Source organism: Paramisgurnus dabryanus, chromosome 13 (genome assembly GCF_030506205.2).
Source record: "Paramisgurnus dabryanus chromosome 13, PD_genome_1.1, whole genome shotgun sequence".
In the NCBI taxonomy this organism is placed as follows: Eukaryota; Metazoa; Chordata; class Actinopteri; order Cypriniformes; family Cobitidae; genus Paramisgurnus; species Paramisgurnus dabryanus.
The window spans coordinates 24,698,302-24,820,197 of NC_133349.1; the positions used below are offsets into that span (position 1 = coordinate 24,698,302).

The window sequence follows — 121,896 nt, forward strand, 5'->3', positions numbered from 1 at the left end:
ATGCCTATGTAAATACAGTTTTGCATTCTATGTCACCTTTTAGTGTTATTGAGCTGTTTACTGACATTGAGTGATATAAGGAATGGGTCACATGATGTAGGTGGTTTACTGAATATTCATACAGTATGTGTGTGAAGAGTAAGGGGAGTATTGGGAGATTGTGGGGGATACGACAACCAGACACTGCAAAGGTCATTTTCATGAATTATTCCGGGCCTGCACGCAGATGCTCGTGCACTGTTGTATTTCAGGTTTACAATTTGTTTTAGCTGACTCATCATAGGCTCCCATCTGCACTGCGCTATAGAGGAGCATTCTGGGATTGAGGAGGTTACAGTTCAATGAGCATATGTCTGTCAGCTCCGCGTCTTCGTACACAAGATGTGACAAAAAGAAAGACGGAATGAAAGTAAAGGAAGAGTGGGCTTATCTTTCTCTTTGACCCATCCCAGCTGTTGCTCGGTGGTGCGTCGAGTACCAAATACTCATTCATTTCCTCTCAGTCATACATCTTAATTTACAGTCCAGTCTGATGTGCTTAGAAGGGCAAAATGAGGGCTTGCAGACACCGCCATATTGATCTGACCCACTGATCAATTCTGCAGGAAAGCCAAAGGGAACTGCATGACAAATAGCAGTAATGGAGAGACACTTTATTTAGCTTGACAGTCAATAAAATACTCAATGCATTTTTCTTTGTCCCAATGAAGAGCACAGGGACAGAAGTTATACTGTATATATCTGTATGTGCCAATTCAGCATTTTCTTAATGGGATCAAGCATCCCTCTTTCAGATTCCTCTTGCTTTAACTTCCCAAAACATCAATTTTTCTTAGTCTTCATTCAGGGAATGATGTAAGGGTGGCACGCATGTACTGTATGATTCATACAAACACACATGCTCATAGGCAGACACGTAGATTTAGAAGAACCATGACCAGCCATCTGCTCCATGAGGCTAAATGAGGAGTAAATGGAGGAGGAGGTGAGAGGAGTCTCATCTAAACCTCTCACGCACACACCTCTGATATCCTATGTGGTTCGTTCTGGCACTTTATAGCTGTTACATGTCTCACATAATCTTAAACCCATCAAGTATCTGAGTAGAGTTTAAAGAGATGAGGGCTTGCCCGTGTGGACCAGCAATTACACACTTGCACAAATTGGGTTTTTATGCTTTATTGATGAGGTCTTTTATTCCTTCTATATTTAAATCTAAATTTCTTTCGCACTTCAACCAATCAGACACAGCTTCAGATTTTAATACATAATAATAAAGAATTAAGAAAATGGCCCGCCTCAATCCACAACTGCTGTCGCGCCGATGATGGCATGTGCTTTGAGAACTGACGTCTCTATTAGCCTGATGCTTTCTGGAAAACGTTTCTGTCCACCCATCTTAATTGCTATATCAATTTCCTTTCAGTCTTTTGTATCCTGTCAACCTTTTGAAACCCTTTCTTGAGAAAGACTCGCTTGACCTTGGGTCATAAACTTTAATCTGTTTGATAACTTCATTAAAATTCTATTGAAGGGAAGCCATATGAGTAGACTGACATGCAGTCACAAATGTCTGTCCCACAGTCGCATCCACTTATGTCTTCATCTCTGTGTTTCACTTAAATATCAAGAGTAAATATCATACTGTGTCAATGTGAACCTTTTGGAGTTTCATGGTTTTCGAAGAAATAAATTTGTCATAAAATGTGAACAACATCTTCATCTAAGTCAAGGGTATTGACAAACAAAATGTGTCTAAAAATAATAACAAATATTTCTGATCTTTCATGTCTTTATTGAACACATTCATTCAACATGGCAGTTAAAAAAGAATGTGAATTCTTAAGAATGTATAACTGGTTGACCCCCTTGGCAGCAATAACCTAAACCAAGCGCTTCCTGTAGCTGTGGATCAGACCTGCACATCGTTGAGGATGAATTTTAACCCATTCTTTCTGTCGGAACTTCTTAAGCGCTTTGGATATCTCATGTGTATGGCCCTCTTCAAGTCAATCCATAGCATCTCTATTGGGTTGAGGTTTGGGCTCTGACTTGGTCACTCCAAAAGGCAGATTAAGTTTTTCTGAAGACTTACTCCAGTGTTTTGGGTCATTGTCGGTTGCATCACCCACAGTTTCAGCTGACGTACAGACATTCTCACATTATCCTGAAGAATTGTCTGATATAGTTGGGAATTCATCTTCCCCTCAATGATTGCAAGCTGGCCAGGCCTTGATGCAGCAAAGCAGGCCCAAATCATGATGTTTCTTCCATCACACTTCACAGTTGGGTTGATGATATGCCGTGCCCTTTCTACACCAGATGTAGCGCTGTGTGTTTTTCCAAATAGTTCAATTTTAGTTTCATCAGTCCACAAAACATTTTGCCAATATTGCTGTGGAGTGTCAATCTGCTCTTTTGCAAACTTCAGGCGTGCAGCAATCTTCTTTTTAGTAAGCAGTGGTTTCCTTGCGGGGTGTCCTGCCGTGGATACCCTCCTTCTTCAGTGTTTTATGTATTGTAGCCTCATGAACAGAGATGTTAGCAAGTTTCAATGATGCCTTCAAAACTTTGGCTGTCTTTCGGGGTTGTTTCGTTACCTCATTAACCTCTTCAACCCTGAGGACCCTGTCCCGGGTCCAAAATTTCGTATTTTGACTTAATATAAAAGATTATTTTAAGCTTTAATGCTCCGTCATGGACCCCAGTAACACATATGAGATACTGTTTGAAAGCTTAAGAGTCTCTACTTTCTGCAGATATGCATCACTTTGACATATCTTTTACTGTAAGAAAGTTATTTACACTTAATTTACACTATCACCCCCCTGATATTTTATTATATGATTTAATATTCACATATTTCATATTTTTCAAGTATGACAAACATGGGCAAGTCTTATATCAAATGAAAGCTCTGATTCTCAGGAATAAGGCTACAGTGTTATTTTTGATCTATTATCAACACATATCCAACAATCATCGAATGAATAATAAGGTAAAAAATGGTCTTTTGTAAATGTCACAGGTAGGGGTGGACCCAGATGTGAATAAGGTCACGCCCCTTTCTCCACCTCGAGGAGATTCCCAAAGCCACCCCAATGACCAGACACACAAGGTAAGCATAAATTAAAAATGTACTTTATTTAATTTAATTAAAAGGATAAATAGGGAAGGGAAAAGGGGAACTTAAAATAATGGCCACTCTAGGCTCTCCTCCACCACCAACTGGATCTCCACACAGTCCATTCTCCTAATGTTCATTCTCGTTCTTCTTTCTCTCCACAGGCGGTCGCTAGGACACAACAACACTGTTACTTGGATTTCGAGTATTCCTCACCGGCTCTGCTGTTTACAGCTCTCTGGGTAGGTATCACGTTGCACAGTCTGTTCTCCAATTATTCATTCTCGTTCTCCGTTCTCTCCACAGGTGGTCGCGGCTCTGCTGTTTACAGCTCTCTGGGTAGGTATAGTTTCCTCCGTAGGTCAGCAGAGGGGCGAAGGTCACACACCACCTCACCGGGTCGAGCGCTGCCCTATCTCCACTGCCCGTAGGGCGATCGAATCCTGGACAGGGGCGCCCCTTTGTAGAGACCGCGGGGGCGGCGGACCCTTTCGCCTCTGACTCTGCGACAAGACAGACACAGGTAAGTTTACATCACGAATACTTCCAATATTTTACTCACAGTTACTGACAGCTCTTGATCTGCGTCCCTTCGTACTCCGAAACAGCACACTGCGTATGGTAGCAGTAATTTCTGAGGTCGTTAGCCTCTCCGTCCTCCGCCCAGTAGAAGAATGAATGATGCGGGGCTTCGTCTGACAAGACATACAACAACCCACAGCAAATACACAGCACCACTCCCAAACTGTGCTTTAACTGCTCTTAAAATACTCCTCCGTGTACTCCAGTTATCCAATCACCCAGCGATCTTCTTAACTATGCACAGCTGTGCTTAATCGGCTGATTACAGCCTTCGCGAGACTGCCGGATGTCCGGTGTTTCTTTTCTCCGGTCTGGGCGGAAACATCCGGGCGGAACCAAACTTTCCCAACTTTTGGTTCCGCCCCGGAAAGATCGTCACCTTGTGACATAAACATATGTGAAACTTGAGCATGAACTGCCTCAGATAGCACAGATAGCCACAAATGATACACCATCTTTTATTTTAGGTCCTACTCTAAACATTGAGTCTATTCACAACATTTTATTTGGTTGTGTGCATAATTAATCCCTTGCTATTTATTATATGTGCAAAACAAAAAATTAATATTTATATGAAAAATGTATTTTCACACCCTCCAGTTAAATAAGAATAACTTTTGAATGCGACATGCTAAAGAGTTCATTCTTTTTTGGGGTGTTTACTGTCTGCTGCTGGTAACAACCAGAACTGTCTGCAGTCTGCTAGAGCATCCAGAACCAGAGTTATACACTATCAAAGACAGTGTTTACAACATAAAAAATAAAATTTGGTGTTTCATCATATGAAAAACAACATAAATAACAATATCTATCACAAACAGCAGCTTTTTATGTAACTTCAAAGGGTTTTCTTTAAAATGATATAAAGAAATTGCATTTATTCCACTGTATGTGGTTATGGGAGCACTTCAAATGTTTTTAGGCAGAAATTGTATACAAAAAGGGTATTATTCCTCCCTTCAGTTGGAGTGAAATAACTTTTGCATATATTATGGTAGAGAAAAAATTCCTTTTTCCTCTGTAAGCTGACAATTGCTGGAATCAAACAAAACTGTCTGCAGGGACCTGAGATACCCAGGACCAGAGTTATATACTTTCAAATAAAAACTTTAGAAAAAAACATCAAAAAGCGCCCATTTATTTTTGTGTTTATTAGAGGCCTGACATCACATACAACCATGTTTAGCACTTTCAACAGTGTTTTATGTAATTTCAAAGGGTTTCCTGTAAAATGATACCAAACTTTTGTATGTAAACCTCTGCATGTGGGTATGGGAAGCTTTTGAATATAGGTAGGCCAAATCCAGGCGAAAATCCCCAAAATAGCTTCAGGGTGTAAGAAGTTAATGAGTCTTCGTTGTGCTCTTGGTGTCATTTTAACTGGGCACCTACTTCTTGGTAGAGTAGTAACAGTCACAAAGGGTCTCCATTTGTAGATTGTTTGCCTAACTGCAGACTGATGAAAGAAGTCTTTGAAATGACTTTATTACCCTTTCTAGCTTTATGTAAAGCAATTGTACTGATCGTACTGTAGCTCCTCTGAAAGCTCTTTTTGGCAAAGCATGGCTCACATAAGCGTGTTCTTCTTGTGCAAAATGTGAACCGCCCCTTACAGTGCTTACACTGCAAGTGTTCCCTGGGATCCAACCCATGACTTTTGCAATCCTAATGATTGAGTTACAGGAGCCAAACAATAAGGCAAATCTAAATTTGTTGGAAGATAAATTCCACACACGATATTGATACAAACCAATTTCCAGAAGCTGATCTTATATTAGTAAGAGTTAAAAACTTGTCAGGTTTCTCCTTTTGTTTGATGACCTCACAAAGTGAACAAAGTCTCAACCTCCACGTTGGTCTTCAATTGCCGAAACCAAGAACAAGCAAAGTGGGTCAATGTTCAAAGGCACCAGAAGTCAGGTCCATGTTAGACATCGGCCTGACAGCCCACCTATGGTGCCATGCTGGGCAACACGGTCAAATTCAGCAGGTTCACACTCCCTGAGCCCTTCCTGGGTTAACAGATGGAGAAGCATCCGGTGTTGACAACCAAACGCTCTCATGGCGTTTGCTAGGTCAACGCGGTTGCAGCCGCAGATGTGAGCTCTCGTGTGCGTTGATGGCACATGCATCTCTCATTCTCACCCGGTGGGATAGCAGATCACATGACTGCAAGCTGTGACCAGAAATAACTTTTCTTTAAATAAAGGTGATAAGGGGAAAGGGAAATAAAAAAATCAGATCATTAGAAAATATTCATGATTTGTACATAAAAGCCATCCAAACTAATCTGCAGGCATCAAATGCAATGTCCTTGTTAGGGAAGCTCACTGTAACCGAATCCACGGGAGACAAGGTTTTCTGCAGGGCATGAGCTGTGTACAGACAGCAGGTGAAATGTCTGCCTCGTGTTCGCCTTCACATGCTATCCACGATTGGATTTATGAACATGTCAAGAGCAGCTGAAACCAAGCAGGTTAGGTTGAAGGTCCAGCATGGGCAGAGCGAGATGTACTGACCACCTGCTGACAGGCACAGATGCACCAGAGAACAATGAATCTGAACAACAACCTCAAAGGCATGGTTGTACCGTAAAGCCTGGAGAATCTGTACGTGCATGGTCGAAAGCACAACTTTTCAAAGTATAGGCTGAAAAATAGTAAATTTTTTATGTGTACGCGATGGAGTACTGTACACGTACTGGTGGATTGTTTGAATCCCCAAATACATGGTAAGCGTAGGTGGTGCATGCGCCTACAGGAGAATGTAGTATGTAGCCCAGAAGATGCATTGTGTCAAATAAACTTTACGTTGCAAGGCTGCGCATTCAGCTGTGCGTGTACGTTTGCATACCTGTAAAACAGACTATGTTCCGGGCTTAAATTGTTTATTTCACTCGTATTGCGACAAAATGCAATACAGTACATTACATTTTGTAATGTAGACATTTGTCACTTGGCTGCAGAAACAAGTTCTTCAGTGTCACAGCTCTTCTGCTTGAGGCGGATTTAAATTAAGTTCATAATAGCTTTTCTGCCCAGTGAGTCCTAATGGCCCATGTTGGCCACTGGTGTAATAGATAAGTGTTTGAATATCGGTGGATAGAAATTAAATTCTTAACAAAGGCAGTGTTTTTTGTGTTTATTATCTGATATGTATTTGAAGTATTGTGTAATTTCAGAAGGATTTGAATGTGATGTTTCTCTTAAAGAAGATTTGCAACAATGAACCATTTAGCTGAATCTAAAAATATTTCAGAAATTGTGTCTGACGTTTTTTTTTCTATAGCTCAATCTGAAGAAATAATGTGCATACACATTCAAAAATGTGAAAGCTTGATTAAATTAAAAAAATGAATTTTTACTGACAATTATTTTTTTTTTAAATACTGAAGTTGAAAAAGCATTTTATTTTTTTGCCTTCAAATTTTTCACTTGAAGTGAGAAAATTTAAATTGAAAATACTTTTTTAAAGTGTTTCCAAATGAAGTAATTTTTAAGTAGATCAAACTATAACTTTTTACAGTGGAACATCCCATTAGAATAAGATCACATATGATATCTCTTTAACATCGTAATTATTTCTTCTAGAGATTAATGTAAAAATGGAAACTTTTACTTACTGTAACTCACTTGCATCTCTTTTTCCTGAGATAAAGACCAAAAAATTTCACAAATGTCTCCATTCAATGTTACAAACTGAGCTTATATTTACAACGTATGCAATGAAAAGTTAATATGATTAAAGATTTCAACATGAACTCACATTTTTCATCAAGTTAACATGCAGATTATTGTACCTTTATAATCTACATTCATTTTACAACTCCATACTAATACATTTTAACAAATTGTCTCATTTGTTTCTATTTTATTTTTTACAATAGTTTAACAGAATCTTTAGCCGCATTAGCGCTACAACGTGCTAACAAACAAATTTAAAAAGCTTTGGGATAAAATTAACCAGTCAGTCAGTGGCTGTGGGTGGGGCTTTATCAGTGCGTTGTCACATTAACAAGGTAATCAAAACAGCATGTCAAATGAGACTGCTTTTGTTTAATGAGGATTAAAAAAAGGAGGAGTGGGTGTTCACACACTCCCAACACACATTTATGTCCAAACACCTATGTGCCCTTTATTCATCTGAGACTTAGTTGAAACAAATGAAACACAACTGAGAACTCCATCAAAATTCTTGAGCTACAAAAAAGCAGCTACTGAGCAACAACATACTCGTCTGGGATTTTATGCATTAAATATCTTAAGTTAAACAGGATGCGAACTTGGTTTCATATCGATTTTTGGAGGCATCTGCATGTAAAAATAATGCAAAATATCTGTAAAAACCTGTATTTTGTACTTTTGATCTAGGTTTATTCAGTATAAATGTATAGGGTGGTTTCCCGGACAGGGTTTAGATTAATCCAGGACTAGGCCTTAATTTATACATTTAAGAAGTTTTTAAAAATAACAATACCGGTGTGTATCTTGAGACAAAACAATGGCACTGTGTTAAGATAGGTCAATGCAAGTTGTTTTTAAATTAAGGAAGCTCAAACATGCATTTTAGTCTGGGACTAGGATAAACCCTGGAAACATTCCCTATGGGGCGGTTTCCCGGACCAGGATTAGCTTAATCCAGGACTAGGCCTTAGTTTAATTAGGAAATATAACTAGTTTTAACAAACATGCCTTACTAAAAACATTACCTGTGTGCATTTTGAGGTAAAACAAACGGCACTGATGTATTTTAAGATATGTCAGTGCAAGTTGTTTTCAGTTTGGAGAGCTCTTAAAAGTGTTTAAATCTAGGACTAGTCTAATCCCTGTCCGGGAAACCGGCCCTATAAGTGTCAAGTCTAGAGCTCTGACACAATACAAGTGTACAAACACATCAGTCTGCCCTTCATAAACACAAATGTGACCCTGGACCACAAATAGTCTTAAATTGCACAGGTATATTTGTAGCAAAAGTCAAAAATTCATTGTATAGGTTAAAATTATAAATTTTCTTTTTATACAAAAATCATTATGATATTATGTAAAGATCATGCTCCATGGAGATATTTTGTACATTTCCAACTATAAATATATGAAAACTTTATTTTTGTGTGTGGATGCAGTTGCTAAGGACTTCATTTGGACAACTTTAAAGGCATTTTTTTTATATTTCGATATATTCCAGATTTTCAAATATAGTTTTATCTCAGGCCAAATATTGTCCTATCCTAATCAATGGAAATCATATTTATTCAGATGATGTATAAATCTCAATTTCAAAAAATTGACCCTTGGTTTTGTGGTCCAGGTTCACCAATCTAAAAATCGAGGCCTCCGCTTTCTTAACTCTGTAAAACAACTAGAGGAATTTCAGCCTGGGAAACAGAGCATAGAATTGACACTCAAAGACGGAAGCCAGCGCTCTTCAGATGAGAGCTCATTGTGCGTCTTCTCAGTGTGTGTATGTGTGTATTTGGGGGGTCTTTGGGCTGAGGGACAGTGTTTGGCTCACTTGCTGGGAAACAACACTTCATGCCCACAGCTGCAGGCACAAGAGAGCTCCAGACTTATGACAGAGAGTTCAATAGCAGAGTGCTGGCAGCCAGAGATATGCTTTCACTGCAGGGATCACACACGCTGGGAAGAATGTGGTTTAAACTCTCCCTATCCCATTTTCTCATTCACCCCTTCACTTACTCGCTTAACATCCCTGTGCATAAACTTGAATAAACAGCCCTTGCTTTGTGGTTTGTTCCTTCTTTTAATTCTCTGAATGAAATAACATCACCAGGCGTTTTTTTGTCGTGGTGACTGAGAATTTCAACCATTTTGAGCCTATGAGGAAACAATTGCAATGCTTAATTGCCAATTTCAAAAATTTGTGTGCCCATATAATCTTATGGTATGTTAATATGACAGCAATGTTTAAAAAATGTAAAATAAGTTTTTGAAAAGTTTAACGTATACACTGTTAAAAAAATCCGTAGAAATTGCAGCTGGGTTGCCGGTAATTTACCGTAGATTTAAATTTATGTTATTTACTGGCAACATTTTGTTCAAAGTTAAATGAATATTTAACATTTACAAGTCTTTGTCTTTACAGACAACTTTACAACTAAAAAAACAGCATCAATCAAAACATTCTGGGAAACAAAATCGGAAGCAAAAAAACAGAAAAAGGTTGATGAGGATTTCTGGTTCCCAGAATGCTTTGCATGAGGCTGTTATTGTATAGTTTTGTTCTGTAAAGATAAAGACTTGTTAATATTTAAAATGTATTTAACTTTGAACAAACACTTGCCAGTAAATAACATAAATTTAAATCTACGGTAAATTACCGGCAACCCAGCTGCAATAACATTGTAATTTCTACGGAATTTTTTTACAGTGTACACGACAACAGGGTTGAAAGTATCTCCATTCACATGGATTCGCAAAAATGTCTTCAAATGCTAAGCCAGTAGTCAGTGATTTCATGCAATGTTTAAACAAATAATACTCATTCCCATGATGACATGGCTGGGTTTTTTTTTATCACATTTTTGTAGTTCACATAGAGAAGATAAGGGTATCACTTTCAAAGCTAACACTTCAAAACCTGTTTTCAAAAGTTTGTGTTTCAGACCTAAAACTCTATTGTGGTGCAAATCAACGACTACAATGCATAAAACGTTTTTTTTTATTTTCAATTAAACAGTCTTGTGTAAACAGACCCGTGCTATATAACCCAAAGATAACACAAGTAAACACAACATGCAGCTTTTAAAGGTGACATAGAATGATTGAACAGGGTATTTATCCTTGTTCTGTGATGTGACATGTAGACAAAACATTTTATGTTTGGTTCTGTAAGCTTCCTAAAAACCTCTCTCAGATAGCTCTATTAGGGTGGGGGATTTTAAACAAGTGGTTTTGCACCTATTTAGCTCCCCCTACTGGCTTTACTTGCAATCTCATTACTGATTGGCTGACTTTGCTGCCACTCAAAAAATGTAGCCAATTATTTTAAAGTGAAGGGGCAGTTAGATGCCTGTGATGTCATAAGCATCAGTTTTTCAGATTGGGCCGTTTTCTGGCTGACATTTCTAAAAGAGGAATTTCTATGAGACTGAGATGTTTAGCATGTTTAGCACTTTCTGTATGTTCGTGAATGCGGGTAGACTACCATTATTCAACAAAGAAAAGGTAAAAATGGTTTTTCATTCTCTGTCCCCTTTAAATAAAGATTTTTATTATGAAGGCAAAACATGGCTCTGTGTGAAAAAGTGTTTGGCCCTAAACCTAATAACTGGTTGGGCCCCCCTTAGCAGAAACAACTGCAATCAAGCGTTTGCAATGAGTTGCGTCTGCTACAGCGCTGTGGAGGATTTTTGGCCCAATCATCTTTGTTGAATTTTTGTAATTCATCCACATTTGAGGGTATTCGAGCATGAACCGCCTTTTTAAGATCATGCCATAATAGGATTGAGGTCAGGACTTTGACTAGGCCACTCCAAATTCTTCATTTTGTTTTTCTTCAGCCATTCAGAGGTGGACTTGCTGATGTGTTTTGGGTCATGGTCCTGCTGCAGAACCCAAGTTCGCTTCAGCTTGAGGTCACGAACAGATGGCTGGACATTGTCTGTAGGATGTTTTTGGTAAACACCAGAATTCATGGTTCCATTTATCACAGCAAGTCTTCCAGAACCTAAGGGGCGGGACCAAAGCTTTTTTACGCAGCTGAAAACGCTTAGAGGACCCCGAATGCCAGCTGTTTTTTTCTTCAGCCGAGCGCTTTGGTAGCTGTGATACTTGAGCTGTGAGCCGGTTGGTTGTTGTGATACTTGTCCCGCCCCTCCTCCACTGTGATTGGACGGGCGTGTGAGAACTGACATTGACGAGCGGAGCGTTTCATCCAAAGTTGAATCTCTTTTAACTCACAGCGCTCAGAGCTGAGCGCGGAAAACCATAGAGCGTCGGCTTACAGCGCGGAAAAAAACGCTAGCTGCCGGCTTATTTGAAAACGCCATTGCTTCCATTGGAAACAATTGAAAACATGTGCCGGCCGCGGGTGTAAAAGCTTTGGTGTGCACGCTCCCTAAAGCAGCAAAACAGCCCCATATCGTCGCATTACCACCACCAAATTTTACTGTTGGTATGATGTTATTTTTCTGAAATCTAAAAGTTTAACTTTTGTCTCGTCAGTCCAAAGAGTATTTTCCCAAAAGTCTTGGGGATCATCAAGATGTTTTCTGGCAAAACTGAGACGATCCTGTATGTTCTTTTTGCTCAGCAGCGGATGGTGGAGCCAATTTTGTTCAGCCAGCCACTCCTGGAAAGGTTCTCCACTGTTCCATGTTTTTGCCATTTGTGGATAATGGCTTTCACTGTGGTTCACTGGAGCCCCAAAGCTTTCACACAGTTATGTGTTTAGATTTTGTTTTCCCTTAATAAAAAACTTTATTTAAAAACTGCATGTTGTGTTTACCTATGATATCTTTGATTAATATTTTATTTAGTTTCATGATCAGAAACATTAAAGTGAAAAACATGCCAAAAAATCTGGAAGGGGGGAAATACTTTTTCACACCACTGTACTGTAGTAGGTTGCAAAACCTCAGAAGGTGAAGCACTGATACTTGGGCGGAGTCATTTGCTCGCAGCACCCTAGAAGCCCCCTGGTGAGGAGCAGAGAGTTCGGTCTGCAAGTTGTGCAAATCACTCCGCCCAAGTAGTAGTGCTTCGCCTTCTGAGAATACAAAGTCTCACTATACAAATCACAACATATAAATAGGAAAATGTTCGCGTTATTTTGTCATTATTGGGAGCAGTTTGCTAGCTGGATCCATTCACTTCCAGTCTTTGTGCTAAGCTAAGCTATCAGGGGCTGCGTCAGACAGAGTTACAGCACGCACGAAGATGATAAAGGTATGTATGGACTTATTTTGTTATTAAAAAAAAACAAAGGAGGGGAAAGGGAGAAGGAGAGAACAGATGAAAGCATACTACTTGAAACATTATGTTTAATAACTTCATTAATGAAATCATTCATGTGCTAATGGACATCTCACTGAATGTATTGATAGTTAAACACTCAAAGCTCAGTTTGGGGAATATTTACGTGCATACCATACATTCATCAAATAAAGCCACTGGAAATAGTTTCCATCTATGTTTTTGCTATTTGCTTAATGAATGAGTCTGATAAATGAAGGCCTACATTCAGATTCACGATTCAGTCCTGCATTAAGGGGCATTTAAAATGCAACTCCTGAAATGAAACATGGGTAATTTGGGTATGCCATCAGTGTCCCAGCATCACTCCAGATATATAATCAAACTGTCTTCATGGCTTAGAGCCGAGAGCTTTGACTGAACAACAATATGCCACTCGTCCACACACACACACACACACACACACGCAAATGCACACACACAGATCAAGAGAGAAACGCTGTCCCTCTTGATGTCTGCAAAAAAAACATGAATCTAATTTTGAATTATTTCTCTCTCTCTCTCTCTTTGTCTCTCTCCCTTGCTTAGCTTTGCCATTAGAGCCATTTGCATGTAGCTAAGAAGCCATTAGAATTTTAATGAGCCTGACCCTGGAGGCAGGCCTTCATTCGGTCCTCAAACACACACACACACATGCAGGCACACACACAGACATGTTAGTGTCCAAAGTGTCCTCTTATAAAATGTATTTTTGTGAAAAGGGTGGCTCTAATATGGCTGATTTTCTGTTTCATTATAACATTCATCTTCAAACCTCTCGTATGTGCTAATTATTCATTTTTGAAGGCTAAAATAATAAAATTTAATTGGCTGTTGGAGCACAGAGTTGAATATTTCTGTTGTCTGAGATTCAGGAGAGACTGAAGCAGCTCTTGCTGTCTAATGAGAATCCTGGGACTGAATGATCTGTTTGAAGCGAGTGTTGGTTATTTGACACTATACTGGCTCTTACAAACAGGTCATGTGCTTACATAAGCCAGACATGTATATTGGGGATGTTATGCAACTCTGACCCTGTTAAGAGGCGACAATGAAACAGACCGGTGTACTCAACACACTGACCTAACAATACAACACACTGCGAATGACCACCCTGATCTCACTGGAAGTATTTTACAAGGTGGCTAATTCATATGAATTTATACAAAGTGAAACCTAACAAAGCATTAATAAAACCAAAATTAATTAAAAAAAAATGAAGTGTTCAGATGCAAAATCCTCTAAGTGCGTCTGACATGCCTTCTTGTAAATTAGCTTTTTTATTAGGCTCTTGAGTCTAGTATTTTCACTTTAATGGCAGTTTAAATGCCTTATTTTCACAAATGTTACTTCATTGGTATTTAACAAATTTGACTGTCTTTCGCTGCAAAACCCTCTAAGTACATGCAAAAGTCTCCGGTTACTCTTCTCTGTCCTTTCTAAATAAAGATAAAAAAGCTTAAAAATTCAGTTGATAGACTAATATATTTGGTAAACCTCCTTTAACAAGGTAAAAAAATGCTTGCACCTTGACATCCGTGCCGTCATTTATCCAATTTTTCTTCCGTGCACTTAGAGGATTCTGCTAACAAAGCGGTATATCTAAATGGCGCAAGGCCGGGATTACGTGGATTTGAAGCGAAAGTATCTGATGAATGTATAATATTCAGTCAATATCATTATCTCATTGTTGATGAAGGTGGTGCTTAGCGGCTTTTGCATCTGAGCTCATTGCATTAAAATGTACAAAGAATATCGTACAAACTCGTACCTCTTAAAATTGGTGCAAAATCGCCATGAGATTGTGTTGTAGTGGACTCGGATCAAACTTTCTCAAAGATCTGACTCAGTACACAAGAGCCACAGAAAAGCATGTTAAAGGCTTTTCCATTAAACGCATTATCGCTAATAAATGCGAAATTCTTGTGGCTGAATAATTAGCACATTTCCTCTTATTATAAGCACTGTGGGTGTTACATCATTAAAGTCCTTTAATTGGTCGATAATTCAATAAAAAAAGAGTCTGGTAGGCCAGTCTCATATATGCGTACATGGCATAAGCCAGGTGTAAGCCATACCAAACTAAAATATGAATGATACGGAATAGAGATGAAATGAAGACGTCTTCGAAATCCGAGGAAGCAGAACATGCATAGCATATGTGTACCACAGCATATGTACATACATAGACGTCTCTCCGTCTCTCTCTGCGTGAGTAAGCTCCTGCTTGCGTGGATGCGAGTATGTGTTGCTGTTTCGGCTTCAGGCGGAGAGATGATTGGCTCCCCCCTGAGGGCTCCTCTCTCCCTGCAGCATGTGGAAACCATGGCGCGTTGCCAGGATACAAGCTCCCGGTCTGTACTGACAAGTAGACATGAGGAGCAAAGATTAATTATTTACAAGCACACCCCTGTACGCTGTGACGACTTGGCACTTTTCCTGCACTAAATGTCACTATCTATGAAGCCATCACCCTTATTGCTTATTTTATTTGTGGATTAATTCTGACCTCCAAAGGCAGCTTTGTACCAGAGCGCTGAATGCATTTGATGCTGACCGGTTTCGTATTCATTTCCTTTGTGGTGCTGACCGGCTTTACTGTACATTCATTTCCTTTGTAGTGGAGGAATTTCATAAATCTGGGGCAAGTACTGTTGCCATCTCTCCCAAAAATATTAATAATAATAACTGTGTTCATTACTATTATTGTTTTTATAATAATAAAAACAATAGCAGTCATGTGCATGCATTGTTCTCATCAGTCCCCTTAATGAAATTCTTCATCTACAGACTTCATATATAATTCATCACCCCTGCGCTTTCCTAGTAAGTAAGAGATCCATATTTACCAAGCACGCATATTAAAAACAGCATTTGATGTCCTGTACAGCATTTGTCTAGTAAGGCTTTCATACTACAGATAATTATAAAAAACACACACATGGTGCAAGCAAGCACATTGGCCAGGACATGTTTCATCCTAAGTGATGGCATCCACGCTCCTAAAGCTCAACGTGGGCTTTTCCTTTGTTATGCTCTTCTTCGGAGCCCTTAAAGCGCACAGCGGTGAATTGGTTTATTTGCATTTGCTCTCATACATATTCATGCGAGCGGGGTCAGCTCACGTGGAGGGGAGCGATTTAATTGGGCTTTGGACGGAGAGGTTCCTGAGTGACAGGTGGAAGAGGAGGTGGAGTCCCGCTGCTCGCAGCATTACTGACCCTGCGCTGCTTTTCCTTTGTTTGAGTCTTTCTGTGCAAAATTAGAAAAGCTTTCATCTGGGATAATACGTGAAATAATGGAATATCAATTTGCACGTGCCGCACCACTGACAGATCCTTTATGCAAATATGTACAAAGAGAAAAAATACAAGATATGTCTGTATTGATATAGGCAGGGGCAATTACAATGACACTTTTATTACCATAATGCATAATCGCCTAAATTTAAAATTATTTTCTGCTTATACTTTTCCATTTTGTATAACTGCTGTCTACTTGGTTTGACATTTCAATCCCTCATTCATCTTAATATCTTATATGACCTCACACAACGTCTACAACAGTGACACTTCTGACCTTTTTAAATATGCATGTGTCTATAAAAGCGTCAAATGTAAAGAGACGGTCTCTGACTTTAGTGATGTAGTTGTTCAAAGCTACACTAAAAGCACGCAGTGTTATTTTGCTGTGTAATTTGTTATGGTAAGCTGGACCTCTCGTCTTTTGATTATTGGCCTCTTGTATTCTGTCAGCCCCCCAATTCCCAGCAGAGATGTAATTGCACTGTTCTTGGTGAAGGACACGAGGCACGGAGAGAAACGCTCTGTTTATCAGGACCTAGATTGTTCTGAATAATTGAAATTCATGTTGTGAATCTAGTTTCAATAACATTGCAGGGCTGCAATTTGCAGTGGTTTAGTCCCAAATAACAATCACTAGTACTACCCACAATTAGAGTGATTGTCTTCGTAATTACTGCTATTTCTGATTGAGCAAACTGGTTCAGAAATAATAGTTCACACATTCAGAAACAGGGTTATAAAATAACACACGAATAGAAGAATTCAAAGAGAATCGAACACTTTCACAATTTGTCATTTTTTAAACATACTCTAAAAGATTGCTCAGATGTTGCATTTTCAGAGCACATGAGATTTGAAGATATTCTCAATTGTGTTTTATTAAAGTATCAACTTAACTTCAGATCTTTCTCCTAAAGTTGCACAGGAGAAACAAAAAAAACAGGAACAAATGAGACTATTGTTAAAATTAGAGATGCACCAAAATCTCTGCATATAATCGGTACCGGCAGATAAATCAATTTTTCCCACCATCATACATTGAAAAAAATGCATCAGAACTCAAGTGATTAAATTGGGTGACCATAAACATAATAATTTGGCCATTTCCATGCAAACAAAACATAATCATGTAAAGTTTTTACTAGAGATACACCAATATATTTGCCAATAATCAGTATCGATTGATTAAAAACTATTTTTTCACACTCACTATCCTGTCAATCAAAAGAGAACAGGAAAATGCAATGAATTTGAGCTCTGTGTAAAAAACATCACTAGTTTAATGTTTAATATAAATGTTCATTTTATGAATGAACAACATTCAGAAAAATGTATTAAAATTAATAATTAAAGTTAATATAACCACCAAACTATCGGTATCTGCAGATATCAGTCTGAATTATCGGCTTTTGGTATTGGTGGAAACATTTTATATTAGTGCCTCTCTAGTTTTACCCAAAGTTTATAACCATATTAATATCTTACAGGGCCGGAGTGGGACTCATTTTCAGCCCTGGAGTTTCATGCCTTAGACCGGCCCACTTTAGTTCACGACTGACTATTAAAATAATATCTTTAAACCCTCAGTAGTATAAGTCTGCAGTAGTGCACTGTTCTCTGCAGCCTTGCAATTCACTGTATTTTTCAAATAATTTCATATTCCGTGCAAATGCAGTAAACAATTATATTTTTTGCCATAATCATGCATCCCTACCATAAGACCATAATATTACTAAAGTAAATTTATTCAAAAACTAAAGGAAACAAATGTGTTTGTGTTTTCCTCTATATTTCTATTTCTAAAAAATGGTGAGTCTTGAGATTAACTGTTGGGTTGATAACGTTTGGAAACCCCTGATATACAATACACAAGCAAGATTGATCAAGTATGCATTGGAAACAAATGGAAAAAATCTGTATCTTATTTTTTTAGTACTTAGATCATGTCTATTGCTAAATAACGTAGGCTAAGGTACATTGTGTTAAAAAAAAAGAAAACATAATGGATATACTTTTGAAACGACTTTTTTCAAATAAACTAATGAGTTTTGCATCAAATAGATTTTTGTTCCTTGCAATAAACGATGAATAATGACTATTCATAGAGAGTTCATCTATGACTTGGATAAAAAAATACATTTTGTAAATTCTTTTCCTTTTAGAGACCAGCCCGTTTGTTAAAAGACGCGCTCAAGTTTATTTAAAATATAGACGCGCGGCCGGCAAGCGCACTCAATATAGACGCGTCTGAAACAAAACTCGTGTTCAAGTAAGCGCTTTGAAAACCAGAAGACAGCGGCACGTCCTGCGTTTCCCATGCGTTTTAGATGTCAATGAACCCTAATGCAAGAATTCTTCCAATAAGTGGTCGGGACTCGGGACACAATCAACTTGTGCATAAAGCGGCGGGGACATCTCTCACCCGCAAATACGCGTCATCCCGGTGGCATGACAACACCGGCCCTCGTGGGCAAAAAAAAACAGACCGGCCCACCGGGAATCCTCCCGGTTCTCCCTATGGCCAATCCGGGCCTGATATCTTAGATGTCGATATTTGGTGGTTTAAATACCCATGCAAAGTCTCTGTTAAAGTTTTTAAAGCATTTTTTTATGTTCCATATTTTGTTTGATGTTGTGGTTTTGTGTTGTTTTGAATTATGATTTTTGTATTACTGTAATATACATTTTTGGGGAGGGCGTTTATAAGCTTTTTGCTTCGGCCCACTCCTTTTGAGCAGAATGGCTACTGCTCAAATAAATAAATAATAAATAAGTAAGTGAAAATTTCAGAACTGGCACGTCCATAACAGAGAAAAATTACTTCCATATTGTTGTTTTTCCTCATAAATGAGCATACAAAAATTAAATTCAAAAATGTTCTGATGATTTAACTCTATCATCAGGGGTTTGATGGTTCAGTATATTGGTAATAAATATGTAGTGAAATGTATTTTAAGTTTTGCCTGCAAAGTCACGCCTATAACACTGGAATTGCTCATTTGGAGCAAACAAGGACAATAAAGCTATTGACTGTGTTGGTTATCTATCGGTACAGACAATTTCAAAAGATGAAAACAACACTGGTACAAAAGCACTTCATGTTTCAGATAAACTAGATAAACGTTGGAATAAAATAAAACCTACAGAACATATAGAATTTAATTAAAAAGTTAAACAAACATCTTAAAGATAATGATATATGTGAATTAACACAAACTTGAACAGGAAGTGTTTCTGGACCAGTGTTGTTTACATCTTTTGAAATGGTCTATATGTTATTCTAAGGAATTGAATATTGTATCAGAAATTTTGTATTGGTAAATACATCAAGTATATTGAGCTGTAAAATTCATAGGTAAATAATCTGGATGGGGTAAATTTGATGAGAAATGTTAATGTTCATATAAATCTTCAGCAATACTGACGTTTGCAGACTTTGCAAATCTGAGCTCAGTTTGTGACATTACTCAAATCTTTTCTGAAACTATGATGGAGGCATCTGTGAGATTTCTGAGAGTCTTCTTCTCAGGAGAAATGCAGAAGACTTTAGCAAAAGTTTTCATTCATTCTTCTTTCAGTCTCATTGATGTCTCATTGGAGATATAACTGAGACATTAAAGAGATCTCATCTGTGATTTTTCTCTTTTATGGGCTATGTCTTCACCTTTTTAAATTGTGCAATAATTGAATAAAAATACCAATAGGTTCTATTCTCACATCTACTCACCAAAAATGATCAACAATCTCAACCTGTCATACCTTTTCTGTTTCTGGTTTGCAGTATTATGATAAAGACTCAAGGTAATTTAATCCGCCCTCTTCTATTCAAACTCACGCAATTAACGTCTGACTCTGATGAAAGAAAAATCTTTAAGGACCGATTATAGCGATGGAATTTTATATTGGTTTTTAAAATCCAATTAACTTCTGAAAGCGTGTGAGTTTTCGACAAATGACGTGGCGTCACAGTATTGTTGAGAAGTACAGGGTGCAGTGATAATTGGCAGGTGTACGACAAAACATCTCTCGGAGCGATCAGGTGTACTGCTCAGAAATCTGAGCTTACAATCTCACCCTCTGTGTCACTCATAAAGACCTGGGTTTTTTTTCAGAACCATTATCATTAACCACAATAATCTTCCTATAGATCTGTATGGTGAGCATTCATCACCTTGATTTGATGCCTGATGTCACTTGCTTTGTCTATCCTGTTCAGATCATCAGCATCCAAGTTTCAACATGTGAACCACAACATTTAAATCATTTATATCACAATGTAAAAAATGATGTCATAAACAAATTAAGTTAAACAACTACAGCTTGTTTTTATAAGTCACGTCAACTACGTCAAGTACATTTTTTACAGTGCAGTTAAAAGCAAACTATGATATGCAAAAATAGTTTTTTACCTTACAAGAAATATAAATACATAGCTAAAGCTGAAATACACTATGTTTAAAAGTGCCTGCTACGTGCATAATGTAAATGTCAGTGTTCAATTTTATACTGCTGATTATTCTTAAATGAATGTTTCATGCCTTTCTCTTCCTGTAACCCAGTTTAAATGCAAAACCTCGCGGGTATCGTCTCTGCACATTGTTCGCATGCACCATCCTAATGGGGAATTGTAAATGAGGTACCATTTAAAGTCTCCGAAATGCATTACTTATGAAACCCAGCACCCTCGCAGAACATAGATGCATCAGCCACAATTTTCTGTGTATGAAAAGAGATAATATGCATGCCTATCTCTTTCTTTAAATTGATGATGTTTGACCTAGTTTGAATGTGTTTTGAAGGATGAGACTCAGAAACATAAATAAGGATTTTCCCTCATCAACCCCACATCAATTAAAAATTCAACTGAGCTTAATTTCGGTTTGTCAAACGTAACCCAGCAAATATGCAAGCATGAGGGTTTGTTTGTAAAAGCACACCAGAGGAAAGGTATGTGGTGACCTTAAATGAACAAAACAAAGTTTTGATGAAAGAGCGCAGAAGAGATGAAAGCTACTATCTCTTGTTTGGCTCCATCTCTTCTCTGTAACACTGTGTCACTTTCATCGTGGCATTACAAAGGAAGTTAGTGAGGATAAACAGCACATCAATAAGAAAATCAGTGGTAAATAACAGCTAATTACTACAGCCGTGCAGTTGTACTCTCTAGTGTTGTGCTGTCAGACTTCAGTGAGCTCACCCTAAGGCATGAAAACTAACATCAAGAATAAAACTTTAATTTACTGGAGGAATCACAACCACAAAAGTTTGGCTTAAAGAAACTGGCACATTTGACGAAACATATTTTCTGTTTGTGAGGGAATTAGGTAGCACAACTATGGTTCCACTGGTTAAATTAGTTAATGCAAGCTAACAATGTGCAATATATTTTTACAACAATTATCTTTGTTCATTTTTATTAATACAATTACTGATTTGGGGTCATCATGCATTAGTGAATATAAACAGATAAAACGTTTGATCTACATAAGTTTTAGTAAACGCTGAAATGAACACTAATTAACCCCTTCAGACCCTGTCTCCACTGGAATGGACATCACATGTTTTGTGGTTCAAACCAACAAAAACGCTGATCAACCAATCAAAATAAGGCATACTGATTTAAACACCTGAAAAATCTGGTCTGAGGGGGTTAAATAATAAATCCTGGAGTATTGTTCATTCTTAGTTTATTAATTAATGTAGTTAACTAATTTTAACAAATGGAACCTTATTTTACATATTCCTAGCTTACTGTTATAGTCATTTATGGGACAAATAGACGACTACATTTGAGGTGTCGGTACAATTTAAGTACCAAAGTTTTGCTTTTATCCCATTTTTATGTAATTAGACTGTATTTTTATGTTAGACACTATCTGTAAATTAGGGCTGGGGAAAAAATCGATTTTTCGATTAATCGTTGTTGTTTTTTTTAAACGTGGTCGATTCAAAATCGATTCAGCAGAATCTATTTTTTTCTTTCATATTTATTTCCGCAAACATTGAATGTAAGATTAAAGTTAATCTAATTACTAGTCTTCTTCACTAGATGTCACTCTCTTTTTTGCTTTGCTCGATGTTACCAAGGAGCGAGAGGCGAGCCTGTCATTCATTCATTTAGTGCTTAAAATGGCGCTTTCAGGTGCTTCATCGACGTTGATGCCACCTTCACATAAAAAGTCAGAGGTATGGAAGCATTTTAGATTTCGCAAGCAAGACGACGACGATAGTGTTGTGCCTTTTAATTTATTTTTATTAATTACCCACTTGTAAACTGCTGTTCACTGCATATTTTATTAATATAGTATTTGTATTTAAAGCGTAACTAAACCCCTGGTCAGAGCCTGACTCCACCCACTGGCAATATTTGAAAAATGCAAGAAAAGTGGGCAGATCCCAACGGAGATAGAGGGGACAAACTAAGTGTGTGGTGAGATCGTAATAAGGGCGTGGTGATCTTGAACCTAATTACGTCACGAGTCATTTTTTGGACCCACCATCCAATAGGAAAATTCAACTGCAGTAGCCACCGTTCAACCTGAAGAGGGCAGCACTCAAACGTTTTTACACCATATATTGTAGTATTGAAACACTTACATCCAGATGTCAAAAAACTTACTAAAATCAACGAACAGCACTAATAAAGCCCCATTCTTACAGATCATTAACTAAAAAAAGTTGGTTTAGGGTTTAGTTACTCTTTAATCTATATTCATTGAGTTGAATCGAGAATCGAGTATAAAAACCAACCCTAGAACCGGAATCGAAAATTGAATCGAGAATCGAATCGATTTGATAGCTTGTGAATCGAAATTGAATCGATCTGGAACATCTGAATCGATACCCAGCCCTACTGTAAATATTTAAATTATTTTATTTAACACCTTTGTGCATTCACTTCTTTTACTACCTTGCAATAAATGTCCTTGCATTTACTTGATCTTTATTATATAGTCCAGTAAGGCCTGGGACTTAAACGGTTTTAAATCCATGAGTGACCACAGACATAGGGACAGTGTCAAACAATTTTTCATTTTTGACACACACTTGATGACTGTACAGAAACGCGAGATCAAACGTGATTTGAGAAAAACAAATGTTATGGAAATTTTTGCATGATACATTATAAAAGTATGTATACTGTTGCCATAGTCAATATTTTTTCTCAACACTCCTCTTTCTTGTCATGGTTGTGAGTGTCTTCTTTTAGCTATAAAAGCACGTAACATTGGCTCATTGGCTATTTCAGCTGTCATGTTGGATGCAGCCTGATCAAGTTTTGGGATCGGGAAAGCTCCAACGTGATCGGGAACGCCAAATTAACCGCAATGACACAGCATTTTTGGAAAAAAATCAGCTGCGGTAAAACACTAATCGGGTCACACCCCCTTTCGATTGCAGAGGGTGCAAATTGTGCTTAAAATCTTCAGCCTGTAGTTAACCTTGAATGTGGGCCATTATATACAGTACCAACTACTATATACCCCCCTTCCCTAAAAAATCAAGGTTTATAAGGTTCCTCAAAGAAGCATTCAGTTAAAGCTTATTAAAAGAACCATTATGACTCAGCCCAGCCTCACAAAATTTTGGTATATAGTCACGTACATTTTAGATTTTTTTTGATATTATCACGAATTTCCGCGTTTTTCCATGATCGTAAAACAAATTCCTGTTTTCGTGTGATTATCACGTATTGGTTACTCAACTGTTTTGTCCTATTTTCTTACCATTGTCGCTTCGGTTTAGAGTCAGATTTACATAAAATGACATCCCTACCCAAACCCAACTTTAACCCTAATGCCCGGCGACATATAAAAAACTAAATCCATTTAGCAAAAAAATTGTAATCATGAAGCACCCATATGTTCAAAACTATTTCCTCTGACATGACAGTATTATAACATACTGTAACAGCATAATTATCAACCATTTCACTATTATTACAATGTAATGACATTATGCCAACTCAAAGGAATCTGCATTAAAGAGTTTTTCTCTAAATTGAGTAAATCCTTTTTTTGGCTTACACCCACAGCACTGATATGAGCACTGAATCAATGTCCCGGTCCACGGTTATAATGGTGCAAAACAGGCGAGTGTAGGGAACAAGGATGAAAACCGAAGCCAATCCAGGACTGCATTAGCATACTCCCAAACAGGCTGTTAGCTGAAGAGGGTTTTAATTAGCTATTTTCCCGCTAGCAAATGAGGAAATTATCGACCGAGCAAAACAAGCCAGAGACAACTGGCCTGCCACCAATAAATACATGGGCACATGCACACACGCGTGCACAGTTTAGACCGCCATAGTCATTTACACATATAATCATTATAAATGACTCAAATGGTGTTTGAAAAATGTATACATGTTACTCTTAAAGTCTTTGTATCTTACTATCTCTAAACTACTTTATTCCTACACCGTGCAGGTTTATACATAAACCTAATAAAACTTGTTTGTTGTGTTTATTAGTAAACTCGGCTCTGTTTATATCAGAACTTATTAGGAGGTTGTGTTGGTTATAATTGTATCAAAGTCATGCTTGCTTACCTCAGAGGTTGTGTTATTATTTAAATGAAAGGCCCATGGTTGCCCTGCGGTCTGCTGTATAAAGTCTCATTGTCTCTTTAATCCTGAGACTTGAAGAGTCTCACCAATATTTCATTTCAGCTGATGTCATTGCTGCAAATATATTAATAAGAGGCCTACGGCTTTCTACAGCACAGCTGCAGACCAGCGGTTACCACAACCCCTTCTTACACAGATGTCAAGGTTAGGTTGGTTAGCTTTAACATTTTGCCCCTGCTGCTATATACCAAAGTATACATTTTGGCTGGAAAAACCCTGATAATGTGAAAAAAATCTATGGCATCACTTTGATGAACCTTCACGGGGCGGTTCACATGTCGTGTCTAAAACCGCGCTTTCCAACGCAGCTTTGTGAAAAGTTGATGTATTTTCAACCGGCTGCGGCACCGACGTGCCTGGAAAAATGCTTGCCATGCATTTACATTCGAAATGTCGTATTTGCGCGTGCAAAGGACATGTAATGTGAACAACCCCTTAGGAACCTTTCACTACAAGGTTCTTCAGGTAACCATATGGCATCACTGTGAAAACCCTTCGTTTTTAAGAGTGTACTGCATCGTTTTGCAAAGCATCACAGCATAAGACTGTTATAAAGTACTTGCTGTAAATCTCCAAGTCAACCAAATACTGACACATATAGCAGAGCTGCTAGTCAGCCACTTCGCAAGACCCAGAAATTTCCACTTCATTCCAATGAGACCTCGTCATGTTTAATATTTCACAACCTTTCTTTCCCCTCCACCGAACCTGAAAATCTTTGTCTTGTTTCTGTCTTCCTATGTCTTTAGGGAGGCTTTTTCTGGCATAGTATCAAGGAGGATGAGGGAGAGAGAGAGAGAGAGAGAGAGAGAGAGAGAGAGAGAGAGAGAGAGTAATTGGAATATTGGCTGGTACTGCAAGGTCTGAGAGAACATAAGCAAGGCCTTTACTTCATGTCTCCCATCAGCACTGACCTACAAACTGCCCAACTTTCTCTCCCTGGACACCAGCCAGGGTTCACCTGCATCTCTTCACTCCTCCCTCACCTCTTCCATCTTCCAGGGGCTGTGACTTATCAGAGGGGGTTTAGGAAAGGCAGAAGAGTATAATGGCACCAAAGAGTCTGCTGAAAGGTGGAGTAAATCAGTGTTTGTTTAAGAAAGGTTTGTGGGTTCAATACTGATGACTTTTTGTCAAAGCAGACCATTCACTCAAGGACACTGTGATAAAATCAACATGATCTCACAAATTTTGGTGGTATAGTCATGGAATATTTTGCTCATTTATCTGTGTCATTGTCATGGATCTTCACATTTTTCCGTGTTCGTTCCCTGGACTTTCTTTTCCGTGTCAGTTTCACGTATTGGTTACTCAATTGTTTTTCCTATTTTTAAACTATTGTCGCTTGGGTTTGGGTTTAGATTTGGGGATTAGGTTAGGATGTCACTTTAACTATTGGTTTATATTTTTTTTAAACAATTGTCAATTTTGGGGTAGGATGTCATATTATGTAACAGAAAGTCATTCTTACCCCAAACCCAAGCAACAATGGTAAGCAAATAGGAAAAACAATTGAGTAACTAATACGTGAAACTGACACGGAAAAGAAAGTCTGTGGTACGGACACGGAAAAATGCAGAGATCCGTGACAATGATGACACGCATAAATGAGCAAAATATTCCGTGACTATACCACGGAAATTCGTGAGATCAGGTTGAATAAAATGCTTTTTTTAAAACCCATGGTTGGGTAAAATAAGCACAAACCCAACCATTGGTTTAAATCAATCTAGATATTCGTCCATAATCGATTCATACCCATTTTGGGTTCAAATTTAAACCCAACAGCTCGGCTTGTCCATATTTTTCCCAACCATGGGTTGAAACAACCAAGCATTTTTTATAGTGTAGATATAAAACAAGAGATCACAGGAAAAGATCATTTCAATAAGTTTGAAGGTTTGATGAAAGAAAGAGATATTTTAATAATACTGTTATATTAGTTTCTGTGAAGCACAACTAAATCTTTTATAATTAAAAGCAATAAAACATCAGAAAGGCTTTTGCTTTGGCTTTAGAGCTGTTGTATAATGCGCTCTTGAATTCTTAGAATACACATAGCAGAATATACATGTGCCCTGTCCTTTGCTTTCTTTCTGTCTCAGCACAGTTTTAATTAGCAGAGTTAGACCAGAGAACAGGAGCGAGAGAGAGAGAGAGAGAGAGAGAGAGAGAGAGAGAGAGAGAGAGAGAGTGAGAGAGAAACAGCAAAGCTTCTATTAGCCTGGAGAGGAGCAATACAAAGGAAAAGGAGGAGAGAGAAATAGAGAAAAAGAAAGAGAGAGAGAACCGCTGCTGTGCCTCCCCTGGTCAATTAGTGTTGCCAGAGAGAGAGAGAGAGAGAGAGAGAGAGAGAGAGAGAGAGAGAGAGAGAGAGAGAGAGAGAGAGAGAGAGAGAGAGAGAATTGACTGTGGACGGAGAGCTGGTGGGGGAGAGGCGCGCATATCGGCCCCATAACTATCTGCTGCATTTTAATGAGCTCAGTGAACAGTCCTCCACGGGATACTCCACATACCGACCCATCACCATGACAGCCAGAGAACGGCGTTCCGGGTAGCCAGACACGGCAGGAATATTTAGCTAACAAATTCAGTGCCAGGCTAAGTGTTTGACTCCATCTCAAGACAGTGTTTTCCATCCAGTTAATGACCTATAGGATTAAAAAGGGACCCAGACTGTTTCAGAAGTCTCCAAAACCATAATTACTTGATGCCAACAAGAAACTCATTTAGCAACTAAACATAAGACTAAACGCTTTCTGTAATGGCATCATTAGTTTGGTCCAAGTTTACATCTTTATCACAGTCATTTCGAAAAGGTTATGTGTTTTTTTTAATGCTATGATTATTTTTAATGGATATTAAAATTGACTTTTATAAATAAACCTTCTCTAGAGGAAGTTTTCTTTAGAGAAGGTTTAGATTTTATAGCAACCCGTTCTAATAAAGTGCGTATAAATAGCACGCAGTGTGATCAGTCATGCAATACATACGCCAAAATCCAATTTTGTGTGCATGATAGGTCAGTCCTTCTCATTCACCACCATTTTTCAATATTTTACTATCACTATATTTACTATCCCTGTTTGGATCCTAAGGAATGAATGGGGCTAGGCTAAATGCTAACACATTCACAACGGGCTTCGCAAAGATGAAGTGCACGCATTGTAAAAGATAGTAAAATATTGAAAAACGGTGGTGTTTTCCTTTAATCCGATGCATCTTTTCTTGTCATTTTATGCATTGGTTTCTCAGTTCTGTTTTTTAAACTATTGTCTCTTGGGTTTGGGGTTAGATTTGGGATGTGCTTTAGGATTTTATTTAATATATAGGCTTCTCCATGCTTTTGTCTATTTTTAAATCATGGATGCTTGTTGTTGGGGTTAGAGTTGGGGTTTGGATGTCATTTTACGCAACAAAAAGTTATTCTACCCCCAAACCCAAGCGACAATGGTAAAAAACAGCTAAAGAAAGAGAAACCAATACATAAAATGACATAAAAAGATGCTCCGTAATAAGTGAACGGAAAGGACTGGCCAATCATATGCACGCAAAATTGCAATTTGGCGTATGTATTGCACAACTTTCTAAACTGTGTGCTATTTAAATGGAAATCATGAAAATGGGCTGCTTATAGTGCTGATCTCTTTGTTGGGCTTTCATTTGCTTATTGAGTTGAGTATTTTGAATATTTTGAATATTGACTTTTAATTGCATATTTGGCAAATCTGAGACATTTACGGGACACATGGGTCTTTATCTCAGAAGAAAAATCTGAGAAGCAGTAGATGTTCAGGAATTTCCCATTTAATCTGATTGCTGTCAAGGAGAAACAAGAAGATACAGAGAACTCATCTGTGATTTTTCTTCGCAATTCGCAATTTTTGTCAAAATCAACATATATTTCTAAGTTACTTTAACTTAAAAAATTAAGTAAAACAATTTCAACTTGAATTTATAAGTTATGTCAACTTTTTTAAGCCAAAACTTAAAATAGTAGGTTGAATTGACTTGAAAACCGAGTTGTTTTAACTTTGTTCTGCATTATATTTTTACAGTGTATAAGACATGTTATGTATAACATACATTACATTTAAATATATGGAAATGTCTGCTGCTTTTATACAAAGCAACTTAAAGTGCAATCAAACTAAACTGTAAATTTTTATCATTATGGGGAAGCGAACCTTTATGCTGCTAATACAATGTTCTACCTGAGCTGCAGGAACATGGGAGACATATAAAGTCAAATGTGACAATTTGCACCATCCCTGAATTTAAAAAGCACCTATTACATTGCTAAAAAAACAATGTAATTTTGTATATTTGGTATAATACAATTGTGTTTGCGTGGTATGTATTATTTTTCACATACCGTAAATTATTGTTGCTCCTCTACACTCTAAAAACAATTGGTGCTAAATAGCACTAAACGCTCGTCATTATAGGGGAACCATTTTTAGTGCTAGCACCTACAGTATAAGGCACCTATGAAGAATCATCTGGGGGTGATATAGCACCACTATAGCATCAGATATGGTTCCACACAGGTGCTATATACAGTAGGTGCTATATGGCACCCAAAATGGTTCCCCTAAGATTTCGAGCCAGTGAACCACTTTTAGTGCTATTAGCACCATTTGTTTTTAGAGTTTATACCCTGAATCCTTGAAACGCATCAATTTGGTACTGTACAAAGCTTATCATTCTGAAAAGTGCAGTGTCTTTCAATTGGCTGACTAACCAGTACGTTGTGATTGGCCTGAATCCCTCTGTAAGCCGGTAATGTGATGCTCCTTACCATGTTTGGAAGATTAGCTCACAATACAGTACTGACAGTAGATAATATCGTCTTTATTATCAATACGAGATGAATCGGATCCAGAAAATGCAGATGACCAAGCTGATTGATCAATTTTACCAGCGCAGCTTGAGCAGGACACAACTGATTTGTAAGGTAAGGATACCAAAACATTAACACCATGTCTGCATTTGTGATCGTAGAAACGACAAACAACAAGCGCTACTCTGCACTGCTTAAAACTTGCGTTTGAGTCATGGTTTAGTCAGTAGTAAATTCTTTAAAAATGACAACATAGACTACTAACAGGCTATGAGTCAGCCTACTGAAAAATCCAGCTAAGACCAGCTTCCTACACCAGCAAAACCAGCTAAAACCCAGCGGGGAGACCAGATAAAACCAGCTCACCAGCATATGCTGGTCTTAGCTGGATTTTTCAGCAGGGGAGGCCGACTTGTAATAATGACCATCGTGTCCACGTCAACAGGTCAAGGAAGTAAACTGTTGCCTACAATCCATGTGTTTGTTGTAGTCCAAGAACAGTGATTTACGTTGGAGATGCGGGCAATAACTCGCGTCATTGTTCATTTGGGATTTGTACCTTTGCATATCATTAACATGTATTAACTCACACTTACACACCGAAGGAAATGTAAAATCGTGAATCGGAAAATAGGCGCTCTTAAATAATTATTTTGCATAACTTACTTGTTAAATTCTTACACTGAACATGTTCCTTATCCATCAAGTGTGTCTGCACTTTTTGAAACCTACACCAGGCGAAATGAACTCTTCAATGAATCGTTCGATCAGGTAAAGTTATCACACAGTGTATGTCTAGTACATTCATTATCTCCTCTCTATGCATCTCTATTTTAAGAAAATGTTTCATTTTCTTAACCTATTTACAAAAACAGTCCCAGCGGATCAGTGGAGCCGATTCTCTTTTGTTCTCCGCTTCTCTTCTCGTCGCAGGTGTGTCAGGTGGTACCTGTCAGACAGCGTCCCACTGTTAGTCCTGTCTTTCTCATTTCCGTGCTTTGCAGCTTCCACATTAATCACGGCTCTGTCACTTCTCTCACCCGTCGTCATTTGTTCCCGTCCCTATCTTCTCCTTTGCCACAAATCACTGCTAATTGGGTTCTCCTGGTTTGTGCTCCTGGTGCGGAGCGCTGTCTCTCCTCTCTGCAGAGATCTTGGGGGCCATGCGCTGACGGTGAAGGTGTGTGTGTGTGGTTTTAAATGTGTAGCGCAGGGATCATTAAATGTTGTTTAATTAGAGACGGTCGTAGCAAAGACTGGGATCAATATAAAATCACATGCAACTGTTATGGTTGTGTGTTTTAGGTTTTGGATACATGCAGTGTTCTGAATCAAAACATGTATTGTGATTCTTTATTATTTATGTTATATTTACAGTATGTGACCCTGAAATCCAGGCTGAAGTCTTAAAGTTTGATTTTAATCATTTATTTCACATTGATTTCAATCTTTGACCCTACTCAAGATACATTTTTTACAGTCACTCTCAGTATATTTTTAGGTAACACTTTATTTTACGACCCGCAAAGTACCGCGTAATTAAACCGAATTTACAGCGTACCTATTTGTAACAACAGAGTACCTCCACAGTACGTACTTGTAGTTATAAGGGAACAATATTTTAAGTTTGGGGTTATAAGGGGGTAAGAATATATGGAAAATTATTCTCTAAGTATTTCATAACTACAGGGTACCTATTGTAATATTACGTGGTATGTATGTCTTACGTTTATGGGTAATATGGTCTATGTGTAATATGTTTTTTTTTCATATTTGCTACTTACCTGATGAAGTGTTTTGTATAGCCTACAGTTGATGTCTACAAGCCACGTCGGCAAATAAAATATAACACACAATAAAAATAATAGCAACTTGTACCTCTTTGATCTGTATATGTACACATGAGTTACGAGGTAACTCTTATATTCACTCCTGAATACTCCTCCTCTCGCTCAAACTTCCGTCAATATTACTGCACCCGAGGTCAAAGTGCTGCAAACTAAGTGCTCTTCCAACAAACTATATAGTTCTCAATTTTTATCCGCTTAAAAATCTTTTTATTTTGTGCCACCATACTTACTCATGTAACTACTCATGTAACAGTCTTTAAATAGGGAAAACGTGTTTGGTGGCTTCTAAATTCATCTCTGTTTGGATCCTAAGGAATGAATGGGACTAGGCTTAATGCTAACACATTCATGACATGCTATACAAAGATTAAGTGCACGCATTAAAAAGAGATAGGTGTGTATTAATTAATCTAAGTTGAGGTAAGAACATAGTAAAATACTCAAAAACGGTGGTGTTTTCCTTTAACTAATGAGATTACATTCTGTTCATTAAAATAAATGTGCTGACACAAAAATCTATATTGCCTCATGCAAGAGTGAACAGTCCAATGAGCATGCACAATAGAAAAGCAGCACTGGAAAACTTTGACTTTGGTGATATAACAGTGCCTGTGGCAAGTGTTCCTGTAGCTTAACTGGTGCAGCATGGCGCTGGGTTAAAGAAAACTGTATAATGCATCTCCAAAGTCAAAGAGATACAAATTTGTTTGTATTATATGTGAGTCCACATAATAGTATTGCAATGATCTGGCAATGACAAATGTCTGATATGATAGTATAGCAGAACATCATCTTATTACTGCTGTGCAGTGATACACAACGCAGATAGATGAACAGGTGTTTTGCATCATAGCTTTTAACATACCCTGTATAGTACAGCTGGAGCTGTGTAAAATCAATCGCTGTTGTGATGATAGATCATATTGTCAATACCTCTTAATTACAGCATGCTGTTCAAAAACTATATTAACACCATTGCAGTCATAACAGCTGATATTCATCCTCTTCAACATGCTTGTGAACAGGCAAAACACTAAATTTTAAGGTATCTATTGGACAAAAGGATCTCCAAATAATCTGTTTGAAAACACATGAAGCTACAGTAGCCGTCACAGGACAAACGCATCATCGTCTGAAACAACATAATGACAAAATGTGCTCTGTAGAGCAGTTTGTCCATTTAGTGCTACTGTAGAAAAATGACGGCGACTTCCATGTAAGCGGACCCATGGTGAAGATAATAAGGTTTTTACACCACTGATAATATAGTTATGTATCTTATATTGCATTTCGGTCAGGAGATCCTCCTAAAAGTTACACAATGCACCCTTAAATTCTTCTCAAGGCTTAGCTTCACTTTATACTCCAGACACACCAATGCAACATGCATACAAAATGTTTAATGCATTTTCAATAAACTATTTGAATAAAGAGCAAAGATCTTCAAAGTTGGGCATCACTTTGTGCCACTAATGTATGCCTTAAAACTTCTACTGCAGCATCAACAGACCCGACCACAGAGACTACAAAATCTCGCTTTGTTTTTCGTCAAGCTCGACTTCGTTCTCTCCCAGCGTTCCTAAGTCGGTCAGTAATTGAGTGCAATGCGGTGCACAAATATAAGCCCTCTCTCCCTTCTCCCAGACTCTTGGCTGCTTATTTCCCCTCTCCCTGTCCTCAGCAGCATCTGAGGGTGATAAATTATTTACACAGGGTATGGATCTACAAGCACTCAATCTACTGCAGTCACTCAGGCATATTGCCCCGGGGAGAAGAGTGTGGCCAGGCATTTTACGAAAGAGCAGGCAAGCGTGGCGATAATGCACCGGGCCGATAAAGGTCAGCAGCCCCCCTCTGGGTCTCCTGTGATATTTTCATTATTGAGGGAAAGAGGCGTCTGTATAGAGCCTCTGCTGCACTGCTGTACGCATGCAGGATGGACTGTGAAATCACAGTACAAAGAAATGAAGGGATGATAAAGGAGTGTCGACTGAAAACACGATGGAAAAACAGACTGAAAGAAAAGTGGTGTTGGTAGAATGAACACATAAAAAATAGAAATGTAGAAAGCAAAATAGAAGACAAATAGAAGGAGGGAGAGATTCATTGTTTAAGTGGAGATAGAAATGTTCGTCTTTGCTATAAATTCCAGTAGACTTTGATGATAAGATGCTGCAATCAAACATTGTAGAATATGTTTCAGTGGGAAATGTGTTAGCATCAAAATGTGCTGCTTTTATTTCAGTCAAATAACTCACTGTCAAATTATAATGACTCAATAAAATGTTGAGATTTTTACACAATATATCCATAAATTGTTATAATAAAATACGGCATTTAAAACTTTCCTTTAAAATCAAAGCAGGTTACATTCCAGGAAAATAAAGGTGCTGAAAAAGGTTCTCCACAGCGATGGCAAAGATTAACCATTTGTGGTTCCCCAAAGAACCTTTCTTAAAATATGTCTTTCTTTTTACTTTTTATCATCTAATAAACCTTTTGTGCCAAAAGATTTTGCAAATTCTTAAAGGAGCGGTGAATCAAATACTCAATTTTAACTTGATAATTTGTTATATAAGAGGTCATCATACTTAAATGAACATCCTGCAAGTTTCAGAACTGAAAACGTCCGTGCTACTGAAATATAACAGTTTTTGGCACCAAGCCAGTAAAACAAGCCAGTGTGGAATTCGGAAATCTATGACGTCAAAGTAGAATTGAAGCACCGCCCCATAGCCAAATACAAGGACCACTTTTGTAGCCCCGCCCACAGCTTTGCGTGACACACGTGTGTCTCAACAAGTAAATATGTCTTTAAAGATTGACAAATGTAACCAAAATGACTTTTAAATACATTTTTTCTGAGAGACTTTTATTTTGACGCGGTGATTTGTTATGATAGACTGGAAACGCATTTTCGGTTGTGGAAGAACCGCGTGGGAACAACACAGAAGCTAAATACTTTAATTCGGAGGCTTGGGACATAACGTTAAATGTGTGGAAAAAGTTTGCTTTTTAAGAAGTTCCAGCTCGGGTGGGGAGTGTTTGTTAACTTTGTGTACACGGATTCATTTGTAAAGAAGTCGATGCTGGATTTGCAGAGAGACTGTGATTAAAAGCACCACTTATATTGGATCTGACAACAATGACACAGCATTATACACAGTAAGACATTTTACTTTATTTAAGTTACTGCGTTTCACTATTGCTTTGTTAAAAGAGATTGCTTGATATGTCCTGTTGTAACATCAGTGTCTAAACACGTTTGTTTGACTGTTTTAATTTACTAAAAACATTAAACGATTAATAAAGGTACAACACTTAACAATACGACTGTAATTTAAAGGTAGAAATATACAAAAATAGTTATAAGGAAGGATTATCAGCCGCAGTTTAGATTCTGATGCCCGTTTACTGTGTTGTATACGGTAATTTAGGCGAGTTACGTTTGAAAGGTCAAACACTCAACAAAGCTTATTTTTTATCATATAACTGTGGTATTTAACATTACGTGAATGTAAAAGCAACTTCACAAGCACAATCGAAATATACAAAGTTATTGATAAAGATTTATTAGCCGCAGTTTAGATTCTGATGCGCGCTTACTGTGTTGTATACGGTAATTTAGTCACGTCGAGTTTTGGTTCTACTTTAATATACGTATTGTCATTTATGTGTATCATATTTAGCACCCAGAATCTTTTGTGGCTCAAACATATTTGTGTTCGGCTGCTATTTTTATCACATTAATGTTTTTAAAACATCTGCCTACATGTAATGACGGGGAAAGAAGCCGTCCAATCATAGCAGTGGGTGTTTACGTCCAGGTCTTCAATGTGGCCCGCCCCTTTAAACGAAACATTTCTCCAGAGAGCCACTAATCCATGTTACAAAATAGCCTATTACTTATTGTTTTTGATGTTTTTGAATGTAAAAACCACGCGGACATCATAAGTAGACATCAGGCAACAGTATAAAACAATAAAATCGACAAATTCACCGCCCCTTTAAGGTTCCTTATGGCAGGGTTCTCAAACTTTTTCGACGTGTGGCCCCTCTTGTTTACTTATTTCAAATGAAGATTTAAAATTTGTTTCTAGAACCTACTGTCCTCATAATTACATTGAAAGTGACTGAAGTGTAAATGTTACAACTTACTCAATATAAACTTAATTGTAACAGACAGAGGATTTATTGTAAGACTTGCTAGAAAATTCTGTTTAAACAAAAATAATACAATACTATTCTTTAAACCATGGGGCTGTGAATGCTTTATTCTGAGAAATGTTCCCAGGGTATGCATTATTTTTTGATAAACGCATACCTGACCTGTCAAATATCTTAAAATAACCACCAGAGCAATGTCTGTGGTAACGTGGTATAAGCAGCAGTGTTGGGGGTATCGCATTACAAGTAATGTGCATTACGTAATAATATTACTTTTCTGAAGTAACGAGTAAAGTAACGCATTACTTTATAAATGTACATATTAATATTTGAGTTACTTTTTTTTAAAGTAATGCAAGTTACTTTTCAGTTTAATTAATTTGATTTAAAAATAATAATGTACTGAATTAAACTGAACTTAATCATGTAGAATACGCCAACTCTTTGCGTGCGCGCCTGAGCGGGAACAGTTCTGAGCGGGAGTCAGAAACAGGTGTGGTAGGCCAGAGCTTGACATTTTTGTGATGAAATATGCAATTTCTGAATCCAGAGCTTCTCAGTCATAAAAACACCCGCAAACCTGAAAGAGATCAAGCCTCAGCCAATTAAGAAAAATTAACGCAAAAGTAACTTTAAAGTAATTATTACTTCCCATGAAAAGTAACCAAGTAATACAATTAGTTACTTTTTGGAGGGAATAATTTAAAATTATAATGCATTACTTTTAAAAATAACTTTCCCCAACACTGATAAGCAGAATAATTGACTCCGGTCCTTTGAATTATTTGAAAATAAGGCACGCACGCGGCATTCCCTTTATTTTTGCATAATTCAACGGCTCGTCAGCAATTCTTCCTTACATATACTAAAGGTGAATTTTGTTTGTACATCTGCTATAATAGACAAATACACATTCAACCATCCCTGATCCTTCATCTAACTATCTTTCTATTACACTCTAAAAAAGGATTTTACTTGTTGATATGTTTTAGTATTGTTTAAAATGTTAACATACGTAAACCAAGCAAAGCTAATATAAAAAATATGTAATAAATAAATATTACAATTGAGACTAATAGTAGAATGGAGACCCCTGCCCTAAACTAACACTGATGTGTTGTTTTTAACACATCCATTCTAAGAGTTTATGCATTCATGCATATTTTAGAAAGGGCCGCATAATTAAGACAAAAATATTATTTCCTCTTATACTGTATTTGCAGTTATCATTTTGATTAATGGAGTTTACATTGTTTTTATTTTATTATTATTGTATACTTGAGGCTTAGTTGTAACACTATGTTACACCTAACTCTGCTTTTATAACTGTATTTTACAGCAGCCCATCACTAGTTAAGATTAAAAATTACATTCTCATACTTAAAGGAACAGTATGTAGGATTGTGGCCAAAACTGATATTGCAATCACAAAAGTTTTGGCTAAAACTGGTACTGCAACACAACATGACAACATAAACTTCAGTTGAGGGCTGCAACTCCACTTTTTAAATGACAATATCCTGGCCAGACCACTGTTGTGAGTGATATAAATATTTGAAATGAAAATTATTTCTTAATGTCTAGTGACGTATCAGGGCATTTTATGATTAATTGATATACATTCCTTTAAGAATGTAAGTGCAACAAAACTTTAATACAGTGAATGATTTAGATAATATAAGATTGGACTTGGTGGTTTACAAAACACACTTTATACAATATCTTACGGAAAACGCATTAAACCTTTTCACAAGTTCACAGGAGATTATCTTCTGAAGAGAAGTTTGTGCCCCCGCTCACCCCTCTGCCCTATTGACAGCTTGAGACCATTTGCATTGCACACAATAATTGAACTGCATGAAGTCAAAGATCTGTTTCACTAAATTCTCATTTACAAAAATCTTCTCATCACAAACATGACACAAAAGCCGCTGTGCATCAAATAAATATTTAATCGCCTCATGTTTCAGTTATTTTCAGTGCATCAGGTTATTGTTATCTTCTTTCTGTTTGTATATGGCCTGTCCTTGAGCTGTCACTGGTAACCGGTGGATGTTTAGATTTTAAAAGGCTTTTTGTTTTGTCAGTAGTGCTTTCATTTCCAGCTTGAGAGCAGAAGAGATACTGAGCCTTGGAAAAAGGTTTGTTTTTATCTTAATATCAATTGAAGAGCCTGTGCCAGATGAGGCTCCAGCTTACCTCAAACGTACCATGAAGAGCCTAACCAAAGCGAAGGCGGCCGTGTGTTTGCTGAGAGAGGATCTTTCAAGCCTTTTTACAGCATGAGGGCTCTTTGCCATCTCCTCTTAAGTGTGCATAAGATGTATTTACAGGATATTCAATGTCCCATCAGCCAATTTCTATAATACACATGTACACAACCTCCTTGATGATGCCATCGTCTTTTCTCTATACCTAACACTATAGAATTCAGATGCAAAACACTTTTTTTATTTGTAAATGAGCATTTTAATCAGGCTCTTTTTTTAGGTTCACTAATTTCACTTGAATGGCAATGAAAATGTTTTTAGTCAGTAATTGAAATGACTTATTTTCACTTTATATTTAAATTTTTAAAGAAAACAACAGAACATTTCTATTATTTAATACAGCTCCTTTGCTAATGCACTTTCGTGGTTGAATCTGCAGTGAAATGCACAGAGAACGTCAGTCGACTGAAAACACAAACCAGCAGAGACCCAGGACTTTATTGCTAATGCAACAGATAACAATGTTTTAATGGAATTTTTCATTCTTTTGAAATGACTTTCCCTATACCCAAGTGCGATCCACACATCCCATAACTATTAAACATTAAATGGAATTATCACTCCGCAGCCATTTAATGACTAATGTTCAATTCGTTCGGAGCTGAATTACATGAATGCAGAAGTCTGATGTCGAATTAGATTCATTTGAACTCAACTCTCCAGCTTTGCACCGCTTTGAAAGTACAATCACGAAGTTACGTGCAAACTGTGAATATGAAATTGCCAATGAATATTAGGACTTGACTTGAGCCTGAAGCGAACACGACACTCTTGCTTCCCTCCCGAGATGTACACAATGAAACACAATGCGGGCAGAATTAAAGTCAGGCGAGGTCAGCACCTCTGCCGTGAGAGGCATATCAATAGTGCTACAGTATTAGCCTGAAAGAAGGCGAATAAAACATGTTCGACTGTTCTTTCATGCAACCCTGAACTGTTTCCCATATAAATACCCTATTATGCGTCTGCTCAAAAGATTATTTGTAATTATAAAAAATGTATTGGTTGTATTATTTTTGGTTTCTTTTCTAGTGGACACTGCATCCAAAACATAAAAAACAATTGCTTTTCTGACTTGTGAGATAATAAGTCTTTGCAGGATGGTGGAGGTCTCATCTCAACCAAAAAAAGCAATTTCTACAGACCCAATAAATAAATTTTTTTTTTATGTTACCTAGGATCGCTTTAAAAAAATAGCACATTTCATTTGAATGACAAACAGAAGTGAAGCAGAATGAATCAGATGTAATAGGTTGATAGCAGTTTAAATACAGGTTAACTCAATGCAGTATGTGGTATTAGTTCTCCACAGTTTCTGTCAATCCAAATCAGCAGCTCCAATTTTCATTTTTCTGGGCAGCAAGCTATTTCTTTGAAATTTAATATTAGCATACCCCTGGGTCGCAATTGTTCAAAAAAACCCAAGTGGCTTTTTGTGGTAACGTACTGTAATTTAAACTATGATAACGTTAGTTATGGTTCTTAAATCTGATTGGACAAGAGTGCTTATGATCACTGCATTAAATCTGTTATTGTATCACTCCGCTATAAAAGAAAGATATAGATTTTCTGTCAAACTTTCGCCTTTCTGTCAAACTCTCTCTCACATGTCCTGGCTTTTTGTTTACTCCAGAAACACCCCGGACACAACTAAATATATGCTGTGGGCTTGCTAGTTTAGCACTAGCTTTAGATAACAAAGTTAACATACATGAGTGTCACAGGAGTGACGATCTTTTAGGCGGAACCAAAAATTGGGAAGTTTTGGTTCCGCCCGGATGTTTCCGCCCGGGCCGGTAAGAGAAGACACCGGACATCCGGTAGCGTCGCGAACGCTGTAAGCAGCCAAATTACACACAGCTGGGAGTTATTAACAGGAGCGCCGGGTGATTGGACGAAGGCAACACCAGGAGAGTATTTAAGAACAACTTAAACCACAGTCTTGGCTGATGTTATCCGCTGTGTGTTGATGTGTATCGTAGCGCCGAGCTGGGCTCACCGGATCCGCTATTTGGATCGCTGTATTGCTCTCTCTCTCTCTTGTTTGGATCGTAGATCGATGCTAATGAGGATATCGACGACCTTATAGGTGGAATACTAGACGGACACTGACATTGGATGAGAGCAACGGAGGAAGAGGAAAACTTACTGTTGTGAGTATACACCCGTGGAAAAGTGGTGTTGGTGGCTGGAAAGCGCCCTGTCTAGGCACCTGGAGTTATTACAGCGTGAAGTCAACCTAGGACGAAGAAAGACAGAGATTGTGAGTAACCCAATCCCTTGAAGTAGGTGTTTTGTACATATTTGACCTATACATCGTTTTGAGTGTTTTCAAGAGAGACTGAGTGGCCCTACCCCTGTACCAGCGTGGTGGGTGAGCCGAAGGTTTCTCGTGTGGAAGCAGCTACAGTGACGACAACAAACAAATACTAGGCCGTCTACCATCTCCCTATTCTCGCCCAGAGCGAAGTGGAAGAGGACGGGTGTCTATTGTGTGCACTGAGTGTGGTGGGTGAGTCTTTGGAATTTTCACTTGAAGTGGTGCTGTGTAATGCTGTGTATTGCAGTGAGAGTGCTGTGTCTTGTTTGACGTAACCCCGCCTTCAGTCACTCGTCCCGGGACGATGAAGAGGAAAGGACGGCGCTAGAGAATACCTGTACAATTATGCTGTAGTGTGTTTTCAGTTTAACAGTATCACAGAGTGGCGGCGAAGAACTGTGCGAGTGGCAGTGTGTGTGAGTATCACATCTACTATTGTTACCTTACTTGTGTTTTTTTTCATCATCACAGAGTAGAGGCGAAAGAGATCCGCCGGCCCGAGGTCTCGACGAAAGGGCGCCCCGGTCCAGTTTTCGATTGACCAACGGGTCTCGAGGAAAAGGGCAGCGCTCGACCCGGTGTGCTGGCGTGGCATTCTCGCCCCTCTGTCAACCAACGAGTTCGCCGAGAGGGTCTTGGCCCCCGGCGTCCTATTACAAACCACTGCTCAATCGACGCATTGCATAACCAGCCAGCGTAAGCCCGCCACCCTGTAAGCTACCGTATAACCTGTTTTGTCTGCTGATTAACAGGGAAGTGAGGGAGTCTTGAGAGCCAGCGTGAATACTGAGATATTAAGCTGTGGAGAGAGCTATACCTACCCAGAAGCTGTAACCAGTGTAGAGGTGAGAGAAAACCTTGAAATCGATTTACTGTGTCTCCGTGTCCCAGCAGTCGTCTGTGGAGAGGAAGAGAGCCAGCGTGAACACTGAGATATTAAGCTGTGGAGAGAGCCATACCTACCCAGAAGCTGTAATCAGCGCAGAGGTGAGAGAAAGCCTTGAAATCGATTTACTGTGTCTCCGTATCCCAGCAGTCGTCTGTGGAGAGAAAGAGAGCCAGCGTGAACACTGAGATATTAAGCTGTGGAGAGATCCATACCTACCCAGAAGCTGTAATCAGCGCAGAGGTGAGAGAAAGCCTTGAAATCGATTTACTGTGTCTCCGTATCCCAGCAGTCGTCTGTGGAGAGAAAGAGAGCCAGCGTGAACATTGAGATATTAAGCTGCGGAGAGAGCCATACCTACTCAGAAGCTGTAATCAGCGCAGAGGTGAGAGAAAGCCTTGAAATCGATTTATTGTGTCTCCGTGTCCCAGCAGTCGTCTGTGGAGAGAAAGAGAGCCAGCGTGAATACTGAGATATTGGGCTGTGGAGAGAGCCATACCTACCCAGAAGCTGTAACCAGCGCAGAGGTGAGAGAAAGTCTTGAAATCGATTCACTGTGCCCCTGTATCCCAGCAGCCGTCTGTGGAGAGAAAGAGAGTCAGAGTGAGTGTCAAGGTACTGAGCTGGGAAGAGAGCCATACCTACCCAGGAGTTGTAACCAGCGCGGAGGTGAGAGAAAACCCTCGAAACCGATTCACTGTGTCCTCGTGTCCCAGCTGGAGTCTGTGGAGAGAGAGAGAATAAGGAAGGAGAGTGAGTCAACGAGCAAGGAGCTGTGGGAAATAGGCGGCGAACCGCCGTGCGCTAAGTAAAGGTACACTGACAGGAAAAGTCCATACCAGCATTCATTGGGGTTTATTCTGCCTCCAGGAAGGAAGAGGAGCGCGCCACGGGCAGAGGGAACCAGAGGCGGGAGCCAGTTCCCCGACGTAAAACCCCCCTACCCTCAGTCATTCATTTGGCCGTGGCCCCCTGGAGGGCGGATCCTGATTTAGTTTTAATTCCCCTTTCCCCAAGTCCCCGTAGATTTTAACTATTTAAATAAATAAAGAATATTTTATACTTACCTGTACTCGTTGTTGTCTGGTCATTGGGTTGGTTTTGGGGACCTCCTCGAGGTGGAAGTTTAGAAGGGGCGTGGCTTAACCACTAGCAGCCAGCCCCTGGCTTGTGACAGATTTTGGCGTAGTCGGCAGGGCTCCACCTCGAGTTGAGTAACCAGACTAGCCCAATGACCGACAACGCGGGGCCCGCAGCCCAACCCCGTGCGGTGCCTGTCTTTATGGGCAGCCCTTGGGTCCAAAAGTATGGAGGGACAGAGTCGGGAGTACGACTAACGGAATGGAAGGCCCAGTTGGAGTATCTAGCCGACCTGCAAGGCCTTAGTGGAGCCCAGCGGCTCCAGTTCGTGTTAAACTCCCTAGAGGGAGAAGCGCGGCGAGAAGTACAGGCCGCCCCTGAGGCTGTCCGAACCAGTGCCCAAACTATATTCCAGTTTCTCACCGAGCAATATGGTGATCACACCCCCGTGGCCGTCCTCCGTTCCGAATTTTTTAATAGTAAACAAGGCCCTCGACAACCCATTAGAGCTTTTGCCCTGAGACTGCGAGAGCAGTTCACCCGGCTACAGGGCCGCCGCGATCATGGATTAGGAGATGGAGAGACTTTGCTGCGCGACCAATTCCTTCTGGGGATGAAAGAGGGCCCCGTGAGACAGAGTCTGAGGGTCCAGTTTCGGAGAGACCCCGACCTCACATTTGAAGAGCTAAGGAAGGAGGCGCTAGCGTTGGAGGACGATGAGGTTGAGGTGAGTGAGACCCCAGTATGTGCGGCTGTAAACGAAAGCGTGCCGCCACCACCTGAGCGCACGGATTGGAAGCAGGCTCTGAAGGCAGAACTTCTGAAGGACGTCCGGGAACAGATGTCAGAAATATCTAAGACCCTTCTGGGAGAGTTACGCCAAGGTAGGGCGCGGGAAGAACCAAGGTCGGCACCCCGAGAGCGAGTATACTCGGAGAGGAGCCGAGAGCCACCTGGACGCCCAAGCCACTATAATCGGCCCCGGTTCGAATGGGATGACCAGGGGCGGCCGATTTGCAACCGTTGTGGTGAGCCAGGACATTATAGTCGTCAGTGTGGGCCTCGCAGGGCATCTGAAGGGGGTTTTTAGGACGACCGGCCACAGTGGGTCGTGTGGCCGGGACCCCTCGAGAAGACCCGGGAAGAAGGGACAGTTCAAGGCAACAGATGATCGGGCATAGCCCGGTGGCAGAAGTAAAAGTGTGTGGCAAGTGGATTCAGTGCCTGGTAGATACGGGCTCACAGGTAACGATGTTTGCAGAAAGTCTCTCCAAGGAGATATTCGGACGAGAAGGAGTACAAGGAGCGGAGGCCCCCTGGTTGACGTTGAAGGGCGCTAACGGCCTGGAAATCCCCTACATTGGCTATCGCCTGACGGATCTGGAAGTGCATGGGGTAGTCGTCCCCCAAAAAGGTGTGATCATTGTTGAAGATAGGTGTTTGGGCGCCCACAGGGCCCTGTTGGGCATGAATGTCCTCTCTGAGTGTTGGGAGGAGATATTCCGGGCTAGGCCTGGCCCAAGGATCTCACCTACCGAGAGGCCCAAGTGGGAGCGCGTAGTGGCCGACTGCCGCCGGGTCCAGATGAACCAGGTTCGTAGAGATCGGGAGGAAGTGGGAAGAGTAATGTGTCGTTTTGCTTTGTCTATTCCCCCTAGGAGTGAGGCTATCGTATGGGCAAGAGTGCCCCTTCGGGAAGCGAGCCCTGAGGAGTGGGTGTTGGTAGAGCCACACACAGATTGTCCACAAGTGGAGGTAGCACGAGGATTAGCTGCGGTCCACCGGGGGAGGATCCCTGTGAGGGTACGAAATGAGCACCCCTATGCAGTACAATTGTACCGACATCAACGACTGGCCCGGTTGACGATGGTCACGCCCCACCAGGTGAGAGAAGAGAGGGACGTCAGTTTCCGTCAGGTGTGCCCCACTGTGATCGAGGTGGCCCTGACTCAAATGGATGCCCCGGCGAGTAACCAGGGGGGAGGTGTGCCGAAACATCTAGCGGGTGAGTCACTGCAAGGGGATGACCTGGGACAGGTACAGACACAGAAACTACAGGCGCTCCTTCGGAAGTGGCAACATGTGTTTGCAAGGCACGATGAGGACTATGGATGCACCCTGGTGGTGGAACACCACATCCCCACTGGGGATGCAGGGCCCAGCAGGGAGAGGTACCGACCGATCCCACCTACCTTGTATGCGGAGGTGCGTACACTTCTGCAGGGCCTGTTAGGCCGGGGCATCGTCAGAGAGAGTAGCAGCCCCTGGGCGGCCCCCATCGTGCTCGTACAAAAGAAGACGGGAGCCTGGAGGTTCTGTGTGGACTATCGCAAGCTGAACCTGGTAACGAAGAAAGATGCTTTCCCTTTACCACGAATTGAAGACTCCCTCGCTAGCCTCACGCAGTCAGCCTGGTATTCCACCCTAGATCTGGCCAGTGGATATTGGCAGGTGCAAGTAGCCGAGGTAGACCGGGAGAAGACTGCCTTTACGACCCCGTTCGGACTATTCGAATGGGACCGGATGCCTTTCGGGCTTTGCAACGCTCCGGCCACCTTCCAACGCTTGATGCAACGCTGCCTTGGAGGTCAGTTGATGGAGTCAGTATTGGTATATTTAGATGATGTGATTGTGTATTCCCCAGATTTCGACTCCCACCTCCGGCACCTAGAGGAAGTCTTTCGAGCCATGGAGAGATACGGGCTGAAGCTGCAGCCGGACAAATGCCACCTGCTGCGGCGAGAAGTGAAGTTTCTGGGCCATGTGGTCAGCGCAGCAGGGGTGGCCGTGGACCCCGAGAAAGTCTCTGCGGTGAAGGATTGGAATGCGCCTAAGACTGTGAGGCAAGTACGATCCTTTCTGGGGTTCGTGGGATATTATAGACGATTTATTAAGGATTTCTCAAAGATTGCCAAACCCCTTAACCAGTTGCTGGTTGGCACGGGACGAAGCCGGGGCCGTGGATCGCCCTCTATTAACTGGGATGATGATTGTGAGATGGCTTTTCAGAGGCTGAAGCAGGAGTTGTTACAGGCCCCCATCTTGGCGTATGCTGACTTTTCCAAACCTTTTGTCTTATATACAGACGCGAGCAACCTGGGATTGGGGGCAGTATTGGCCCAACGGCAAGAAGGAACAGAGCGGGTGATCGCTTATGCGAGCCGAAGCCTCCATCCGGCAGAAAGGAACGACGCAAATTACAGCTCCTTAAAGCTGGAACTGCTGGCCCTGAAGTGGGCCCTGAGCGAAAAGTTCAAGGACTACCTTTGGGGAGCTAAGGTAACAGTCATCACAGATAACAACCCTCTAGTGCATTTACAGACGGCGAAGCTGGGGGCCGTGGAACAGCGATGGGTGGCTCAGCTGGCCAACTTCGATTACAAGTTGCAGTATCGGCCCGGACGAGAGCATACGAACGCAGACGTCCTCTCGAGACTGCCGGAGGGAAAGAGCCCCAGACGCCAGGGGTATCGAAGGGAGAATAGCCACGAGGAGGGCTACATGATAGGGGCCGTGGAGGCGCCAGGAGGCCAGCAGGAAGCCGCACCAGGGAACTGGGGGTGGGACCCCCGCCGTTGGATAGAGAGGCAGGGCCAGGACCGGGACGTGTGTCAGGTGAAGACGTGGGTGGAGCAGGGCCAACGGCCCACGCCGGCGGAGAGGCTAGCCCAGACAGAGACTGGGAAGAAGTTACTGGGACAGTGGGAGAAGCTGGAGCTACAGGAGGGGGTGCTTTGCAGGAAGACCCGCGATCCAAAAGTGGGCGAGGAAGTGTGCCAGATCGTGGTGCCCGCCGACCAGGTGAACGCATTGGTCTCAGCCTATCATGACCAGTTGGGACACCAGGGACAGGAGAGGACCGTATCCCTACTGCGTAGATTCTTCTACTGGCCGGGATTGGAGGCGTCTGTGCACAACTTAATTCAAGCTTGCCCCCGGTGCATGTTGTTTAAATCTAGACGAGAGGCCCGAGCACCGATGGTACCCATCCACGCGAAAGCCCCCCTCCACATAATGGCAATGGACTTCCTGACGCTGGGCCGCCCTCAGGATCATTATCAAAACATTCTGGTAATCACTGACCTATTTACCAAATATGCCTGGGCAGTCCCGACGCTCGATCAGACAGCCAACACCACCGCCACAGCTCTATGGCGAAATGTGTTCCAGACATTCGGATGTCCCGAGTTTCTGCACTCTGACCAAGGGGCAAATTTTGAATCCAAGGTAATCCGTGAGTTATGCCAGTTGTATGGTTGTACTAAAACCCACACGACGTCGTATCATCCCCAGGGGAATGGGAGCTGTGAGAGGTTTAATCAGACCCTATTGGGGCTACTGGGGACTTTAGACCAACGGCAGCAGAGCGATTGGGTGAGTGCTTTACCAAGCCTTTTGCAAGCATATAACAACAGTGTTCATAGCACGACGGGGTATGCCCCTACTTACCTGATGTTCGGCAGGCACGTACGGATGCCCACTGACCTGGTCTTGGGAGTAGCAGCAGACCGGGAAGAAGTGAGTGTGACGGAGTGGGTGGGGCGCCATCACCAGCGCTTACACTTTGCGTACGAACAGGTTTCTAGGAAAATACAGACGGCAGGAGAAAGGAACAAACGGTTGTACGACCGGACCGCCCGAGATGCCCCCCTGTTACCAGGTGAGAGGGTCCTGGCGAGAGATAACCGGCGGCAGGGAAAAGGCAAGTTAAGCGACCGCTGGGAGGCTATCCCGTATGTGGTCTGCAAGCAGCAGAGGCCGGGACAACCGGTGTACACCATCCGGCCCGAGGGGAAACCTGGCCCCGAACGTGTGGTACATCGAAATATGCTTCGCCCCTGTCCGAAATACCCTGAGGGCGTGATGCAGGGGCCCACCGAGCCAGTACCGGAGGCCCCCTGGATGGAAGGATGGGCTGTGGTACCAGGGCGACCCGTGGTAGCGCTACCCCCGGCCGCCCAGAGGCAGCTAGAAATAGCACCTGAGCCAGCTGAACCCCCAGTGGCCCAGATACAGCCTGAGTTGGCACCTGAGCCGGTTGAACCCCCGGCGGCCCAGATGCAACCAGAGGTAGTACCCGAGCCAGCCGAGCCCGATTCACCCGTGAGACGCTCCCAACGGGAGAGCCGAGGACGCCCCCCTGCCCGGTACGGTGAGTGGACAACGCCGAGGCATTCCAGGGACTAGAATGCATTGGTGGGGGAGGATGTCACAGGAGTGACAATCTTTTAGGCGGAACCAAAAATTGGGAAGTTTTGGTTCCGCCCGGATGTTTCCGCCCGGGCCGGTAAGAGAAGACACCGGACATCCGGTAGCGTCGCGAACGCTGTAAGCAGCCAAATTACACACAGCTGGGAGTTATTAACAGGAGCGCCGGGTGATTGGACGAAGGCAACACCAGGAGAGTATTTAAGAACAACTTAAACCACAGTCTTGGCTGATGTTATCTGCTGTGTGTTGATGTGTATCGTAGCACCGAGCTGGGCTCACCGGATCCGCTATTTGGATCGCTGTATTGCTCTCTCTCTCTCTTGTTTGGATCGTAGATCGATGCTAATGAGGATATCGACGACCTTATAGGTGGAATACTAGACGGACATTGACATTGGATGAGAGCAACGGAGGAAGAGGAAAACTTACTGTTGTGAGTATACACCCGTGGAAAAGTGGTGTTGGTGGCTGGAAAGCGCCCTGTCTAGGCACCTGGAGTTATTACAGCGTGAAGTCAACCTAGGACGAAGAAAGACAGAGATTGTGAGTAACCCAATCCCTTGAAGTAGGTGTTTTGTACATATTTGACCTATACATCGTTTTGAGTGTTTTCAAGAGAGACTGAGTGGCCCTACCCCTGTACCAGCGTGGTGGGTGAGCCGAAGGTTTCTCGTGTGGAAGCAGCTACAGTGACGACAACAAACAAATACTAGGCCGTCTACCATCTCCCTATTCTTGCCCAGAGCGAAGTGGAAGAGGACGGGTGTCTATTGTGTGCACTGAGCGTGGTGGGTGAGTCTTTGGAATTTTCACTTGAAGTGGTGCTGTGTAATGCTGTGTATTGCAGTGAGAGTGCTGTGTCTTGTTTGACGTAACCCCGCCTTCAGTCACTCGTCCCGGGACGATGAAGAGGAAAGGACGGCGCTAGAGAATACCTGTACAATTATGCTGTAGTGTGTTTTCAGTTTAACAGTATCACAGAGTGGCGGCGAAGAACTGTGCGAGTGGCAGTGTGTGTGAGTATCACATCTACTATTGTTACCTTACTTGTGTTTTTTTTCATCATCACAGAGTAGAGGCGAAAGAGATCCGCCGGCCCGAGGTCTCGACGAAAGGGCGCCCCGGTCCAGTTTTCGATCGACCAACGGGTCTCGAGGAAAAGGGCAGCGCTCGACCCGGTGTGCCGGCGTGGCGTTCTCGCCCCTCTGTCAACCAACGAGTTCGCCGAGAGGGTCTTGGCCCCCGGCGTCCTATTACAAACCACTGCTCAATCGACGCATTGCATAACCAGCCAGCGTAAGCCCGCCACCCTGTAAGCTACCGTATAACCTGTTTTGTCTGCTGATTAACAGGGAAGTGAGGGAGTCGTGAGAGCCAGCGTGAATACTGAGATATTAAGCTGTGGAGAGAGCTATACCTACCCAGAAGCTGTAACCAGTGTAGAGGTGAGAGAAAACCTTGAAATCGATTTACTGTGTCTCCGTGTCCCAGCAGTCGTCTGTGGAGAGGAAGAGAGCCAGCGTGAACACTGAGATATTAAGCTGTGGAGAGAGCCATACCTACCCAGAAGCTGTAATCAGCGCAGAGGTGAGAGAAAGCCTTGAAATCGATTTACTGTGTCTCCGTATCCCAGCAGTCGTCTGTGGAGAGAAAGAGAGCCAGCGTGAACACTGAGATATTAAGCTGTGGAGAGATCCATACCTACCCAGAAGCTGTAATCAGCGCAGAGGTGAGAGAAAGCCTTGAAATCGATTTACTGTGTCTCCGTATCCCAGCAGTCGTCTGTGGAGAGAAAGAGAGCCAGCGTGAACATTGAGATATTAAGCTGCGGAGAGAGCCATACCTACCCAGAAGCTGTAATCAGCGCAGAGGTGAGAGAAAGCCTTGAAATCGATTTATTGTGTCTCCGTGTCCCAGCAGTCGTCTGTGGAGAGAAAGAGAGCCAGCGTGAATACTGAGATATTGGGCTGTGGAGAGAGCCATACCTACCCAGAAGCTGTAACCAGCGCAGAGGTGAGAGAAAGTCTTGAAATCGATTCACTGTGCCACTGTATCCCAGCAGCCGTCTGTGGAGAGAAAGAGAGTCAGAGTGAGTGTCAAGGTACTGAGCTGGGAAGAGAGCCATACCTACCCAGGAGTTGTAACCAGCGCGGAGGTGAGAGAAAACCCTCGAAACCGATTCACTGTGTCCTCGTGTCCCAGCTGGAGTCTGTGGAGAGAGAGAGAATAAGGAAGGAGAGTGAGTCAACGAGCAAGGAGCTGTGGGAAATAGGCGGCGAACCGCCGTGCGCTAAGTAAAGGTACACTGACAGGAAAAGTCCATACCAGCATTCATTGGGGTTTATTCTGCCTCCAGGAAGGAAGAGGAGCGCGCCACGGGCAGAGGGAACCAGAGGCGGGAGCCAGTTCCCCGACGTAAAACCCCCCTACCCTCAGTCATTCATTTGGCCGTGGCCCCCTGGAGGGCGGATCCTGATTTAGTTTTAATTCCCCTTTCCCCAAGTCCCCGTAGATTTTAACTATTTAAATAAATAAAGAATATTTTATACTTACCTGTACTCGTTGTTGTCTGGTCATTGGGTTGGTTTTGGGGACCTCCTCGAGGTGGAAGTTTAGAAGGGGTGTGGCTTAACCACTAGCAGCCAGCCCCTGGCTTGTGACATGAGGAAGACAAATCAAGGGTAAAAACTAACATCTTTTCTTGTTACCCCTGTAAACAATGTCTATAGAAATGACAGTATAACTGGCTGTTTGCAGTGGTGGCTTCTTTTTTCGAGGGCGCTCGATGCGAATAACACAGTCTCACCCCATGTCGTCAATATTTGACGACACTTGACCATTCGTCATATGTTGACGCGAAGGGTATACCTTTCGCGTCATTTTTTGACGAACTGGGGACTTCAATACTATTACGTCCGTTGCATTCTCTTTCCTATTTTCTTACCATTTTCGCGTCGGTTTAGGGTTAGATTACGCAAAATTAAACAGTGTACGCGAAATTAAACAGTTGTCACCTGGCGTTGGGGTTAGAGTTAGGTACGCGAAATGAAACAGTTGTCACCTGGCGTTGGGGTTGGAGTTAGGTTTGGGTAGGGATGTCATTATGTAAATCTAACCCTAAACCGACGCGGAAATGGTAAGAAAATAGGAAAGAGAATGCAACGGACGTAATAGTATTGAAGTCCCCAGTTCGTCAAAAAATGACGCGAAAGGTATACCCTTCGCGTCAACATATGACGAATGGTCAAGTGTCGTCAAATATTGACGACATGGGGTGAGACTGGGTTGATGCGAACATATATGTAGCCCGGCATGTGTGTGGTTCCAAATCAAAACGTGTGTTCTGCGCCTCGAGAGATCCTGTGTGCATCATGTGTTTTGTAAAAATAAGTGCCTGCTGCAGACGCGTCTAAAGGGTTTATGATAAAAGAGACGCTTGCGTTTGCCATACTCACGTAATCAGAGTTTAGTGTTAAGTGAGTATCTTGTGTGTATTTTGTGAACGTCTCTTTTATCATAAACGGTTTTGACACATATGCAGCAGGCACTTATTTTGACAAAACATGTGATTGCACATGGTTCACAGGTGCAACAAACACATATTTTGAAAACACAAGCAACACACATGACCCTCCAAACACAAAATTTGCGCCCCTCAAATGAGCATTCACGAGCCGCCACTGGTTGTTTGATTGTAACTTACTGTAGATTTAAACTGATGTTTATACTGAACATTAAACATTAACAAGTCTTTATCTTTACAAAATAAAACTAATATAACAGTTTAATCCAAAGCATTCTGGGAACTAAAAATCTTAAGGCAAAAATGAAAAAGGTTCCCAGAATGCTTTGCATGAGGCTGTTATTTTATATTTTTATTCTGTAAAGATAAAGACTTGTTAAAATTTAACGTTAATTTTACTTTGAACAAACTGTTGCTAATAACCTATATTTAAATCTACAGTAAGTTACTGGCAAACAGCTGCATAACTGCAGCAATTTTACAGTGTATCAGTATTCTTTGTTCAACCGCAGAACAAAACATTTTTGTCATGTATTTGCCAGGTTAATATATTTGCTAAGGTCTACTGTCACAGGGTAATGGTATAATGTAGGCCTATACGCTTTTTATTATGTGAATTCTTTCAGAACACGAACAGATTTGTTTTTATTTCATTCACTGCAGCAGATATCAAAGCTAATGGATTTCTGATAAACTATATTACTTATTCTTATTAATACTAACCAACACAACCCTATTGTAAAGTGTTATCCATCATTGTGTATTGTGGGGTGTAGGTGCCTGTATTTTAAAATAAAACTGAATATATTTACTGTGTTGTTATTTATTCAGAATACATGTAATGAACTAGCTTTGGCATATATAATATTGTACATTTTATTAAATTAACTTTGTTTTGAGAAACTGTTTGTCTCAATTTTGATGTCTATTAGTGTATATTAGTGGTTCCCAACCTTTTTTCACTTTAAGGCCCCTTAGTTGCCCACAGAAATATTTGAAGGCCCCCCACTCACAATTTTTACCCATATAATATTAAATAGAACTTGGAATAACTAGACAGATGTTTATTCGCTACTAAAATGGCCAAAAAAGAAACATCTTGATTTTTGCTTGTTTTAGCTTTTTTAATGCTTGTTTTGTGCATTTTTTTCATCTTGGGGCCCCCTTGGAAATCTGCCGAGGCCCCCCTGTGGGCCCTGACCCCCTGGTTGGGAACCACTGGTGTATATTAATAATGTCTATTAGTGTATATCCTCATTTTAAATCACCTTTTTTGTGTCATTTTCAAGCTTCTGTCACCACCCTTAAAAATTAACCATGGCTTTACTACAGGAAAAAAACATTGTTACTGTAAAAACATTACTATAGTAAAACTATGGTTTCCACAAAATAACCAAGGTTTTGAATACGGTTTTTCAAAAACCATAGTCAATTTTCATACGGGCAAGACAGATTCCTTATACAAAATGTAGCATACATGGCAATAAAGTTAATTTAAAATGGTTAATGTTTATTACTTATCTTAAACTCACTTTGTCCTGTTCCAGTCACTGGATTTAGAGGGGCACTTATTTCAAGCAAGCAGCATGCATGTGATGACTAGCACAGGCGTCTGTGAGTTTGCTTTGGCTAGCATCTCGGCACTGTGATTGACAGGTCCACGTGCCTGTCTCCTGTCAGTCAATATGACGCGCCGTTAAAATGTCCGGAGTGTTGTCACTCAAAAGGAAGAGCTCTGGACACGCACACAAAAGACTGTGGGATGGGATGAAGGACAAGTCTGATACTGGTGGGCGAATCAGAGCGATACAAGACCTATCTGTTGTCATCCGCTGTCCTCTGACTTTGCCATCGACGTAAAGAGATCAACCTGACCTTGTCCTCACAGGGAAAATGGCATAAAGCAATCTTCTACAAAGGCCTCTCGAGAGATACAGGTTCCCTCTATTAAACGGGGGAAATAAAGCAAAGCCTGTGGCGATTTGGAGTCAGCTGGTACATTTTCGCTTCAAGGAAAGCACTGACGGGTCATTGCTGCCGATGTAATTTTCTTTTTACTCGCAGGCTCATTAAAACCGAGCATGGGCTGACATTTTAGCCCTCTCGGTGGCTCTCTATAGTTGTGGATCATTAGTTAGCATCGTGCAGCTCTGAGCAACAACGCATCTTTGCGTGCGCGCGCGTGTGTGTGGTTTTTGATGAGCGTGTCTTACCCTCACCCCCAAAGATGTCTCATTATGAGTTCGGTATGAGCACCTCACTGCCCCCATCCCTCGTTTCCTTCCTCCGTGTTCATTCCCTCTCTTTTCGTCTGCTAATTAGCTGGCATTTTCGCCTCTTCTGTGTGTCCCCAGTTACATCTGAGAAGGAGACGGTATGATTTTGCTTTAACCCAAAGGCCAACTTAATCAGCTGAATTAATGACTTTATTACCCATACTGCCCTGGGCAATGCAGCGTGTTTCTGCTTTACCCCACGTTCACTCGGGTTTTTTCTCTCACGTGCTTTCTTTTCACACACAGACACGCGCACACCAGGATCTATAGAGATTCAAAACAAAAAGCAGGGAGAGGATGAAAGATGGACATGAAAGGTGGGGAGAGGTATAGAAGATGCTGGTGGGGAAGTCATTGCACGTGCTGTTTTGCTTTGATTGTGAAAATGAATTTTTTGATATCTTTTCAAGACACATTTATATCATTATAAAGTAATAAACTATAAGTAATAAAAAAGTAATAAACAGAATAAGTAAGTAGTCGTCAGATGTCTGTTTCAGCACTTTGCTATAATTTTTATCTTTTATGCTTTTGCACTCCGACGTATCCGATTTGCAATTAAGTAGGCTAATTGAATAAATGCATGCTGGCATTTTCTGTGATATTTTTGAACATTCACATTTGTAAACATTCTGGTGAATAAACACACATTGATGAATAAATAACTTATAACGTTTGAGACAATTTTAGAAAACAATAACTTTAATCATAAAATCTATTAAAGGAATATTCCACTTTCATAAAAAATCCAGATTTTTACTCACCCCCATGTGCCCCAAGATGTTTGTCTTTCTTTGTTCAGACAAGAAAAAAACATTTTTTTTAAGGAAAACATTCCAGGATTTCTCTCATTTTAATATATTTTGGACCCCAACAGTTCACAGTTTCAATGCAGTTTAAAATTGCAGTTTCAACGCAGCTTCAAAAGGATCTTAACAATCTCAACCGTGGCATAAGGGTCTTATCTATAGTTTTCGCCTAGAAAAAAAAAGTGCTTTCAAACCACATCTACCGAGCCCCTAAGGTGACATTGGAATAAAAAAAAATCGGAAGTTACGTTTCATGTGCTCACGTGAAACTACTTTCGCGTACTCACGTGAAAATTTCATGTGCTCACGCGAAACCCTCATGTGCAGAAGTTTTTTTATAGTTTAGTTTCGCATGTTCACATGAAACTATTGTGTGTTCACGTGAAAGTATTGTGTGCGCACGTTAAAGTATTGTGTGCGCATATTAAACTATCGTGTGCGCACGTGAAAGCGATAGTTTCACATGCGCACGCGACAGTTTCACGCGCGCAGCAAAACTAAACCTGATATGTTCATGTGTGCACGCGATAGTTTCACGTGCGCACGCGAAACTAAACTTTATTTAATTTTTGCTCCATGTCCCCTTAAGGCAGTGGTTCTCAAATGGGGGTACGCGTACCCCTAGGTGTACTGCAGGGGGTACGTGAGAGAAAGTGGAAACTGACATTTAGGAATACATCAATAAAATCAGTAAATCATGATGATAGTATTTTTATATAACATTAGGGCTACACAAAGATGCATTAAAAAAATTTAAAGCACATTGTACAAAATGCATGTGCGAGTTCAACCTGTTGATCTTGTCTGGCGCATGCGCTAAGGTTCAGCAGCTTTAGCAACGGAGATACACAAGTCTGCTCCTGTTATCATTTCATACTTACATTTTAGTTTCTTTTGTGGTGTTGCTGTGCGTTTATAGATATATTCAATTAAGTGACATCTGTCAGTGTTGTAAATATGTTTGAGTTTTATTTGGTTAAATGTACTTCATTAAAGCTTTCATAATAACCTTGGGAAAGCAGCTGTAATCCACACAAAATCGATAATTCAAAGGTTTATTTTCAATTTAATATGAATGTCAATCTATTTAAATATATCTTTATGCCATATTTGTTCAAATGTATGTTTAATTGCATGTTTGCAAATCTGAATGTAGCGCATCGTGGTGCTTCGACTAAGCGCCTTGTCCATTTTGAGAGACGCGCGCACGCGCAATCCGCGGAGGCTAGCAGACTAATACTGCCATATTCAACTTGTAGCTTGCAGTTTATAGCCTACTTTGCTATATTGTTACTGCTTACTGCTATAAGTTTAAACCTATTGTTAATTAATATATGTTCAGTACTAAGATCATTTACAGTATTGAGACCTGAATCCAGAATCAGGAGCAGGGTCTGCGCGAAATAATTTAAGTTAGGAGAGGTGGCTTCTTAAAAGAGGATGCTAAAAAGAAAAAACAAACCAGAGCCTCAAAAATACCACCAGTTACGTGATGAATACTGATAAGCAATAAACCTGCTCTGGGGCATCAGATATAATAACTGTCTCACTCTCAATTCACTGTATTTTAAAGCTAAATGTTGTTGTCTGGTTTAGGGGTACTCGGCTTGAAAAAATCATAAAAAGGGGTACTTCAGCCAAAAAAGTTTGAGAACCACTGCCTTAGGGACTCCGTACACATCTTCTCCTGATTTACGTAATAAGGTCGCGCTCAGGGGCGTCAGACTCGGGGTAAAACCAGTACTGATTACCGTTGTGTTAATTTACAAAACTAAAATGGCATATTTAAAATTGCATTTATGCCTTAAAGTAATAAAGCAAAATAAAAATAAATGTTCTAAGTAATGTAAAAATGTAATGTCTTGTTCATTCAGCAAAATAAAATATGACTGAATCAAGTCTTGTTTGGTTATGATAGTTTGTTCATGTAATGATTAGAAAACTAAAATGGAAAAATGGGGGGGGCATCAGGACTGCCTATACATAGGGCCCAGGACCTTGTGCTACGCCCTCGCGCATCACAATGCTAGTGCAAGACGAGAAGTTGTGGTTAAAAAGTGCATATTTTTTATTTTTATTTCCGAAAATGACAATCGTTTTGCTATATAAGACCCTTATGCCTCGTCTAGGATTGTTTAGAGCCATGTGTAGCAGCGCTGAAACTGCAATTTTAAACTGTAGTCCAATAAAGTTTAGAAAAATCCTGGAATGTTTTCCTCAAAAAACTTAATTTCTTCTCGACTGAACAAAGAAAGACATAAACATCTTGGATGAAATGGGAGTGAGTAAATTATCTTGATTTTTTTTATGAAAGTGAAGTATTCCTTTTATTGACAACACAGAGTCAGAAAAGGAGTTAAAAATGCCAAAATTCTCAAATCAACAGCGACTCAAGTCAGTGTTAATGGCACGTGCATGTTTTTGTCACAGGTCTGGTGAGGTGATGTACTGTTCCCGTTGTCCCTACAGACCCATTAGAAACTTACACCTGCAGTTCAAGCCATTTCATATGCACTGAAGACAATACTTGTTTTGCTGCATCGAACACTTCCTCTCTGACAGGAAATGTGATTAGAAGTGAAGGCAGAATTCCCTCAAATAGGAAATATTCATTAACCTAATACCCCTTTCCACAACTCCTACCCCCAGTGTCACACACACACAGGATGAACACGGTTTTTAATGAGATATAACAAAACCACATATAATTAGACTCTTTCCACACTTCCACACAGTTCTCAAGTTTGTGATGTGGAGTACGGATATAATGAAGTAATACGTTTAATGCATTTTTTATGAGCATGTTCTGGAATGCAATACTTTGCTCGAAATCTGATCCTGCACTTCACTCAACAATACAACCTTCCATGTGCACAGGCAAATATTATTATGTTGTGTGATCTTAAAGAACATAAAGTACTCAGTTCAGCCAATACAAACCAAAATGCAGCATGTAATGCAGTCACTCAAAGTAATAAAGTTCATGAATATCAATTAATCATTAAAACACAATTTTTATGTTATTAGATGTTGCTAGTTTGTTGTATTTTGTCTCCCTCTGGTGGATAGAAGTAATATTACATGTAGTGTTAAAGGAACTGTTTACCCAAAAATGAAAATTCATAAACCAAACCGTTCATGAGCCCCATTCACTTCCATATATTCTTTTTCCTACCATGGAAGTAAATGGGGCTCATGATTGGTTTGGTTTCAAACATTCCTCAAAATATCTTTCTTCCCGTTCATCAGAACCTAGTGGTGGCCGGTGACTTCTCTTCCGAGGGGCGCGAATTCAAATTATGTGTTCGGAGTGTCGTGTGTTGCACATCATTTCAAAATATGTGTTTGATGCGTCATGTTAACCATTTGCATCAAGCCTCTTGTCAAAACACAAGCCTGCTGCACACGCCTCAAAACCGTTTATGATAAAAGAGATACTATTGTTCACAAAAACTCGCACGACATTAACTTAACACTAAACTCTGATTAGACATGAGATTAAGTGTGTATCTGGCAAACGTGCGTGTCTCTTTTATCATAAACCCTTTAGACACGTCTGCAGCAGGCTCGTATTTTGACATCACACACAATGCACATAAGTTTACATGACGTGCCGAACATATATTTTGAAATGATAAGCCACACATATGATGGGCTAATACATGTTGTGACCAGCTTCGCATCGTGCACTCTTGAAAAAGAAGTCAGCGCTGCCACTAATCAGAACAAAGAAATGTATACAGGTCTGTAACAACATGAGAGTGAGAAAATTATGACACTATCCCTTTAAGAGAAAAGGATAATGCAGAGTGAATAATCCTCTCCTTATACCCTTCATAAAATGTCATAACATGTAACTTTACGACTTTTAATTTAATTAGTGAAAATTTTAATTTCACAGGTAAAGTGTAAGTGTGACAATTGCAAAAACCAAACAAGAAAGCCAAACTGCTCTCAAAGTATTGTAATGAAATAAGGAAGAGATCCATATGCAATCTTTATGTGTCTTGTTTATCTTTCCCATTTCGAGTGTTTTATTTTTTAGAGTATGTTGCCATCTACTGGTCAAAGTTAAACTTTTTTAATATAAGCCTGCATATTTATTCACCTTATTACTACAACCATATTTTAGGTCGCATTATCTGTGTACCTAGAGGCCTCTATGGCAATATTGTGGCGCATTTCTATCATAAAAATGTATTGCTTTATAAAAGATTTAAAAATGTTATGCTATTTTTTATATTTTCTGAATGAAACCAAAGAAAAAAAGTGAGGTTTTCAGTTCCTACTGAAAGAACCCAAGGTTATTCTTACACATGCAACAGTGTGTGCATCATATAACAATGGCATCATTATGAATGTGCAGAGAGATAATGTGCAGGGAAAACGCACTACAAAAAGCTTTTTTGGCAAAGTCCAGGATTACATCATTTGGCACTGTGACAACCAGGTAAACTGTCTAATGCAGCAAGCACTCAGCAACAACATTTTTGAAACCTGCATCTCCAAACAAAATTATTTAGCTTTTGCTTTAATAAGTCTAAGCAGGGAATCTGAACGAAGGGGGTTATTTCTCAATTATTTTATTTATTTGTGTATTATATATGCATTTCTCATAAATAACACATTGTTCAGGAAATTGCTGCATAATTGACTAGTTATAATAATAAATGATAGCACTTTAAGGTTTAATTTGTTACATTACTTAATGACTTAAACATTACTTAATGCTAACACTCGCTAACAATAAGCAATATATTTTAACAGCATTTATAAAGCTGTTTGTAATGTTTGTTTACACATTTGCAATTGTTCATTCGGGTTAATTAATTGTGCATTAACTAATGTTAACATGTAACTTTGTAAGTTATGAAAGACTCTGAAAATGTATTATTTAATGCTAAATTAAAGGCGGGGTGCATGATTTTTGAAAAACCGATATTGTTGCCTCTGTTGCGTATGTGTCCATATTCTATTGGGATAGGGGCATGTTTGTTTAGGTGATTTCAAACTTTGGCTTTCAGAAATCATGCACCCCACCTTTAACATTAATCAATATGGTACAAGTGTTGTTCATAATGCCATTAACTAATGTTAACAAATACAACCTTATTGTTGTGTTATCAAAAAGACTTGCAATATAACGCACATGGAAAATCTCACAATGCCAAGCAGTTTTAACCAACCAGTTTTCCAACAATAAACATAACCCTTTATCCTCATGTTGAAAAAACTGACATCCAGACAACAACTTCAAAATGTGATGAGGTTAAAAAATGGACCTTAAACAAGATTTACGACAACCTTAACTGTAAACCAGACAGGAAATAAAATAAAAAGACAACTATGCATACTGTAAAAGTAATTTATTTTAGAAAAATATATTCATAAATACAATTTTACAATACAGGTTTCAGAAACAAGCACACATTCTGTACATGTAGTTAAGACTGTACTGCAGATATGAGAGCTGGTGTGGACAATGGCATACTGTACATGTAATACCAAAACTCATAAAAACGTCTAGTACATTAAGTCGTCAAAATCTCAAAAAGCCTGGAAATCTGAGATGACTGATGCTTTAGTTCTGTCATAGAACCGATCTGTACTTGCAAGCGAACATGATCCAGACAGCACAGGCTGATTCTGGATACGCAAACACCCGAACCCTCACTGCCAGACGCACATGATCCCCTCGACAGCAAACAATCTCTTCAAAGAACGGTGACCTAAATGTAAAGAAAAGTCGCGTTTAGCATATTTTCAGTAGCTGTCAGCAATGTACTGAAAACTACTTTGTATAGTAAGTTTAATACTAATAGTTCTTCATTAGTTCTTACCTTTGTTATTTATTAGTTCATATATAAGTATGTACATAATTAAATATTTTTGGCCTCCTATAGTAAAGTGTTACTGATTTTAACTAAGATGACTGGCAACACTACTTAAAACTATAAGGCTCTCAAAATGGTGGTCTACATTCACTTGCTAAATCTTGTTTTGATGTTTTGAGCCCTGTTGATCTCAGTATTATAAATGACTACTTACAGACTGGAGTTTAAAATTCATTTCTATGGGTTGAGAACAACTCTCTTTTCTCTGGTGTTCCCCAGGGCTCAGTTTTAGGCCCTTTAACTTTTTAACATTTAACCACTCAGCAACCTGCTACGATTACTTGGTCTCCATTTTCATTTCTATACAAAGTTTTACTCACTGGTTCCCATCATCAAATATCAAAAGCTGGTTCATTGTCCCTGACTATTAATGGCTCTGTTATGGTGACTCAAAGTCAGATGAGAAATCTTGGAGTCTTTCTATTGATTCATTTGTCCAAAGTACTGTTAAAACATCCGTTACTTACCTCAAAAATATAGCAAGACTGCGTCCTATACAAAATTTCTCTACAGCAAAAAAGCTGATAAATGTATTCGTCCTCTCTCAGATCGATTGCTGTAATGCCCTTTTAGCTGGAATTTCTAAATCAACATTCAACAAAAAAAACTTAGCTGCTTGGACACTGACAGGGTCTAGGATGTGTAATCATATTACTCAAGAGTCTTGGCGTTTTTACACAGGCTCCCACTCACGTTTAGAGTTGATTTTTTGGCTTGGCTCCTCATTATTTAGCTGAATTGTTAGCTCATTATATTACAACTCGCAGGTTGCAGTCTTCACAATCCAATTTGGTTGGTTGCTCCACAAACACGCTTAAAAACTATGGGTGAAAGGACTTTTTCTTTCTACGCTCCCTCTCTTTGGATTTCTCTGCCCCTTGAAAGCTGGGTTGTTCAGTTTTATGATACTTTTAAAGCTAGACGTAGCACTTGTTTGGTGGTGCTTTTAAAAGGAATAGTTTCCCAAAAATGAAAATTCTGTCATCATTTACTCACTGTCATGTTGTTACAAACCTGTATAAATGTCTTTGTTCTGATGAAGACATTTCGAGGAATGTTGGTAATCAAACAGTTTGAGAGCCCCATTCACTTTCATAGTATTCTTTTTCCTACTATGGAAGTGAATGGGGCTCACAAACGGTTTGGTTACAAACATTCCTTAAAAATATCTTCTTTTATGTTCACCAGAACAAAGAAATTTGACAAAATGTTTATTTTTGGAAGAACTCACTCTTTAAGGGTGATTGTGCGAAGGTACCTGAGACAAGTAGCAAATGCCCTGCGTGCATTGCGGTGCAGAAAGTGAATAGGAAATCCTTTAAAAGTGTGTCCATCAGGCACTGCCCTCCTTACAGCATCCTGGAACTCCTCATTTCCACACGACAGACCTGTACAGCGCTCCAGTTCATATGCAGAGAGCGCTGCTGACAGCAGGTATGACAGGTGATCGTCCCACACTGTAGCCAAACCTAAATCCTATGCATAAACACAGTTAACATTTCACATAGTTTTTCAAACTGATGTTCCTTTCATTTTTTAACTGATCATCTCTCACATAAACACTCTGACCCCCCCCCCCAAAAAAAAAACTTTCTACACTCAAAGTTTTATGAAAGTATTGAATAAGATTTGTGTGTTATATTCCAAGACGTCTGAACATATAAAATACCTTTGTGTGAAAATAGACCAAATTATGTGCAATGAGTTTTTGAATATTGACTTTAATGATATTATTATGGGGCCTCATTTATAAAGGGTGTGTACGCAAAAAATGGGGGTGGAAACGTGCGTACACCAGTTCCCATGCAAAGGTTGTGATCTATAAAAAAAACTAACTTAATGGGCTTGCATTGTGGGATATGAGGATGATTCATGTATGCACACTTGTAGGTGATCTGTGATTTATAAAAGGAAACATTGGTTTGTTTTATAAGTCTTAATATTTTTTGGCGTATGCCATTTTTGGCTTTTGTTCGTAGGTAGACTTTTAGTTAGTATCCTACGCACAAATGAGGCCCATGGTGATTTTTTGTCAAATGGCATTTTACACCCACAGCCCTAGATATTACATTAGATACTGCAAAAATGTTTTTTTTTACAACAGTAAAATACTACATTTGCCTTGGAGAAAAGTTTTCTTGTCCATGTGTGTTTGTTACCTTCCTATGTTCAGCTAGTAGGTAGCGCATCTCCAGCTCAAGTTGGTTGCTGGCCTCATTAGGCACCACAGAAGGAGAGCAGAGGGGAGGAGTTAGAGGAAGAGAGGAGGTAGAGCCCGGCACACATACGGACCGAATGGCCTCCTCACTCATTGCCTTCCAGCGAGAGCCGTTTGCAAAGTCAAACACGCAGAGCTCTACAGCGTCTGATGGCTGACAGTTTGCCAAGAACGCCTTGTGGTTAAAGACGCAGCCGATTGTCCGGTAAGGATAAGTTGGTTTTGGTTGTGGAACCATTGGAGGAGCATCTGGGTCTATTGGACGATGGACATATCTAATACAAAAATATGTGTTAATGGAAAGCTTGGACTATTAGAGTGCATGTGCATGTATTAGGGACAACAAACAGCTTGAATAAATGAATACCTGTGTGCAGTGAAACTTTCCCAAAAGGTTATGGAACCATCTGTGCCACAGGTCATGACCCAGGTGTGTGGGATGTTTTTGGCCTTGGTGCCCACACAAACATAAGCATCCAGTCCAAATCCTAATAGTAAACTACACAGTAGTGTGGCATGATCTTCGCAGTCACCCTGGCAATAAATAAATTAACACTTAGTAACTTTTTCATTTAAATCTCTTGTAACATTTAACATTATGTATGAATTTGAAGATATTATTGCCATTTGCTTATTTTTATAACCATATGCTTATAGAGCTTTACTATTGCTCCAAGATTTGAACCCATGACTTTGGTGCTGATACCAACAGTGGAGCTACAGGAAAGCTTTACAACTGAGTTTTGACAGGATGTCTTGCCTTGTTTCTGCAGAGGAAGGCCATCATAGAGCACCACTGCTCCTGCCTGACTCCTCCTCCAACAACAGGTGCTCTCTCCTGTGCTAACAGACTGACAAAACGTGCTGCCTGCCGCGGACTCTCAAGCAACCTGCCAGCACGCAATACACGCACGTACGAACACACAGGCCGGTTCACTCCATTTTCATCCTGCATAGCAAACAAAATAAATACAGTTACCCATAAGCATACATAACCAAGAACAAGGCAAGACGTAGAAACAGATACTAATATATGACCCTGCTTAAAAAAACCATAGACTGTAAAAAATATGGACGTAGTGTCTGTGACGTCACACATAGGTTTGTGAAGGGCTTTTTACGTTGGCGGGGCCTGCCATCGCGTCACCATGCATCACTCGCGGATAACCAAAAATGGGTAAAGAGGCGGGACGTGGGACAAGTGGCTGGTTGCTGAAACCCCACCCGCCTAGCTCGACTCTAGTGACAGGCGTGGCAGTTCACCCGTCACTCAAATGGCCACGCCCTTAATTATGCAGAACTTTAAGGGTTAATATAATTTAAACGGATGAGTTACAATAAAATTCACCCCCCTCACATTTGTCACAAAGGGCAAAATTAGCTATATAGACCAAAAACACTTTTTACCAGGCTGTAAACACATTTATTTCTGTTGTAAAGTTGGACATTTAAACAAAGGGGGTCTATGGGGATTGACTCCTTTTTGGAGCCAACCTCTAGTGGCCAGTCGATGAATTGCAGTTTAAGTCACTTTCATATTGGCTTCACGAGAGAGATCGGAAGGTTGCCCCTTTGTAAAAACCCAGCTTAAGTCATTTTTTTGTGGTTTACATAAAATCTTCCTACAAAATGTAAACAACATTATGTGATAATATATAACCTTGATATCTTTAATATTGAGGGAGACTTTGCCAAAGATTGAAATCAATGTGAAATCGTGAAACCAGTGAGTATCTCAGTTCACAGACAGGGTCACATATAAACATGCACATCTATAGTACGAGATGCTTCTCATAAATACATCATAAAAATATAATAAGGTCACCTGTGCAAAAATCTTTACTAGTTTGGACTGGTGCGAGGGTCGAATCTCCAAGAACTCCTGCCACCACTGTTTTGCATATACCAAAAACAGTCTCTCCTTTTCTGCTGTTTTCTGTTTTTCCAAAGATCGCTGGAAAATTACGGCCATGAATAAACTGCAATGCAATTTTGGTAACACAGACTTTGTAACAATAGAGCTATTAGTTGATGCTGATTCCTGACTGGACAGATGGTGATGTTCAGCACTACTGCACACTTTCTTGTGTGCTATTTTTTAGTAAACTTAATTTGAATGTTAAAGAAATGTAAATTATTAATCACCTGAGTGGTGATGACATCAGGGCTCAGGGTCTCAGTAAGGGGAGGATAGAGTTCCAACTTCAGATTCAGAACGCCAGCAGCCACTTTACATTCACTGCCTGAGGAAAACACATGTGTGCACAAACATACACATATATTTAATCAAGTGTCACAGATTAAAAGCCTTTAAACCCCTTAACTGGCACAGCCCTTTTTGAATAGGGATGAGAAAGTGATGTGCAGATTCAAAATTAATATAATGGCATTCTTTGGTCTTGAAGTCTTTTTCTTTTTTTTGTGGTTTTACCAACAAAGGCCACTAGGTGTCATTGGTTTGCTGCATACTCTTGTCACAAATTAATAAATTACTGTCATTGCATTTTTATTACTGCAAAAATGTTTTGAAATAGTTTGAAATAGCTTTCCAATAATATACACTTGTAACTTGTTATAAGTACTTGTTGTACTATTGTCCTCCTAAGATAAATCGCTTTATTGCTTCATAATTTTTTGTAAGTCGCTTTCAATAAAATTAAAGATTTATAATAGGATATTAGTGTTATGAATAACTATTATTTATTCCTATAGGGATGGTGTGAGTTTTCCAAGGATATACAGGTTGTCAAGATTACTTTAAGTTTAGAATAGGATATGTGTGTTATAAGTATGTAATAACGAATGTGCCCACCTGTGGGTCTGTGACATTTTAGAAAATTACTAAGTATCTCATCCTCTTAGCGTTTATCATAATTAGATAAGAATTGACATGCAAAATATTGAAGTTAAAGCATGCATCCTGCTGCCGGCCAGTGTTGAGTAAGTTACTCAAAAAAGTTATTAACTACTAGTTACCGATTACATCTTTAAACATGTAATTAGATTACTGTACAATTTTTTTTTATTTAATACTAATTTATATTATTACGGTTACTATTATTCTTATTAACTCATTAAAGTATTTAAAGTGAAAAGGATACATAAAAACATGCATTTTAACCTTAGACTTTATATTTTGATGTTAAATCCACTATTGTATTATATATAATTTCTCCAGTCCATACACAGTATTTAGTTTAATTACATCAGAAGTAACTGTAATTAAATTATTAATATTTAGCAGCAGGATATAAAAAAAAATGTGCACACTATTTTGATAAATCTCTTTCGAGAATCAATAACTCTTCCTACATAATTTACTTTATAAAAATACTAAAATGAAATATGTATTCTAGAGTCTTAGACCTTTCCAACTATATATAGTTTGTCTTTAGATTAGAATTAAAATGCAAAATATTAAAGTAAACTCAGGTGTCCCGTATAAAGGACGGTGCTACTTAAAGGTTCTCTAAGCGAATCTGTGTGTTGATTTTTGAAATGTGTTTTCAAACAAACTGAGCGTAGTTAACTCCTCCCCCTCCCTTTCGTGCTTTCATGAACGCGCCCAAACCCAACCCCTCTTGGCGTTTATTGGTTAGAACACTTTGTTATGGTTTCTGGTGTAAGTTTGGCCAGATTGTTATTATTGCATTTTGTGGAGGCTGGACTGTCTACAGAGATCACGTTTTTTTACAGTTTGATCAGCGGACAGGAAGCAAGCATATAGTGAGGAGATGTTTGCTGTATGTAACAAAAAAATGTTTTATGGTCTAAAACGCGTGAATTCGCTTAGAGAACCTTTTGGGGATAAAGAGCGAGACCAAAAGCTGTATACATTAAAAGTCTCTTGAAAGGATTTACACTTGACTTATGTCTGGATATAGTAATATTCTTTTCCTATATGAAACATGACATGGGAACACTGATATTTCTAATGCTCTTCTTTAATATAAGGACTTTTCGCTCACCCACTCCAAGCAGTTCCACTGAGATGCTTGTTTTTCCATTGTGAGCACTGAGAACCGACCGCCAGTCGAGAAAATAAGATGAAACAAGTGTGGTGTCTCCAGATGTGTCTGTTTTGATCAGCACCATATGCACTGGATCACAGATGGACAACATGGTGGTGGCATCTGCCATCTTGCTTGCATCTCCTGTTCCCCAACAAAAGCACAAAATTACAAATCACAGGCCCCCGAAATGGCTCCAGATGGGAGTATATTACAATGCATGTTGCTAGTATAAGACACCTGGTCCATCTCTGTGCACTTCCAAAAGAAAGCCCTCCTGTATGTCTGGTTCACAGGCGCATGGGACCGGTTTGGAGCGGAAACGCTGGTTGCGAAAGTGTAGGTGAAGGGTGAAGGTAGAGGTTACCTGGCCAGGTAAAGGCTCTGGCTCCTGCAGGTGTTCTAAGAAGGCCTTACCACCCAGTACTTGTAGGTAAAGGTGTCTCCTTAGTGGACTGATGTTGGCTGAAAATATAATAAAAATATAATGGGACAGTTCAACCCAAAAGATTATTTTTCTGTCTTTGCGTCTTTTAAAACCCTATATGACTTTCTTTTCTCAGTTTTCGTTTTCAAAGCATTGTCCCTGTAAGTCACACCTTGTGTGTTTCAGTTCAAAGATTTTATGTTTTCTGGATGTTACTGGCTCAATTTTGTAGAGAAAAAGTGACACTTACTTGTCTTCAGCTGTATACTTTCTCTGTCCACAAAATGAGTTGCAGATTTGTTCACAATCTCAGCCTCAGTTTGAGGAACATCCTGGTGCGAAATAAAAGTCAAACAGATTTTCACCCAAATTTAAAAGTCCTCACATAATTTACTCACTCTTTCAAAACCCCAGATGTTTATGACTTCCTTTCTTTAGTTAAACACAAACAAATTATTTTATATTAAAATGCCCTTATGATATCTTATACTGGGGTCTACATGGCACATATCAAAACTACAACCATCAAAGTAATCCATATGACCCCAAAGACTAACAAATGTCTTCTGTGGTAAAACGATACGTTTGTGAGAGAAAATAAATAATATTTTAAGCTTATTTAGTAGTCAATATGTTGTGTATCGATGGAAACCCAAATAAGTGCTGTAAGGTCAAATATGATAATAACACTGAATTTCGTTAGGTTTGTTCTACTTGGTTTGTTCTACTACAAAGTACCGCGAGAACAATTTGAGAAATCATACGGAGACGTCTAATTTCGACTCGCTCTCGCGGCACTTTGACGTCATACGCCTGTCAGTTCTTGCATCGTCGCAAGCCGAACAAGCCAATTGTTACTTGCGCATCTTGTGAAAAAACAGAAGATAAAATTATGGCATTTTTAATTATTACTGTTAAACCAAAGAAAGGACGTAATTTGGGATGACATCAGGGTGTATCAATTACGAGAATTTTTATATTTGGGTGAACTCTTTCTTTAAATATATATGGTTTGGTGAGAAACATTTCCATGTAATTTCGATTTTTGGTACAGTCTGAGGTGAAGTGCAGTAACGTTAAATGGTGTCACTCATACCAGATTTGTAAAGCTAAGATCTTTCATCACATCATCCACGATTCCTCTTCGTTGCAGAGCATGAATAAAATCCTCTTCTGTAAGTGAGCGCTGTCCATGGTGCCCATCAGCTCCCACTGTCTCCCGTAAAACATCACGAATTTTACCATGTATATCCATCTAAAAACACAGCCAGCATTGTTGTTAAACTTCTGACATTTACATTCATATTTTCCAAAGGGTATGAGTCCATAAATACTTGGAAGCTTTTGTAATAATATAAAAGCAAACCAGATTAATAACCTTAATATCTTATCAAATTCATAAAATCAGGAATGCAATAACAACAGTTAAAATGCTTAACCATAACCTATCCATGGCATGATGTTTGAAGCACATACACGCAAAATTATTCCACGTGACTTAATCATGTCATTATTTACAAGTAAAAACAAAAAGAAATCAGGACTTACCTTGATTAAATGATCATGAATTATTTGTTTTAATTCAGATGCTTTTTCTGGTGGCAGGGACATGTTGCAAAACGAGTGTGTAAATATTGCATAAGTTTATAACTATCAGACGTAACTTATCCAAATATTATCATTTAAAATATACTCGTCCAATATGCCGATTAAACATATTTCTTTTACTATTTAATGTTGCTTCACTGCGCGTTTTGTTGTCAACGCCTCTGGTAACTGACATTTTAAATCCTGGCGGAAAAGCAAGCGGGAGTGTGTCCTCGGAGCGCCTGTGTAAAATCTATTCAGTTTTAAAAGACTGGAGATTAAAACAATAAAAAACAATCGCGTTACATTTAACGAGCGATTAAGTTCACGTGTCTTAAAACTTAAACGCATGTCGGCACTCTGAAAAACATATAACGTCCCTGTTTAACTCAGGCGCACGGCGTGTATGCCTCCACAGGAAATGACGTCATGGCACTTACTATGGAACTTGTAGTTTTTTCAAATTCGCATTTCCCGTTACGTAGATGTGTAGTTTTAGAACAGATGATTTCGCTGGCTTTTTATAAATTATACCCAAACCAGACATACCTCACAATTCGATTCAATGAAATGTAACACACTAAACAAATTTCATTAAAGTCAAAATGTCATATACGCAGCTCAAGGGAATGCAATGATGGGAACAATTTTCTTTCATCTAAAAATAATCCCCCCTCATTGGCTAATACAAGGTCGTCCCGTAGTGCTTGGATCCAGTAAGACATTTTCCCGTACTCTGTACAACAGATTGCTGATAGGAAAAAGGATCGGTCTTTCCCGGTTGGCCACTTGGCTAGATGGAATGAAATTACCACTCCACCATTAGCCACTTCTGGAAATCTTGGATCAATTCCTGGAACCATAGCAGAAAGAGACATCTAATTTGACCCACATTGATTCTGCTAAGTAATTGACATTAAAACCACAATGAAATCCTACAGTGTGAGGTAATGGGACTGGAAACAAATTTTTATCCTTAGGGACAAAAATAATATTGCTTGGGTTAGTTTAGCATCCATTCTCCAAAAAACGATTCAAATTGAACAGACACTGCACTGATGTGAACCATGTGGGAAATCTGTAAACATGCACCATGTGCAGTCTCTTATCATCTGCATTTATTTCAGTCATACATCAAGTTCTCCCATGCATCCATCAAATGAGAGTCACCATTTCATGGAAACTAATTATTTTGTGAAACCAGACAAATTATACACAAGGGCATAAGCAAAAAAGAATGCAAGTAAACAGCAATATTTCTGGTTTCGTGAAAGAGTTTACTATGTACATTTTTCAAACTTATTACATTTGGCTGTGTCTACAGTCAGTTATTACTTGAAGATCCTGAGGTGTGCACGTAAAGATCATATATGGAAACTCATTGGGTTCTGACCTTCTGAAACGATTGAATCGCCCTATGAATATCCATGCTGAAACAAAGTCTGAAGGCCAAAGCATGACTTAAACCTCGCTGCAAATAACGTGTCTATTCAACGTTGTTATTGCGGATAAACCGAGAGAAAATACTGAAGTTGCTATGCTTTGAAAACTGGAACCAAGATGCAATTATGATAGTAGTTACAAAGTAACTACAGCGTGTTACACTGTAATAACCACATATTACACAAACATTCGATAAATCGTGTAGAATGTCTGAGTATGAATGCTTGTAAACACTATCATTTTACATGTCCCTTATTTAGAAACATCCAAGCACCTACATTATTTGGGTCCCTGGGAAATGAAAGACAAAAGGAATCTGTGTGGCAAAATGGTATTACTAGGACAGAAAGGCCCAGCACATGCATAGTACCAGTGCTAGGCCTGCACCAGCACCAACATTTAGAAGAATGGGTTTCCAGAAAAGCCAGTTTTCTCTTTTCTTCTCAGAATCATTCAGTTTTAGTTTCATTTGCTGCACCTTCTGTGACGTACTGGCTATCCGCTCCTCACGTTTTCTTCTGTGCAGGCTGAATTCAAGTGAACACACACAAACACACCATGTTAGTAAAAGCATCTGCTTATTTTGAATAACTAAACTTTTACAAATTGATAAACATGTAATATCTGATAGCGCATAAATACATTTATTGTAACAACAAGAGTTAATGGTCGAAGAACTGCAGCTAGAAAAATAAATAAAAAACTAAACCATTTCACTGACATAAAACATTTCCATGAAATTGTATCGCTTACCTTTCTGTTTTTAAACCTGTAAGCTGCTCTTCTTTTGGTGACTGTATTCTTTCACCTCTTCCTGGCTCCTGAAGCTCTGTACATGAGTCAGACTTTCCATTCAGTTTGTCTGAACTCATAATGGGGCTTTGATAAGATGAACCCAAATCAGCGTTTGACTCCTGTGGGTCTTTACAAAGCTTCTGCTTTCAGTGAAAAAAACGGGAGCTATTAAATTTATGTATAAAAAAAATCATAAAATGCAAAGCACAAAATCCTAATAAATTAATTATATGTTTTATCACAGTAACACCTACAGCCAGGCTCACACTACAAGATTTTTGGTCTGAATTTACCCGAGAATCCCTGAATCCTGGAAGTTCGGCTCAGATTATCATGTAATGTGTGGCGTTTACATATCAAATCTTATGCCTCCTGATGGGCCACCCCGACCATAAACAAACATATTTAATATTTAGGATTATAAATTCAGAGGATTACGTGAGTAAATTTAGAATCGCCAATGAGAGATGGTGGTAAATGAGAGACCTTTTGAAACAGCGCCTGGGAAACAAGCTGCTGTACGTGTCTGGTAGACAGTGGAGACTGAGAAATGGCTTGTGGAATTGTGGAAACAACACAACTGCATGAATAACATGTCTGTGAATAAGTATCACGATCATTGCCTCAAAAACAAGAGCTGAGAAAATGTGCATCATTTTAAACACACTGGGTGACTGTACAAAGCTGCAAGCGTACTAAGTAGCAAATGTAACATAAATATTTATAGATGTGTCACAATCTCCATTCGTTAACATCATCTGCCCTGTGAGATGGCATGAAGCTCTGCTTTTGGCATGAATATCGCCCTGCAGTCAATAATATTATCACTTAAACCTCATCTTTGAGCATTGTAAAAGCATTAGTAATTTTTTCTACATGTTTTAAAACAGCTTGAATGCTTCTACACTTGTGCCTCATTTAGTATACGCGGATCTATGAATATGCTCATTAGTAGGCATGGGCTGGTATGAGATTTTGGAGGTATGATAACCTTAAGCATAAATATCACGGTTTCACGGGGTTGCAGCTTGCCATTGCAACATAAAAATGAGTTATTTTCAAATGTCTGCATATACAAACAACTTCTCAACTTGACACAATACAGGACATGTATTCCAGGTAAAAATAAAACCTTAAATTCAATTATATATATTTTTTTTATTATAAAATTATAATATAATATTTAATGTAAAAATGAAATCAATTACATGACTTAACTATTTAGCTAATTTTGTGTAAACACAGCTTATACCTTGAAAACAGTATCACATAAAGTTTTAGTGGTTTTGAAACCTTGACTCTTTAAAACCTTGGTATTCCTTGAAACCGGTAACCGGCCCATGCCTACTAATTACGCCTGTCACAATGGCTGCGTCCGAAAACTTAGGCAGCTGACTTGTTGCCTCGCTGCCTCATGAGGCAACGACTTAAGAGGCATGAAGGCAGCTCAGAGAAATGCTTTCGGACACACTTCAAAGGAAGCGTGTTTGAAATATGAACATAGAGCACCTTTGTGATAACTTATCATATATTTGAAATTAAAAGGTGTAAAAAGTGAAAATATACATTTATTTATTATAAAATATACAAAATTTACTACATTTGTGCTCCTGCCACTTTCTTGGCCGCAAAAAAAAAAATAGTGCTCGACCACTCAACCTTCATCATCTTGTCCCACAATTCTATGCGTGTGTAGTCTCGATCACATTCCCCATGCGCACACACACATAGAATTGTGGGACAAGATGATGAAGGCATCTCAGGAGTCAGGAAGTAAACCTAACATTGGATTCGGACATGCCTTGATGCATCCATGCCTTGGAATGCTGCCTTGGAAGGCACCAATTTAGAATTTACAGACGCAGCCAAAACCTACTTTTCATAAGTCGGTTAAATGCCCCAGAAATAATGGCAGTAGTCGATGGTATTGCATTGTCTTTTTAAGCCCATTTTATGTCACCAATATAATATGACAATAAAATAGCATAATATTGCAAGTAGAACGTATGAAATATGAATATTACAAATTGGAATGTAAGAAAAAAAATTCTAATTATTTAATACATAAATAAATATTATAAAAATATTTCAATTTTAAACAGCTTATAGTGATTGTACAGTATAAATCCCAGCTTCACAGGGTTAATGGCTTCAGACGGTGTTGAACACATTGTAAGCATGCCATGCACCATTATGCGCAGTCACGTTTATAATAGCTACACCTATTACATAGACATATAAACAACAATAAAAACTTGTTTTTCACCACAGGGGGACTTTAAAAATTTCTTGTAGTGTGTGATGCACAAGATCAAGATTTTCCTTATGTGTGTGCTGCAACCAGATTTCATACCCGCCCAGGATTTTTATAATCCTGTAGTGTGAGCCCGGCTTTAGTTAACAGCAATGACAGCTTTGGGTGTGATACAATATAGTTGAGGAGCTCAGATGTTAAATCTGCTAAACGCCACCTCTGTCAATAAATGAGAAGATGATATTAATCAAATGCCATTGGCACGTTTTATATGTTCATCAAATACTTTCACTTCAAATATGCTTAATCCCAGCCTCAGGCTATTCAGAAATACTGGTTTGTTGGCAGAATCCATTAAGTATCTGTCAAAAAAGCTAATTTGCAAGAAAACATGTCAGACGCACTTAGAGGGTTTTAAATCTGAGCTCTTCAAATATTTACAATTTTATTAGGTGTCATATTGCAACTATTCCATCTGTTCATTACCTGTAGAGCAGATTCTCCCAAAATTCTCTTCGTTCCCTCCATAACTGCCATGTATGAAAATCGAAGTTGATCGGGGGTTTGAATAAGTCCCATTCGATACTCTCTCATATCTAACAAAACCTTCTGTATGTCCACAGAGAAAGGGTCTTTCCGAATGTCCATCTATCAATGGAGAAGGTGGTAAAGACTTTACTACATATACTGTGCTATACTACTTATTCTACTCACATACCTCAAGTTGTTACAAAATATTTTTTTTTGCTGAAACAAATGAATATATTTTGAACAATGTTTGTAGCAGTTTTGAAGCTCCTGCATCCTGCTTGTTTACATAGACATTCCTTTGCGTTCAGCAAAACGAAGAAATGTTTACAGGTTTGTAACAACTTGAGGATGAGTAAATGTTGACAGATTTTTAATATTTTCCTTTAATACATTGTCTTATAAAATTAAGCTCATTAAATATTTTGCAATTATGCATTCTTACCAAGACAAGGCAGGTGTCAACCAACGAGAAAGTCCCCGATCGCCCTATTCCTGCACTACAGTGGACCACAGCAGGTCCGTTTTCTGGCCCCAAAGATCCAGACTCTCGAACATTGAAAAGAAAGTTGAGGAATGATGCTGGAGACTCTGGTACACCAAAATCAGGCCACGTTGTGTAATGAAAATGGTAGATCTCTCTGGTTTCCTCTGTCTGAACAGATTTGAAACAAAGTTGAAAGCTATTATTAACCTTGGGTATAAGTACTTAAAATTTTCATTCAAAGGCATGTGACCAAAACTGCTTCACACCTTACTATTTTGAAGTTCTAGTACTCTTATTGTGTAATTTGGTTCAATATCCTCTGACACCAGAATCACCACAAAGCCAGCATCATTAAAATCCATGTCTTGTTCCTCTTTTGATGGCCAGTACTGTGCACACTTCTCCTGTTCAAAGGCAGACAAAAACAGCAATGAAACGAAATAAATTGCAGATAACCTTACACACTTGTCTTTATTTGGGTTTAAGTCAAATTAATCAAAGGGTACAAGTCCATAAATATAGGGAAACTGACATTTCCTTTCGAAATGTCAGTGGTCTGATCCCATTTAAAAAAAAAACACTTTGTATAGTTAGAACCCCAGTCATGTTTTTGAATGGCCGTGCATTATTTCCTTAGTTGCCGCTGAGACAGGAGAAATACAGATTTCAGTGTTGCACTTCCTTCTTTCAATGATGTTAAAATCATCATTTTGCATCATTGAAAGAAGGTCCAATATATCTTTGTTGGAGGGTGAGACTACAAACACCCCTTTTCTCGGTCAAATAGGCACCAAATTCTAAATGTATGTTACATTTTGACTACAAATATGACACACTTTCAATAAAGATTAATGTTTCTACGGGTGAAATGCTCCTTTAAACCCTAGTTAGTGTGTAATGTTACTATAATAGCATAAATAATACCTGTAAAATGATAAAGCTCAAAGTTCACTGGCAGGCGATATATTTTCTTTATCAGAATTCGACCTTTAAAGCCTACAGCAAACGGCCAGTTTGGACTTCAGCCCTCTACTTCCTGCTTTAACGACGTCACTAGAACAGTTTTTGGACTAAACTCCGCCCACAGGAATATGTCAGTCGCCAGCTAAGATAACAGCAAGCTAAGCTGCTATCGAATCACAACACACTAAACAAACTACCCAATCAGAACTCGTTACGTATTTCTGAAGGAGGGACTTAGAACAAAAGGAAGACATCAGCCCATTTTGAGGACAGTGAAAAAAGCGCTATAGAGATAAGTAAATTGTGTAAAAAATACTGTGTTTTTTTACACATGAAACATGAACACATGTTATATTGCGCACTGTAAACACAATTAAAGCTTCAAAAACATAAAAAGAATGGGACCTTTAAGGAACTTATTAGTCACTAGCTCGTCCTGTTTACAGTTTTGTGAAATAAGAACTGATTACTGACACCTGCTGATATGGAAAGTTATGCCATCTTACACAGGCGCAGAACTGACATGCTACTTGGTCATCGGCTTGGTGTGTTAGGGCAACTTTGGACCCAGATGCAGCCAACATGCAGCTATTGTGAGCCAACCCCACAGCCTGCTTTCATTGGCGCTACTTTGGTGTTTCCCTAGCCTTAGGGAGCAGTTGCGATTTATGGCTGGTCGATCGGTACACCTCTATTATAATTCATTATTATAGGCTAACCATTGCAAATCAGTGTAAGGTAAAAGGTTTAAACATTTTTTATGTACTTTTAAAAATAATGTTTATAGAAAAAGCCATATATAAAAATCAAATGCACTATTTAAAAAAAAAATTACAAACCAGAAAATAAAAGCAATACATAAACACATAAATGCAAAGAATAATAGATATATAAAGTAATCCATGTTCACCCACCGAGCCTTTCTCTATAACTCTGTTAAGCATAATAACTGCTTTGGAGCGCTGTTCCCAAATCATTTGCCAAAAGTGACCACAAGTGTTTCTCAGTGGTCCCTGCAACAAAAGAAAAATACCCACTATTACCTTGCTAAACATGCACAGCTAACAACTTCAACAAGCTGAGCTATCAGAAAAAGTAGGGTTAATACAGTCAATGATCAGGAATTCATTTTGATTTAACAAAACCATTCTAAGGAGACTCAACTTTGATTCAGAAATTAAACATTAGCATATCAATAAAAGCACTTAAAAGAAAAAAACACTTGCTTATTACCAAAGCTGCATGCAAATGTGTTAAAACATGTACAATTTCAAACAGCGAGCTTACTTTTCCATTACTGTCATACCTGTGTCAGTATGTACCTTCTCTGGGCCTCCTCCACGGTAATTAAGCTGGCATTTATGTAGTCATTCTCTGAATTTTCTAATCTCACCCGACTGTGATCATCTTAACACAACAATGCAAGATGTGAAGGGTGAGATAAAGCAAATAAATACATTGGCACACACTAAGATATAAGTCAACAGGAATCATGCTTAAGCAACAAAAAACATTTGATTAAACAAAATTAGTGAAACATTGTAGCCGCAAATGTGCATATCACAATGGTTTGCAATAACTTTGATACTTTTTAAAAAGTTATGCATAAAGCTTTAGGTCGAGCATATAGAAGAAAGAAGCAAAACAGAGAGAGTGATGCTTTTCCCTCCAGAAAATTTTTTTTACGTGTGTTTTGGTATATAATTTGCAGCTTTTTTATTATAATTATAATATAATCTTATAATTGCATTATTTAGTATGCTATCACATGACATTTTTCTTCAATCTCGTGCAGCCTTACATTGTACTAAAAAATGGTTTAACAAAGCTGGAATTCACATGAAAGACACTTACATGGACTGACATCTCTATATCTATTTCTATTCCGATTTTCTGGGAACTTGGCCACTTTGTAGGCACACTCCTGAGACTGGTTACGGATTTCCTAGAAAGAGATTAGGTAATAATAAACATCAGCGTGAAAATTAGAGCCTAAAGCACTCATCTGTATTACAATATGTGATCACACTGCAGTGTTTGTATACCACTTCATCACATACTTGGTGTTATTTTAAACTAAAGTGTGTGTTTCATGGGCAATACAGATTAAAAAGGCTACATTTGATGAGAATAAAATATTTCCAGTTAAATGATGCTGGGCTGGGCATGTGGGGCTATCTAGCTGAGTTATAGAGAACTGACAGTCTCGGTTCTTCAGTTCTTGGGAAGTGCTTGTCAGTTCTCAGAAACCATATCAGTGCATGCTGTCTCAAACCTAGCGTGCTGCCTACTTAGACAGCATTTTGGGCATCGGAGGCTATTTCTGAGGCAGCTTGTTGCCTCCAAAACAAAATTTATAATTTTGAGCATCATAATCAACTGACTTGGAACGTGCTTTTACGTCCAAAAACACCGCAAAAGCTTATGGTTGCCAAAAATGCTGTCTAGGAAGGGGGCTCACTAGGTGTTGAGACGCAGCCCACGTGTTCACAGGAAGCCCTGAGTGCGCTGCTCTAATGCACCGCACTGTGACTTGACCACTCATGCACTTTGCTGGCAATTACTCAGTGTAAACAAGTTATTTTGACACATGGCTACTTGGTTCACTACAATAATCGGTTATGGGGGTTATGTTGATGGATTACACAACTCGAAATGTAAAAAAAGATGTATAGGAACACGTCTGTAAAATGAATTCAGGTTTAACTGAAATGAGCTTATGTCAGATTTAGCTGCAGACAGTAACTTCACGTGCACCGCATTTCTTGGTATTAAACGCATGCGCAGTAACGCAAAACGGAATTACCTATACGCTCTTACGGGCCGAATACTTGACTAGGACTATGATCATTTCCAGTCTAATAAATCCCAAAAGCAACAGGGAATCAAATTCAGCAGTTTGTAGAATCGTGTATGCTAACAAATGTTCATATCCAAGCATTCAAAGAAGTCGACACGACTTACATTATAAAGGTTTTGCCACTGTCCAGATGAATCGATGTTCTCAAACTCCAGATCCATTTTTTTCAAAGCGGGTGAATCGGATTATTCACACTGGAGATGGGTGAATCAAATGTTGTCTGAAATCAAACGGGAGGTCACTCTTCCGTCGTTAAAGCTTGTCATGATTCCGTGAAAACGACGAGATGAGCGATGCGGTGCGATGTTAACCCTCATCAAAGAGGATAAAATTACGAGCACTTTCAGCACCCCCATCGGCTACTTCCGTGTGTCTACGAGAGCAGAAATTGCGCCCTCTATGTGCATAAGTCGAACGGACATTAAGAGTACCTCCAGAGCTTATATCAAAATTATTGAATACATTTATTGTTTTCTTTTTTGATATATATAAATCATACTATACTGACATTCTTGTATTGTTTGATCCTATTTTCTATTCATTTATTTTGTTCATCTATTACTCTTAATTCACCTGTATTTTTCCCAGCTAGCTAATTTTTAAATGTCCTTATAGCTTTCTTATTAGTAGGTTTAGAATTTGTGAACGTAAAATTTACTTAGGAAATGTTTTTTTTAATTAATAATTTTCTTTTGTGGGGTCTGTGTCATAAAGCCCCAAAATAAAGTTTCTCGTACTACAAATCCTTGCAAAATCTTACACTTGACAAACACATCAATATCGTTCCAGAACTTTTATGTGAAGTGACATGACATGACCAAAATAAATATACAATTTCATCATAATTCAAACAAAAAGAGCATGTTATCTTAATGTTAGCTGTAAATCTTTGTATAAACCTCTTTACATTGTAAAATCTGTGTATGATTCTTTACTTTGTTTGTGAGGAAGAATTGTTGCTGTAGTAGGGACCAGATTTTTTTCCAATTAAGACTTTTGTGCAACATTGTTTTGTGAACGTGGCACGTGCATGTCGTTTCATGTCCACGAGCTTCAGCTGTCCCTCATAAAGCACTAATAAGATAAAGTATTTATCCCTCTCACACCTTACCATGCATTATCAAACTATCTCCTTTCATACTTGATTGGTTATGCTATTTAGTGATACCTGTTATACATATAGCCACTACAAACGTTAGCATTTAGGTTTATCACTTTTGCACATTGAAACATGAGAGGGTATTTTTTGATTGCTTGTGTCTGTGTGATATTAATGGCCTTGTTTTGTTCAGGTGAGGTAGTAATTTCCTTTACATTATGATACATGAGGAGTTTGATCCTTAAGATTGATTTGTATTATGTTTACATTGTGAACATTCTTGTGTTGCCATTTCTTTCACTTGATGTTTGACATGTATAACTAATATACTTTTATATTTAAACTTTGTTTACAGGGCACACACTTGGGTGTTTCAGATGTGATCTTGGATTTTGGAATCTGTGCTATACTACAAAGACGAACTGCAGTACTGATGAGTTGTGTTATGTAGGGATTGGTAAAGCAGGTGAGTTTAGTTTCTCAGATTTATCTTGACAAACATTGTCCTCAATTTGTCACATTCTCCTTATTGTTTTTCTCTTGCTTTTATAGCCAGTGTCTTGGATGTAAAGGAAATGGGTTGCCTTGCGGCGAAGGAGTGCAACAAGACTACAGATGTAGAGTTTTACAATAAAACCTTATACACCATGAAAACAAGCTGCTGTGATGAAGACTTCTGCAATGGAGGCCCAGCACTTCAATTATCCCTTAATACTCTTACCATCCTTATACTAGCTCAGATGATTGCTTTATCTTGATATCATTTTCAATTCCCAAACTGTTGTATTTATAGAACTACATTGATTAACTAATGCCATGTTTGTGCAATCCACTTATGATGTTCATTTTTTTTTTTCACTGTTAAGTCACTGGTGTATTGCATGATTTTTATTTTAACTAGTGGATTTTGTATAAGTGGATGTGTTGAGTACATGTAGCCCGTATTTCAGAAGTAAATCTAAAGTTTAATATACACTAGTCATGGCATTAAGGTCTGTACGTTTTATAAAATCATAAACGCATTCTTTCAATCTTGCAGATTTATTGTAATAAATGTTTGCAAACGTCAAACTTAAGCGTTCTCATTTTTGTGTTTCTATGAGTGCATCCGACAGAGGGCACTAAATCAACGCATAACTTGCCTTCCGCGCATGCGCTGTGTTTTAATCATGTTGTAAGCGGATACTGTATACAATGCAGCTGATCTGCGTATGACATAATATCGCGAGAACTATTTGAGGGCATACAGAGCAGTCTGCTCTCGCGGAACTTTGTTCTCATATCTTGATCAATATGCGCAGCGCCGGATGAACTCGTACACTCCAACTATGAATTTTTAGGCCACGTGCTTTGCAAGTCCAACGCGATTGGGGCGCTTGCAACCTGTCGTTTGAAACCTGGGGTGGTACAGTGTACGAGTGCGTGCTGACTTCCCGCGTGACATTACAGGAAAGGATTTATTAAATTACTTGGATGATGTTTGTCGCGCGCAGCATCGCAGCAGATCACAAAGATCTGATCCACGATGTTTCCTACGACTTTCACGGACGGAGAATGGCTACGTGTTCCAGCGACCAAAGCATTAAGGTAAACGATCTAAAATTTGCGTCATCTGCAAGAATTTTTAAAATAACGCATTCACCATAGTACTACAGCTGGTGTAGTAGTAATATTATAGTAACCAGAAATGTAACGTGATCTCCCTACAGTAAACGTAATTTAACAACGCTATTTTTAGGAAAGCTGTGGCAATGCAAATGGTAAACAATACGCCAAAAACATGGGTACTTTCACTAAAAATCATTGTAAACTTTTCCTAAGGATGGTTGCCGAGCATACAATGAAGAACATTTTACATCGTGTTAAAAAAGCTTTGCAAGTTGTCAAAAGTTTACCTCCTACTTCGTTTCATACAGGTTTTATTTTTATGGTCTTTTTGTGTATTTTGTTTCTTTATTCTCCTCTAAGGTGTGGGACAAAGGTGATGATGGAGAATGGAACTGCACAGCTAGCTGGAAAGTAGGTTTTGCCTTATGTGGGTTGCAGACTTCATCTTATGAGTACTATTGCATTTACTACAGGGGTGTATAAAGTTTTAGACTGAAATGTAAAAAAATTGTTTTGTAGACACACAGTGGCTCGGTTTGGAGAGTGACATGGGCTCATCCAGAGTTTGGACAGGTGTTGGCATCTTGCTCCTTTGACCGTACTGCAATAGTATGGGAGGAAATTGTTGGCGAGTCCAATGACAAGCATCGAGGACAAAGCCACTGGGTAAGAGTCTAACCACAACTTTAAATATTTCCCTTAAATCTGTTGATTCTCATAAGTTGTCTAGTAGAATAAAATGGGATAACTTCTGATTGGATAATAAAACTGTACAGTACTATACAGCTGAATAATAAGGGCACAATATGTAATTTTAGCTGTTAGAGGTTGCTCAACAACAGCATAGCTTGAGGATGCTGTAAAAAAAGGGGTGAAACAATGGCAGTTCTAGTCTTCATGTGCTATATGCTTCATGTACCACTACTGCACTGTTATTATACTGTTATTCAGCCCCTTCACTTCCATAGTATTCTTTTATCCTACTATGGAAGTGAATGGGACTCATGATCTTGGTTTGGTTAAAAACATTCCTCACAATATCTTTTGTGTTCATTGGAATAAAGAAATGTATAAAGATTTGTAACAACATTGGGTACCACTAATGCCATGTTTGTGTAGTCCACATGTGTCAGAAAATGATGGCAATTTTAGTTTTTGGGTGAACTATGCCTTTAACACTGTCAACCTTGCTGTCACCTCAGATAAAAAGGACCACACTTGTGGACAGTCGTACCTCTGTGACTGATGTGAAGTTTGCACCGAAGCACATGGGTTTGATGTTGACTACATGTTCTGCGGATGGGGTGGTGCGAATCTATGAGGCACCCGACGTAATGAATCTAAGCCAGTGGTCCCTGCAGCATGAGATCTCTTCTAAATTCCCTTGCTCTTGCATCTCATGGAATCCTTCCAGGTGAGAGTATAGAGATTTCTCGCTTGTAAGCATGCATAAGTTTGTACACCATGGTCATTGGTTTAGTCACAAATTTTGCTTTGGAGATTCACACCTTTTGTAATTTACCATGTGTGATCAATAATGATGATTTACAATAATTGAACGCAGTCAGATCCGTCATTTTTGGATGCGGAGTCGCGCGCAAAGTAACAAAATATTAAACCGCTTTTATTGTCTTTACAGTTCTCGGGCTCACGCACCTATGATTGCTGTAGGTAGTGATGAAAGCAATGTGACGTATGGTGGCAAAGTTCAGATATATGAATATAATGAAATGACAAGGTTTGTTTTTAATTTACTTGATCCTATACGATTTAGCATCTTTTTTGTTATTCATTTGTATAAAATTGTGTATAATTGTTTCTGGTTGTAGAAAATATGGCAAAGCTGAGACGCTGGTGACGGTTACAGATGCAGTACATGACGTTGCATTTGCCCCAAATCTGGGGCGGTCTTTTCATGTGCTTGCCGTTGCCACCAAAGATGTGCGCATCTTCAAATTGGTTCCCCTTCGGTAAGTAAAATGATGGCAATGATGAAGTTATTTGCAAAAAAAAATTCTGGCATACATGTCACTGCACAGATGTGAGTTTTTACCTTCTTTATATTATAAATCATTGCATTCCTAGACATAGTAGTTCATAAGTAATGCAATGCTTTAGATCCTCCCTCTTGACAAAGTAACCATTTTTAAATCATTACCATTTAGAGTAGACTGTGGCTGCGTCCGAAACCGCATACTGTATAGTAGGTACTGAATAAGATGAAGTACCTACTTACTTGCCGTTAAAACAGTAGGTACTGTATAGTATGAATCCTTGTAGTATGAATGAGATTCGGACGTACTACATCCGCCATGTTGCTACATCACGTGACATATGTCGTCATCCCGTCATCTCATTCCAGTGTGAAAACAGCCGCATGATCTTCTTCTTCGTTGGATAACTCCTATGCCAGGGCATCATGGGATAGTGAAGTGTCCATTGTATGCACACTGCAAAATCTAACCGGAAGTAGTAGGTCATCCGGGTACTTTTCGCATACTGTTTTTCGAATACTATGTATTCAGACATACTACTCGCCTCGCCTACTGCATTTCGCGTACTATATAGTATGAAGTAGGCGGTTTCGGACGCAGCATGTGTATCACTCTGTGTGTGTTTTTTTTTTTTTTTTAAGATATATTTTTGGGCCATTTTTGCCTTTTTTTTTATTGGATAGTAATTAAGGAGACGACAGGAAAGTATAGGGTGAAGAGAGGGGTGTGGGATTGGCAAAGGACCTCGAGTCGGGATTCGAACTCGGGTCGCCAGAAGTGCGTCTGCACCATGTGTCGGAGCTCCGACCCGTGTGTGTTTTTTAAAGCATCTGTGTCCTGCTTTGACCAACAGAAAGGCAGAAACGTCCGCTTCGCTCACCAAATTTGAAGTGCAGGTGCTGGCCCAGTTTGACAGTCATAACTCTCAGGTGTGGCGTGTGAGTTGGAACATTACTAGTACACTCCTGGCTTCCTCTGGTGATGATGGCTGTGTGAGACTCTGGAAAGGTGAAGGATTAAAAATCAGTTAATTAAGGGAATTTTCCGATATCCTTTTTTTCTTTAAGTTATTAAATATGCATGTAATTTCCTTTTTTTTCTTTCACTAGCAAACTACATGGACAATTGGAAGTGCACGGGTGTTCTAAAGGGAGATGGTAGTCCTGTGTTTGGGACATCTAATCAGCCTGCTGCTCTTAGCACGTTCATGGGCTCTGCTTCTTTACAGAATGCTTTCAATGGGACCACTGGAAGATAGATCCTGTATTTCAGAACCAATATGAAGATATTTGGTGCTCATGTACTGCACCATGGGAGATTGAACTGATCCCTGGGACCAACTGATCGTGCTTGCTGGACATGTAGAGCGACGGGCACTTGCTTTAACGCTGGTATATAGAAGAACAGTTATATAGTGAGAGTGCCATTTTGTTTACTTCTGTCATTGTGTGATTTCATTTTTTATTACGAAGTTCAAATAAATGGTTTAAAAATATACTGGTGATGCATTTTAGCATGCATGCATTTTATTTCCGGTTTGTGGAGACCATTGCATAGTTTTTTATCCCCATTAACTATTTAACATTCTTTTGAATGTTTATTTCATATGTTTAAGTTTCAAAGCCTTTATTATTCTGAAAATAATATCTGTGCTGGACCAAACTTTTGTTTTAGTTTATAATTTTGCATCTATTCATTTCAGAAGCAAACTTCAATGTTCTGTTTCTTCAAAAAATTAAAATGGTGGTTTTAGCTTTTTATGATAATGAGGAAGGTGTGCTGCCTTTTGCAATGAAAATCATGTTGGTATAATTATGATGTGTGCATGAATGATGGATATAATTAATAAAAAATTTAAAAATTAGGTTTAAGCCCAACAGTGCATGCCAAGTATTTACAATCCTCTCTTATCATGACTTGGTCATAATAATCTTTTATGAATTGAAGATGACAAATCTGGTTTAATATGTTGATTTGTTAATAATACATAAAACTAGTTTGGGCCTTTACTGTATATGTTTTAACCCTTTAACTGCCTGGGTTTTATATTCATAGTTTAACTGATCCGAAATTCTCAGCAAATAATACTTTCTGTCTAAGAAAATCATTAACAAAAACCGACAGTCAGATGACAGCAAAGTACCGCAACAGTTGCGGTACTTTGTCGTCATCCGCCTGTCGATTCTTGCAGCGCCGCATGAAGTCGAACAACACTTTTGTCTTTAACATCCACCTAAGAAGTGCTGTTGATTGACACTCTGACATCTAGTGGATTTTTTGGCAAAAATCAAATATTTTGACTAAAATGTGCTTAACCATTAGGTTGAGAGGTGGTTAAAGGGGTCATATTATGAGTTTTTTTTTAAAGATGTAAAATAAGTATTTGGTGTCCCTTTAGTGGGTATGTAAAGTTTTAGTTCAAAATACCCCAAAGATAATTTATTATAGCATGTTCGAATTTCCACTTTTTAGGCACAAGCCAAAAAGTATTGTTTTGGGTGTGTCCTTTAAAATGCAAAAGAGCTGATTAAATGCAAACACTGATCGCAATGGTGGTGGATTGTTGAACTTTAATCTCAATTGTGCTGTCAATTATTTTTTCTTTCTGCACTAAATGGCAAAGCTGTGGTTGGATAGTCCAGATTAAGGGGTGGTATTATAAGATCCTCTTCTGACATCACAAGGGGAAACAATTTTCTTTTACGTTACTGGGTTGTACTTTTACACATTTTCTAGGTTGATAGAAGCAGTCAGATTTTCATGTCCACTTTGTTATAGTGCTTTTACTGCTCTGTAAACAGTGTCTATTTCAAATGTGGTCTAGTAAAGTACAGTGAAGTTGAAGTTTAGTAAACAGCTGGGTATCACAGCTGTTCTCTCAGCTGCTATCTGATGCTACATATTTCACAAAATCCTTATGCTTCTAATTTTTTGTTTCAAAATTGGAGCTGTACTTACAACCAAGTACGGCTTCATGGATCCTCGTCATGTTATGTCTTCTGTATAAATGTAAATGTTAAATTTTTTTAATGTATGCGTTTCGCAGACGCTTTTATTACACAGCGATATTTTTTAAGATAATTTGTGTTTAATCGTACAGCTATTAAAGTCTACTGTACACATGAAGCAATAGTAATTACAGTTCGTTAATGCAATAAAACGAACCTTCAAACAAACAGCCTCTTCATTCAAAACACCGAAAGCGTGATTGACATAAGACTGATCCACTCTGTGAATTCAATCAGATCTTTCAGCCAATCAAATACTGGCATCATGTGTAAGCCCCGCCCATGCAAAGAGAAACCTAGAGGCGGGATTCTCCTGTAATGGCTTCAGTTCATTTCGACAAACTGTTTTTGTAAAACGGGGAGGTCGCTATAATAGCAGCTTTGTTCGGGAATTTTATGGATTATTAGTGCCGTACTTGTTTTTAGCAGTCGGAGAAACTTTTATTTAAGGCATAAATGTCGAGTTTCTTTTAACGGTAAGTTCTCGTCGAAGCAGATTCCTCTCAGCTGTTGCAAATCTTCTCAAAGAGTTTCTCAAAGTGTCACTGCTAACTGTTAAGTAAACGAAACTACACGTGAAGAGCGGATAACGTGTCTTTTGTTTAAAACTCAATGTTAAGCGTGTCAATTTGTCTTTATTATGATGTTTGAGAAACGTGCTTGGAAGTGTGTGCAATCCTGGCCTTGGTTCAGCTAACGTTATTTTCCTTTGCACGACATTATTATTATTATCGCCTGTGATACGTGCTGTTAGTGTGTTGTTAGAAGCAAACAGTGAATATTGTGCAGTTAAAGTGTTATTTTTATTGAATTTATGTAGTCTGATATTAGGAAACCTCATATTATCAGACTTGTTGGTGTTTGTAGAAAGAGGCATTTAACTTCACAACGCTGCTGAAAATGATTTATATTTAATTTATAAGTTTGATGTGTTAAATATAATATGGCATTTTCAAATAATGAAATTTAACTTGACTTTAAACAAGAATTTGCTGCCAAGTCAACAGATGCCAGCTACATCTACATAAAAGTATATATTTTTCCAAACATACCCTTCAGTTTAGTTTAACATAGCTGTCTAGCATAAATACTAAGCAACAAACTTGTGTGTTGATGACTTGGGCATTTATAAATGTATAGCAATTTATCTTCTACAGTACACCACTAGAGTGTGACCATTATTTATAAATCATAATGCCTGAAATATCCCTCTTTTGTAGATCATGTGCTGAAGTCCTGTGTCAGTGAGTCACGCAGAGATGGAGAACTTCCAGAACATTGAGGATGAGCCGTTTCCCAGCTTCCTATCCAACGCCTCGCTTGGCAGCAGCGGCCGTGCCACACTCGGCAACGTGACACTGGGCTCTACGTTTGGGATGCCCATGGCTGCCTCCACTGTGGCTAAAATTAAACCTCCAGCAGACAACAGGTGGGGAGACCCCTGAGTGTAATCTCTTCATATTTAAACCATGGGTTGTAAGGCAGTGAAAGTTAACTTTCTCTGTGGGCTGTTTGTGTTAAGTGGTGGCCTGGGAAAAAAGGGTATTTTTTCAAAAACACTCATCATGTTAGATCGTTACTGTGCTTTTTAATTATGTGTAGTATAAATTGCATTACATTACTAATCTGGCTTGTATGGGTATAATTATCACAATTTAAATGCTTTTTTTTGCTTAAAATAATCTGTTAAGAGTCAGGAGTGCACAAAACAACACTGAGCTAAGGACTAAACAAAGTCATTTTTTTAACCTAGCCATATAAACTGCATGTGTGCAAACTCTAGTGTTCTTCCTCTCTTTCAGAGTAACTGATGTGCAAGCATCATATTTGGAGGATGGACAGATTTCACCCATGCATTCCCAGGGCTCAGATGGCGGGCGAGAAAGATTTGCTCTTAGCCTGAAAGAAGATGTGTAAGTGTAACAAAGTTGTTTAATTAATTTTACCATCTAGTAAAAACCCATTCACTCAGACCTTTGGTCCCAGAAAATACCCGTTAAATTGCCAGACAAGCGACTGTGTGAACACAAACATGTCCCGTATATCTTCTGGGATCGTTGCCGGAAAGAGGACCTAGTCAGATACACGGAAAACCCTCTGTGTGAACAGGAAGCCGAAACAATGGCGTAATGGGCGTGTCGTAGTGAGGACGCGCGTCATCACAACAAAAGTTATGGGTCAGCTCCTTAAAACGAAAGATAACATGCATATAAACATTCACCACGAGAAATGTTGCAAACTAGATTGAAGCAGTTAGCAGGAAATGATAAATGAGACGCAAAAACAATGACGCACGTTCTCTTTAAAATGAGGGATTTACAACATTCACGACGAGAAATGTCAGCAAACTGGACTAAAGCAGATATCAGGTAAAGGCGGGCGTAGACGGTGCGATTTTTGCTGTCGTAGGAGCTCGCATGCATTTTTTTTCTCGGAAAAAAATCGGTCATGCTCGTATGGTCGCGGCTCGCACCGTGTGAGAGGAATTACGAGCACCTTACGACCTCCCGATAATTTTTAAACATGTCAAAAAAGTTTGGGAGCTGTCGGTGTAAATTCGTAGTGTTGGTGCGGGTGAACAAGATGATCTGGCAAAGCACTTGAAGTTGACCAATCAGAATGTACAAACACACAAGAAGAAAGACAAATGTGGCACTGCTACCTCAAATCTGGACGACAACTCTATAGGTGGATATGTTTCGCGCACACACACACTCCGGTGACCGGACATCATGACAAATATGACAGGTCCTTTCAGTGACGACCTCTTGATCAGCTTCTTTGCCTGAAAAACCTGTCATACGTGTTTTTGTGATGTCCGGTCACAGCTTTGGATGTGTGCGGAAACAGGAGAGAATGTAGATTAGGCTTTAAGGGCTACCACAATGCATAAAACGAGGGCTACTTTTTGATATTAAAACTTTTTTGTTTTACTTTGTAATACTGTTGATTTTTCTTTACTTGTTAATATGTTTTATCATTACTTGCAATCTAAACATAAAATAAGCCAACTACAATATGTAATAAATACATAGGTAGTAACCTCTCCTCCTTCATTTTTTCGTACGTTATCGGAAAGCTAATTCGGTAAAGCTAATCTTTCTTTTATAAATCTGATTAAACTAAAGACTCTTCGGAGATATAAAGGATGTCATACTACTCTATAGGCACCCCAGATTAACATCAGAAATGCAGAAACGGCGTGTTACGTGAGCTTTAATGTTGATTTATTAATTTATCATAAAATCAAGGAAAACATAAATCTCTTTGTGGTAAAACACTTTTTTTTCCCTTGCATTTCATACTGAAATTTGGTGAGCTCTGTACCCACTCTGTTTGGCTAATATTTTAGAATGAAATTGGGAGACGAAAGTGCCGGTTTGATTCTCGCAATGTTTTTTTTAAAATGTTTGGCAACTGAAATTATTTGGCTAAAAATGGCAAAAAACTAATTTTCGGTGTTCGGCCAAACAAGGGAAAAGGCAGAATAAATTTTACTGAACAAAAAGGTCTTTTGATGACGTGATCATTAAGTAACTAGCGCAGAGTGAGAGACACGCAAATGCAGCAAACATGTTGTTAAATGCATTTTTAAAGTTTTTGAGAAAGACGCGAAAACATAAACACTGCAAGTTTAATTTATCTTTAAAATCAAGACATCCTGAACACCGGTGTATTAGAAAGACATGGCGGCGATCCTGGGTATTTGTCTGCTTAATGCACAAGCAAGGAGAATGAGAGACTTTAGCTCTTCATCGCATGACATAGAACGACAAAGAGCGTCAGCAGTATGTAATAAAAACTTCCTTAAACCAGTAAAGTCCTACAATGACAAATACGCTTATATAAAACCAGAAATAAAACATTTATTACCAATAAGCTACGTAATACAGTTCATGCATCCTTCAAAAGTGGCCGAATGAAGGGTACGAAATGGAGGCTGCCTTCGAATCATCCTTCGGATTTAAATGTTCTTTGATGACTGAGTTATGCAGCCTTCCTAGGATGCATCCTCGCATTTGAGAAACACCCATGGTCTGATGTGTTCTCAATGCAGCTTTCCTAAAAATTATATCCTAAAATAGAAAATATCCCAACATATGACCTTGTTTTTCAGTATTGCAATGTAGCAACATATTGCATTGCAACCCATGTATCGTGATGCATATCGTATCTAGAGATTTTTGCCAATGCACAGCTCTAGTAAATACCGTGCAGTGTTTTTGTCTCCTTTGCTGTCAAATAGTGTTATCTTTATTTCTGGCCTTCAGCCACCTTGCTTCCAAAATACTGGCATCAGCTATTAAAAAAATCAATATTGATTAACCGTTAGTGTACTCTCTTCAGGAACTGTGTAATACAAACACTTATATTGTATTTTTCCTATGTCTTTTGTTCATTTTGTAAACCCATGCTGTTTTCTTTTTCAGGGATGATGTAGATGACTTCATTGCTGCTAATAGATTCTCAGACTTGCTAGTTAATGTCAATTTGGATGAGACAGAATCCGGTCCCGCTTCCAAAACCTCTCCCAAAGGATTGGGTCGATGTCGTGCATCAGGTTCTGTTCCTTTTCGAACCACCACTGGTGTGTAATTGGCCTATTTGTTTAGTTCCAACTTGTGTGTTATACACTCTTTTTTTAATTAATTGATTTTATTTGATCAGACCTTTCAACTGGACTGCTGTCATTCTCTCATGTTGGAGACAAAGATACAACGGCAGCTCAGGTGCTTGATTTTGTGTTTTTTATATGATTTGTTTCATCTTGTTTCAAGCTTTGCCATTTTTACATAGCCTCTGTGCTGCTCTTCTTAGGCCACGGTGCTTCCAGTTATGATGGAGGAGGGGGAAGATTCTGCAAGCGAAGAAACTGGCAGTGAAAGGTGTAGCATCGCCAGCTTCCTGGCAAATGAAAAGCTTATGTCCCTGGACAGCATGAATAGTGATGGCACAGGTAGATCATAGTCATTTTAAAGTCTTGCATCCTAAAATAAGTTAAACAAAATTAACACTCTTGCCTGGCGTCTTTGTGATGATTAATTTCTCTAGATGATGACATTGATGTGAACCAGCTTCATGATGAGGAATTGGAGTTGTATTTCAACAAACTCATGCCCCCTGCAATGCAGAGGGGTCGAGTAGAAGGGCAAGAAATCCCTGTTGTGAGTTTCTCTTGCTTTGTTTACCAGAACTTCCTACTTTTTGTTTTGTTTTGTGACACTTGATCTGTTCCTTTTGTAGGAGTTGCCTTCCAGTTCCTCTCAACCCAAATTCTGTGAGGCAGAAAACAACAGACTCAGTTTTCATGATGATTATGACCAGGTATGGACTTGATGTTGCTTACAATTTTGGCCAACATCCAGTCAGAATGAACCCCTATTAACAAAGTTGTAGTTCTTATTACAAACATATCACAGCTGTGAAGTTTTTTGTTTTTTAAGTGATTTAAAATAAATCACTTATTGGTCTCTCGCCAAGCCCTCTGGCTTTTAAACCACTCTCCTTCAATGAATGTCAAAGACTTCTCTGGTTAAAGTCCTAATTTACTTTGAAATGTGGAAGTCACATAACAAAAGAGAAATGAGCTGTGAACACAGTTGCAAGTTAACTATCAAATTCAGATTTGCTCAGAGCACACAATGACTCTAACAATATTGGTTAAAAATATTAACTGGGATGTTACAGCTAAATCAATATGGCTTAGATGGCATGGTCACTAAATCTAGTCTTCATAGCCCTTTCATTCTGATTTTTTTTAACCATTTTTCCCCTTGTGGTTTTGCACTATAGAGGGACTTTCGCATGCCTGATGTGCGGCTGGCAGCCACGGGTATGGATTCATGTCCTGCAAGTGATGAAGATACAGAGGATGAACTAGAGGCTTCACAGAACCGGGGAAGAGCCAGGTTCCTTCTACCCAGCATCTCCAGACAACCGGTTTGTTCTGAACAGTTTTCTGCTTGTGATGCTTTATATACTTCGATGTAACATGGTATAATGCCACAGAGTATGTGGCAAAAATGTACTTTCTTGAACAGCTCCAATGGATTCTGTTCCAGCCAATAAATGGTGTTTATTCAACTCGTTTTGTGATCAGGTTGGAGAGAGCCACCGTCCTCATTTTCGTCCTGGGTTGGAAGGAGGGAGCTCTGATGAGTCACAAAGTGGAAGCACACATACCAATACCAGGACAAGCATTGAGCACCGTCGGTCTGCAGAGGGACAGGTCATCAACTCGCCGATTGATGGTAAAGAAAGGGCAATTTTGACTTGTGTACCATAGCCAGTTCTCCTGCTTATTTGCTGAGGATCACTGTTTTCTGTGGTATCAGGTGATGGAGGAGGAGGTGATGGGAGCAGTGGGAGTGAGGAGGATGGGAATGATGGAGGTGTATCAACCATTCCTTTGCCTCCCACAAACGTCCAAAGTACCTATGATGTACTACGTGGCTTGGGCATTGTGGGAGGAAGTGGAGAGGACAGAGCCGATGATCAGCTTCAGCATTTGCTAGGCAGATCCGGCATGATCGTGCAGAGTCAGGTAAGTTTTGGATTAAGTTGGAAGTTTGAAATTAGTTTTTGAAGTTAGTAGCCTTGACCATGCAGCATGCAGTTATTTTTTTAAACAGGAACATTTTGCTTTACTGCTGGTAAAACTACAAGTTACTTAAGTTAACTTTATTTTGAATATTTAACTTAAAAGGGTTAGTTCACACAAAAGTGAATGTTTCTTTATTTGGTTGAACACATAAGAAAATGTTTTGATAAACAATGCTAAGCACACAGTTGATGGTACCCATTGCCTTCCATAGTATTTGCTTTTCTTACTATGGAGTCAGTGGGTACCATCAACTGTGTGCTTACTGTTTAGCATCCGCTTGTCATTTTTAACCAGTAATATTACCCAATTTTTAATCTTCTTAGATGGGTGACAGAGTTGGTCCTGTTGGCACAGGGGAAGCTGGCCAAACTGCTGTGGCATCTGGACCTTCAGTCCGATTGCCTGTCGACTGGGACATGAGTCTGGATAGACAGGAGGCTCTTGTAAGTTTTTTTTCCTTGGCGTTTAGTCCCAAATTCAAAATGAATATAAATACAGTCTTTTTGGAATTCTCAAACCAAAAATTCTTGACAGGATGCAATGGATAACCCAACAGAAGTTCATATGGACTCCATGTACTTGAGGGCAGGTGCAGGTCACAACCCTCAGGACATTTCTTCCTCAGTCAGCCCTTTTCTTCATGGCACCCAGAGCAGTTTTCACCTTTCCCAGGTACTTCATGAATCTCATAATAAAACTGAGCAAGGGAATAACTTGGGGCAAACTCTGGATCTTGGTGCCCTGGGACAACGTGGTGGCCCCTGTGGGGATTCTCCAGTTCTGAGTGATCAGCAGAGCTCCAGCAGTAAAGAGTCTCTGGATCCTAAGTACCTCTCTAAGAGTTTTAATGAAAATGAAGAACGTCATGATATCTGGAATCACCAGCCAGGTATGTGGAGCTTGGTTAAAGCAAGGTTACTGCAACAGCCTTTCTCTTGCATTCATCTTCAAAATTTCTAGCATGCAACATTGTATTCAGAGCAAAACAAAACATAATATGAGTCACAAACTAATGATAAATCTTTCCTCAGCAGCAAATGCCACTCATAGTGTTGTCTACCAAAATGAAGAAGGAAAGTGGGTCACTGATTTGGCCTATTACTCTTCGTTTGAGAAGGAAATGGAGGCCAATATGCCTGATGAAGTTGCTATGCAGTTCCAGTCTGAAGATTTCCTTGATGGCAGTAAGTAAAATGCAGTGGTACTCTTATCTATTAAGTATGCAGTCATCGTCGTTCACTGCATATGTTGTCATTTATTAGGTCAAGCCATGGAAAAGATCATTGAGGATCAAGAGGAGTTTGATAAAGAACACCAGTTTATGCAGGTATGAATTGTGATGTGCATGTTCTGCTGAATCTATGTAGAGTACGGTAAACCAACATGTGTCTTGAAAAGGCCCAATATCTGATACGAGAATTAACAAAAATATCTGTTTGTGTTCTTGTAGGAAGAGCAGATTCAAGCTGTTAACCCAAGTGAAGTGCTTGGAAACACCTCTTGGAAAGTTCCCAGTAGTAACCATATTCTCATGAGGGCCTCGCAGGTCTCTTCTGAACTTGAGACTACTAACCAAAGTTATCTGCGCATTTCCCTGGGGGAGTTTTTTGAAAGGCGCTCTGAAGCACTGGGCTGTCTTGGGAGCAGTGAAGACGACTGGGTTAAAAGGGTGAGTATTATCATATAACAATATAAAAAAAAAACGGCAAGTTTGTAGGAGCATAGTTAGGGCCCTATGAAATCAACGTTTTTTTTTTTTCTCATTCTATGTTTTTAGTTTTTAAATGTTTTAAATTTATTGTTTGCAATGCATGATGATATACAGATGCACCATTATACAAAAAGAAAATATATCTGGGCATTTCTGTTATTTTAATTGCAGATTAATGAAACCTTGTCAAAAACCAGCATTTGAAAAAGAGTTATGGGTTTTAAAAATGACTAAATCCAAAAATTGCAAAATTATGTGACATTCCGTGTTGTACAGTAAATTCCATTTTTATTAGGGGTGCACGGATAAATGCCGATATACACTAATAAAATGTGGCCGATAATATTCACAGCTATTTCATGTACTACGGCTTTTGATCAGTAAGTCCTTATCGATTAAATCACTGTTAGTTTGAGTTGTTTATATCATGCCTTTGAAAAAGCAACACTTGTCAAACATAATCATTATACATATTCTTTATTGTCATGAAAATACCTGAAAAGGTTTGAAGAACAGCTATATAAAAATACCCTTAAGCCATTTCCTGGAGCTGCACATGTTTATGGTTCTTCGTCTACAGCGCATATTGAGTTTCTGCACGAGAGCGCCCTCTGGCTTTTGGATGTAGCGGCATTTCACCATAATTCATTGAGAAGCATAGCACGCATCATCAGCCGATATATCGGTGCATCCCTAGTTTTTATGCTTGGATTCCGTGATTTTCACATTTATGTCTGCTTTCAGCCTTCGTTCGGTTATGTCATCACCTCCCCTGAAAAGAGGGACCCCATAGCATTAATTCAAACCTCGGATTCGTTCTCTAGAGGAAGCTCTTTCCACAACGAAACGGTTCAGCAGAGTGAAGCTGATGAGACACTCAATCCAGGTATGTACCTTTTTTAACCATATTTACCAGTAAGTTCTGATTGATTTTGAGGACAGGAGTTTTCATTTCTCGCCACTTTGCAAACTACAGATGATCTGGACAAAACTCTTGAACCCAAGCCAGCTGAAGTCCAGCATGAGAATAATGTACAACCACCAACAACTGAGGGAATAGTCCATTCACTGGTATTCAACACTATTTATATCTGAAGTTAAATTTAGTTTTTCTGGGAATGATTTGTAAGTCCTAGTAATGTCATGTTTATCTTTGGTTTTAATTTAGACCTCTGCACAATATGAAGATGTTGAAAGTTCTGGCTCACTTAACTCCAGTAGCAACCTTATGCTCAGTATCAGCACAATTGCATCTGCAATTGCCGATGCATCCATTAGTTCAGATCCAGCCCAGCTTGCAGCCATGATCATGGAACTTTCCAAAAAAAGTCGCTCAACAAACAAAAGTTTTCTACCGGTTACGAGTCATGTGCCTGTAACTTCAAATCAGAATGGTCTTCTGGAGGACCTGCAGAAGACAACATCGCTGGCAGATCAGAGTACTCCTGACATGGAGAAATATCTGAAGAGGGCTGAAGTGTCCAGTAGTGACAGTGATGGCTCCACTTCTCAGTCCTGCTTGGACATCCTCACCCTGGCTGATAATTTGGCGAGTTCTCAAAGACAGACTCCACAGCAGTCGCCACCTCTGGAAAACGGAACCAGCGGATGCCATGAAGAGGGTTCAGTGAGGGAGGAGCGATGTCAGGTTCTGGAAAGTAATGCATCCAAAAAAGGTGAGGAGGCTCATGTTGTGTTGCCATCTTCAAGGTCAGATGTCAAGCGAAGTGCAATTCCACGTCCAAAGGGAAGCAGTTTACCAACTCCCGTGTCAAATCCACCCAAGCGCTCTTTAGGTTCTGGGCAGTCGTCATTGTCTTCCTCGTCCTATAAGCCAAACCCTGCTGGCTTTGAGAAAAACAAAAATGACCGTTCATCTCTTTCCTCAAATAAGGCCATCCCTGAATCCAAAATCAAGATCGGAACCGCTCGACCACAAATATCAAGTACTTCCACTACAGGTAACCGCCGTTCCCTCAAAGGCGATGGCTCCACGTCGGCTCCTGCTTTTGTGCCAAAGACCTCACCTGGCCTTCGCAGTGGTGGCAGCTCAGAGCTATCATCATCATTGAAGACCTCCCCGAACGTGACCAAAAACAAGACGGGAGGCAGGACAGAGAAACTTAACATAAACCAGGCACGATCACCCAGAAGCCCCAGAACTGCTCAGTCTGTTTCAAAGGAGAAAACTGCAGCTGTTGACCGTCAGGATTCACTGCCAGCAACCCAGGAAAAATTTGGTATATAGCTTCTTAATTTCTTTCTAATGCATTTTAAACATGATAGTGAATGCTGTGTATTTTTTTTTTGTTGCCACACAATGGTGTTTTGAATAAATATTGCGCAAACTTTCATTTAAAGGCTCACCTGAGAGCGGTATCCCTGGTGTTGTAGAGGTCAGTCACTGCAATTTCAGACCATCCACCTCCCCTCTTACCCACTCCAGTCCAAGCCAGACCTCCATTCCCAGTGGATATGGGTAAAACTCTTGTTTGAATGTAATTTAAATGTAATTTAATTGAATTGCTAAATATTTTGGGAATATTTAAGGAATATTTCTCCAGGTAACCAATTTTGGTCAGTTCTGTTCGTTGCGTTTCCTTTATCTCAATGTCTTGTTTTCCAACATAGTGCAACATTTACCATAATGCCTTGTTACAGGGTTCCCACAGGTCCTTGAAAGTTTGTGAATCTGGGGGGGAAAAATTCAAGGCCCTAGGAAGTTTTTGAAAATATACATGCATGGACACAGATCATTGAAACTGCTTGAATCTATTTAATGCAAGTTTTCTGGGGGAAAAAATCCATATCTCCTGTGTAGTGTGGGATAATATCATAAAAATTCTAGACTTTAAGCACACGTGCTAAACTGTTTGCTTTAAATGCTTATATCTTCTGTATGCGAATGTTGATTCATACCAAAATGCTTTTTTGCATAGTTGAAAACGTGTCGGGTTGCGTATGTAACTGTTGTTCCTTGAGAAGGGAACGAGGCGCTGCGTCTCTCTTGCCAAACTTCCTGCCTCCCTTTAACGCCGTCTTTGGCAATATTTCAGATAGCGATATACTTCCTGGCTCCCGCGTCACCCTGTCTTTGTCGTTAAGCCTCACTATTGGTTGAATTTGATATACACATTCAGACGCACTTACTCTTGGAGGCGTCACCGTAGTGACGCAGCGCGAGTTCCCACGAAAGGGAAATGTAACGATGTATCTATTAAAGGTAACACAATGTAACCTTGTTCTCGCTTGAAATGTGTCCCCACATTTAGTCCTTGAATTTGAGGGTATTGGACCTGGAAAGTCCTTGAAAGCTCCTTGAATTTGAAGTTAACTAAGGTGTGGGAACCCTGTTGTTAAAAGTAAGGTTTAGTTAAAGGGCCATTTCACCAATAGGAACATTAATCTTTATGGAAAGTGAGTCATATTTGTAGTCAAAATGTAACATAAATGTAGAATTTTGTGCCTATTTGACAGAGAAAAGACAAAATGTGACTTTAGAGCACATTTGTATGAAAAACTACAACTGCCACTATGCACCACAATGCACAGCTCTGCAAGCCACTCCCATTAATCGGAACACGGCTCAGACATGCTATTATGTACATAAATGCCACGTTAGTAAAACAAAGAAAATAGCCACCACCACTGTGTCTGACTGACACCAATCATGATTTACTTTTAAACGTGATGTTACATTGTGGTACACACAATAACACTCTGGCCTGGTGTGTAGCAAAGTCTTATTCAAACAGTAACGTGCGGTTTCAGATCCGCAGTACAAATGTCTTTTCAATTAGTTAAAAAAGGGTATGCATTTTAAATGTTTATTTAGTTTTACCAATTTTCTTTTTGTCTCTTGTTTACTGTTATTACATTTGTGTTATTATTGGCCTCACTGCTCTCACAATATAGACATATAAAACACCGCTCAGATATGCTATTGTGTACATAAATGCCACGTTAGTATAACAAAGAAAATATAAACACTCACTTTAGTCAGACGTCCGTTTTTACCATGCATCCTCCACACAAACGCGTCCCCTGCATAATATCTCCACAGACGCGCTGCCTCAGCTCTTGGAGCTTGTGCTCGTAAACCGAAACACGTCTTTGAAATAAGCACGCGACCAGAAACGTTCACAAATCAAACGTTCATATCCTTATCTGATCCAGAAATGTTAAACCGAAAGCAAACGGCGCGAGTCCGTCCAAGCTTATATACTTCGCAGCGCGTCTGCTCGTAAACCGAAACATGTCCGTGAAATAAACGTTCCAAACGCGCGCAAAGTTCCTCTCTTGCATAGAAACCTTCACCAAACAAACGTCCATATCCTTATCTGATGCAGAAATGTTATAAAGAAGCCACACAGCGAGAGAACAGGCAAGCTTCTCTACGCAGCAGAGGCCGATGGTTGCGGTGTCTTCCCCCGGCTCCTCTACCCAGCCGACGCCCAGGCTCCGGCTTCTCCTCGGGCTTCTGTTCCTCCATCTGCCTGAGCGCTTTGCTGTATTGTGGCTCATAAAGGTGCAATGTACAGCGGATTAGAGCATCACGCTTGTAAAATCACCCTCTTCCATGTAATATTGATTAACTTCCACTGTTATTGTAACATGAATTCGGCTCGCTCCACAACTTCTGTTTAGCTTAGCTTAGCATAAAGATGGCGGCTGATCGTTTTTGTTCGGTCTGTGTTCGTATATTTTCGTAAGTCACACCCACTTATCTGTAATTGGTCTGAAGCGCGAGTGGGTCCCACCCATAGCCCCCACCTTGGAAAAATGAGGAATGAGTGTCTGTAGTCTTTCACACTCAATAGAGATACAGGATTTCCTTCTTTCAATGACGCAAAATGACGATTTTTACATCATTGAAAGAAGGAAGTGCCTCACTGAAATCAGTATTTCTCCCCTCTCAGGGGAAACTGAGGGAATGGTGCACGACCATTCAAAAACATGACTGGGGTTCTAACGGTACAAAGCTTAATGCAAATGGGTGAAGTTTCCCTTTAACCTTAAATGGGTCAAAGAGTTGACTAGTTGTCCAATATGGTGATTGCAAATAGCTCTTTATTTAGTTGATTTGTAAAGCTAGATGGAATGCAGCATTAATCCATTTCTTGATAATCTGATATTCAGTAATTTGTTCAGCAATAGTGAGATGTCTCCATGCTCACCCAGCCGTGATAAGAGTCCGAGGAGTCCGGGTGGAGATCCTGTTTCTCCTCAGTCTCATTGTTCAAGCCCATCTCTCAGCAGACTGACTTATCTCTCCATCAATGACAACACCTGCATGCCCACCCCTGACCACCACAAGGTGAGTGCTTCATTCAAAACAGCCCTTTTTTAGTTTTTGATTTCTTTGCAGGTTGTTTGTGGGCTTGTAATGAAATTTACAGAAGATCTTTCACAATTTCCTTTATGCTGCTGAGCATGCACGGTGTTATATAGTCGAAATGATACAAGTAAGTTTAACAGCTTGGCTCTTACTATTCTCTCTGCCTTTCCAGAAAAACACCTCTATGGCTCTAAGCACCACTATTATCAGATCAAGCCCGACACCCCCAGTGGAGCCGTTTGAAAATGGAAATGCTCAGAGTTCTTCAAAAACTCCAGAACCTCTTTCCCATGCTGAAATTCCAGGTTTGACTCAAAAGACCTCAGAGCTGGGCTCACGCAATGACAGTGAGTTTAATAAAGGCTATGGAAATGGTTACACCAAAGACAACCGCCATTCTGAACCTGGGCAGAGGTTGTATCCTCAAGGGGAGTCTGGGTACTCAAGCAATCTGAACATTCAGCATCCACCTGGAACCTCTGTAGAGCAACGGTTGCCTCACGTCTTGGGATCTGGATCTCATTTTGGCATCCCAGATGATTTTACTTATGGGGCACCCAGAAGCTACAGTTCACAGGGTGCCCTACCCTCCACTGTGCCTAACTTTCTAACAGGACAGTCACTCTTCGGTTCTCAGCAGACACCGCAATATCTGAGCTCAGAGGGACCTTTGCATACTCCAGCCTATCAGTTAGGTGGGCCGTCTGGTTTGTATGGAGTATCTGCTGCAATGCCTGGTGCAAACCCTCCGATGGGTCATGTGCATGTACCTGGTGCATCAAGTCTCCAGTCTGCTTATATGAACACTGGTCAGCAGCATCATCATCCTCCTCCTCAGTATCCAGTTGGCAAGGGTTATGGGCAACATAGTGTTGGGTCATGGGCTGCTCGAGACTTTGCAGACCTTAGAAGTAAGTGCACTATTTTTGGAAATGACCCTCTAGTTATAATGTATTACTAGCTGTTTTTATACCTTACTTATCTGTTTGCATGTACCCTGTAGTTTGAGGACTATCCACATATTAAAAGACCTTTACTAGTCCTCATATCAATACTGCTGCTTGTAATCATGCAACAAATCTTTGAAAATTAAAAAATGTTCTGCACTTGTATTTCCTCTTACACTTCAGCTCAAGTGGTTGTTCCTAATGAGTTGAAGTTTCCCAGTGCCTGCTGTGTGGGCATTGCTTCACAGACATCACTTAACATTTTCAACCCTTCAGAGCGCTGGCAACAAGTTTCCATCTCTGTCACAAGCCTGTCCATAGATGGAGAGAAGGTAAAATATTTCATCCGGAGATAAAAAAAAATACTGAAATTTTTATAAATGGCTTTTTGTGAGGCAAGCCTTTTTCAGAATTGTTTTCGTGCATAATTTGTAGTTTCAAATAATAATCATTCCCTTACAGGTGGATTCTCTGCCGTTCCAGTGGCTGATAGTCAAGAATAAGACTATAATCGGTCCCAAATGTACAGAGGAGCAGAAGGTGTTGTTTATAGCTCCTAAGGCTGGGCTTTATCAGTGTACTCTCAGTGTTTCATCCTGGCCTGCATCTGCAGAGACTGAGACTGTGGCACACGCTGAAGTCTTTGCCAAGAAAGTGGTGCTGATCGCCATCGCTGAAAACCCTGCCATAGAGGTGAGGTTTAAAAGTGCACAGAATTGTTTATAAGCCCTTATTTGTGTGTCATCCAGTAAAGACTTTTTTAGTCATTCTATTTCCCCATTGCTTTAATGACGACATGTTTTTTTTTTTTTTCGTTTTTTTTAAATAGGTAGATGTTGGAAAAACTGGCTGTTTGGACTTCGGGGACCTGGCAGTGGGCTGTGCCAAGTCCTTGCCACTCAAACTGGTCAACAGGACTCATGCTACTGTGCCAATCCGACTGGTTATCAGTGCGGTCAGTAAGATATCATGCATTTGGTTTTGGAAAATGTTTAAATAGCAGTTTGATTCCTTTAGGGTGTTTTCAAACCTTTAGACGGTTTGCTTTATTTTGAAATTGGGATTAAATTAGTTTCTGTTGCATTTTCTTTTTGGGTCGGAGTCACAAGTTTTAAAATGGATCAAAATTTGTGAATAAAACTTGCATTAGATTATATTGTCCTCTCATTGGTTAGAATGCACTCATGTATGTTACTGGACTCCGATCGTGTGTCATCTGTCAGACAACAGCTGTGGGTTTATTGTGGGTTTCTTTATAGCTGTATTTAAATTATTTAGGGTGCACCCATATTAGGCTCGATTGCGTTGAATCGTGCCCGAGCGTGATTGTCCCCACTCCCCCACAGACTTGCATTTCTGCAGCCGGGTTTGGTTAAAAAAAGTGTAAGCATGGCCTTAAAGGGGTCATACTTTTATATACTTTTTATTTTTAAGATGTAAAATAAGTCTTTGGTGTCCCCAGAGTGTGTATGTGAAGTTTTAGCTCAAAATACATCACAGATAATTTATTATAACATGTTAAAATTGCCACTCTGTAGAGCCCTTTTCACACAGATATTCCGTAAGATACACGGGACAGGCATCCTGGAATTTTACGGGACCGCTTGATATTTTATTCATTCACACTGCCAAGTTTACACGGCATCTGATGGTCCCGGAAAGACACGTGACATGTTGAAAGTCCCGCCCTATCTTCTACGCAGCGTCTGAAGTTTGCATATTATTTATTATTTCTCTCTCCAGAAACAACTCGCGTGCATTTTTGTTTATGATAAGACTACAAAGGAGCGCGTGAATGCACAGTTCTATTCTGGTGAATGATCTCAGCTTCAGAGTGGATATTTGACAAGCTCCCTGATTTCTGCTTTGATACAGTTTTCAGACATTTCTCATCGTGATTGTTTATATGCATTTAAAACCCGCATTTTGAGGAGCTGAACTATATATCTCGTTGGGATGACATGCGGGTATTTTCGTTTATTATAGCTCAAATGAGCATGTGACGCGATATTCTTTTATGCTGCTGAATGATCTCCGTTTCAACGCAGTAAGTAACGAGCTAACTTACCTGATATCCGCTTCAGTCTAGTATGCTGACATTTCTCGTAGTGAATGTTGTAAATCCCTGATTTAAAGAGTTGAACCAACTTCATGTTGCCATGACACGCGCGTCCTCACTACGGAACGTGCGTCATTGTTTATGCGTCTCATATATCATTTCCTGATAACTGCTTCAATCTATTTTGCAACATTTCTCATGGTGAATGTTTATATACATGTTATCTCTCGTTGTAAGGAGCTGAACCATAACTTGTGTTGTGATGATGACGCGCGCGTCCTCACTTCGACACGCCCTTTATGGCATTCTTGTTCACACAGAGGGTTACCCGCGTATCTTACTAGGTACTCTTTCCGGCAACGATCCCAGAAGATTAACGGAACGAGTTTTTGTTCACACAGACGCTTGTCTGGCAATTTTATGGGTATTTTCTGGGACCAGAGGTCTGTGTGAATGAGGTTTAGGTGTAAGCAAAAATGTGCTGTTTTGTATATGTCCTTTTTAAATGCTAATGATGTGCAAACACTGATCACAATGATGGTGGTTTGTTGAAATTGAAACTCGGTTGTGCTGTCAATTATAATTTTTTTTTCTCTTCCTGCACTAAATGGCAGAGCCGTGATTAGATTAAGGGACGGTATTATTATAGTAAGATCCCCTTCTGACATTACAGGGGGAGCTGCCAAATTTCAATTACCTATTTTATTTCACATTATTGCAGAGAATGGTTTACCAAAACATAGGTACTGGGTTGATCTTTTTCACATTTTCTAGGTTGATAGAAGCACTGGAGACCCAATTATAGCACTTAGAACATAGAGAGACCTCAGTGATTAAAATTATTAAAATGACATATCATGAAAATCATCTGACTTTTTCTGAGACAACTTGTAAATGTTTGTATTGTTATGCATCCATATTTGCGAAATTTTGCTGCTGCTTACAAACCATTACCGATTATATTCAGGGTGGTTTGTTGGTCCGTTGGGTTGGATTGTCGTGTTGCCACAAGCAAACCGTTCCAGAGTTTGCAGTTGTGCCGAGACTACCTTGTTCAGGCGATCATAAACCGATTGTTTTGGTGCAGGCGTGATAGCTGTGTTCACATAACTAAACAAACCAAACCCAGCTAGAAAATGTACCAGGTTCCAAAACGAACACTCGGGTGTAGAACACCTTTAGAAATATTTGATAGAAACCTTAAACTTTATTATAGAGACAAAACATTCGGCCTTGTATTTGTTGTGATGTTTGAACTTCTTTTTCCTGTAGAATGCCTCAGCATGGCATTGTTTCAGCTTATCTAAAAGCCCAGTTGCCATGACCACAGATGTTTCCCTTCATTCTGGCTCGAACCTGACCTCGCATTCAACTTCATCAGTTATAAACCATGTACTGCATGCCAGTTATGCAGAGGTAAAAGATTTTCTTTCTACAAATGTTTTTTTTTTTTTGTACAAAGTGGATTTTTAAATTCCTTTGTCATGCCTTCCCTCAGAATCAAGAAAGCTTCTTGGTGTGGGTTCATTTCAACGCTCCCCAGAAGTACATTTCAAGTTCAGGTATGTATACAAACCAAAACCATGCCACGTTTGACCATGCAATCTCAATTTACATTTAGGCTATGTTTACATTAATGCGTTTATGCTTTAAAACGGGTTACTTTTGCTACGTTTACGCCTTTCATCTACACTACACATCACCGTTTTCGACCCTCATAAATGGATTCGTTCGCAAACGCTGAAGACCCTGTTTTAGTTTGAGAACTCAGACGTTGCTCTGAGTGTAAATGAACATAGACGGAGTCTTATGTAAACGAACAGCTGACGTTAACGTGACAGCGCATCATTTTCAAAGTAAAAATTATTTTATTCATGTAAATGTTGGTTTGCAACGGAGGTTTTGCCAAAAATAGTAAACATCTACCAACCAGCTATTATAAACACTATATCGGATTGTTTTAACATGTATCCTTATAGATAATGTCTGTTTTATATTAATGTTTGAGTATTGTTGGGTTTAATGTGTTTATGTTTTGTTTAAATTTGAGTTAGCTTACGAAAGATAGATTGTAATTTTAAACGCCATATAGGCATTGCAAAGGCCAATATGAAGGGAGAATTGTAATGGGTCAGACATTATTTTCCAGTTTAATGTAAGTTTTGTTTGCTACTTTAAAATGAATTTCGTTTCAGATAATTTGTCTCTTAATTTTAATCGATGTTTTGTTTATAAGTTTTGTGAATATAAATTAATAAAAACAATAAACTCAACGTCATTAATATAATGCTCGTTTAGGCGCTTGGCTTTTAGCTATTTGTGTGTTGCTAGCGGAGGACGTGCACGGACCTCGCACACTGTTAAAAATTAATGCAATAAGCATTTCTGGTAGGCTAAAGCAATACTTCACTTCTTACTATGTTTGATTGAAGTTTGCATTTGCTGAAATTTATTTTTGCTTCAAGTTCGCTACTGTTTAGTACTGTTCACTTGAATGCTTTCTTTTTAAATCATAAAGACCTTTCTGTTTAGTTATAAAATCAAAATTAACCTATTAATCATATTAATATGTTGTAGGGGGAGCTAGAACATTATAAGTGTTTATGTTTTGTTTAAATTTAGTTAGCTTACGAAAGATAGACTGTAATTTTAAACGCCATATAGGCGTTGTAAAGGCCAATATGAAGGGAGAATTGTAATGGTCAGGGTCAGACATTATTTTCCAGTTTAATGTAAGTTTTGTTTGCTACTTTAAAATGAATTTCGTTTCAGATAATTTGTCTCTTAATTTTAATCGATGTTTTGTTGATACGTTTTGTGAATATAAATTAATAAAAACAATAAACTCAACGTCATTAATATAATGCTCGTTTAGGCGCTTGCGCTTTTAGCTATTTGTGTGTTGCTAGCGGAGGAAGTGCACGGACCTCGCTCACTTTTAAAAATTAATGCAATAAGCATTTCTGGTAGGCTAAAGCAATACTTCACCTCTTACTATGCTTGATTGAAGTTTGCATTTGCTGAAATTTATTTTTGCTTCAAGTTCGCTACTGTTTAGTACTGTTCACTTGAATGCTTTCTTTTTAAATCATAAAGACCTTTCTGTTTAGTTATAAAATCAAAATTAACCTATTAATCATATTAATATGTTGTAGGGGGGAGATAGAACAGTATAAGATTTCCCAAACACATTTTTATAGGTTCAAAAATAGTGTCTGTTATAGTTGCCAGCAAAGGACCCATGTATGACTTTTTGACAATATCGCACACCCCTAGGCTGCATAAACGTGCAAAGGTAAGCTATTATTAGAGTAATAAGTTATTTTACACTTTTATGCGCATTCCCAGTTACGTGATTGGTCATGTTTCATGCGTTTATGGTGGTGTATAGTGTGGATGAAGATTCTTTTTAAAATGCCAGTATAAACGAGGATCGTTTTCATTTTAAAATGCCGTTTTAAAACGCAAATGCTCTAATGTAAACATGGCCTTAGTCTCCTCTCTCTTTGATGCAGGAGAGTTGGGGCCAGCTGATGAATACGGTGCTCGGGTTGATGTTGAGGTGGACAGTCCAGGCCCCAGTCATGTGATCCATAGCGTAGCTTTGAGGGCGAGGTCAGGCACTCCCAGAGTGCACGCACCCAAAGACTTACAGGTAATGGATCACACCTAAAAGTCACACCCTGACTTTGGTGTTTCCCATGTGCAAACCTAATAATAAAACTATGGGTCATCTTTCTAGTTGTTCTTTTATGGTTTAATATATGAATGTCTGTACAGGCGGTGTATCTTCAAGCTCTTTTGGGTCAGACAGCTAAGCAGACACTTCCATTAAAGAATGCAGGAAACATTGACGTTCTGCTCAGGCTAAAGGTACCTCATATTTCAGTTTTACATTCTCAAGCTCATACTGACACGAAATACACTTTAAATTGATATCTTGCATTAGGTTTCATGACTACTGCATTAAACGGTAATATTATGATCTCATTAAATCCACTCAGTGTCTTTTTGCAGTGCATTCGGACAAATGTTTTATTGTGTTTTGGGCTGATTGACAGAGTAATGATGGTGATGGCTGCTTTACGGTGAAACCAGAAGAACTGACTCTGAGAGCCGGAGAAGAACAGTCTGTTGTGGTCTCGTTTACTGCTCAGGGTACACAGAAACATAGGGAGAGGTATGTTCATCCGTGTAGATTGATTGACCTTATTTATTTTCTATTTTATGCTCTTGTTATAAAAGTAATAAACGCATGTATTTGCAAGTTCATGTTTACAAGATGTTACTTCTCGTTTCAGCATGTTGACAATTCTGGTTTTGCCTGGTGGACCGCAGTACGAGGTGACAATGACAGGAGAAATTGTCCAGGGGGTTTCTGGAAAGGTGGCATCCTCGTCTGCTGTATTACCACAGGCCGAAGTCCCACCCATCCTCTCCAACAAACAATTCATGGCATGGGGAGGGGTTACACTGGGCAGAGCTGTGTAAGTACACATGGCTTTTAAAAAAAGGTGCTTTAGATACGTAAAAATGCAGTTGAAATGAACCTGGTCATTGCTTTGTAGGCAACAGAAACTGGTCCTAAGGAATAACTCCCCTGCTACTTCACAGCAACTGAGACTTCTCATCAGGGGTCAAGATCAAGACTGTTTCCAGGTCAGATTTCTCCAAGAATTCTCACTGGCTTGTTAAATAGCATCAATGGCACTTCAACTCAATTGCACATCTATCGATCACTTTCTCAAATTTTTATCTCAAATCTTCAGCTGCAAAGTTCATTTGGCCCAGAGGAGCGCCTGACACGTAACCGAGAGCTGTTAATTAAGCCTAAAGAGGATATTACCATTCATCTACTATTTGCTCCCACCCGTGTTGCCTCCATGCTGGCCAAACTGGAGATCAAGCAGTCTGCTGCACGTGCTTCCCAGCCTGGTGTTAAGTTCACTGTGAGTAGTGTAAACAAAGCTTCATGAATTGTTAATATAATCACATGTGATTTGCATCAGGTGTGACGTTGAGCGACATTGGGTTCCATGTTTTAGAAAAAATTTGAACTGAAATGTGCGTTTTATTATATACACCTTTATGCATGTTTTATCTTTTGGAGAGGTTCACATTTCAAGTTTTTTTGCATGCACAAATGTTATTTCAAATGTAGATGTGCGCTCAAATATAGCGAAGCGGTCGCAATTAGCACGTGGTGCGATGGTGCCGCAGCCAGTTGAACATTTTTCAAAATGGCTCATCCAAAAGCATGTGGGAAAGGATGAAAGCGACACCGTTGTTTTCTGTGTGGTTTTAGATGTGAAATGTGAACCGCTCCTTAAACTGTTCTCTTAAAATCTGAGACTTTTAATTTAGTTTCAAACCCCACATGCTAGATATTCGAATATATTCGGTTACATTGCATGATATTCGAAATCCGTTCGAATTTGATTTTTCTCAAAAGTGACAGCCCTAGTTTGCATCATGTTTGTCAAAACCGAACTGCAAGTGGGTTGTAAGCAACTGGTTTCAGAATTAAGTCAGATACACCATAACCAAGGACAGTTTTTTTTTTTTTTTTTTTTTTTTTTTTTGCTGCCTGTAATAACAACACATGTGCTTTTACATAAACATGGATTATGCTTTCAGATCCCTCTGTCAGGTTATGGTGGCACCAGTAACGTGATCCTGGAGGAGTTGAGGAAGCGTTCTGAAGGCTATGTGGCCACGCTGAGCGGAGTGCAAGAAGGCCGTGTCAGTAAACTTTGTGTCTGTGTGAGGAACACTGGTTCACGCGCTGCCTTTGTGAAAGCTTTACCCTACAGTGATCTTCAAAATCGGACCATCATGGATTCAACTATCATCAGCCTGTCCCCTTCACAGTTCGTTCTGAAGGAGAGAACACAAGAGGTGAGAGAAGTACATCTTTTAATTGTTCACGTTTACTTAAAAATGACCCGTTATTTATTTAATGCTGTGGTTTTTTTTAATCCATGTCTACACATTAATTTGTATTTTGCTGTTGGATTGTTATTCTGTCACTGCTGTTGAGTACAAACTTTGAAGATTCATCAGTGCTGTGTTTACAGGTGATCACGATAGCGATGAAGGCTTCACGCAGAGAGCAGGCTCTCTGTCAGTCTGGCGCAGCTCTTCTTGCCACCATCTGTCTCTTCTGTGGGGATGAAGTCTCTCGACAGCAATTCAGAAAGTTAGTGACGAATTTCCCAAATTAAAAAACAATGCATATTTAAAGTTTTCTTTTTTTCTGCTAAAAGGGCACCTATTATACAAAAAGGTGTAGTACATAAATGTGTGTTTGCAGTAGGGATGCTCATATCAGTTAATTTCCCCGACCGACAACCGTAGCTTCTAAACCGAACATTAACCGTTAACTTATAAGATTTTAATATGAAATTGTCATTGAGTAAAAATACAGTTGACGGTTGTCTGTGAACTAGTAAAAACAAAACATTTAACAGCAGCGACAGATCAACAACAGCACCAGGATTCATACATCAGATCAGATTGAATTGATCATATCAGATATTCACGCAACATTACGTTATTAAAAAGCACACGATCGGTCCAGAGGATTAATATCCAAAAAGGGCAGATTGTCTCTGTTTCATCTACCACAGTGGTCATTTTATAAAGCAAGACGCTTTTCAGAAAGTTTTGCTTTTGCGTCGTCTTTCTCCATTTGTGCAAAAAGAGAGATGTTTTTGGTCAGGGTCAGAGGCCATCAGCGAACGTCTGTCCGGATGTGCGCGAGACGGACCGCGTCATCTTGCGCGGATACGCGCGTGTCTCCGTTCAGCCTCCAAACACGCATACAAATGATTTCTCATACAAATGATTACTTTATCAGACCGTCAGGGCAGCAATAATTTGTGTCATTTACAGGACATTCACAAATTACAGATAGAAAAGTGGCGAAATGTCTGTCGGCTCATGACAACACGCACCATGTATTAACAAATATTTCTTTATTTTAACTGATAATGTTAATCGGTCATAAATTCTTACCTTCGGTTAACGGTTAAACGGTCAATGTGAACATCCCTAGTTGGCAATGTGTTAATGCAACAACCCTACAATGGAAAAAATCAGACATGCTGTATTGATTTTCTTGTTAATGTGATGTCACACTGATAAAGCTTTGACCACAGCCACTGTTAATTTTACCCAAAAGCTTTTCTAAATGTTTGTTAGTATGTTGTAGCACTAATGGCCGTTTCACACGGTAAGCGGCAAAATCGCCGCGCGGCTTCAGCTTTTCTCTTGTATTGGAAGCGTTTTGTGCAGTATTTTGTGCAAATATGTTTATCTTCAACGGGGCCTGTCATGAAGTACCATGTCCGGAGAAGGAATAGGATTTTGGGTGCACGAGCAAGGCGTGTGGACCAACTCCGCTTCACCTCTGTAACCGCCCCCGTTTTGCCGCTTTCCGCACGTCTCCTATTGAAAAAGAACTAGACACTCGCGGTTGCCGCGTACTGTGTGAAACGGCCTTAATGCAGCTAAAAATACTTTTATTTCAGACTGTATTCATAGTGCTTGATGTCTGTTGGTAAGGTAGTGAAGGCAGTAGCTCATTTGCATTTAAATGTACACACATGAAAACACACGACAAGTGCTTTTTTCTCCCACCCAAATAGAGAAATTTTAGACATTCTTTAATAAACGATAAATGTGGTATTTTGAGCAGAAACTTTAGATGTTTTCTAGGCACACCTGAGATATACATCTTGTAAAAATGGGCATAATAGGTGCCCTTTAAAACAAATTAGAAATGAGTTTGTACATCTGAAACTATTTTTGCTTAATGTGGATTTGATTAATTACAAGAATGCAGTTCATTTCAGACTTTGTGCTATGCTAAAAGTACTGTCATTTTGCATTTTCATTTGTCATTTTTATCAAAGGTTACTACAAATCAAACCAGAAGCAGGGATGAAAGTCCTGTCTGAAAACAGTCTGTTGAAGAATATCCTCTTTGACGAAACATTTCTAGGAGAGGAGCAGGTTCAGGAAGGTAAGCAGACAATCTTCTGGTATGGGACCTGATGCAGAAATTTTAAGAAAGCTAAAGACATTTAACTAGAAATATACGCTTTTTGATCAACAGAACAGAGTAACCTCACTAAGTTATTTGTTTATTTCAGCCTATGATCTGCCTCAGCGGCCAAATGAAGCTCAGATTTTTTATGGCAACATGAGCAAGGTGATGTTGTCATTGTTTGGTACTTTGGAAACATCAGACTCTGGAGAGAGCGACTATTTGGAGTCCATCAGACCTATACAACGGCACACTTCTGAATCAGACAGGTATAGGTCATCAGAGTATATGTCATTATATTCATAATATATAAATGCTTATTTGTGTTAAGACATTCATTTACTTTTTTTGTTATTTGAATGTTTGTGTCCAATTTCAAAATGCTTATGAAGTTAATGTGTAGTTTACAATACAGTGGTTTGGGCTCGTCGGGCCGTTACATCAGTAATGTTTCCCTGGACGTGCTACCAGTCAAAGGTCCTCCGTTAAGCCCATCAGAACCTGTGCCGAAGCTGGAGAACACCTGGAGCATCAAACCTGATCAGCTGGTCCTCACCGCACCCACAATCAGTAAGACTCCTCTGCAGACTTTAGGAATGTGATCTATTGAAAGTGTCTGCCTTTCTGGTGTTATACAGCATACGAGTATTTGATGGGCGCGGAGGTTTAAGCAGTCAAAAATCTTTGATCTAATTGGTTGTTTGCAGATGGCGCTGCTGACACCAGGCATGTACAAATCCTGAACCGCTCAAACAGAGAGCTGAGCTTTGAGCTGTCCTGGCCTGCTCATTGCCTGACTATAACCCCACAGCACGGCGTCATTGAACCCCAGTATGAGATTTACATTTATACACACACAATACAGTGTAATTTTTAAAACACACTTTTTTGCTAAATCCATTTTGTCTTTTTAGGAGCCACTTGCAAATCCTTATCAGCCCCAATCCATCCTTAGCAAGCAGATCCTCTATGCTGCCCTGGAGTGGACAGATTTATGTACAGTGTGATAATCAACAGACGGTACTTGTTTCCTATATTCATCAAACATGACTAAAAACGCATGACTTCCTTGAGCATTATTTAATAAATGTTTTGGATTGAACCCTAGTTGTCAGTTAACCGAGGAACGAGGTGTATGATTTCATGCGGATATTTAAAATCAAGCAAACTTTAACATTTGCAGTTACATAATTGGGCTGTAGTCTAAAATGCAAGGATGTTTAATGTACAAGAAGGCAGAAATGTTCAGTTTGTTTTCTAGATATAAAAATTAAAGCTCAAAACTTTATTCAGTTATAAACTTCGCGAAATGCTATTAGGACTGTAGTCTTCACCCAATCTTTAGACGGTTTTCTAGTATCTTTGCATGCAAGTAATTCAAATTAGACATGTCAGGACTGCAATTTAATATTTGAAGGTACTTTGCACAGACAAGGTTAGCAAATGTTTATCTCGCTTATTTGGATTGAACCCGAAACATTCCTTAAAGTCTAACTAACTGAGACATTTGAACTGTAAGGGGCAGTTTCCCGGGCAGGGTTTAGATTAATCCAGGACTAGGCTTTGGTTATATTAGGATATTTAAGCAGTTTTTAGAAACGTACTAGGATAAGCCCTGTCTGGGAAACCACCTCTAAATGTCAAACTTGGTGCAACTCTCATACAGTAGCTTTGGCTAAGAGGTTGATCGGTATCTATTGATCTTTTGTCCTCAGTCCTTAATGTTTGTTTGTTTGGTTTTTTTTGCTCTTCCTCCAAAGTCCATTAAAGTGCAGATCCGGCAGGATCTGGCCATGGATGTGTCTGCTGCTAATGCTACGGATCGATCTCTGTGCCCTTTGCCCCCTCAAGTTGCGACCCCCACTTTACCAGGACAGAAACCCCAGAGCAACAGCAACCAGCCTCAAGTTGAGATTAAAAACCGAACCCTGGTCTTCCCTCCTACTGCCTCTGGGGACTCATCAGGTAGCTAAAATTAATGTAATTAAGGTGGCATAGAATGTAAAACTGTATTTACTGTATTAGGGACAGATTAATAATAAGAGTTCTGAACATGGTAATGACATCATGAGCCTCAATGCTATTGTTTTCTCCTCCTTATGGAAAATCGGTCAATCTCAACATGACACCAACTGTGACGTTCCAGTCATGATGTACACCCCCACATTAAATTATACATTAAATTAATTACAATGTTGTTACAATGATAAAACAAAGTTGTGACTGCTGAGTTATAGGGGTGTCACGGTTCTCCAAATCCTCGATTCGATAAAAAAAAATTCAGATTCTAATGTCACGAAACGATTCAATTATCAGGTTTTTTTTTACTATTATGAAACATAATATCTGACCTTGAACCTGGGGATGCCCTGCCATCTTAGTCGTGCTGCCAGTGGAAAAATATGGTACACGCACATACCTGATAAAACGAAACTTACACAACATCTGTCAGTACTTAAAAACGCGCTTTTATTGCCGTCATACGAGGTTGATTCGCAGCACTCAACACGTGGTTTTTTTTTTTTTCGCTTGGTAAGCAGATCGGACATGACATGGTAGCATTGACGATTCCATTTTTTTTTTATTCAAAGTTTGAGGTTGTGACTTAATTTTGTTCGATCTAAAATCAAAATTGTGACACCCTTACTGAGTTAGCGCTATATGCTAGAGTTTAGACAGAAGTTCTACTATTGACTATACAGTTACGTTTTGCAGATCCATACTGAATAAAACACGAACCTAAAACTCAGAAACGTCCATTAACAATCTCCAAACAATTGATTATTCTTCAAAATTTTGTCTGATAGAGACTCAAACATCTGTTTACACACACACACAGCTACTGAAATAAGCTGCTCTGAGAAACAGCCAATCAGAGCAGAGCTCAACATTATTATTCATGACCCTTTCAAATAAGGTAACAATAGAACATTTCATTATTAAGGCAAATCCTAGGGTTGTAAATGGACATGTAAAACCATCTCAGGATCATTTCTGCACTTAATAAAGCCTTCTATGTAGATATCAGAGAACAATGTGACGGATTACAATGCATTCTTTGGCACCTTTAACAACACAATCTAATTAATTTGAGACTTTATGATAATTATTTAAACTGAATTGGTTATCATGTAATGTTTTTAAATTATTTTTATTTTTATTTTATTTTACTATTGCAGAATGTTGTCTGGAGGTGGAGAATCATGGAGAGGAGGTGAGGTGGTACCTCTCTTCTTTTGCTCCTCCGTATGTCAAGGTGTGTTGGCATGTAAGCTAAATTTTAAATCTCTAAATTCTCAAAGATTTTTTGAAATTGATCATGCTGTTTTTATTTGGGTTAGGGTGTGGATAGCAGCGGAGATGTTTATCGCGCCACATACTCTGCCTTCAGATGTGAAAAAGTGTCTGGGACTCTGGGGATTCAAGAAAGGTTGAAGGTCTGTGTCGCGCATCATTCTTTGTTTTTATTTTTTTGTATAATGACTGCTATTCTATAGAAAATTGGTTGTCTGGGACAACAGCCAATTATAAACTTCCTGTTTGGATTTTTAAACTTCCTGCTGTGTTCATTGTATCACTCTGCAGACCTTTTTGCATAAAATAATTTAGGGTTTATCATACATTATTTATTTCTATAAATGATGTTATTCACTATTACAGTTTTTTTTATATCTAGAACATTTTGTTAAATTTTTCTATCCAGGTGCCGTTCACTTTCCTACCTCGTGACAGGGGGGATTATGCCCAGTTTTGGGATTTAGAGTGTCACCCAGCAGCCAAACCCCAGCACAAGAGCCGTGTCCGCTTCCAGCTTTGTGGCGCTGTACGTTTCTAATTGCATGTATTAAAACAAACTGTGATGGCTTTAAGTAGCAATGCAGAAATAAAATAATTTAACTCCATCATGTGTTGGCAAAAAGTGCTATTATCATATCCGAAATACAGATATAATCTGGATTATAGGAGGGTAACTAATGCAGATAATGTATATGCAGAGCTGTTATTGGTTTTTATAGTTTTTTACTGTATTCATGTAGTTGTGTGTCTGTTTGTAGGGCATAAATGCAGAAGAGGAAGCCAGCGTTAAAGAAAATTGCTCACTTGTTAAAACAGACATCACTGTGAAAAACAGGAAGAGACTGGATTCTGCAGGCTCAAAAACAGGGTAAGAGTGCATGTTTTACCCTCGCACTATCCCTCTGTATATCATTTAACCAGAGCTTTTAGTGTTGTAGGTTATAATGACTTGGCAATAGAAGCTACGTATATTAAAAGCAAATGCATTATATATCCAGTGTGGTATATTCATGCAAGATATTTGAATGCTGTTCTCCCGTTGTTACGTGGCATGCAGGTCCCAGACTGAGACCCAGAAGAGGGGTGTGTACGCACCTCAAATGCTGTACACCTTTCCTGCCACACGTGTGGGCTCCACCAGCACACTGAAGGTTAACTTCAGAAATAACTCCTCCAACACACATGAGGTGAGTCCACAGGACTGTATTTGTCACTATAGTACCATATAAAACATTAGATTTGTATAGGTACAAGGACTAATAGTAAGACTATATGTTTTCATTAAATGTGGAGGCCACAGAACAAGCTGCAAGTTGTCTGACAGCATTGAAGCACTTTAACATTTCAGAAATGTTTGTAAGCATTATGTTTGTGTGCGTGTTTGAGTGGCAGTGCTGTATAACACAACCGAGGGCAAATTTTCACCAAAACCTTGCATAGTGTGAGCATGTATTGTTTTTATATTTAAACTGAAATTCAGTAACCCTAAACCATACTATTATAATAAAATGGTCCACATAACCATATATCAGATAATAGGGCTGCACGATTAATCGAAAAAGAATCACGATCTCGATTCATACATATAGGCGATCTTCATTTTAAATGACGGCGATTCACTTGCATTTACAGTATTTCCCTGTATTCAGTTTCTGCGTTCAAGTGTTCACGTATTTACATTACAACAACCCAAGAATATCAGTCAAACTTGCTAACACACACTCATACAGGGTAAAACCAAACCCTATTCATTCACCAATCAGACCCGATCGTTTCTCTCCTCTCTCTCATCTCATTTGCGGTGTTCCGCTGTCACTCGCGTGACGTATAACAAGGCGGCAGACCTAAACACAGTTGTTTACTTGGTGGATCTGGAGCGGCAATTTTCACAAAAAAGAGAGGATAAACGAGTGTCACTGTGGAAAATCCTGGTGGCGACGGAGAAAGTGAAGATGCAACAACATTGGTTTCGAAAAAAGGCAAGGAAATTATTTACCTCAGGCTCCGGACGTTTCTAAATCGGAAGGCTGCAACCTCAGGAGGTCGCATGCAGGCTGTATACGTCATCAAGCCTGGTTCATTTGAGTCAACGGAGCATTACATTCGCAAGTCATTAACATACTTCAACAATTTATTATTAACTAAAAATATTAGTCATCTTTATAACGTTAATTGTTAATATTCTGAAATTAGACAGTCTTTATAATGCGCAGTTTAGAAATGCGACCTCCAGAGAGGCTGCAGCCTTCACATTGAGAAACGGCCTCTTTGCGTTCCCCATTAGAAAGGGTTTTTCGCACGAGGGGAACATTGTTACATGTCTGCGTTTCTCTCTGATGCCTCAAAATGTTGATCTTTTAGTCTTTTAAAGGTTTAACGTTAGTGTTTTTAAAGTTTTAAGGTTGGCCAGTTTGATAGTACAAAAAGCACAGGTGCAATTTAACAGCTAACAAATTTTAAATTATTCTAAATTTTAAGGGGTCTAAAATAAGAAAGAGACTTTTAAGAAACGTTATTATAACTGAAAGTCCTGTAGCACATTTTTTAGTTAAGTGCATAATAAATGTTTTTGTTAAAATAAAGAGAATCGGGTGAGAGAATCGGGATCTCAATTCCCATGGAAAAAATCGGGATTCACATTTTAGCTTGAATCGTGCAGCCCTATCAGATAACAGTCTCTAATAAAGAAAACACACCCACCTGCTGTTTGTTGCTTTAAATTCAACACATAGCATTTCTAGGCCTTTAAATAATCAACTATAAATATAGTTGTTGTTGTTGTTGTTGTTAACTGTGTTATTGCATGTGATCGTGTGGAGTGATTTCATTGCTGCTGCTTTATGTGTGGCATGAGACTTACGTTGAGCTTTTCTAATTGACTTACAGCTAAAATTCATAAGTCCTAAAGAGCCTTTCCACATCAAGCATTCAAATTATTCATTAAGGTAAGTTACCTTCTTTCTCTTGTGCTCTTTAAGTTTGTATGTCTGTATTAAGGCTCATATTCTTGAGTCAAATTAATAATTAATGAAATGTAAAAATTAAGAAGTTGAGATTTTATTGACACTTTGCTGTCACTTCCTGCTGCCAATGACAAGGCTCTGACTGAGCTCATCTGCAGGTATAATTATACTGGTAGTTTGTGTGGATCTGTCTGCCAGTGCTTTTTCTGTGAACATTACCCAATTTACCCATTAAAGGGACAGTAAGTAGGGTTTTAAGTGTTTTATAAATCAAAATCAATGTCTTTATTCATAAATATGTCCTCGTTGTCGTCAAATGACCTTCAAAAGTCCAAGGAGGCTTCCATGTCGTTCAGCCATATTGATAAACTATAATAGCAGAGAGGGACAAAAGCACTAGCCTACCCCAATGCATTTTCGTTCAGAACACGCAAACCAGCTGAAACAGACAAGGAGACAACGGCTACCGTAGTTGCCACACGCATTTAGAAAAGTGAGGTGCTAGAAAGCAAAATTCGTTTGAATGCAAAATACAATTTTACCACTAGATGGGGGGGGGGGAATCCTACTTACTGTCCCTTTAAGGCAGTGTTTCTCAAACTTTTTCAGCCCCAGGACCACTTTATCTTCCAATTTTTTTCTAGAAAGGATAAGCTAAGTTTAAGTTAAATATGCAACTGTTTCAAGTCAAAAACTTTTTTTTTTAAACTAATGCAATGCTACGTTCAGATATTTTTATATGAATTTTATTTCATCTGAAAACGTAAATGTGAAATGAGTTGCAGTTTAATATGAACAACAAACTGCACGTGTGGAAAAAAATTCTATTAAACATACTATAACAGCCTAGGTCCCACTTAATGTCATAAAGAGCCATTAGTTTAAAACTGAGGTGGTGGGTATATGAAGTCTACGGTTGTAACAATGGTAACAATAAAATACTGAAAAAAAATGTTCCCCTTAATGTCCAAAATCACTGAAATTACAGGGATTTTACACATGAACAAAACTATTACATTTCAAAACTAATAGATCTGTAGATTTTAGCTGCCTTCAGTTGATGCTTGATCTTTTATTTTGACTCATCTGTGGTTTAGCCACCGATCCATTTTTTGCGTAATTAAAACAGAATGGCAAGAACTGATATCACAGTTTCGCAAGTGCATAAAAAATCTACATAAATAAGTGACGATTGTATAAACACTTGCCTAGTGTTTATCATCTTTTGGCGGACCACTGGGGGGGTTTGGCGGACCACACTTTGAGAATTACTGCTTTAAGGAGACGACAGGACTGGTGGACTGGTGCAGAGAGGGTTATTGGATCCGCAAAGGACCTCAAGCCAAGATTTGAACTCTGGTTGCCGAAAGGGACACATGGTGCAGATGCAGAGCACTGCCCACTACATGCACTGACGTGCATCCATCCTTCACAAAAGTAATCCAAAGAGCTTCAGGGGGATAAATAATAACCTTTTGAGGGTAATTGATGAGATTTTGTAAAGGAAATATCCATATTTTAAACCTTTACAAAGAAAATACTAGCTTCCGGCAACGCCGCTCGGACACATCCGCATTCACTAGAGAAATTTAACGTAGAGCGCACGTTGCCATCGGATACTCTGCAAAGGGGTGTAGTGACGAATGTGGGGGGCGCGGAGGCACAGAGCAGTGAGCTACTGTAAACAACAGGATTTTTTTAAAGAAAATGGCATTTTGATACAAGAAAAGAGGATATCGAGTTATCCCTATCTGTAGCTAAAACAACTCCCAATGCCTGGTTCTCACAAGTCTTTTTTTTACCGTATTGTGTGCATTGTACACTACTATCTGTTGAATGGGTGTAGGATTTTACTGGAAGCTAGTTATATAGTTTATATGTTGTTTCTCTTTCCCGTTTAAAATCTTTTAGTCAACCTATCCGACTGTTTGTGTCATTTGTCAATTCCCCCAAATATAACCCACAGAAGCATTTACTAAATTAGCGCCAACACACACATATAGTATATATGTGTATTTTTCTTCAACGATAGCATGACAATATATCTTTATTTGTAAAAAAGCATTGGTCACGTGACCGTTTGCATCATGCTTTAATGTTCTGGTTTGTGTTTGAATGAGCTGTGACTGTGTTGCATTCATGGATTTTCTCATATAAATTTGATCCTATGGCTTCATTTCTCAAGGTTTGCAATGCAATTGTTTGTAATACTTTTATATGGTTGTTTATTTGTCAATTTACACAATATATACCTGTGACTGTACTTGCTTGTTGTGTTTTATATGGTTAAGAAGTGGTTTGGTTTAGGGTAGGGGTGGGGTTAGATGCTCAAATATTTTTAAAACCTTAAATGTTTATGAAACCATTTCTACTTTTGCAAATACAGAAAATCAAATGTGTCTTATTTTGACGCATAAGGCAAACAGCCTTGACACTTAACCACAGGTTGTAATAAGTTGCTGATCTCTAGAGGGCGCTTATCCCTAAACAGTAACTAAGTCGTAATAAGCTGCTTGCACAAACGACCTATGAGGCAGTTATTTTTGGAAGACCGTCTTATTTGTTTGTTCTCCAACATCTCAGCCCAATGCAGTTGCTTTCTTTACGTTTTTTTCATGCCTTCTGTAACTTGTGTCTCTTTAGATCACAGCACTACATCAACCTCCCCGTGCAGTTCACACCGGCTACTGCGGGCCAGTTTTCCGGTACGCTAATCGTGCAGACGGACACAGGCGTTAAACTCTGTATAGAGCTCAGTGGAGAAACATCGCTGTGAAGACCTGCTGGACATACTCGCCGTCAGTAGGGGCATTTTTGCACCTGAACATTTTCTTCTAAATGCCTTGCAAAAGAATGTTAAACTTCATATCCTCCACCCCATGCTTTATCAGTTGTTATTATATGGCTATGGACTTGAGGATAATCACCATACAGTATGGATATTATATATCCACCAACACAGCTCAACATGTTTCAAATGATTTTCAATGTGTGTCACAGTCACTTCTGTTCAGTTATTGTCCCTGTCAGGTTTCCGGTTGTTTTCAATTTTGTCATCAGGACTTCAGTTAAGGTGAACTGACCTGTTTACACAGTGTTATCACACAATGGAGCTTAACAAATGTTTTAAAGACATCTAAATCACCATGTTTGAAGATTGCACATCCTTTATACAGTACAAAAGTCTCTTGTGTATGTTTATGATATGCGTATTTATTTTACCGCTGTTCTTAATAAATAAATTCTAACACAATTTATTTGTTGGAACGTCATCTTTTTCATGACATTTTTTTGTGTTTGAATAAAATACCTTGTTTTGTTAAGAAAAGAAAAGCTATTTTAATTATTAATAGAACATACAGTATGAAACATTTTACTTCTAAAAATTCAACACCACACTTATAATTTACATATTTTCTATATTATCAATGCAGTTTTCATTCTTAAAGGTACAGATGGCTGAAACTGTTAAATATATGTAATTATGTAGGCATCTAAACGCCCATGTTGATATGAAAGAAGCAGTTGTGTTAACATTATATTACACACAGTCTTTTGTTATCACGTGCCCTAGTTTTTTGCACGTCTTGCTAGTTTCAAGTTCCTGAGATTCTAAGATAAACCATGTCATCGGAATTTTCACTCCCATGTAATGCATTTCTCATCTTAGTAGTCTCCAGTCTAGTATTTAATAATCTTGACTTATTAACCTAATGTTTAAATCAAAAACGCATGCGTGTTACCAAATCAGTAATGTAAGTTTTCCTCATGATTAAAGGCTCAGTAGGTGAATTCTCAGTGAAGATATTGTCTATAAACAAAGTTGTTTAGTCCAGGATTTGATGTGATTTAACTCCTCATGTGTACTGTTTGATGAGAAGGGACACGAGGAACATTGGCAGAAGCATTAGCAGTCGGTGAAGTTTAATACTCGTAGCTCCGCTGTAATTGCACAGGCGACTATTACAGCAAGAAACTGAAACACCGTTTCCACTATTGTCCACCGAGGCGACGGATGCAGCCCCTGTACAGATTTTTGAATTGGTACAGCTCTTCAAAATGCCTTTAACCGTTCCTAGAAACACAAAGACATTTGACATCATTTTCAAGTTTTTCCACCTGTCATACTACAGTCTGTTGACTGGCCCATCAGCCTAAGGAACTGAATTACTGCCTAATTTGAAAATCTGTTGCCTGTCATTTACAGCACATTTTTATGACATTATTGTTTTATTAGGCTAAACACCTCCTCCTTTGGCACTCAGTGGACTGTAACTCATCTGTGATGATGTCTTTACAGTCTTCAGGGTGTCTCTAAAATCATCTCTACATGCTAAATATTGTGAAATACACTGTAAAAGTGACATTAATAAAAAAAATAGATTTGTTAGTATTACCAATTGAAGTAATTATCCAACAGTGTCCACTGACAAAATAACTAATTGGTAACACCCAAAAGTTAACTTTTTTCAACTTTAAGGGAAAATTTAAGTGGAAAAGGCTTACATTTTTAGTTGTTACCAATTCAAGTAATTTAAGAAGAAAATTTACCTTAAATCTTTCACCTAGTTTTGCTTATTTTAAGTGTTACCAATCAAAGTAAAAAAACATTTTAAGTAGATCCAATTTTTGTACTTTCACCATGTAGTGCTGAATAGTCGTGTTGTCGTCGTGATAAACTGAAAATTGAATTAATATTTATAGCAGGAAATCTTTTGTGATACATTAGTATAGTCTAGTACAAACCGAAACTATGATCAACTGATATCTCTTATCTAAGTTCAAAGCCTTAGAAATATTTAACTATAATAATAATAATTCATTTTATTTGTAGGTGCCTTTCAAGACACTCAAGGACACCTTACAATAATAAAATGTATAATTAAACAATAAAAAACAACAACAACACAATAAATACATAAAATCAATACCCACTAACTATGACACTTTACTTTGACTGTTTGCTTAACATTATATAAACTAGATGATCATTTTATATTTATCTGATTATGAGTTGGCTTTCTTCATTTTATTTCCATTTTATTCAACAAACACTTTTGAGACATACTTTTATTGTGCATTACAACAGTGGTTTTCAAACTGTTTCGGCGTATGGCCCCCCTTATGTACTGTGCATCCCTTTATGCCCCCAAAGGAAATTTAGGACATAACACATTCCCAAACTTAACATTTAAATTTAACAAAACATATGTCGTGCTGTTGGTTAGTAGCCTTATTTTCTGAGGTTTAATTACACAGAATTTATAATAAATGTGTTTTATAAAAAAAAAGTGTGATTAAACTGGGGCCCCTCTGGCACCATCTCAGGGCCCCCAGTTTGAGAACCACTGTATTACAAGATAAAGATGGATTCAGAGTCTTTTTTTACAATAGTTTATTTCTGATAACAAAGGAAATTAATGACAAGTAAATTACCATTATTCATATATTACATTTAAGTGTATCAACTAATACATTCATTTTACACAGTAACGTCAGCTCAATGTAAAAGTTATAATATTAACTACACGTCCTTGAATTATTGCCTAGCTGCCAAATTTCTATGCATAGCAGTGATCTATTTTCGTCGTCTCCTTTTGTTTTTAGGGAACCGAAACTTTTTATTTTCGACAAGGTATTTTTTTCAGAGGTTTAACCACTAGCCAGACACCGTAAAATAAATCAAACCGGAAGTTCACTTCGTCTCCGGCGCGTAACCGCGACCACGCGTTTTTTTATCAGTCTGTGAGTGAATCAAACAGTGACCTTTTGCGCTGCTGAAAATTGCATCAGCTTAACTGATGCAATGAACACTTCCTAACTAATTGACCAAAAGCACTTTTCAAATAGTTTAAGGCTTTCGCTTACCTAATTTGGCGACAGTGGTCATACAGGTGTCAAAGGG

The 121,896-nt window shown here is 39.2% G+C and overlaps 4 protein-coding genes across 8 annotated transcripts; 2 read left to right on the top strand and 2 right to left on the bottom strand.

Annotated features, from left to right (window-relative positions):
- Positions 1–59,260: 59,260 nt before the first annotated feature.
- On the bottom strand, positions 59,261–69,090 carry cep76 (centrosomal protein 76). Its single transcript, XM_065270103.2, has 12 exons — positions 67,945–69,090; positions 67,493–67,651; positions 66,647–66,728; positions 66,210–66,434; positions 65,928–66,113; positions 64,105–64,202; positions 63,785–63,913; positions 62,720–62,908; positions 62,327–62,493; positions 61,901–62,234; positions 61,000–61,217; positions 59,261–59,576 (listed from the first exon to the last, which is right to left on the bottom strand). The coding sequence occupies exons 1-12, from the start codon at positions 68,005–68,007 to the stop codon at positions 59,438–59,440; spliced, it is 1,989 nt and encodes a 662-aa protein (XP_065126175.1). The 5' UTR covers positions 68,008–69,090; the 3' UTR covers positions 59,261–59,437.
- Positions 69,091–69,239: 149 nt separating this feature from the next.
- Positions 69,240–77,692, bottom strand: ptpn2a (protein tyrosine phosphatase non-receptor type 2a). 2 transcript variants are annotated; one of them, XM_065270104.2, is made up of 9 exons: positions 77,418–77,692; positions 76,308–76,398; positions 75,760–75,860; positions 75,368–75,466; positions 73,757–73,894; positions 73,449–73,658; positions 72,962–73,123; positions 70,180–70,364; positions 69,240–69,953 (listed from the first exon to the last, which is right to left on the bottom strand). In XM_065270104.2, exons 1-9 carry the CDS (start codon positions 77,472–77,474, stop codon positions 69,764–69,766), a joined length of 1,233 nt encoding a protein of 410 aa, XP_065126176.1. In that variant the 5' UTR covers positions 77,475–77,692; the 3' UTR covers positions 69,240–69,763. The 2 variants fall into 2 exon arrangements, with proteins under 2 accessions (XP_065126176.1, XP_065126177.1); XM_065270105.2 differs by having other exon boundaries at positions 70,180–70,361; positions 77,418–77,691.
- Positions 77,693–79,722: 2,030 nt separating this feature from the next.
- On the top strand, positions 79,723–83,878 carry LOC135728097 (nucleoporin SEH1-like). The gene is made up of 8 exons (XM_065246182.2): positions 79,723–79,999; positions 80,381–80,431; positions 80,540–80,686; positions 81,223–81,434; positions 81,660–81,758; positions 81,850–81,990; positions 82,868–83,022; positions 83,124–83,878. The coding sequence occupies exons 1-8, from the start codon at positions 79,886–79,888 to the stop codon at positions 83,270–83,272; spliced, it is 1,068 nt and encodes a 355-aa protein (XP_065102254.2). The 5' UTR covers positions 79,723–79,885; the 3' UTR covers positions 83,273–83,878.
- Positions 83,879–85,318: 1,440 nt separating this feature from the next.
- Positions 85,319–118,782, top strand: cep192 (centrosomal protein 192). Of its 4 annotated transcripts, none has more exons than XM_065270168.2 (48): positions 85,319–85,498; positions 86,243–86,451; positions 86,825–86,935; positions 89,453–89,610; positions 89,691–89,752; positions 89,841–89,979; positions 90,075–90,187; positions 90,267–90,347; positions 90,816–90,962; positions 91,123–91,273; positions 91,358–91,566; positions 91,950–92,069; positions 92,161–92,515; positions 92,658–92,810; positions 92,889–92,953; positions 93,077–93,295; positions 94,082–94,223; positions 94,314–94,408; positions 94,506–95,577; positions 95,699–95,816; positions 98,489–98,654; positions 98,848–99,586; positions 99,806–99,954; positions 100,085–100,315; positions 100,452–100,577; positions 102,954–103,097; positions 103,180–103,243; positions 105,197–105,336; positions 105,462–105,554; positions 105,743–105,861; positions 105,983–106,168; positions 106,250–106,340; positions 106,451–106,630; positions 107,319–107,579; positions 107,759–107,880; positions 109,598–109,707; positions 109,838–110,000; positions 110,135–110,301; positions 110,439–110,562; positions 110,646–110,751; positions 111,492–111,696; positions 112,911–112,987; positions 113,073–113,168; positions 113,435–113,554; positions 113,787–113,896; positions 114,086–114,215; positions 115,915–115,973; positions 118,635–118,782. In XM_065270168.2, the coding sequence occupies exons 2-48, from the start codon at positions 86,282–86,284 to the stop codon at positions 118,765–118,767; spliced, it is 8,091 nt and encodes a 2,696-aa protein (XP_065126240.1). In that variant the 5' UTR covers positions 85,319–85,498; positions 86,243–86,281; the 3' UTR covers positions 118,768–118,782. The 4 variants fall into 4 exon arrangements, with proteins under 4 accessions (XP_065126240.1, XP_065126242.1, XP_065126241.1 ...); XM_065270170.2 differs by having other exon boundaries at positions 110,147–110,301; XM_065270169.2 differs by having other exon boundaries at positions 92,661–92,810.
- Positions 118,783–121,896: the final 3,114 nt, after the last annotated feature.

What these genes read in the sequence shown, in the direction of transcription:
- cep76 (XM_065270103.2), bottom strand. Translation starts at nt 68,007, where the DNA reads ATGTCCCTGCCACCAGAAAAAGCATCTGAATTAAAACAAATAATTCAT. An exon ending in AGTGGAACTGCTTGGAGTGG is followed by an intron (nt 64,203 to 65,927) that starts GTGAGCGAAAAG and finishes TGTTTTCCTCAG; the next exon opens with GCAGTGAATGTAAAGTGGCT. An exon ending in CCTTCCTCTGCAGAAACAAG is followed by an intron (nt 62,494 to 62,719) that starts GCAAGACATCCT and finishes ATTTATTGCCAG; the next exon opens with GGTGACTGCGAAGATCATGC.
- ptpn2a (XM_065270104.2), bottom strand. Translation starts at nt 77,474, where the DNA reads ATGGATCTGGAGTTTGAGAACATCGATTCATCTGGACAGTGGCAAAAC. An exon ending in ATATAGAGATGTCAGTCCAT is followed by an intron (nt 75,861 to 76,307) that starts GTAAGTGTCTTT and finishes TGTTGTGTTAAG; the next exon opens with ATGATCACAGTCGGGTGAGA. An exon ending in TTGACACCTGCCTTGTCTTG is followed by an intron (nt 73,124 to 73,448) that starts GTAAGAATGCAT and finishes CTCCATTGATAG; the next exon opens with ATGGACATTCGGAAAGACCC.
- LOC135728097 (XM_065246182.2), top strand. Translation starts at nt 79,886, where the DNA reads ATGATGTTTGTCGCGCGCAGCATCGCAGCAGATCACAAAGATCTGATC. An exon ending in TTCAAATTGGTTCCCCTTCG is followed by an intron (nt 81,991 to 82,867) that starts GTAAGTAAAATG and finishes TTTGACCAACAG; the next exon opens with AAAGGCAGAAACGTCCGCTT. An exon ending in CTGTGTGAGACTCTGGAAAG is followed by an intron (nt 83,023 to 83,123) that starts GTGAAGGATTAA and finishes TTCTTTCACTAG; the next exon opens with CAAACTACATGGACAATTGG.
- cep192 (XM_065270168.2), top strand. Translation starts at nt 86,282, where the DNA reads ATGGAGAACTTCCAGAACATTGAGGATGAGCCGTTTCCCAGCTTCCTA. An exon ending in CATCAACTCGCCGATTGATG is followed by an intron (nt 91,274 to 91,357) that starts GTAAAGAAAGGG and finishes CTGTGGTATCAG; the next exon opens with GTGATGGAGGAGGAGGTGAT. An exon ending in GAAGTACATTTCAAGTTCAG is followed by an intron (nt 103,244 to 105,196) that starts GTATGTATACAA and finishes TCTTTGATGCAG; the next exon opens with GAGAGTTGGGGCCAGCTGAT.